At 39.1% G+C, this 144,179-nt stretch overlaps 2 protein-coding genes and 1 non-coding gene across 4 annotated transcripts; 2 read left to right on the top strand and 1 right to left on the bottom strand.

Annotated features, from left to right (window-relative positions):
* The first annotated feature begins 27,440 nt into the window (after nt 1-27,440).
* Nucleotides 27,441-90,638, top strand: GPCPD1 (glycerophosphocholine phosphodiesterase 1). 2 transcript variants are annotated; one of them, XM_043478419.1, is made up of 20 exons: nt 27,441-27,580; nt 32,946-33,022; nt 36,006-36,102; nt 40,190-40,274; nt 46,434-46,509; nt 48,308-48,349; nt 56,071-56,194; nt 63,287-63,518; nt 65,296-65,458; nt 65,955-66,087; nt 66,714-66,768; nt 72,138-72,230; nt 76,037-76,114; nt 76,823-76,862; nt 78,206-78,267; nt 80,443-80,508; nt 82,014-82,150; nt 82,616-82,751; nt 83,190-83,350; nt 87,214-90,638. In XM_043478419.1, the coding sequence occupies exons 2-20, from the start codon at nt 32,974-32,976 to the stop codon at nt 87,401-87,403; spliced, it is 2,019 nt and encodes a 672-aa protein (XP_043334354.1). In that variant the 5' UTR covers nt 27,441-27,580; nt 32,946-32,973; the 3' UTR covers nt 87,404-90,638. The 2 variants fall into 2 exon arrangements, with proteins under 2 accessions (XP_043334354.1, XP_043334355.1); XM_043478420.1 differs by lacking the exon at nt 32,946-33,022 and having other exon boundaries at nt 27,452-27,580.
* LOC122447809 (ferritin light chain-like) lies at nt 60,512-62,567 on the top strand. Its single transcript, XM_043478421.1, has one exon. The coding sequence runs from the start codon at nt 61,873-61,875 to the stop codon at nt 62,398-62,400; it is 528 nt and encodes a 175-aa protein (XP_043334356.1). The 5' UTR covers nt 60,512-61,872; the 3' UTR covers nt 62,401-62,567.
* Nucleotides 90,639-122,022: 31,384 nt separating the features above from the next.
* Nucleotides 122,023-122,128, bottom strand: LOC122449024. The gene has a single exon (XR_006271843.1). It is a non-coding gene; the product is annotated as a U6 spliceosomal RNA (small nuclear RNA).
* Nucleotides 122,129-144,179: the final 22,051 nt, after the last annotated feature.

The following is a 144,179-nucleotide window of genomic DNA, read 5'->3' as shown; positions in this document are numbered from 1 at the left end:
GAAGATCCCCTGGAGAAGGAAATGGCAACCCACTCCAGTATTCTTGCCTGGAGAATCCCATGGACAGAGGAGCCTGGTGGGCTACAGTCCACAGGGTCACAAAGAGTCGGACATGACTGAACAACTTAACTAACTATTTTTCTTGATCGTGAAGCAGAATGCTGAAAGCTTTCAAGACAACTAAAAAATGCTTTCCATCATTATTGTTGGTCTGTTGACTTCTTGTTCAGGTTAACCTCCTCAACCTTGAGGTAGCTCTTGACTTTAGTGAAGGCCTTTAATGGCAAGTGCTTCAGACTAGGATGTTAAGTATACCATTTGATAATGAAAACACTTATTCTTCAGGGAGGTAGGGAAAGACAGGATGACTCTTTGTCAGTTTGAACATTTGACATGGCCTCTGGCTGGCAACAAGATGGCATCTGAGAGGTTAGAGGAGTTTTGGATCTAAGTGTCCTTAGGCTTATTGAAAGGATAGTTTCTATTGGATAGTCAGGAATAATCTTTGAGTGTGTGGATCACAACAAACTGTGAAAAATCCTCAAAGAGATGAGAATACCAGACCACCTTACCTGCCTTCTGAGAAACCTGCATGCAGGTCAAGAAGCAACAGTTAGAATTGGACACAGAAATACGGACTAGTTCAAAATTAGGAGAGGAGTACATCAAGGCTATATGTTGTCGCCCTGCTTATTTAACTTCTATGCAGAGCACACCATGCAAAATGCCAGGCTGGATGAAGCTCAAGCTGGAATCAAGATTCCCTGGAGAAATATCAATAACCTCAGATATGCAGATAACACCACCCTTATGGCAGAAAGCGAAGAGGAACTAAAGAGCCTTTTGATGAAGGTGAAAGAGAAGAGTGAAAAATCTGGCTTAAAACTCAACATGAAAAAAACAAAGATCATGGCATCCATTCCCATCACTTCATGGCAAATAGATGAGGAAAAAAATGCAAATAGTAACAGATTTTATTTTCTTGGGCTCCAAAATCACTGTAGATGGTGACTGCAGCCATGAAATTAAGACACTTGCTTCTTGGAAGAAAAGCTATGACAAACCTAGACAGCATATTAAAAAGCAGAGACATCACTTTGCCAGCAAAGGTCCATATAGTCAAAGCTATGGTTTTTCCAGTAGTCATGTATAGGTGTGAGAGTTGGACAACAACAATTATCAGGACATGCAGGGACTTGCTATTGATAGAGTCCATAATGGTGCTAGTGGTAAAGAACACTCCTGCCAGTGCAGAAGACCTAAGAGATACAGGTTCGATCCCTGGGTAAGGAAGATTCCCCTGGAGGAGGAAATGCAACCCACTCCAGTATTCTTGCCTGGAGAATCCCATGGACAGAGGAGCCTGGCAGGCTACAGTCCATGGGGTCACAAAGAATCCTACAGGACTGAAGCAACTTACCATGCAGCACATAGAACTGACTTGTTATTGTTGTCCAGTTGCTACATTGTGTCTGACTCTGTGACCCCCTGGAGGGCAGCTCACCAGACTACCCTGTCCTTCACTATGTCCTGGAGTTTGCTCAAACTCCTTCATTGAATCAGTGAAGGTATTCAACCATCTCACTCTCTGCTGCCCCCTTCTCCTCCTGCCCACAGTCTTTTTCAGCATCAGCATCTTTTCCAGTGAGTTGGTTCTTTGCATCAGGTGGCCAAAATATTGGAGCTTCAGCTTCAGCATTAGTCCTTTCAATGAATATTCAGGGCTGATTTCTTTTAGGATTGACTGGTTTGATTTCCTTGCAGTCCAAGGGACTCTTTAGAGTCTTCTCCAGTACCACAATTCAAAACCATCAATTATTTGGTGCTCAGCCTTCTTTATGGTCCAGTTCTCACAGCCATACATGACTACTGGAAAATCCATAGCTTTGACTATATGGAACTTGTCAGAAAAGTGATGTCTCTGCTTTTTTAATATACTATCTAGGTTTGTCATAACTTTTCTCCCAAGAAGCAAGGATCTTTTAATTTCATGGCTGCAGTCACTATTCTCAGTGATTCTGGAGCCCAATAAAATAAAATCTGTTTGGGGGGCTACAGTCCACAGAGTCACAAAGAGTCAAACATGACTGAGCAACTAACACTTTCACTTGACTTGTACCACCCTATATTTTGAGGATGTTCTACTTGGACATCAAAATGTGAGATTCACTGTCTGGTGTTTCTGTACAAGCAGCTCAGTGTTGGCGATTTACAAACTCCACAACAACCACTCCCAAAGGAATAAAGCAAGCCTAAACCCATCCTATCTGGTCAGTAGACAAAATTTCACAAAAAAAAAAGTAAATGAGAAAAGTAAATGCAGAACAAGCCCAAGATTTTTATCCCATGACTATGTTGATTGGGCATAAAATAGATACCACAGATGCCTACGGAGCTGAGTTTTTAATCTCACTGAATATCCAGAAACTCAGAAAAGATTTGGAGCAGAAACAATCAAATGTGAATACCCTACCATAAACACCAAGGGCTTAGGGGTAGGGAATATTGGCTTTCACTTCAGTAAAAAGGTGAAAGACAAATATTATTTTCTACATACCTTGAAATAAGATTTTAGATAAAGTAATATCTTGAAACCCACATCAACTGTAATTCTATAATCACACATAAAATGTGTATGAAATTTTGTGAATCTCACAATGAGCTGGAAAACTTTGTTTTTTGATGCTTAACGTGACCAGTAAGTCTCTTCCTTATGTATTTTGTTAGTAGCTTTTAATCCTTTTGCTATTGAAAAGAGTGGCATTGTGAAATTGAAACAGGTAGATTTTTAGGGTGTGAGGAAGGTGTTAGGAAGGAAAAATAATTTTAAACCCTTCTAGGTTCTTGGCTGAGACATCTCCTTGGAATAAAAGAGAGATTAGGAGGAGAAAAATAGAATTAATTTAACTTTGTACATGGGGAGCCCAAATATAAGAGACCTTCTTATACGTCATGAGCTAAGGAGAAGGAAATAGGGGTCTGGGACTAAAAGGGACTTCTCCTTCTGGAACTCCTATAATGTGAATATTAGTATGCTTGATATTATCCCAGGGGGTCTCTTAAATAGTCCTTATTTCTTTTTTCAGCTTGAGTGGTTTCCACTACTCTGTCTTCCAGCTCACTGATCTATTTCTCCGTATCATCGACTCTACTCTTGATTTTTTCCAATGTATATTTTATTTCAGGTACTGTATTTTTCATCACTGTCTGGATCTTCCTTATATTTTCTAACTATAGTTAAAAACTACTAAATTCTCACTCTGTTTATCCAATCTTCTTCCAAGTTCTTTGAGCAACTTTAAAATAATTACTTTGAACTCTTTGCTGGTCGATTATCTCCATTTCCCTTAGCTCTTCTTCTTGGGTTTTATCTTGTTCCTTCATTTGGATCATATTCCTTTCTTGCCTCATTCTGCCTCATTTGCTGATTTTATTTCTACATATTTGGAAGGTTGATTATGTTTCCAAACCTTGGAGACATCCTATGAACAACCCCCTCTAGTCCCTAGAGCTATATGCTCTAGGGTTGCCGCTTATGTAGGCAGCATAGGTCCTTCTGTTGTGGTGTGCATACTACTGTCGGTGGCCTGGAAGTGTCACTGGCCCTTGGTCTGATGGTTGCCAGGTTCTGCCTTGTGTGGGGGCTGCCAGCCACTGGTGGTCAGGGCTGGGTTATGAGGCAGCTGGCTGCAGAGCCTTAGGGAAGGAAGGTGTCTGGTGCTGGCTCACTGGTGTGCAGAGCCAGGCTTTGAGGTGGGTGGTTGTGCAGTAGGGTCCCTGGATATGGTCTCACCCTGCTAATGGTGGGGCTGGCTCCTGGGGACCCTGACTGAGAGGTCCAAGGTTTCCCAGTTGGCATGCTAGTGGGTAGGGTAGGTCCTGATAGGGCTGGCTGTGGGACTGTTGTTTTCATGGTGAGTGTGGATGGGTCCTTGGGCAGTCCCAGCCTACTGTGAGCAGAGCTAGGTTCTAGATTCTCTGCCTCAGGGCTTAGGAGTTCTGGAGCTGGTAGCAGCTTTCTAGTGGTCAGGGCAGATGCCCAGGGACGCCTGGGGTTGGTGCCAGCTCACTGATGTATAAGTCTGGTCTCAAGGTTAGTTCTGGCCCACTGGTGGATAAAGTTGGGTCCCAGCATGTCTGACTGTTGGGCCCTAAGTATCCTGAGGTTTATGTGTTTGCCTAGTGGAGGGTGGGGCCAGGGCGCAGGCAGTCCTGGGGCTGATGCATGCCCACTAATGGGTGGTACTGGTTCAAGGGCTAGTTCTGGCCCACTGGTGAGTGGAGCTCGGTCCTGGGATCTCCGGCTATAGGGCCCTGGGTGTCCAGGCATTGGTATCAGCCAAGTGGTTCATGAGACAGGGTCTCAATAGCTGGCTGCAGGGTCCTGGGGGAGTCCCAAGGATAGTGTCTGAGGGCTGGTATGTGGGGCTGGGTCCTGGGCCCTCTGGTACACAGGGTCAGGTCCTGAGGTGGTTATGGTCTTCTGAGGGTCTTCATGGAGCTCACCTGCCTTGGGTAGTACTGTGTACCTGTCTGGCTAGCTGTTTGACTTGAGGCATACTGGTGCTGGCTGACAAGCTGGAGGGCAGGGCTGGGTCCAGATCCTAATAAGCTAGAGGGAGGGCTCCAAAATGGTGCTTGTCAGCACCAGGTCCTTGTGGTAGAAAGAGTTCCCACAGTTGCTGCTGCCAGAGTCTATGTCTGCCGTGTGAGTTCCAGTCGTCTCCTGCCTCTCCAGGAGGCAGGCATTCCAAGATAAGCAAGTGGGTCTGACCTGGGTCCTTTCAAGTTACTGCTTCTGCCCTGGGTCTCAAAGTGTGTGAGATTTTGTGTGTGCCTTTAGGATGGGGTCTCAATTGCCCATAACCCTCCGGTTCTTCTAAAAGTAGGCCCTGCTGACCTTCAGAGCCAAGGTTTTGGGGGCTTGTCTTCCCTGTGCAGAACCCCCAGGCCTGATGTGGGGCTTGGACCCCTCACTTATAGGAGAGAACCTCTGCAGTTATAATTAGCTCTCTATTAGTGAGTCACCCACCTAGGGTTATGGGTCTTGACGATACAGTGTCTCTGCCCCTCCTATCTGTCTCATTGTGGTTCCTTCTTTAAATCTTTAGTTTTAGAAAATCTTTTCTGTTAGTCTTCTGGCCTTCCTTATCAATAATTGCTCTATAAATAGTTATAATTTTGGTGCGCTCATGGAAGGAAGGAAGCTCAGGGTCTTCCTACTCTGCCATCTTCACTCTTCAGTTAAGTCTTCATGATGAAAAAAAAAGTTGATAATAACACTCTTCCTGGTACAGGCTCTCTATATAAATTATTTTACACAATTAAGGGACGGTATAAAGCTCTTCTTGAGTCTGTTGGGCCTTGATTGTCTGCAGCTTGAAATAATCCATACAATAATGGTATATTCTAGAGTGCCCTGCTCTGAACCACATGAGGGGCAATAAGCACAAAGCAGATAAGCATCTTTGGGAGGTAAATATCCTCATTAATTAAAAAGAATCATAACAGTTATAAGCTAAGTGTTCAAATAAACCTTCATCTTTTATCTTTTCATTTGTTTGATGAGTAACATTGTGTCATATATCACATTGCAATTGTTTAAATTCTGTTGTGATTATAAATTTTTTTTACCATATATAATCTTTTGTTTTCTTTTTTATTAAAGTTGATTTACCATATTATATTAGTTTCAGGTATATAATATAGAAATTCAATACATTTATAGATTTTACTCTATTTTAAGTTATCACTAACTATTGGCTATATTCCCTGTGCCATACAATATATCCTTGTAGCTAATTTGTTTTATAATGATAGTTTGTACCTTTTAACCCTCTACCTCATTCTTGCACCTCATCATCCATCTCTCTACCAGTATCCACTAGTTCATTCTCTACATCTGTGAGTCTGTTTCTGTTTTGTTATATTCACTCATTTATTCTATATTTTAGATTCTACATATAAGTAAGTGATCACAGACAGTATTTGTCTCTTTCTGTCTTGACTTATTTTACTAAGCACAGTGCCCTTGAGGTCTATTGATGTTGTTGCAAATAGTAAAATTTCATTCTTTTTATGGCTAAGTAGTATCCCATTTTGTGTGTATATATGTATACCACATCTTCTTCATTCATCATCAGTTATTGAGAACTTAGATTGCTTCCGTATCTTAGTTAGTGTAAGTAATGCCACTATGAACACTGGGTAGAAAAACTAGTGCTTTGATTACACATATTTAATGCAAGTAGTTATCCTTTTTAGCTACTGAGACATTTTCCCCAAATAATCAACTTATATGGAATCTGAAAGCTCATATCATAGGTTTGTTAGGTGAAAATGACATGGTACAATTTAGTTTACCCTAATTTCTACTTGCCTTGGGAAATTTATAGAATTTATCTCTGAATTTGTGACTTCTGCATCCAGCTTTAACACACCAAAAAAGAATTTTATGGAGGAGGGAGGAGAGAGTGCACACAAGAGATGTTGCTTCCAACATCTTTAGTGTGTTGTAAATATTATTTTTTTCTGCTTACTAGCTCTAGAAATAACATAAGAAGTTTGGTGATTTATCTAAGTTCTCCATAAATGTAATGCGGGAAAAGGTAAATGAAATTTGAACCAAAGATATTGAATACAGTCCTGATATTTGTTATTTACTTTATGTGTAAATATTTTCTCACTTTTTGTTTGCTTTCATGAGTCATTATGAAAGAGAGTGTACAACAGTGGGGTGTGGATTATCAGTTAGCCTCTGCCTATAGGGATGAAATGTAAACCTAGAATTGCAGCACCAGGTCATGTGCAGTGACTGTTTCTTTTGTTTAAAAGATGAATCTGCCTGCAATGCGGGAGACCCAGCTTTGACCCCTGGGTTGGGAAAATCCCCTGGAGAAGGGAATAACTACCTACTCCAGTATTGTTGCCTGGAGAATTCCACGGACAGAGGTTACAGTCCATGGGGTCGCAAATAGTCAGACATGACTGACTAACAGTAAACTAACACTTTCACTACAATTTTTGGTACACATAATTTTTGATGACTTGTCTTGGTATTGCCTTCAAGTTTGGTTAGTGTTCCATCATCTAGAACTCCTGAGAATATATGAACTAACCCAAGAACATCAGGTGAGAGATGGACGACAGATACCAAAGGCCTACAAAATGATGTACTCCTTGAGCATTGATCTACCAGGTCCAGACTGTGGTGAGCCTTCGTGATGAAAGACTACTTGTGTCTCGGGACTTCCCTGGTGATCCAGTGGTTCAGGGTCCACCTGCCAGTGAAGGGGACGTGGGTTCAATTACTGGTCAGGGAAAATCCCACATACTGCAGAGCAACTAAGCCTATGCATCACAACTGCGGAGGCCCATGTACCTAGAGCCCACGTTCCACAACAAGGGACGACACTGCAATGAAGACCCAATGCAGCCAAAAATAAATAAATAAATATATTTTAAAAGAGTACTTGCTTACTTGAAGAGATGGTAGCATCAGTACGATGTGAAAGCTTGTTAGAAATTCAGAATTTCAGACCCCAGACCTGCTGAATTAGAACCTGTACTCTAACAAGATCCCCTGGTGATTCAGGGTAAGTTAAAATTTGAGAAACCCTGCTCTAGATCCTAGATACTAGGGAATTCCATAATTACATTCAATTTCTGTAAATTATGCAAGTGACCCATGTCACCTCTCTCACTCCTTTCTATTCACTTCTCTTCTGCTCTCTCCATCTCGTCCTCTTCTTCCTCCGCCACCTCTTTCTCCTCCATCTTCTTCCCCTCCACTTCCTTCTTTTCTTCCTCCACCCTCTTCTCCTCTTCCTTCCCTCTTTCTCTCTCCCCGCTACACTCTATACTCTCACCCTCTTTCTCCTCTTTCATCTATAGAATATATGCTAGGAAAATAGAGACCTTTAACTCACATACACATATGCATATTCACAAAGCCAAATAACAAATAACTCAGCCTACCTGGAGCATTAATCGGTAAAGGAGCTGAGGCTGGGTCTTGGAAGAGAGGTGAAGAATGTGAGGTTATGGTTCTCACCCGTGAGTTTGAGATGTTCTCTCTTTGTTGCAGAAAAGACAAAGGAGCTTGGGTTTGAGGTAGTAAATTGGTGAGGAAATAAAAAAAAATTTTAATATAGCCTCTCAGTCCTAAATTCCCTGTCTTGGCTGACAAGGATACCATCTCAACTCCGGATACAGGGAAGGGGTGTTTCACATGGAAAATTCATCTCTTGCTTTCAGGGGGACATAGGAGGGTCAGAATGTCCTCCTTACATCACTTTTTCACGTACATTTATTTCAAAATAATCAATATGTCAAAGTGGCATATTTTGGGGTGACATATTCTGAACTATTATATTTGTATGGTGTAAATGTTTTATAGTGTCCTCAGTTGTGCATCTCTTCCCAACTCAACAGTTAGTGATGCCACGCAGGTAGCTGAAAAATGGCCATGGTGAGAGTATTTGTACCATGGAAACTGGCAAATGGGACAAATCAGAATTGTTTTTTGGAGAGCCAACTGTTAAACATTTACCATCAAACCACTGACTTACATATTACTTACTTTATTCTTTTGGGTTTTCCCCCTTCCCAGTCCCCTTCCTCTCCCTCACAATACTTTCTGAGATCACCTTGCAAATAGGCTATTTGCATACAATGTTTTGTCTTAGAGAAACAACAGGAAAGAAAAATCTGACCATTCCAAGCTGACACTGTTGTTGGCCAGGGAGGCTGGCCTCTTAGCATAGAGCTGGCTGCTGAATATCCCCCTTTATAGATGAGCGCAGTTTCCAAGCAACAAAGAATTGTCATGAGCCCCATACTTACTGCAAGAGAGCCTGAAGTAACTCAGCCTGGTGAAAATTTGTATCCAAAGACACTTTGAGGGGGAAAGTGGCTTACATAGAATTCATCAGAAGAAAGGAATTGAATCTCCTACTCAGCAAAGCTTGTGGATATTGTGTGTGAACATCACGGGCTTCAGTGTGCTTTAGGTCAGTGCTTTCAGACTTCTAGAAAACTTTGATCCAACAAAGTAAATTTTTAAAAATTCTGAGTCTAGATATAGGATTGCTGGTTTTTCATTTTGTCCCAAATAGAACATTATAAATTGAAACAAACTCCTATTGTTTCAAAGGATATTTTAACCTTTAAAAATAGAAATAAATGTCATTTATCATAGGATATCTTTTTGTGGGATAAACTTGGCTTCATGAAGAACTTATGACATTTCCTTTGTATTTCTCAATTTTCTTGAGGCTGTAAATATGTCTTCAGGGATCATCAACCACTTCACATGGACTTCGGGGCAATCTCTCATCAAGGTTCTGATGGTTTACAGTTTAGAAAAAGTCTCTCAAGTGAATGAAATCAAAGGAGGGAATGATTGAGTTCATGGAAGGGATGCAGTAGAGACCACATTGCCCATCTTTCTTTTTTTTGTTTCCCTTTTTACATCTGTTCTGCCTGTGCCTTCCTTTTCCCATTGCCTTTCCCTGTTGACTCATCTTGGACTTGGCCTGATTATTTACAAACCCCTGACCTATAGAGCATTCACTGAGGACTTTCTTCTCAGTATCTGTTGTGGGATCTGTCCCACAGAAAGATACGTTCAAGTTCAACCCGTGTATCTCTGAACATGACCTTATTTGGAAATAGGGGTTTGCAGATACAACCAAGTTAAAATAAGGTCAGTAGGGTAGGTAATCCAATATGACTGATGTCTTTGGAAGAGTATAAGAAGCACAGAGATAGATACACACAGAGGAAAGAGAATGTAAAGACAGATACACAGGGGAAATACTGTATAATGATGGCAGCAGAGATTGGAGTAAAGTAATGCATCTATACAAGTTAAAGAAGGGTAAGGATTGCTGGCAACACCAGAAGTTAAGAAAAAACTATGGAACAGATTCTCTCCTGGTGCCTTTAGAGACAGCATGGTTCTGCTGGCACCTTGGCCTCCAGAACTGTGACAGAATAAATTTCTGTTGTTTTAAGTCACTAAATTTGTACTTTGCTACATGAGTCTTAGGAAACATGTGGTATCCTAGCTGAAGTTGCTGAGAGAAGCTAATTAGCTTCCCTCCGATCAGGAACCGAACCCTAGTCTAGTCAGAGGCCAGCCAAACTTTGCCTCCCAGACTGGGTAGCTGTGAGTGGGACACTTTGACCTACATGTCTGATACAGGAAAGCTGGCAGGACCCATGGGAGAAAGGTCAGTGGATGTGGCCAGTGACTTGACGACATTGAGGGAGAAGCAGGACTTACCCTCTGTATCCCCTTAAGTTGAAGCTTGAGTTTCAGGAGGGCACAATGAAGTCCAACAGAAAGTTTTGCATTTCTTCAGCCATAATGAAGTAGTCTCATTATTTTATCATGGAGGAAAGGGAAGCTTTCTGGGGCCAAACATGAACCACTGAAATAGTGTTGACCAATACTGCCTTATTTTGACAAAATATCTCAACTTCTCCATGCCAGCCGTTCTTACAAGATATGGTTCCACAGAAGAATAAACACCGCTTAATGAGTTAGCTACTCCAAGACACTAGTATGCCAAACAAATTGGGCTATTCACAAAGTTATTTGTCTGAGCCCTTTATGGCAGTAATAAGCAGGGCAGAGATTAACAACAACAACAACAAAAACCCAACGATGTGTCTGGCATATTGTGTTTCCCTAATCAGATTGAAATAGCTGAAATGGAAAAATCATTTTCTAGGGGGTTTTTGCCATTCTTGGAATTCCTTCACACTGCAGCTGGGAAAATAGGCCTCATAACATGCAGATCCAAGTTATGAATCATTCTCCCTACATCAATAAATAAAACTGAATTTGAGCTAGTTCAGTAAATCTGTTATATTTTAATCTGGGAGCTGTGGTGTGCCGGTAAATATCCAACAATCAGTCCTTCTCGGGGAAAGCCCTGATCTGCAGCATTTACTGGTTTCAGACTACCCCATGGCTGATTTCAAGTCACCAACGTGAAGACAATGAACTTGAAGTTGGGAGATGGGTACCACCCACATGCAGCTGGCTCCTGCACAGGACTTCTTAAGAGTTTAATAGTTGTACTTGACATTGTTAGAGAACTTCAAAGAATTTGTTTTCTTTATACCAGGTGTTTCACATAAGCACTCATTCACAGTTGACATTCTTTTAAAATTCTTACACTTGATGAGGTAGATACTATCTTAGTTTTATAGGCTATAAAATTGAAAGCCTAAGAGTATGAGTGGTTTGTATAAAACCAGGTAGTGGAGCTGAATTAGGCAAGTTATTTAACTTAATGGCTTTTATTTCCTTTCCTACAATATGTGTTAATAATAGTATCTCAAACACAGTTGGGAGGATTTACTAAGATAAGGCATGGAAACTTCTTAGCACATTGCCTGCTGTGCAGTCATTCTCTATTTCAAATGCAATAAATATTCAGCGTGAAACATTAAAAAAAATACCAGTATGCAAAAAGGAAGAAAATTTAAAATACTTTTAACTGCTAACAATCCTGGTGCAGGATTTTAGTTCTGGTTTATAAGATTTATGAAGGGCAATCCAAGCATAAAATACTTTTCCAATGATAAAACATTTGAGCAATTGTTGAGTGCAATTTTGTTTGGATCATGATGGAAGCTTAGGTTACATACCAAAGTATGCAAATTACTTTTAAAAATAAATTAGAGCAGAAGCAATAATATCATTGTCCCTCTGAGTATGATATCATATTCTCTCTACAGTGGGAGTCCTAAGAAAGAAGATGAAGCCAAGGTCCAGAGCATATAATAATCATGGCTAGAACATCCATGAGTACATGTGGTAGCTCTAAATTATACCCTTGGTGAATGCTGCAAGAAAGATGGGGAGAGAACTGAGTCAGACAAATTCACAGTTAGGGAGAGCTAGTGTGTTTCTTCCAAGTCATTACTTAGAGTTCCCTGCAAGGCGTAGTGGAGCTTCTCCTCTGGGTATGGGGATGGGGTGCAGGGGGCTGTGTGCTATTTTTCAGTAGATCACAGCTCTCCACCTGATTTGACAGAGGATTTTCAGCTGATTTCAGTGGAAACAAAAAGTGATACCTTTTTTTTTTTTTTTTTAACCACACCGAGGCAGCATGTAGGACTTTTCCAACCAGAGACTGAGCTTGAGCCTCCTGTAGTGGAATTACTGCATCTTGATGCTTTTGAACTGTGGTGTTGGAGAAGACTTTTGAGAGTCCCTGGGATTGCAAGGAGATCCAACCAGTCCATCCAAAAGGAGATCAGTCCTGAGTGTTCATTGGAAGGACTAATGTTGAAGCTGAAACTTCAATACTTTGGTCACCTGATGCAAAGAGCTGACTCATTTGAAAAGACCCTGATGCTGGGAAAGATTGAAGGCAGGAGGAAAAGGGGACAACAGAAGATGAGATGGTTGGATGGTATCACTGACTCAATGGACATGAGTTTGGGTAAATTCTGGGGAGTTGGTGATGGACAGGGAGGCCTGACGTGTTGCAATTCATGGGATCGCAAAGAGTTGGACACAACTGAGCAACTGAATTGGACTGAACTTTTGGACTACCAGTGAAATCCCAGACATGACACTTTTTTGCCCTGAAAATTTCACAATTTTTTTTTTCCTTCAAAACAACTTTATTGGGAATTCCCTGGGGGTCTGGTGGTTAGAACTCTGTGTTCTCACTGCTGAGGGGGCAGGTTTGATCCCTGGTTGGGAAGTAAGATTCCAGAAGCTTTGCAGAGTGACCAAAAAACAAACAACCCTTTCATTTTTGTTTCATTTGTTACCACAATTTGTTGCCATAATTCAGTAATTAGAAGATGAGCTTGTAGTTTAGCTTGCTTGTATATGCTTTTTCTATTGTTTTCGAGCATGATTAAAAATTAATACATATTCACATAGAATATTTGAAAAGCTGAGAAAAACACAAAAAAGACACAACTTCACGTTTCCACTACTTTTTTGTGTATTTACTGAGCATTTTAAAAGTAGTATATTAACATATATTTCTATAAATACATATATATCAAGAAATACTTTTATTAAAAAGTAGGATCATACTAAAAACTTTATCACTGTTTTTTACTTAGTAATAGACTGTGGATATTTTTTTAAGCAGGTACATAAGGAGTAATTAAATTCTTCTTTAAGTGACTATTTCTTCTGTAGGTAAATGAGCATCATTTATGTAACCACTGCCAAATGTTTGTATTGTTTCTACTTTTTTTCTTAGTTCTTAGTATATTTTCATATGCCTGTAAGTATACCTTTCTAAAAAATATAAATTCTGGGTTGAAAGCTATGCACACAAATGTTTCATAGCTATGATTCAAATACTCTCCAAAAGAGTGCTATCAATGAATATCCTTAACAATAATGTGCCAGATTATTTTTTTTCATATCCTTCCAAAACTGGGTGCTATAAATTCTTACTTCTACTACTGATAAGTTCCTATGGTTTCTCTTTGTTAAAGACTGTTGGAAACCCAGGAGGTTGAAGGTCATAGAACTAGAGATATGGTGGAGTGAATTGCTCTGTTGGCTGCTAGAAAAGTTTTGGCTCTGAAATCAAAGAGGGCCATTCTGGGGTCTGAGCAGGAAGAGATCATGTTTGTCTGTAGACCAAAGGATTACACAGAGCATAAGCCTGTGGTGGCATAATTAGATGGCAGACATCTTCCTTAGGGCTTTCCTCATAGTTCAGTTGGTAAAGAATCGGCCTGCAATGCAGGAGACCTGGGTTCGATTCCTGGGTCAGGAAGATCCGCTGGAGAAGGAAATGGCAACCCACTCCAATATTCTTGCCTGGAGAATCCCATGGACAGAGGAGCCTGGCAGGCTACAGTCCATGCGGTTGCAAGAGTCGGACATGACTTAGCAACTAAAACACCACCACCACTTCCTTTTGGCTCAGGGCAGTATCTTTGGACTAGAAACAGGATGAGGAGGTGTTGCATCTGTTAGAATAATTGTGCTCAGCCCTGTGCCAAATTCAAATATTCATGTGAGGGACTTCCCCAGTGGTCCAGTGGTTAAGACTCCACCTTCCAAAGCAGGGAGCATGGGTTCAATTCCCAGTGGGGGAACTAAGGTCCCACATGCCATGGAGTACAGTAAAAAAGTAAACAAATTTCGGACTTCCCTGGTGGTCCAGTGCTTAAGAATCTGCCTGCCAATTCAGGGGACATGGGTTTGATCCCTGGTCCAGGCAGATTCCATATGCCGAGGGACATCTAAGCCCCAGCGCCTAGGACACATGCTCTGCAATAACAGAAGCCACCGCAATGAGAAGCCCATGCACCACAACTAGAGAGTAGCCTCCTCTTGCCACAACTAGAGAAAGCATAGGCGCGGTAATGAAGACCTAGCACAGCCAAATAAATAAATAAATAAATATTTTTAAAAATAGTCATGTGAGATTAGTTTGTGATTCTGAAATCACTCCAAACTTCTCTAAAGATTAGACGGCCCTTCTGGTAGCTGAGATTAATTACAAGAAATCATGGGCTTTAGAGGTCAATTATTTATTCCCTCAGGCAACAGAACTTATCAAGTACATCTGATAGGCATAGTTATAGACACTGGGCTTCAAAATAGAATAACATAAGATTCAGTAAATTCAAGCAGTTTACAAATTAGCTGCCCCTCCAGTGTTCTTGGACCTCCCTTGTGGCTTAGCTGGTAAAGAATCCGCCTGCAATGTGGGAGACCTGGGTTTGATCCTTGGGTTGGGAAGATTCCCTGGTGAAGGGAAAGGCTACCCACTCCAGTATTCTGGCCTGGAGAAATCCATGGACTGTATAGTCCATGGGGTTACAAAGAGTTGGACATGGACATGACTGAGTGACTTTCACTTTCACAAATTAGTTGGGACTGGGGAGACTAAAACCAAAAACCAATACCAATAAAGATGCAGTTGATATTGTCTATGCAAATTTACCCATATAAATTTTTATCACACCCACCCCCTCAACACAAACACACACACCACACACACACACACAAACTCTAAGAAAAAAGCAGGAAGAAAGAAAAGGGTTGTAAGGAAAGGCTTCCAAGATAAGTACAGATAATTTGATGACTTCTTGGAGCTAATTTTACAGTGGTTCAAGTGGGTGGGGTGAGGACAAGCAGAGGAGAAGAGTCCCTTGGAGCAGATCTCAACCTTTGTGTTCAACTTTGAATACCTAGTAATCTTGTTAAAATGCAGATTCCAGGTTTGGCAGGACTGGAATACCAATGCTGCTGGCTCAAGGACCACACTTAGGATGGCAAAGTTCTAGGCTGATGTAGGCCTAAATCCTTTGGAATGACTGGGAAGGAAGGGAGTGGCTTGGGTCACAGACAAAGCTTTAGAGGTAGGTAGGATTCACTAATCGTGGAGAGCCATGGAGGTGGTGGTGAAATTTAATCCTGAGAGGTAGACTATGAGAATAAATCTACCCTTTTGCTTTCTTTGCCTTCCCCCTTCCTCCTCCTTCACCCCCCAACCTTACATGAAGCAAACAAAGAGGAAGGCTTCTCTATTTTGAAAACAAACAGAAATTTCTGGCTATTACAGAATTCTTAGGTCTCTGAATTTCTTAAAATTTCCAAGATGAGTTTTAATCTCCTACAAAAAGAATTTGGCTGTTTGCCCTAGGTAGTGGGTGCCTGCTTTGGCCATGTTACTGAACTCAAATTAGGCTGTTTGCTGCTTGAAAGTCAATATGCAAGAAACACCTTGTCAATAGACGAGTGTTAGTTGGAAAGTAAAGCTTGCTTTATTCAGGGGGCTGGCAACCTGTGGAGAAAGCAAATTTATGTCCAAGAACCAATTCTGAAGTTTCTGGTTGACCATGAAAATTTTTTAAAGGGAGAAAGAGGAAGTTAATTATTTGGGGGAAGGTGTCAAGAGTCTTTGTTATCACACGCTGTGTGCAGACTTTCTTCTGATTGGTTGGTGGTGAGGTAACAGGGTGTGGTTCCAGGAATCTTGAGCTCAGCCTGAAGTTCCCATCCTCCACCTGGGTGGGGCCCTCGGTGGTGGTTTAGTCGCTAAGTCATACGACCCCATGGACCATAGCTTGCCAGGTTCCTCTGTCCGTGGGATTTTCCAGGCAAGAATACTGGAGTGGGTAGCCATTTCCTTCTCCAGGGACTTCAGGACCCAGGAATCGAACCCCAGTCTCCTGCATTGCTGGCAGACTCTGCTGGCAGTCTCCTGCATTGCAGGCAATTCTTAAGGTGGGTGGGGGGCTTAGTTCCTGCAAAAGAGCTCAAAGATATATTGTAATGTATACCCCTTGAGGAGGAGCCAGGATTCTGCCCCATGCCTACACTATTGTTTCTTTGACTGCCCCTCCTTTTTTTCTGCATTCCCTCCCTTTTCTGGTTGCTTAAGGCTTCCCTGGTGGCTCAGTCAGTAAATAGTCTGTCACAATGCATGTGACCTGGGTTTGATCGCTGGGTTGGGAAGATCCCCTGGAGAAGGAAATGGCAACCCACTTGAGAATTCTTGCCTGGAGAATTCCATGGACAGAGGAGCCTGGTGAGCTACAGTCCATGGGATCACAAAGAGTTGGACACGTCTGAGTGACTAACTTTCACTTTTTTCCCTTTTCTGATTAGCAACTGTTTTTATCTGCCCTTTGGAAATTAAGGAAGGTCAAGGAGGCCAAGTAAAGCCTGTTTCCTGCAAAGGAGAAAAGGCAATGTGGAAGGATTTGTACCTGGGAGGGCCCCACAGGGTCTTGCTCAGTTTCAATTAGTCTATGATTTGAAATCTGAGACCTAAAAAGTAATCACTGATTTTAATAAGTTTTATCAGCCTAGGATGTCATTTCCTAAAGAACTTTTCTGTAATAACTGCCTATAGGAAACCTCTCTCCAAGTCCAGTAAAATAAACATCTCTAAAACGAACTAATTAGTTGAGGTTACTAACGCTCACTTCTATAGTTGGCTGGGTAATGAAATAACTTGGGAGACAATGGACTTTGGTTGACTACACACACTATAACTGAGTCTTCTAACCATTAATCATAGATATAATACTTGTATTAAATAAAGGTCATTTATTCAGTTTTTTAAAAAAAATGCCTGTGTGCTCAGTCACTCAGTCATGTCCGGCTCTTTGTGGCCCCATGGACTGTAGATGGCCAGGCTCCTCTGTCCATAGAATTTTCCAGGCAAAAACACCAGAGTGGGTTGCCATTTCCTCCTCTAGAGGATCTTCCCAATCCAGGGATTGAATCCTCATCTCTTGGGTCTCCTGCATTGGCAGGCAGATTCTGATAGTTAAATAAATCTAGAGAGAAAAAGACTGGATTACAGGGGTGCAAAACAAGGATACAATAAATAAAAGCAATAAAGTGTTAGTTCTCAGTCTTCTTTTCATTTTTAGGTAAAATAACAGAGGTACGGTGCAAAACAAGAGTAGAACAGAGAGAAGGGTTATTGCTGCTAATCTGCCCATCTAAATCATTCACATAATAGATGCACCACCAGTGCCAAAAACCTTTGCCTTCCTGACTCTGGCTCCAGCATTCTTTGGCCTGGCACCAGTCTGGATTGAGCAGCTGGGTTTTTGGCCCTTGTGTGTGGTAGCAGGGCTGATAGTGGTTGTTTTTTGTTGCTGTTCAGAGTAAGGATATGCCCTGAAACAGCAGCTCATTTTGTGGACAATCAATATTTTCACTAAAATGGTAAAATGATAGCCCATCAACTGTGGAACAGTTTGAGCAGTAAAGGGAACTCTTTTGGGGGATCCATTGTAATGCAAAATGCACAAGACTCAGAGGCATTTGGAAAGACAAGAAAATAGTAATAAGTGGAACTGACTAAAGACAAAATGTTCAGTATTTTCTGATAAAATTTTGTGTATGAGAAAAATGGAAATATAGTGTTAGTTCAGGTGTAATACATAGTGATTTGACAATTGCATACATTTTTGTGAACATAGGAGTGCATTTATCTTTTGAATTAGTATTTTTGTTTTCTTCAGGTGAATACCTAGAAGTGGAATTGCTGGATCATATGGTAGTTCTATTTTTAATTTTTGAGGTACCTAGATACTGTTTTCCACTAATTTACATTCCCACCAAGGAATGCACAAGAGTTTCCCGTTTTCCACATCATAGCCAAGACTTCTAGTCTCTTGTCTTTTTGATAATAGCCATTCTGACAGGCATGATGCGATAGCTCTTTGTGGTTTTGCATTTCCCTGATGATTAGTGATATGGAGCATCTTTTCACATTGGCCAATCTGTAGGTCTTCATTGGAAAAATGTTATGTCCTCTGCCCATAATTCAATTGTTCTGCTTCATTGTATCCAGTTTCACCAAAATGAGAAAATTGTTATTCTATTCTCCCTTTTTGTGGAAGAGACTCTATATAGCAACTGACAAAGCTTTCTAAATAATTCTTCCATTTACTTAAAACATTTTTTTTTGAAGCGCTCCCTTTTTGGTTATATACATTTAAAATGTGATAGGGAAATTAAATGGGTAATGGTACTCTACCAAAACTATTAGCATAATTTCCACAATTCTGTGAATTAGGCTGGGCATTACCTTATTCCACGGATTCTACTGTCCCTTTTGAAAAATTTAACCTCTGAAATCACTGATGGCCAGGGAGGAGCAGCCCTGACATATTTGTCCTCTAGACATACTTGAATGTCCTTGTTTTCCCTGAAGACCTTTGAAGATGGAGTAGGAATCCAGACTATTATCTGTAGACCTTTGCTGATAGCTTCCCTTAGACTCAAAACCAGCAATGGCATCAAAACTTGGCCATTGGTATCAGTGACTTAGGTCCTGGTGATCATATTTGAGGACTTTAAAAAAAATGTTGTCACTAATGTTATTGGATAATATTGTTTTGAAAACTAGGGCATTACAATGTTATTTATGGTTGAACTATAAATGTGAAGATGTTTCAGGAATACCAGGAGAAATATCAATAACCTCAGATACGCAGATGATACCACCCTTACAGCAGAAAGCAAAGAACTAAAGAACCTCTTGATGAAAGTGAAAGAGGAGAGTGAAAAAGTTGGCTTAAAACTCAACATTGAGAAAGCTAAGATCATGGCATCTGGTCCCATCACTTCATGGCAAATAGGTGAGGAAACAGTGGGAACAGTGAGAGACTTTATTTTCTTGGGCTCCAAAACCACTGAAGATGGTGACTGCAACCATGAAATTAAAAGACGCTTGCTCCTTGAAAGAAAAGCTATGATCAACCTAGACAGCATATTAAAAATCAGACATTACTTTGCCAACAAAGGTCAGTCTAGTCGAAGCTATGGTTTTTCCAGTAGTCATGTATGGATGTGAGAGTTGGACTATAAAGAAAGCTGAGCACAGAAGAATTGATGCTTTTGAACTGCAGTGTTGCAGAAGACTCTTGAGAGTCCCTTGGACTGCAAGGAGATCCAACCAGTCCATCCTAAAAGGAATCAGTCCTGAATGTTCATTGGAAGGACTGATGCTGAAGCTGAAGCTTCAATACTTTGGCCACCTGATGCGAAGAACCGACTCCTTGGAAAAGACCCTGAAGTTGGGAAAGATTGAAGGCAGGAGGTAAAGGGGATGACAGAGGATGAGATGGTTGGATGGCATCACCAACTCGATGGACATGAGGTTTGAGGAAGCTCTGGGAGTTAGTGATGGATAGGGAAGCCTGGCATGCTGCAGTCCATGGCAGCACAAAGACTCCATGGACTGATTCGCAAAGACACGACTGAGCGACTGAACTGAACTAAGCAATTTATTTTACTTATATTTTCCTTTTCATGCATATGTGCACAATAATGATATATAATAAAATTTGTGTCTAAATAGACATAAAAGAACACTTTCATTAAATAAAATGAAACAAAATATAAGAAGATGTTATGGCATATTTTAAAGGGCAGCACTTTTTGATTCTTAGTATTGTCTTACAATCAACTTCTTAGGTATGTTGAAATTGGTAGTTCTTTCATGGAGTTGAGGTATAGGGAAGGTCTAGGGGGGAAGGTAAAGTGTCTGCCTACAGTGTGGGAGACCCGGCTTTGATCCCTGGGTCGGGAAGATCCCATGGAGAAGGAAATGGCAACCCACTCCAGTACTCTCGCCTGGAAAATCCCATGGGCGGAGAAGCCTGATAGGCTACAGTCCATGGGGTCTCGAAGAGTGGGACATGGGCTAAGCGACTTCACTTTCAGGAGGGACATAGTCATTAGGTAGCAACAGGTACTGTGTCAGAGGCTGGGTGCCTTCTCCAGCTTCATTTGAAATAACTTATGGTATTTAAATTTCCACTTCACTGATGAAGAAACAGGTCAAAGATATTTTGAGCTAACCTTCTGAATCTTAGGTGCTACAGACATTTTGATATGATGGTACAACTGAGAGCTTGGAAAGCATGGACCAGAAAAGCAGCAGCCAATTTGAAATTGGTTTAAAGGTTCACATTTGCAGCACTTAAAAAATTTTGGAAATCAGCAGTTCCCTTGGTTTCCTCCATATAGAATTGATCTTTATATGAAAAAAAATTAACAGCAAGAACAAACTTCAGCAATTGTGTCACTTTTATGAAGAATTAGTCAGTTCAGTTCAGTTGCTCAGTCATGTCCAAGTCTTTGCGACTCCATGGACTACAGCACGCCAGGCTTCCCTGTCCATCACCAACTCCTGAAGCTTCCTCAAACTCATATTCATTGAGTCAGTGATGCTATCCAACCAACTCATCCTCTGTCATCCCCTTCTCCTCCTGCCTTCAATCTTTCCCAACTTCAAGGTGGTTTCCAATGAGTCAGTTCTTTCTATCAGGTGGCCAAAGTATTGGAGCTTCGGCATCAGTCTTTCCAATGAATATTCAGGACTGATTTCCTTTAGGATGGACTGGTTGGATGTCCTTGCAGTCCAAGGGAAGCGTCTTCAACACCACAGTTCAAAAGCATCAATTCTTCTGTGCTCAGCCTTCTTTATGGTCCAACTCTCACATCCATACATGACTACTGGAAAAACCATAGCTTTGACTGGATGGACCTTTGTTGTCAAAATAATGTCTCTCTTCTTAACATGCTATCTAGGTTGATCATAGCTTTTCTTTCAAGGAGCAAGCATCTTTTATTTCATGGTTGCAGTCACCATCTGCGATGATTTTGGAGCCCAAGAAAATAGAGTCTCTCACTGTTTCCATTGTTTCTCCATCTATTTGCCATGAAGCATGGGACCAGATGCCATGATCTTAGTTTTGCGAATATTGAGTTTTAAGCCAACTTTTTCACTCTCCTCTTTCACTTTCATCAAGGGGCTCTTTAGTTCTTCTTCGATTTCTGCCATAAGGGTGGTGTCATCTGCATATCTGAGGTTATTGATATTTCTCCCGGCAATCTTGATTCCAGCTTGTGCTTCATCCAGTCTGGCATTTCGCATGATGTACTCTGCATATAAGTTAAATAAGCAGGGTGACAATATATAGCCTTGACATATTCCTTGCTCAATTTGGAAACAGTCTGTTGTTCCATGTCCAGTTCTAACTATTGCTTTTTGATCTGCATACAGATGTCTCAGAAAGCAGGTAAGGTGGTTTGGTATTCCCATCTCTTGAAGAATTTTCCACAGTTTGTTGTGATCCACACATTCAAAGGGTTTGGTGTAGTCAATAAAGCAGAAGTAGATGTTTTTCTGGAACTCTGTTGCTTTTCCGATGATCCAATGGATGTTGGCAATTTGATTTCTGGTTCCTCTGCCTTCTCTAAATCCAGCTTGAACATCTGGAAGTTCATGGTTCATGTACTGTTGAAGCCTTGCTTGGAGAATTTTAAGCATTGTTTTCCTAGAGTATGAGATGAGTGCAATTGTGTGGCAGTTTGAACATTCTTTGGCATTGCCTTTCTTTGGGGTTGGAATAAAACTGACCTTTACCAGTCCTGTGGCCATTGCTAAAGAATTAGTAGGGGCTTCTATAACTTGGGAATTGCTCATGGACTCATGCAGACGGAATGAAAGACACGGCCCTTAACCTTGAGGGATAGGGCCACCTGTGAGGTGAATGAAACACGAAATTGATAGCCTTCTGAATCTGTAAAAGATTCTGACAGTACAGAGATTGTGGAATATCTCAGGAGATATTCAAAATATTTACACGGGTTGATCAAGGGGTAAGTACAAATGATCACTCTTCTTAAAAAATTAATTAATTAATTAGGCTGTGTCAAAGGTCCCCTGGAGGAGGGCATGGCAACCTACTCCAGTATTCTTGCCTGGAAAATCCCATGGACAGAGGAGCCTGGCAGGCTTCGGTTCACAGTGTCACATCAAATCGGAAGTAGGAAGCAACTTAGCAGGCACACAGCAGGTGAAGTCTTAGTCATTGTGCAAAGGATCTTCATTGCATCATGTGGATCTTTTGTTGTGGTGCATGGACTCTCTCTAGTTGTGGCAAATGGTCTCTGGAGTGTGGACTTCAGAGTGTGAAGTTAGTTGCTCCAAGGCATGTGGGATCTTAGTTACCTGACCAGGGATTGAACCTGTGTCCCCTGTCTTAACTACTGGACCACCAGGGAAGTTCCCAAATGATCTTTTATCCACATAATAATGAATATTTCTGGGATAAGACTCAGCATAAAACAAAGCTGATTAGTTAAAATTACCAAAGGTGTATAGGCGTACATTAGTTGCTCATGAGTGTCTGACTTTTTGCAATCCCATCTGACTCTTTGCAACCTCATGGATTGAACCAGCTCCTTTGTCCACAGAACTCTCCAGGCAAGAATATTGGAGTGGGTAGCCATTCCCTTCTCCAGTGATCTTCCCAACCCAGGGATCAAACCTGGGTCTCCTGCATTGCTGGCAGATTCTTTATAGTCTGAGCCATCAGGGAAGTCCATTGTTGGAGGAATCAACACTTTGTGATAAAAATAAAGGCTTGCAAAATTAGACTTGGTAAAATAGTGGCCACAAAAGTAGATGCTATAGTTGGTTAAAAAAATACTGGTATCAACATAAAACTTTTTTTTTATAGTAAAATTTATATGAAAAACCTGAACCCGGGATTTCTCTGGTGGTTCAGTGGTTAAGAAGGGTTTGATCCCTGATTTGGGAAGATCCCACATGCTGAGGGTCAACTAAGACCCTGCACCACGAATACTGAACCTGTGCAACTAGAGCCCATGTTCTGCAACAAGAGAAGCCACTGCAGTGAGAAGCTTGCACACCTTAAAGAAGAGTAGGTCTCCATGCTACCCACCCCCTGCAATTAGAGAAAACCCAGCACAGCTAAAAATTAATTTAAAAAACCCTGAACCTAACAAAGGTAATTTCAATAAAATAACCATGAAACTAGCAACAACTTACTGAAGAAGGAATTCATAGGGCCTGGACTCCATCTCAGGCCTGTCTGTGCTGATCTTGTGTGGCCACCTCTCCAGTGGACTCTGAACTCTGTGCTTAGCGCCTGTGGGAATGACAATGGAAGGATAAGACCCCCCTCTGGGCAGGGGAATCTTGAAGAACAGACACTAATCACCCCTGCCTCCGACACTATCTATCAGAATGTAAGCACAGGCTTATCAGTTATTAACTATTTGGAATGTAACTGCGGGCTTATTGATTATTGACTGTTTGAACACATAACACGTGAATGATGGGGTTATTGTAGTTGTATTTACCCTTCCTTTGTTTATGTAAGTCTCAAGGGAATTGGGGTAGTGGGTTTGGACACATGGGGTATAAAAGATTTTCACAAATGCTGGTCGGGGTCCTTGGCTAAGAGGAGACTCTGCCTTGGGCCCGCCGGTGTAATAAACTGCACTCCACTATCTGCATTGTCCTTCTGAGTGAGTCTGTTTCCCGGAAAGCGTGGCTATAACATTACTTCTACCTCTATTACCGAGTCCAGGCTCACTCGACTTGCCACATGACAGGCCAATGAATCCAAGAGTCGAGGTGTTGAGGTAAAGAAAGTGAAGTTGCTCAGTCGTGTCCACAGTCTTTGTGACCCTGTGGACTATAGCCTAACAGGCTCCTCCATCCATGGGATTCTCCAGGCAAGAATACTGGAGTGGGTTGCTATTCCCTTCACCAGGGAATCTTTCTGACCCAGGGATCAAACCCAAGTCTCCTGCATTGTAGGCAGATGCTTTACCGTCTGAGCTACCAGGGAAGCCCTGATTGAGGTAAGGAAGAGATTTTAAATGGGGAGCCAGTAGATCGAGAAGGTGGCAAGCTAGAGCCTCAAAATAACCAATTTATGTGGGTCTGGGTGCCAGGTTCTCTTATAGACTGGAGAGAAAGAAGCAATGAGGAACTAAAGTCAAAAGGCAGAATAGAGAGGGAAATGCAGTGGGGGAGATAAAGTGGAAGGGTCTTCATTCTTGCAAAACATCTCCAAGGGAGTGGCCAGCCTTTAGAAGGGGTGTGTTTCTTCTATTCACAGGTGGGCAGGGACAAACTTATCTGTCCAGGAGCTGAACAAAGTCACTTTAGTTTACAGTCAAACAGAGGGGCAGGGTCCTCCAAGCAAGCAATTGAGTATGATTATAATAATAAAAGGAAGTTAGAAAAAATAGTTTCCAACATGGAGTCAGAATTGGGTTCCTTCCTGCAACACCTCTACAAAATTTAAGTAAGAAAGGAAATGGGCTTAATCGTTTTGTCCAGAAAGAAAGCCTCATAATTCATCAATTTGAGGACATCTCCCTGGTGGCCCAGTGGCTAAGACTCTGCACTCCCAGTGCAGGGGGCCTGGGTTCAATCCCCCCTTAGGGAACCAGATTCCACCCCCGTGATGCAACTGAAGATCCCTAGTACCACAGCTAAGACCCAGAGCAAACAAATAAATAAATATATTTAAGTTCATCAATTAAAAAATTTTCCAAAGATTTATATTCAATCACAGATAGTGAGGAGTAGGATTTAAGTTCAAGTCTGGGACCTAAGGCTAGAAGATTTTCCACCAATGCTACTACCATTGTTAATACATGAAAGACAAAGAGAGATCATGCAGCTGATTTTGGATGAATGAGTTAATATGTTTCATTATTTAATCAAATAAGATAACATTAAATATTTTAAATGAGGTAAGATCCAAGTTAATCTCATTAAACATTTATTGCAAAAGTTATAACATTCCACAGAAGTAGGAGGAAGGAATGTATTGTTTATATTTTACTCTAATATAGAAATCATAACAAGGCATATGTGATATAATCTAAAATATTTTGAATTATTATAAGAGTTTTCAAGCAAGGCTGTGTAAAGTGGCAGCTCCAGGAGTCCCTTCTTTCCCTTTGCAGGTCCATGTTTCTCTGTTCTCAGTTTTTCAATTATCCAATGCTGCTGGCTTGTTTTGAATCTTCTAGAAATTCCTCAATTTCTGGCCCACTGATGGTGATTTTCAAATATGTGTAATTCTTCTGTGATTTCAATAGGACTTAGGGAAAGAGCATGGTTTCGACCCATCAACTTGAACTATAAACATTAGGCAAGTAATAGCTTGATTAAATAGTGATTACAGTAAAAAAAAAAAAAGATCTAGTATAAACATTTAAAAAAAAGCAAACATATGAAAGAAATTCATCACTGAAGTATGACTAACAGCAGAGGAATGAAATAAACTCTAAGGTATTAGGAAATGTTAACAGCGGACTTTAGCAGACAATAGTACATAATTAGGAGGAAATTTTAATTCCTTAAGAAAATTGTGACTAAAAAAAAAAAAAAAAAGAAAATTGTGACTAAAACTAGTGACATCCAGAAATCATTGCATCTTGTGTCTTGCAGTAAGCAGGCACTTAAAAATTATTAACTGACTAGACAACAGTCAGAAATGCTCTGGGAGCTAATCCAAGATCAAATATCAAATGCAGTCACCCGATATATATAATTTTATTTTATTAAATATATCTATTTATAAAATCCGACTTATAAAACTAGGAGCTGTCTAAGAGCTAGAGAGCCTCTAACCCAAGTGCCTTTTTAATAGGACCATCCTAACCAATATGCTTCCCTGGTGGCTCAGAGGTTAAAGCGTCTGCCTGCAATGTGGGAGACCCAGGTTTGATCCCTGGGTTGGGAAGATCCCCTGGAGAAGGAAATGGTATTCTTGCCTGGAGAATCCCACGGAGAGAGTAGCCTGGTAGGCTACAGTCCATGGGGTCCCAAACAGTTGGACACGACTGAGCGACTTCACTTTTTTTCTTTAACCGATTTGCAGCTCAAGCTAGCTCTTGAGTCCTTTTTCCACATCTTAAGATTTTTCATATCTTACTCAATTTTAAATATAATTACAAATACATTATCATATTGCAATAGAATTATGAAAATTTCTAGTTGGAATCTCACTCGTTTTAAATGAAATCTGATAACAATTTTTTATTACGGGTAAACCAGCAGTTAACCTTGAAGACTGGAAAGCAACAGTTTAAGTTGGCTGATTAATTTTTCTGGAACCATCAAAGGAGAGAGTAAACCTTACCTTTTTTTTTTTCCTTCTTCTTCTTGGTAAGGTTCTTCCCCCCACCCCACCCCCCACCCCCAAAAATAAGTGACTACGGGTTTTGCAGAGATCTTTCTAGCTTCAAGCTTTATTTTACATGTGAATAACCTGGGTCTTGTTACATGCAATTCATGCCGATTGACGTTGTTGTTCCTGAGTCGCTAAACTGTGTCTCACTCTTTTGCAGATACCATGTACTGTAAAAATGCGAGGCTCCTCCGTCTGTGAGATTTCCCAGACAATTCTGGAGTGAGTTGTCATTTCCTTCTCCAGGGGATCTTCCCAACTGAGGCATCGAACCCCTTTTCTTGCCGTCTTCTGCATCGGCAGGCAGAATTCTTTATGACTGCACCTGGGAAGCCCTTAAAAGCAATTGGTATAGGCAGGTCTGACAGGATCTCCAGAGGGCAACTGTGATAATAACCACCGGGTGATACTGCCAGTATGAACCCCATCCTTTGCATAAGGAAGGTATAAACTCTCAACAATTTTAGGTCTCTCAACTCTCCTTAACCCTAAAGATTTGGTTAAGTGCGCTTTTCATTTTGTAACGAAATAGTTTCCACAGAATGTTAGGCTTGTTAATCTCCCTCGCTTTCCAATGGGACAGAAGACGCAATTCAGGATCTGAGCTCCACCTTTTCATTCTAGTTTGTCCTAGGACTGCTTAGGGGACCAAGGTAGGTGTCTAAGAACCCAGGCCAGGCCTCTGCCGCCGGTCCCGGCCAGCCGAAAAAGCCCACGCGGGGAACCCCTGGAATGCCCAGGAGTCCTGCCCTTACCAGAATCGCGCGGGCCCGCCCCCAACGTGCGGCCCCCAACGTGCGGCCATCCATTGGCCCGGAGGGCGCCGGGCGTGACGTCAGGCTCCGCCTCGCCGCTCCTCAGGCCCCGCCCCGCGAGGGGGCCTGGCGGTTTGGTCTGGAGCAGCTGAAACCGGTTTGAGCGGAGCCGCTTCCTGTAGCTTGGTGCCGCTGCGGGCTGCCTGAGGGAGCGCTGGCGAGGTGTTGACGGCCGGCACCCGGCACCTCGGCCTGCGACGCTGACTGTCGGGCGCGGCGTCGGTGGTGGCGCTGACCCGTGGACCCAGCAGGTGAGGTGGGAGGCCGGGCGGGCTGGGCGCTCGGTGCGGGGGCCGTGGCGCTAGCTCACGTGGCGGCCGAGCTGTCAGGGCTACGCGGCGGGGCGGGGGGCGAGTTGTGGGCAGGATCCCCCACCCTAGACGGGCAACCGGTCGGGGAACAGCGGCCTGGCGGTTTGCTCCTGTAAATCGGTGGGTTACACATGTTTATTGTATTTATCGTTTGCTGCCGCGATTACGCTGTGCTGCCTAGTGCTTAGTTCCCGTATGAAAATTCTGTAGCGTTTTCGGTAATACCAGAATGCATAGACAACCTAAGTATTGGAAGAACCATTTAGGGAACGAAGAAACGTAAATGCAGCAGAACTCTCTCACCGCCAGTCTCTGACTTCATCCATAAGTAATTCGTAGTGTTTTGACAACTGCTGCTTTTCTGAAATTGCTTATCCAAGTAGTCTAGGGCGTGCTTGTATAATTCAGTTATTCCAAGAAACCGAAGTGCCTTACTTTTTTAGGAAAAGGTTCTAGTAATAGACATCAGTGCCCTTGATACAATTTTAAGACAGCTGCCCCTTTTTCTAAAGCTCTACTTTTTCCAAGCTCTAAAGATTACCTTGTGGTAGAAAACCTAGCTCATCGACCCCCCTCTTTCCCCCTCGCCCGGATATAAAGGAAATCAGGCATGAATCATGAATTCAGTCACGAAGTGTGGAGATCTTTCACCACTGAGACAGCGGTCTAGTCTGATGTAACACATAGAGGAACTGGTTGGATGTTTGGGCTTGATGTTTTCTTCATACTTTTCTGTTGCCCTTCCTATTTCTGCTCAATTTCTATCCAGTACTCTCCTCCCGGCCCCTTCTCCCCTCCCCGCCCCACCTTGCTACATTTCTGATAGTTGTGGCTTAACAGAAATAAATACAAGCTATCAGTCCTTTTTCCAACGCCTAACATTCTGGGTACAAGTAAGTAACATAAGGTAAAACAAACAGGTAAAACTGCACATGGTTCGGTCCGTTCTTCACATCACTAGCGAGAACTGATACTCTAGACAAGATGAGATTAGGAAGTGAAATCGCTCAGTCGTGTCCGACTCTTTGCGACCCTGTGGACTGTAGCCCACCAGGCTCCTCCGTCCGTGGGATTCTCCAGGCAAGAATACTGGAGTGGGTTGCCATTTCCTTCTCCAGGGGATCTTCCCGATCCAGGGATCGAACCTGGGTCTCCCGCATTGCAGGCAGACACTTTAACCTCTGAGCCACCAGGGACAGTTCGACTGAAATAGTAACCACAAAGGATATTTCAGTGGCAGAGGGAGTAAAATTTGATATGTACAAAAGTAAGTTGATGAATCAAGTCTTTGTGTATAACTTAACCAGGAAAAAAAAATATATATATATATATGAAAATAATATCTAGACGTAATGAAAAAAATTTGGAATGGTTTTCTGGCATTGTGTAGAAAGATGATTAATGAGTTTACTGGCTTAATGAAATCTTCAGAACTGCTTTCTTAATAAAAACCCATCATGTCTATGTACACTTGATTAAAGTATTGACTCAGTATACTGGGGTTGGACTAGAGGGGGATCATAATGATCCTCCACCAGGATGAGCAGAAGTTAGCTCCGGAAAGTATAGGCATTTCATATATTGCTTTCTAATATGCACTGAGGAGGCAAAGCTGTTGGAGCCTAGAGAATTGGAAACAGCTTTTTTCTTTGAAAAAATATTTGAATGGAAACAGTGAAATACGTCTTTTTGGCTAGGAAAAAAATACAATTTTGCTGAAAATACCTGTGACTTCAGTTTAGTTCTAAATTGTACCCCTGTTTAAATCTCTCTTTTGTTCCCTAAGCTGGCAAGCCAGTAAAGGAATATGTTAGGATAGTTTTTTTGATAAAAAGAATAAAGTAAAACTTACTTTGCCAGGTAGTATTTTTGAAGTATTTTTAAAATGTAAATTACAGTGTCATTTTGCAAATCATTCGAGTCCTTAAAAAAGTGTTAAAATAGTGTTAAACGCAACTCAAAGTCTCAGATGAGAATGCTGTTTAATACTTAACCTTCAGAAAGCAAAAAATGGAGGTTATGTTTAAAACCAAAGCAAAAACGTATCTCAGGAAGCATGTTTTGTACTTGAGGGTATAGGTGAATTAGTTAAATTACATATTCAGTCAGCTCATGTATATAAAATGACTAGCATTTTCCATCTTATTCTTGTTGTATGTATCTAGAAGACCTGTCCCTGTTCAAGTTTAGATTTCCTTTGCATGTTTGGAAGAAGAGGAAATTTTGGTTGTGTAAATTTTTTGTTCCATAACAAAACAATATTTTACTTTGGTGGTAGCAGGGTGCCAAAATGGTACACTTCGGTCCTGCACCAGAATTTTGGCCTCTGTCCACCATCAAGTAAACTGCTGTAGGAGCAGCTCTGCAGGCTTTTGTTTGGAATGGCCTTAAATTTGGGCATTGCGGGGAGTGGAACTTAAACAGATTATATGACTTTTTTGGCAATCCACGTTGGAGATGACGCTTTGTTCACACCCGGTGAGGTTTTTTTTGGAGGGGTGGGGTTAATTTTGTGCTTGTGTATGCAGCTTTGGTATATAGTACATAATGTAAACTGCAGCTGTTTCCAGCCAAGTTACTATAGCCACTCTTACAAGCAACCTTAATAATGAGAGGCTCAGCTGTAATCAGCTAATTCCCTTTTCATAAAATTTAATGCAGTAGAAATTCAGAGATTTTTTTACTAGGTGTTGATTTTAATACATAGGAATAATTACATCTGTTTCCCTAAAATTGGTTAAAACAGTTACTTAAAATTGATCAACAAATAATCAAGTACCAATTTTTAATTATATACATGAGATTGTTCTTAGTAATTGTGGCAGTAAGCATTGGGTGAAAGTTCAGGTTATATGTTGAGGTTGGTTATTCAGCAGTTTGCTGGATGATAGAGCTTTTTGCTTTGTCTCAATTCAGTAACTTAAAAAGCCTAGTTTTTTAGATAGCCTTAAGGTTTCTGCTTGATATGATTGATGTAGATAAATGTAAGATAGATAAATTAAAAGTAGATTGCAGTGCTTCAATGAATCATTTATTTATTAGGAAAGGAAATCGTTCTATTCTTAGGGTTATACTCAGATTCATATCGAATGAAGGTTATTTGGGTTATATAGGTTAAATGGCGGGTAACAATCTAAAACTCATTTTAGATTTAAAACATTATTTGGCTGTGCTCAAACTGGATGTATTAATATATGTTTTAAATAGATCAGGTTTACTCTTAGACATAGAAAGTAGATTAGCATATGTGGTTTGATCAAGGACAGGCTTTTTTCCCCTCCAGTGTGGAATCTTGGGTTTTCTTACTGAATGGAGTTACTAAATAGGGATTTCTTGAGCCAAATGACATGAAACCATGTTGACTGATGGTCTTCCTGGTGGCTTAGATGGTAAAGAACCTGCCTGCAATGTGGGAGACCTGGATTCGATCCCTGGGTTGGGAGGATCCCCTGGAGAAGGGAACAGCTACCCACTCCTAGCCTGGAGAATTCCATGGACAGAGGAGCCTGACGGGCTAGTCTGTGTTGTCACCAAGAGTCCGACACGACTAAGCGACTTTCACTTCACTTGATTATTTACTATATTTACATTTTATAATTGATGTAAGTGAGATGATGCATAGTGACTCTTGATTTTCATTGCAGCCCCCCCTAGGGTTAGTTATTAGAGATTCCTCATCCTTAGCCCTCTTGATACTTGGAGCTGGATAATTATTTGTGGAGAGCTGTTCTATGCATTATATGGTGTTGAGCAGCACTCCCAGCTTTTACCACTAGATGCCAGGAGCATCACCCACGGTTATGGCAACCAGAAATGTCTCCTGACATTGCCAGATACCCTTAGAGGACAAAATTGCTTCCAGTGGCAACTGCTGCTTTAGATCTATCTGCTTTGACTTGAAAGTGTGGTTAACTGTGGGTGTTCAGTTCAGTCGCTCAGTCGTGTCCGACTCCTTGCGACCCCATGAGTCGCAGTACGTCAGGCCTCCCTGTCCACTACAAACTCCCGGAGTTAGTGTTCATTAAATGACCATTGTGGAGTTGTGCATGTGTTCATAGGGAGGGGAACGGAGCATAGCAAAAATGGAAGAATGCATAGCTGAGAAAGGTACTTCAGGATTTTTTTGGAATAAAATGTGTAAATGCAAATAAGCAATATTTAAGCTGGAAAATTAATGGAAATGACATAAAGACATTGGAGTTCTTTTAGGAACATTGATGGATTGAGGGTACAAAAGTTTTATTGGAGGTGTTGGGATAGGTTATGTACAATATGATGTGGCCTTTTGTGTGGAGTATGTGTTCTTTCTGTATTTAAATTCTAAAAACTGCGTGAGAATTGATGTACATTAAAATCTTTAGAAATGTCTTAAGTACTTAAATAAAAAGATGGTAAGGTGAATAAGTTGGTTAGGCTGGGAAAAACAGCAAAGAAATTGAAAGCAAGCTGGAGCGAAGATGTGGCTAAAGGAGTAAAGGACACCAAGAGCTTAGGGGTTTAGATTTCTGTAAAATAATGGAAGCGATTCTAAGCCAGGGATGCAAGAAACATTCTAATTGACATAAAAATGTATTGTTGGAATGCGATTGGAAGACAAAATATAAGTAGGAGGCTTGAGTTTTTAAAGAAGTTTAAACTTAGAAAGGCATGTATGTAAGATAAATTCATATCTACAGGGTTTGGTAATAGATTGCAGAGTTGAGACTGCAGGACTGTAGTAATGATGGCCCTATAGTTAATAAAGAGAAACTCGAAAAGTGATTTGTGGGGGAATGGGTTTTGTCTTTTTTAAGCCATCAGATCATTTAGAAGCAGATTCTCAAACTTGTTACAAAACATAACCAGTTTGTTTCAGTGGATGGTGCTTAAGTTCTTTGGTTGTTTTCTTGTTATTAAAATTGGAACTTTCTTAATTAAAGTAAAAATACTCTTGAGCCAAGCTTTTTTCTGTCTGTAGTTGTGTGTGTGTATATTTCCCTCCACTGTAAACATGAGCCTGGTCAGGAAAGATAGGCGGAGTTCAAAACAGCTGCTTATTAGAGGAGTAACTGTGTGACAAGATAGTCTTGAATTCTAAAAAAAAAAGCTTGGACACACTTGTTTTGAAGTTTTTTCTGGTCCATGCATTCTTACAGAATAGGTTTGTAACATTAGGCCCTAAGACTTGCCAGGTGATTCCCCAATAATTCAATCTCTCTCTATATAAAGTCTCTGAAATCTTCATTTTTGTTTTGTGCTTTTTAGCTTATTTCTTGGTGGTAGCTATCTAGATATACTATAAATGACATCATCTTTTTCTTTATAGCACGACATCCTAAAATAAATCCATCAGAATGACACCTTCTCAGGTTACCTTTGAAATAAGAGGAACTCTTTTACCAGGTATTGTAAAGCTTTACTTTTAAACATTTAAAAAAATTACATTTTTCTTATCTGGATTATCTTAAATATAGAGTTGTTACTAGAGTGGACCTAATTTTTATTTATTTTTTAAATATCTTTCTAATTTTTAGATGAAAGTATCTTCAGGGCATGCCTGATAACGGAAATGTGCATGGAGCATAGTAAGCTCAAGGAAAAAAACAAAAAGCTGTCTCAAATGTCTTATTCTCATATTTTCCAGGAAAGCTGTGAATTTTGCATGGGATAAAGATATTTGAGCCATGTTTTTTTTGGTCACACCCACAGCTTGTGGAATCTTAGTTGTTCCCTGACAAGGGATTGAACTTGGGCCCTCAGCAGTGAGAGAGGTTTTTAAGTTGCATGAAAATGATGGAAATGTTTCTAGTGTGAAAAGTTGGTTAAATATTTGGCTAAGATAAATTTGTTCCTTACTTGTACATCTATTTTTTAAAACTTCATTGTATTTTTTGCTGTCTACTAAAGCAGTGTGAAATAATTTTAGTGTAAGATAGCACGTCAGAGCAATCACACCTTGGGACTTCCCTGGTAGTACAGTGGTTAAGACTCCTTCCTGGCTTCCATTGCAGAGGGCATGAATTCTATTCTTTTTCAATCCCTGGTCAGGGAACTAAGATCCTACATGCCTGCATAGTGTAGCCCAAAAAATGAACAACCGAAAAATACAGTATCATGCCTGGGTTATATACTTCCTTGTTTAATGCACTCTGGTTATTCTGGCCAGTCCTCAAATTTGTTGCATTCCTTTTCTCCTTTGGGGCTTTCTCAAATTGTTTCCTTTGTTTAGATCTGTGCCCCTTCCCACCACCTCTTAACTCACTCATTCTATATATCAAGCATCTTTGATCCAGTAGCTATTACAGCACCTGATAGTGTGTATTTGTCTAACACACGTTCTTAGCCAAGATGATCTTATACAGCTCCACCTCTGGGCAAGATTCTGCAGGTTGAAGATTGCTGGTCCCTTGGGTCCAGTACTCACCTCTTATCTAGTGTGTAACCTCCTTTGTGGAGAGAAGACTGCAGACCTGTATCTTTTATTGACTTTTGTTCATAGGCAGTTTAAGCTAGAAGGGGCTGACCATGTCAGACAAATAGGATGACCGCAGAATTGGCTCTAGAGGAGTCAGCTTGACAAGGTGTAATTCCTGAAGGACTAGAGGGAAGATAGTGGTAGATGTGAATGTAGGTGAATCTAAGTGGGAGGAAAGGAGGTGGAGGGACAAGAAGGACTCTCACCTTCCACCTAAATATTGTGTTACCTTAATTTCCTCCCCAAAGCAACGAGGAAGTATTCTCTGCTAAATGTGGAGTGAGTGCAGAGATGGGTGAAGTTAGAGGGAACAAGTTAAAAAGTGTGGCAGTACTGTTTGAAATTCCTTTAGTTAGCATTCAAGTCTCTTGATAAATGAAAGCCAATGAAAGAAAGTGGTCTATTCTAGTAAAAAGTTTCCCTTTTTTCCCCCTCATAGAAGCCATATTCAAAGGCAATCAGCAGAAAGAGTAACATTGTAGGAGGGTATTGGTAAAATGCGGAGCTTTTATATAGAAGGAAAGTAACCAAGTTTGTCCAAGTTTCACTTTTTTCCATGTTTGATACATGTTCTTTCCAGAGCAGAGAGTAGCTACTGTTTTGTGTGGGAATAGGAAATAACTGAGTCCATGAAAAAGTTTGATGAGACGCTCCTTTATAAAAGAAGTATAACAGGCCTGAGTCAGTGATTTTATGGTAATCTATACTTTGAGCTAGGAACCATCTCATATGCTATACATATGCATAGCAGCATATGTGATCTTGAGAATAAACATTTGTGCCTTGTATTTAACAAAAGTGTTTATCTTTCTTTAAATCAGAAAAGGTAGTGATAACCTAAGTTAATTGCAAAAAAAAAATCTGATTACTTTAAGGATTGGTGAATATTTTAACATGAAATCTTTATGTATAACCACCATATGCCTTTATAGACATGTATTTAGAACCCTGAAAACTTCTGAATGACTACCACACTTGTGATTTTAGTTAAGTTTTAGACAGTCCAAGTATACAAAATGCTCATGCAGGTCGCTAAAGCCAAGTATAGCTTCAGTCTTACTAGAATAGTGTCCAAAGCTTGGAAGCCAGGCTATACAGAGTATGAAGGAGTTTGTCCTGAAGTTTTGTTCATTTGGGCTCAGTTCATTGTCTTTTTCTTCATGGATTTTAATTATAATAATTCAGAATGTGTTGATACATAAGTTAAAGACTTCTGCATACTTACATTCAAGAATTTGTAGACTTTTCCTAAATGTGTGAAATTAGCAAATATAGGTGATGTTGGTTTGTGTGTTGAGAAGTGTTGAGATGAAGTGTGATAGTCTTTTTTTTTTTTTTTTTTTTAGTAAGGAATACTAGATTTTTCACTAGTCTTGTATTGAGGGTTTTTTTTTTTTTAAGTGATGGCTACATTGCTCATGTCCCATTGATAATTTTCTTGATCTTTAACTTCTTGATAGCCACTGTTTGAGTTCCTGGAAAATATCAATTATTATTTCTCTAAGATACTTATATGTCTTTAGTGTTTGCCCCTTTAAGTTGGAAGCTGCCTTGAAGACAAGGACAATGGTTTGATCACTTTGTCTTCTTGGTGCTCATTATTGGCTCAGTAAGTAGTTGAAAAATGAAGAAAATTCTGTCCCTGTACAACCTTCTTTTTCTCTGCCTTTGGTTCTGTAGAGGTGGGTCAGGTTAATAATGCAGGTGTAATCAAAACAGAAAAAACACCCCCCCCCCCAAAAAAAAAAAACCAAAAAACCACAGGGGCTAGTGTGTGTGCTACCTGGGTTTAAACCCATTTCTCCAGTGAATCCCTTTCATCTCTGTTAAAGGGGACTCTAGCCTGTTAAACCAGTGCAAAGTCCTAAAACAAAATGAGATGTTCCTACTTAACCCATTATTTTTTTTTAGGAGAGGTTTTTGCAATATGTGGAAGCTGTGATGCTTTGGGAAACTGGAATCCTCAAAAAGCTGTGGCTCTTCTTCCAGAGAATGAAACAGGTGAAAGGTAAGCATGGACATGTCATAATACCAAATAATTGTGACATTCAGATTATAAACTTGTTTTTTTTTTTTAAGGTATCTTGGTGTATTTTTCTTTTAATTTTTAGCAAACTTATCACATATGCATAGAGAGTAAAGTCATTTTACAAACTTTGCTGTGAAAAACAAGTTCCTTTGTTTCTCAGTTTTGACCTCTCAAATAGTTTCAGGTCTTGGCTGTTAGCTGCATCTTTTGGTACTGATACCATGTTTCTAAACAGGCTTATATTGTTTCTTATTTTAAAAATCTTTTTAAGACATTGTCTTTGGCTTCTTGTTGCATAGTCTTTTTAAAAGATCTAATTTTTGCTTTAGCATAAGAAATAATTTTCTTGAGACATGTATACTATTAAAAGCAGAGAGTGGAACACATCATTAGAATTTTTAGCTAATGAAATGAGTTCACTACTGACATTAATTACAGCACTAAACTTAGCATGGGTGTGTTGGTGCATTGGAGTGGAGAAAGGAGGGCCTGGGTGCCAGTTTCAGTTCTGTAGTTAACAGTGATTTGAGGCAGATTCTGTATTTCTTAAGCCTCAGTTCCCTCATCTACATGGTTAAGAGGTTAGGATAGAATCAGTGATGTCAACAGTGGTAATCCTCCTCTTGCAGATCTTTTGAAGTGTTACTGATTGTCAAGATGTATGTGTGGGGGTGAAGGAGAGATGAGATTGTAAGTAGTGTACAAATACATGCAGTGCCCCCAGGGAGAAACATCAGATTAGATGATTATTAAGCAGTTCTACTAAAACTGTGGCCTTTAGACCCAGTGTTAGACAAAAAACATTTTTTATTAGTGCATGATGTGAGAAATGCACAAATTGAGAGCAAGTGTTTTGAAATGCTTAACGGCAGTTTGACATTGCTAGGACACCAATACATGTAATGGACTTATTGAACTGGATGTGTTGTGGACCAGAAGTATTGGTAGGGTAACACAAACGAACAGACACTGGTCCTTCACAGCAGATAGTTTGAGGAGCACAGGGAAATAACAGGGAAAGTAGAACAAGACCATAATGTTAGCTTAGGAAAAGAAAACAAACACATAGAATACCATTTTCTCTGTCATTTGTGTGACGCGTTTTCTCAGCCAGTTCTCTTCCGTTAAGTTAAATTCTGTTGACAAATGATATTGGGATCACAGACAAATGAAATGTTTATTCTCTTCAAGTGGCTATTTTTTCCTTGATTTGTGGATCCATCACTCTTGTCTGAGGTGAAACCTCATGTCCTTTCGAACTTGTTTACCTCTGTCTGCTCTGAATTCTTAAGCTGCCCCATTATCTGTCTTCTCATTGCAGTGCCTTCTCTTGTTGTGAAGCAGGGCTCTAGGGCCTGAGGGCTTCAGTAATTGTAGCGCGTGGGTGCCATTGTTGTGCATGGGCTTAGTTGCTCCCTGGAATTTGGAATCTTCCAGGACCAGGGACTGAACCCATGTCTCCTGCATTGGCAGGCAAATTCTTAACCACTAGACCCAGGAAAGTCCTGAAACCACTTAAAAAAATTATTTAAAAAGGACTTTAGATGATTTAAAGCACTTTTAAAAGAGGCTTTTTTAAAAAAGTACATATGCTTAGGCCCTACTCCTGGAAGATGGATAAACAGTGCACGGGAGAGGGACCCCAACACATTTTTAAAGCTTCATATTAATTCTACTGTGCACATTTAGGGCAAGTTTCACTTAATCTGGTTGATTCTATGTATGAAATAATACTGGACGTTTGCCATAATTTTGGTAGCAGAGATGGGAGCTAAGTTTCACCCCAGAGTTGGTAGAATCTGTCAGAGCCCTGTGTTGAAGAGGATTCTGAGGCTTGTCAGGGAGAAGTCGTCAGGGCACATGTGCTGAGCATTCGCTCTGCCCTTGCTGTGCAGCAGTGCTTCTCAGCCAACCGTGTGCATCCCGTGCATCGAGCTCCATGTGACCAGGCTTCACCCCACACCTATGAAACCAGTCTCCTGAGGTGGAGCCAAGACATATGTATTTCATTATTGCCAGGTTGACTGATAGTTGTAGCTGGAGACCAGGGGTGACAGCTGGTTGTGGATATTTGTTAGAGACCAGAATTGAGTCAGAGTAAGGGTAATGCCTTAAGTCTGTCTTGGCAGAGCCAGGTGGGGAGCAGTGCTGACCATCTGGTGTCATGGAAGAACACTCGGAGCTCCTGTTTATAGTCACTGAACTATTCATGCTGAATTGATGTTTGAGTAATGACCTATGATATGGGCTCTCAAACTCAAGTGTTCATCATCATCAGAGCCTGGAGGCTTGTTAAATTACCGAGTGCTTGGGCCCTCCCCCGGAGTTTCCAATTCAATAGTTCTAGATGTATTCTGAAATTTTGCATTTCTACAAGCTCCCAGGTGATATGATGGTCCTGAGACCACACTTTAAATGCTATTGGTCTATGATTTGAGGTTAAGAATGACTTATACATGTCACTCCATGTAACTCCATGGCTGATTCATGTCAATGTATGACAAAACCCACTGAAATGTTGTGAAGTAATTAGCCTCCAACTAATAAAGAAAAAAAGAAAAAAAAATAAATCACATCACTAGCTGACTACTGGAAAAACCAAAAAAAAAAAAGAATGACTTATAATCTTGAATTGTAGTGAATTCTTTCACTGTTGAGTCCATACTTTAGAAATAGCGTTTAGAATATGTTAGAATAGCATAGTTCAAAGGAAAACATTAAGTTTTAAGACTTACTTACAAACAAGTAAGACACAGACTCTGCTTGACTAGAGGGTAATAGCTAGAGGCTGGGCAGGAGAATAAGAGACAGTGGAAACAGGCAGTTAAGTCAGTGACCTTAGCCTCAAAGCCTCTTAGCAGCCATGTAACATCACTAGCTAAGTGAAAAGTGAAGAGATTCAGAAGTCTGCAGTGCTTCTTGCCTTTTTTTGTTTGGAATATTTCTGGTTCCTTTGTATGACTCACTGTTTAGGTCTCAGCTCAGACAGCTCTTGTTGAGGTCTCCCTCCAAAATTTGTCCGCTCAGAAAGATCAGCTAGTCCTTCCTATGTTTGTTTGTCTACTCATGTGTCACACCTCCCTTGAAGATACGACTTTTTCTGCCTTACTCATCACTATGTTTGATGCCTAAAGCTCAGCTTCTCTGTACATCAGTGCCAAAATGAATCTTGGAGACAGAGTTTTGGTTAAAGTAGAAAGGGACAGCTTTATTGCTTTGCTAGGCAAAGCAGGCCACAGTGGTCTAATCCCCTCAAAACTATGTGTCCCTGACCCAGCAATACCACTTCTGGGCATACACACTGGGGAAACCAGATCTGAAAGAGACACGTGCACCCCAATGTTCATCGCAGCACTGTTTATAATAGCCAGGACATGGAAGCAACCTAGATGCCCATCAGCAGACGAATGGATAAGGAAACTGTGGTACATATGTGTCCCAAATTGGGAAAGATAGTCAAAAGTTTTATAGTAATTGCCTAAAGAAGGCATGATCAACTCAGTGGACATTTCTTCTGATGGGTGAGATAAATGGGAGTCAACTTCATCAACCTTCAGGTCTAACAGGTTTGGGGTCTTCATGCTTGTGGGCTGCATGCCATTAACTTCTCCCACCTGGAGGGGATTTCAGTATCTGTAAAACAGCTCAAAGATAACTGTTGTATGCATCCTTAATAGGGAAATAGGACCTTGCCACTAGGCTGCTCTTAACTGTTCCTTTCTCCGTGGCCTTGCATCCCCTCCGTTCCCTAATTAAGAACTTCTGGAATCTGCCCATCGTAACTCAGGGAAGGTCATGGAGACTGAATGAAGGTTGTTTCCTATTAATCAAAGAAATGGAAAAAAAAAAAAAAGAAATGGGGGACACAAAGGTCTTGTGTCCAGGAGCTCCCTGGGGCCTGGCATGGTATTATGTTCCCAGTTCCCAATTGATATCAGGCCTCGAGTAAAAATTTTTGTAGGATAAATGGTATTGATTACACATCTTACTTAAAGGATTTTATGAATTAATGAAGTCTTGCATTTTAGTTTGATACTGATGCTGCTGCTTTCTTTTTTTCTCACAGCATGTTATGGAAAGCAACCATTGTACTCAGTAGAGGAGTATCAGTTCAGTACCGCTATTTCAAAGGGTGCTTTTTAGAACCAAAGGTATGTTTTCTTTATCTAGTTTCCAGTTTCTTTAGAACACTTCTTTCAAAAGCAAATAACTTAAGTTTGGAAACATTAAAAGTAAAATGAGTTTGTTTTGATCAAATAAGGAAAAAAGAACTCTAGATTAATAATGTTTCAGTACCCAAAAGAAAGGAAATAGCCACTTCAGAGGCAGACAGTGTGTGCAGTGGAATTTTTTAAAGACTAATAGTAAGTATGTTCTGCAATATTCTTATCATGAAATTGGTTTTAATGATAAATGTTCTTGATAGGTGTGCATTTTCTATAACTTTTGTAAACTAGTTAGTAACCAGTAGTAAGGGTTTTTCTGTTTGTTTCATGTTTTTAATTTGTCTGTGGTAAAATATATTTAGAGGAGTATATAGCCAACTCTTAAGTAACTGTTTTAATAATTATTTCACTGCAGCCAACTCTTAGTGGCTGCATTAACTGCTATCAAAACTGAAGTCATTCTTTATAGATTTTTTTCAGTGATGCTGTTGATAAATCAGGATCTTTTCTAAAGGCTTTGGAGTGTCAATTAGCTCTCAATCTGCTTGCTCACAATGGCTTATTATTTTGGGATCGTTTTCATGTTTAGAAAAGAAAATAAATTCTTATTTTAAAGATAGTTGCTTGCTGAAAGGATTCTTTTCTTTCAGATTTTTATCTGAGCACACATTGGGCTGCATGTGAAAAAGAGCTTAAGCGGGAGTCTAGGAAGCAGAAAGTGGATTAGATCTTTTTAAAAATGTATTTCCCCGTGGGGTCCTTGAATACTAGTTACATGTGAGAAAAAAAAAATGCAAGCAGCCACTGTTTCCTCAGTCTCTTTAGCCACCATTATAAAAAAAAAAACAAAACTGACAAACCCACTTCAGCTGTCTTTTGCACCTATTACGTTTCTTATTCCAAAAATATATTGTGAATATACATAGTAATTAAAATTAAATTACATTATAGTTGATCATTATGTTGGCTTATCTTGACAATAGTCTCACTTTAATGGCTTGGGAAAAGATCATTTATTTGGCTGAGGGGTTGTGCATTGTGGCAGAATTCTTTAGTATACAGTGAACATTTGTGCATAGAATGTTGATCATAGCTCTCAATGACTAAGCTTATTTGAGGATCCTAGTATATGAAATCTGTAACATGTGAAATTAACTAAATTTTACTTAAGGGGGCATATGGACAAGAAAAATCATAATGAATCCTTTGGGCATAGTTTCCTAAAGTAAGACTGTTGGCAACACAGGTCAAATTAAGCCAATCTATTTTCTCTTTTCATTGAAGATGTAACCAAAAGCAGCAAATCAATCCAAAATGTCTTTTCAAAAAATTGGCAAGAATTCTGTTTACAGTAAGAAACAAGTTTTTCCCCTTGTAATACTTGCAAAAGTTTACAGTATGTGTTGGTGAGTGTGTTTCTTTAAGTAGGTGCTCTGTATCGTGTACACATGTACCGTGTGATGCAGGGGCTGCCATGGTAAGTATGTTTTTCATGGAATAGAGTAAATAGCCACATAATAAATTCCATGCATATGGCTAGAGATTTTTTTCCCCCACATGCCAGCTTAAAGTGACGCTTTTCTTTTTAAAGTTGGTGGCACTTTTTAAATGAGTAATGATTTTAAATAGAAACTTTGTCTCAATTGTGCAATGATAGAAACAATGTGCAAGGAGTCTTAAATTGTGAAATGATGTAAAGCATTAGAGTATATATTTTATGAATGTAAAGAATGATTGGAAAGAAAAATAATTATAAAAGCATTGAAAAACTGAAATGGGTAATAAGGTTAATTTTACTGAGTCAAAAGTTTTTGGTAGTCTATCTTGGCAGTTGTAGAACCTAAGCCAAAAATCTTGTAATGTTGTCACTTGACCTTCAGAATTCAGCTTCCTCATCTGTAAAATGAAGGGTTTGAACTGTAGATTTTTTAGGTTTCTTTCATTGCTAAAACTTTTCTATAGAACATTTTACCATTCATAGTTTCTCTTCATAATTTGCTCTTTCTGGCATATTCCTCTTAGTTTAGAAGAGTCTTGAGGTCCTTTTTCTCCTAATTTTTCATATTCTTATACTTTGTAGAATTAGAATAAGGTATTAATAATTGAATTTTAAAATAATTTTACAGGTAACAGATATATTTTATTTAAACATAACACACAAAAATAGTAGATATTCTTGGAATGGAAACATTGCTGTCAGTCTGCAGATAACCCATTATTTTCACATCTTCACCAAAGATATCTAATTTTTGAATTAACATGTAACTTAAACATTTTTAAATCCATGTTCACCCCCTTTTATTTGTGGCTGGAATTAGGGATTGTCTCATACTGAGATTATATTGTCTTTGAAATTTTTCATTCATTTCAGTGAAGCAGCTCTTTATTTTACAATAACATCTACTTTTAATTTTTACAGGTGTTAACATTCACTCATAATTAGATTCATTACAAATTCTTTTATCTTGTGGTTAATCTCCCTTGGTTTTTGTTTAAATCTTTTAATAGAAGAATCAATCATCTGATAGGCACAGTTGTTTCTTACTGGTCTTATTAAAAATAGTGATTTTTAAATAATTATGTATCTGGCCTCTGACATAGATTAAAAATTCTTCAGAGTCGCTTTCTTTTTCTTTTCTTTTTTATGGAGACATCAATAGTTTAATGGATGGGGAAGCTTGCATGTATGAAACAAATCTTAGAGCAACACCCGACTGTGTGCAAACCTTGGCAGGCAGGACATGGTAGCAGTCTTCACTGTGGATGGGGAATGGGGGAATTACCAGTTGCAGGGAAATTGACTTCAGGTGTGAGCTCCTTTCACATGGGCATTTGTTTCAAAATTGTAGAAAGAAAACAGTGAAATTTCTAAAATTTACACTTAACAGTTTTTATGATATTTGAAAGCAGTGATATTACATGATAGTGATAATTTTGCTTGGTGGTTTGTTAAAAGCAAAAACTGCACTCTATATGTTATATAATCTTTCTTGTTTCTCAGTGCTTGATGTAGCTGAATGATGTCAATCAATAACTTTAAGAAAGCAGTCAATATGATGTTTTTCTGGAAACTTTTTTTTTTGGTATTTTTGTTAACATCCATTTTGAAAAGTGTTCCAGCAATCATCTGATTTAATACATGCTAAGATGGGCTTCCCTGATAACTCAGTTGATAAAGAATCCACTGGCAATGTAGGAGACCCTGGTTCGATTCCTGGGTCAGGAAGATCCCCTGGAGAAGGGAAAGGCTACCCACTCCAGTATTCTGGCCTGGAGAAATGAAATCTATGGACTGTATAGTCCATGGGGTTGCAAAGAGTCGGACACGACTGAGTGACTTTCAATAATAATAATAAAAATAAGATGTGGAATAACTCTAACAGTACTGTTACTAGAATACTGTCTTGGGCTAATCGTTACTTTTTTTCTCCAAAGAGCCACCTTGCGTTTCACTCTGAAACACTTAACATTTTGATAGTCTTTTACAGAATGGAACTCTTGTTTTTTCTAAGATCTTGAAGAGTGACTTATTATATTTAGAGTATTAAAAAGCACTGCATGTTTTGGAATTGTTACTGAGATCTTTAATTTCCCAGTGCCCAAGTATTAAGTTTTTTGTTTTAAGAAATATTAGTAAAAAAAAAAAAGCTAAAATTTAAGATTACCTTCTGAAGTTTAATAAAGTAGGCATTACAATTTTGGAAATTCAGTGTGTTTTAAGATTTGGTTCATTTGTCAGTACTGTAACATTTTATGTACCAATCATGAATTTTTAGTGTGAATGCTAGTAGACTCACTTACAAGCCATCTATTGAATTGGCCCTTTGGACTGCTCCTCAAAACTCCATTCTGTTCAAGCCTAGTTTGCTTTATGCTATGATTAGAGGGTTTGTTACTAAAACAGACAGGGGTGAGGTTTTTAAACTTAATCACTAAAATATGTTCACTTTCAAATGTTTAATCCATAGGGTTATTCTTAAATGATTATAGATACTGCAGTCAACACTTTGTGAAATTCCCCTGATATGAGAATTAAAAAAAAAATAGACTCTCTTCTACTCACTTTTAATGCCAGCTGGTATTTACTGTTACATTCATGGCACCCTTTGAGATCACATTTCATTAGTAACTTTTGTAACAATATGGATCTATACCATTTTTGTAGCAAAGAGGATTTTTTTTTTGAGGTGGCTGCAGAGGACATGGGGGTTTGGAAGAAGGGAATAGGTTAGTTAGTTCTGGTTCCCCGTTATTGCGAAGAAACATTCCTATTTTTAATGTATATATGCATCTTTTGAAATTATAAAGTTTTATCTGTGAAAATACAGAAAAATGACAGCAAAAAGTTTTAGTAAAAAATACCTAACAGATGCAGGATCAAATATTCCTCATTTTTAAACATAATTCACTGTATTTTAAGATGAACAGTTTCACATTACATTTTTTAAAAATGTCTACACAGTTTATTATCAATTCACAAGTGAACACTTAAAACAAGGATGCATTTAGCCGGAGAAAATGAGTTCCTGAATTGTCCCAGGATTAAGGAATTGAATGTATATCTAATGCAATGTTAGTTTTCAAACTTTGAAAGTTTGCAAGTTTTAAATAAGGTTTTAGCCTCTGGATATTTTAAGTAGGAGAATTCTCTCTTGCCTAACTTGTTACATACTTACTATCATTTGGCACATTTATTACATCAATAATGAAATCCTAGAAAAAGTTATAAAGAGTATTTAATGCTATCTGCAGATGTACTACAGGGAGAAATGTACATGTTCCAGACTTAAGAGTATGTATAATACATACCTAGAAAAGAGTTTGAATATGTGAAAATATTGATAGTGATTGTAAGTGATGTGATAATGGGTGATTTTGTTTTCTTTCTGCTTTTTTGTATTTTATTAAATTTCTTTTTCAGGAGGAAAAAATACCTTGTTAGGTTATAGTTTGAAATTTTGCTTTTAAAATATGTAAAGGATTGTTTTTGGGATATACGTTTAATTAGTCAAGGTTTTTTTTTTTGTTTTTTTTTTTAAATGAAAATTAGGAAGCACTTCATATTTTAGTTCCTTAGGAACACTCAAAGGCGTCTTTGAGGTAGTTTATTTTAGGTTTTAAATTGCTGTAGACATTATCAACAATACATAAGGCTGGACTTTCGGTGGCTCAGATGGTAAAGAAACAGCCTGCAATGTATAGGATACCTGGGTTTGATCCCTGGATTGAGAAGATACCCTGGGGAAGGGATTGGTTACCCACTCCAGTGTTCTTCCTTGGAAAATCCCAGGTACAGAGGATCCTGGCAGGCTACAGTCCATGGGGTTGGCAAGAGTCAGACATGACTGGGCAACTAACACTTTTACTTTCACTTTGTTTTTAGTAAGACAACTTGATAACAGAAGACAAGTATTACAATTTTTCACACTGTATGAATTTATAAACTTCAAGGCATGAAGAGTAAAACTGGATGCCTACTCCCATTTAATTAAACTTGTTCTTCAGATTTAACCCATGCATGTTTCCTTTCCTGAAGGAAAGGGCTTCTTGTGCTCCTTAAAAGCACTGGTTACTTTGATATGAGGATCTGATATTTTTCCTGTTACCTACTTATCTGTTTTTAAATACATGAAATGAACTTTATGATGCCTTCTAGTTCCTTGCATACTTGCGATAATTGATCTTGCAGTATTTGTTCTTACTGTTTATTTCTACCGGAGAGTTTCAGCTTTTTCCAAACCCTTGAAGAGTTACTTCAGACAAGATACTTCTTCCAGTAATCACATTGACTGCCAACATACGGAACATAATGTATATTTGCTGTTAATTTAACTCAGAACAGAGTATCAGTTAAAGATTAAACCGAGTATTGTAGGCAGATTAAAGAATGGGTTTAGAATGGTTTTATGTGCCAGTTCATCTCATTTTTCTTTGTTTACTGCCTCACCCTCATTTTCTTCCAGCATTCATCATATTTTGTGACCTGTTACATTTCTTATTTGGGGCATATAATATTGATATTAACAGGATGAATCTCTTGGTTTCATGCTTAGTATAAGACTTAGGCCACAAACATCTAATGACATCATGGGTAGAAAATAAGATACAAAAAATTATTGCAGACGTTTAACTTTTAAATTGCAGACTATCGGTGGTCCATGTCAAGTCATAGTTCACAAGTGGGAGACTCATCTACAACCACGATCAATAACCCCTTTAGGTATGGGCATTAACTGCATCTGTTTGAGGCATATGCATAAAGTTACTAATATGCTGCACATTGGCTTAGTGGGATTTAATAAGTATTTATTTTAAAGTTTAAGGTAAATGCATTGTCAATACTACAAGTTTCACTTAGTGTCTTACTTTCAAAACTAAGCAGTTCTTAATTGCCTTTCTTCATAAACTTAATTAGAAACCTTTGCCTAGTTATTTTTAATTTCTTGGATTAGATGACTTTACGGAATATATATTTCCATTTGGAGTAGTTAGAAAAGTTTGTAAAATAGCATTTTTCTTAACTGAGCATCTGTCTGTGGCTTTGATTACTTGCTCAGAGAACTTAGAGAACATTCAAGGAAAGAACTAACACAAAACAGTGATTCTTTTAACTTTGAGTAGTATGTTATTTTATTTATTGTGTGTGTGTGTTTTTTTAAACTAGTGAATATTTGAATAAACTTGTATGAATGAATTCAAATTTCCTGGTCGTAGCAGACATTTTCTCCCAATACCCTGCTGGCTATGTTAAAGTTGCTATTCAGATAATTTTTGTTTGTTTGTTTAAATGTTATTTAGTTTTTGTATGCCTAACAGTGGCATTTCTCTTCATACAAGTATTTTTGAATTTCCTTTTCCATACTGAGATTGAAATTCGAAATTCTTTTCACATACATTAAATTACCCACTTGGTTTCATGTATAAATTAGTGCTGAGAAATCTAGAGAAAATTATAAAGATAATAAATGGCTTGTTAGTTACTAGCTTAGATTAGAAAATAATGAGTGATTCTGCTTTACCCTGCATCAAGGACACATCTCTTTAAACAAATATCTTGTTCTATCCTCTGTTGGATTTTCTTTTTGCATGTTTTAATACATTTCTGATATTATATTTAGAATTGTTATGATAGTGTACTTTAGAATTATACTGAGGTTGGAAATTATTAGGAATTGAATATTTTAAAAATGCATTTTGAAGCATCCTGCAATTAAATATATTTTCTTTGAGAGGTAGGATGATTTTGTTTCTGGTCTTTTTAATAATTTTATTTTAAGCTTTTGGGAAGTATAACTTCTGAACTTAAGAGCTGTGTGAAATATACCAGAGAATCTTTACTGGAAACTATCACACTTATTTTGACAACTACTTCAGATTTATGCTTAAAGTAAACTGGGGAATGAAGTAGCAGGGAAGATAATCAGTATTTTACTTAGAGGGTGGGGATTAACAGTTTTTCTCATTTAGTTAACATTTCTTTTGGAAGGGAGCACTTACCTTTTGGTAGTTCCTCACAGCTTTATGTATACAGGTAAGTTTATGCTGTTTGAAAAGCTTTTAGCTGGCTGTAGAGAATGGTTGGGGTTTGAGGAGCATTATATTTTAGTTAAGATCAGAATAGGCACTATGTGAGAATAAGCATTTTAATTGTGCCAATACCTTTGGTTTGAAAAAAACCAGGCAATATTGTTGTCCAGCATCTTGTCAGTCTCGTACATTGGTTGGTATAAACATTTGTCCCAGTGCCTCTAGTCTGGAGCACCTCTCTGAGAAGTTTTCTTTTCTCTTCCTTGTAACATTGTGAATAATCACCATGAATGTAAGAACTATTACTGTCTGATAGCCTCCTTAAAAAGGGTTTCTTTATTGAGGGCTACAATAAATATGCTTATTCACTTTGGGATGCTTTTATATTTTTAATTTTTTAAAAAATCCTTAAGGTGGGTAATTTCTGAGTTGTTAATTCAGTATGTACATCATGAATTTTAACTAAGTTTTCTATTTTCCTTCAATTTTAGAAAGTGAAATTATTATTGACGATGGACAATTTGGAATCCACAGTAAGTGAGACTGAGTTTTCAAAAATCTTCACATTCACATGGTTGAGATCTTACATAACATTTCATTAGAAACAGCACAGAGACATAAGAGTATGATTTTTTTTTAGATTATTTATCTATTTGGTTTTGGTTGTACTGGATCTTTGTCTTGTTAGGATGAGTTGGAGTTTCTCATTACAGTAGCTACTCTTGTTGCAGAGAACAGGGTCTAGGCACAAGGGCTTCAGTAGTTGCAGCTCAGGGACTCATTAGTTGTGGTGCATGAGTTTTAGTTGTCTGTGGCGTGTAGAATCTTCCTGGACCAGGGGTCAAACCCGTGTCCCATGCATTGGCAGGTGGACTCTTAATCCACTGGATCACCAGGATCTACTGTATCACCATGCTGCTTGTGGAATCTTAGTTCCTCAATCTGGGGGATCAAACCTGTGTCCTCTGCAGTGGAAGTGCAGAGTCCTAACCATTGGACCACCAATGCTTTATAATTTCATCTTTTTGATTTTTATTTGGCTGGTAACTTTAGGTGTATGAATTAATAGAATTAAAAGTATTATACTTAATGGTTACTATATCATCACTTAACACTACTGTGTTTGAGAATATTAATTGTTCTAAACCTTTAAATGTGAACTATTACTCATAAGCTGCATTTTTGCATTGTTTGTGCATTTATACTAAAATCCAGATTAAGGAGAATGTTCTAGTCATTCTGGCTGAGTAAACAATTTACAGTGGAGTACAGTCTCTAGTCTGGTGGGCTGAGTAGTTCCACTGAGCCATCAGGGAAGTCTGCTGCTGCTGCTGGTGCTAAGTCGCTTCAGTCTGACTCTGTGCGACCCCATAGACGGCAGCCCACTAGGCTCCTCTGTCCCTGGGATTCTCCAGGCAAGAATACTGGAGTGGGTTGCCATTTCCTTCTCCAGTGCATGAAAGTGAAAAGTGAAAGTAAAGTCGCTCAGTCGTATCGGACTCTTAGTGACCCCATGGACTGCAGCCTACCAGGCTCCTCCATCCATGAGATTTTCCAGGCAAGAGTACTGGAGTGGGGTGCCATTGCCTTCTCTGCAGGGAAGTCTGGGCGTGAGTGTATTGATTGTGGTTTTACTAGGTACAAGTGTTTATCTACTTTACAGATGTATAGGCTTTTGCAGTGTTTGGACAGTAATTTAACTTATTTTCTTGATTTTGTTTGGGATTATTTATATTGCATCATAAAGTAGTCTAACACTTGAGATGGTAGTGGTTTCTCTTTATGTATAAAATTTTGATAGTTAGGAAATCAGACCTAAGGAGAAAATTTCCTTGATTTTTTTTTTTTTTTAAATCCTATTGATGGAAAACTTAGGTCCAAAACAGTTGACAGCTCCCTGGTATTTATGACAATGTTATTACTTTTGTTAGTAAGAAACTTCAAATTAAACAGTGCTAGCAGTGTTATCACAATCATGCAGTTTATCAATGACAGACTATGTAGGTGGATAATACATTTATTTTTTTTTCACTTTAAAAAAAATTTATTTTTCATTGAAGGATAATTGCTTTACAGAATTTTGCTGTTTTCTGTCAAATCCCAACATGAATCAGCCATAGATACACATATATCCCCTCCCTTTTGAACCTCCCTCCCATCCCATCCGTCTAGGTTGATACAGAGCCCCTTTTTGAGTTTCCCAAGTCATATAGAAATTCCCATTGGCTATCTATTTTACATATGATCATGGAGGTTTCTGTGTTACTCCTTCCCTACATCTCCTCCTCTCCTCCCCTCTCCCCATGTCCATAAGTCTATTCTCTGTGTGTTTCTCCATTGCTGCCCTGTAAATAAATCCTTTAGTACGATTTTTCTAGATTCCGTATATATGTGTTAGAATACTATATTTATCTGTATCTTTCTGACTCACTTCACTCTGTATAATAGGTTCTAGATTCATCCACCTCATTAGAACCGACTCAGATGCATTTCTTTTTATGGCTGAGTAATATTCCATTGTGTATGTGTTCCACAACTTCTTTATCCATTCAACTGTTGATGGACATCTAGGTTGCTTCCATGTTCTAGCTACTGTAAATAGTGCTGCAGTGAACAATGGAATACATGTGTCTCTTTCAATTTTGGTTTCCCCAGGGTATATGCCTAGAAGTGGGATTGCTGAGTCCTATGGTAGTTTTATTCCTAGTTTTTAAGGGAATCTCCGTACCATCTTCCATAGGGGCTGGATCAATTTACATTCCCACAAACAGTGCAAGAGTGTTCCCTTTTCTCCACACCCTCTCCAGCATTTATTGTTTGTAGACTTTTTGATGATGGTTGCTCTGACCGGTGTGAGGTGATATCTCATTGTAATTTTGATTTCCATTTCTCTAATAATGAGTGATATTGAGCATCTTTTCATGTGTTTGTTAGCCATCTGTATGTCTTCTTTGGAGAAATGTCTGTTTAGGTCTTTTTCCCACTTTTTGATTGGGTAGTTTGTTTTTCTGGTATTGAGTTGTATGGGCTGCTTGTATATTTTGAAAATTAATCCTTTGTCAGTTGTTTCATTTGCTACTATTTTCCCCCATTCTGAGGCTTGTCTTTTCACCTTGCTTATAATTTCCTTTGCTGTGCAAGAGCTTTTAATTTTAATCATGTCCCACTTGTTTACTTTTGTTTCTATTTCCATTACTCTAGGAGGTGGGTCATAGAGAATCTTGGTTTGATTTATGTCATCGAGGGTTCTGCCTATGTTTTCCTCTTAAGAGTTTTATAGTTTCTGGTCTTACATTTAGGTCTTTAATCCATTTTTAGTTTATCTTTGTGTATGGTGTTAGGAAGTGTTCTAATTCCATTCTTTTACATGTAGCTGTCCAGTTTTCCCAGTACCATTTATTGAAGAGGCTCTCTTTGCCCCATTGTATATTCTTGCCTTCTTTGTCAAAAATAAGGTACCCACAGGGGCATGGGTTTATTTCTGGGCTTTCTATCTTGTTCCATTGGTCTATATTTCTGTTTTCGTACCAGCACCATACTGTTCTGATGCCTGTAGCTTTGTAGTATAACCTGAAGTCAGGAAGGTTAATTGTTCCAGCTCCATTCTTCTTTGTCAAGACTGCTTTGGCTATTTGGGGTCTTTTGTGTTTCCGTGTGAATTGTGAAATTTTTTGTTCTAGTTCTGTGGAAAATGCCATTGATAATTTGACAGGGATCACATTAAATCCATAATTGCATTTGGTAGTATACTCATTTTCACAATATTGATTCTTCCTACCCAGGAACATGGAATATCTTTCCATCTGTTTATGTCATCTTTGATTTCTTTCATTAGTGTCTTATAATTTTCTTTGTACAGTTCTTTTGTCTCCTTAGGTAAATTTATTCCTGGATATTTAATTCTTTTTGTTGTAATGGTGAATGGAATTGATTCCTTAATCGCTCTTTCTGATTTTTTTCATTGTTAGTATATAAAAATGCAAGTGATTTCTGTATATTGATTTTGTATCCTGCAACTTTGCTAAATTCACTGATTAGCTCTAGTAATTTTCTGGTACTATCTTTAGGGTTTTCTATGTACAGTGTCATGTCATCTGCAAACAGTGAGAGCTTTACTTCTTCTTTTCCGATCAGGATTGCTTTCATTTTTTTTTCTTTGATTGCTGTAGCTAGGACTTCCAAAACTACATTGAATAATAGTGGTGAAAATAGACACCCTTGTCTTGTTCCTGATCTTAGGGGGAATGCTTTCAGTTTTTCACCATTGAGAATAATGTTTGCTGTAGGCTTATCATATATGGCCTTTACTGTGTTGAGGTAGGTTCCTTCTATGCCTGTTTTATGAAGAGTTTTAATCATAAATAGGTGCTGAATTTTGTCAAAGGCTTTTTCTGCATCTAATGGGATGATTAAATAGTTTTAACTTTCAATTTGTTAATGTGGGGTATCACATTGATTGATTTGCTTACATTGAAGAATCCTTGCATCCCTGGAATAAAGCCAGTTTGATCATGGTGTATGAGCTTTTTGATGTATTGCTGAATTCTGTTTGCTAACACTTTGTTGAAGATTTTTGCATCTATGTTCATCAGTGATATTGGCCTGTAGTTTTCTTTTTTGTGTGTTGTCTTTGTCTGATTTTGGTATCATGGTGATGGTGGCCTCGTAGAATGAGTTTGGAAGTGTTCCTTCCTCTGCAATTTTTTGAAAGATTTTTAGAAGGATAGGCATTAGCTCTTCTCTTAAATGTTTGATAGAATTCTCCTGTGAAGCCATTTGGTCCTGGGCTTTTGTTTTTTGGGAGATTTTTTATCACAGCTTCAATTTCAGTGCTTAAAATTGGATTGTTCACAATTTCTATTTCTTCCTGGTTCAGTCTTGGAAGATTGAACTTTTGTAAGAATCCGTCCATTTCTTCCAGGTTATCTGTTTTATTGCCATATGGTTGTTCAAAATAGTCTCTTATAATCCTTTGTATTTCTGCATTGTCTGTTGTGACCTCTCCTTTTTCATTTCTAATTTTGTTGATTTGATTCTTCTCTCTTTTTTCTTGATGAGTCTGGCTAAAGGTTTGTCAGTTTTATTTATCTTCTCAAAGAACCAGCTTTTAGTTTTATTAATCTTTACTATTGTTTCTTTCATTTCTTTTTCATTTATTTCTGCTCAAATTTTATGATTTATTTCCTTCTACTAATTTGGGGGCTTCTTTCTTCTTCTTTTCCTAGTTGTTTTAGGTGTAAAGTTAGGTTGTCTATTCACTGTTTTTCTTGTTTCTTGAGGTAGGATTGTATTGCTATAAACTTCCCTCTTAGAACTGCTTTTGCTGCATCCCATACATTTTGAGTTGTGTTTTCATTGTCACTTGTTTCTAGAAATTTTTTTGATTTCCCTTTTGTTTTCTTCAGTAACCTGTTGGTTATTTAGAAATGTATTGTTTAATCTCCATGTGTCTATGTCAAATCTGTTTTTTTTACAGTTTTTCTTGAAATTGATATCTAGTCTCATAGTGTTGTGGTCTGAGAAGATGCTTGATATGATTTCAGTTTTCTTAAATTTACTGAGGTTTGATTTGTGACCCAAGATGTGGTCTGTCCTGGGTAATGTTCCATGTGCACTTGAGAAGAAGGTGTATTCTTCCGCATTTGGATGGAATGTCCTGAAGATATCAATGAGATCCATCTCATCAAATGTATCATTTAAGACTGTGTTTCCTTATTAATTTCTGTTTTGATGATCTGTCCATTGGTGTGAGTGGGGTGTTAAAAGTGTCCTACTGTTATTGTGTTACTGTCAATTTCTCCTTCCATGTCTGTTAGTGTTTCTCTTATGTACTGAGGTGTTCCTATGTTGGATGCATAGTTACTTACAATTATTAATGTCTTCCTCTTGGATTGATCCCTTAATCATTATTAGTGTCCTTCCTTATCTCTTGTAATCTTCTTTATTTTAAGGTATATTTTGTCTGATATGAGGATTGCTACTCCAGCCTTCTTTTGCTTCCCATTTGCATGAAATATATTTTTCCATCCTCTCAGTTTCAGTCTATATGTGTCTTGAGGTCTGAAGTGGGTTTCTTGTAGACAGCATATATATGTGTCTTCTTTTTGTACCCATTCAGCCTGTCGTCTTTTGGTTGGAGCATTTAATCCATTTACATTTAAATTAATTATTGATATGTATGTTCCTATTGTCATTTTCTTAATTGTTTGGGGTTGATTTTGTAGATCTCTTTTCTTCTGTTGTATTTCCTGACTATATAAGTCCATTTAACATTTGTTGTAAAGTTGGTTTGGTTGTACTGAATTCTCTTAACTTTTGCTGTCTGAAAAGCTTTTCATTTCTCCGTCAATTTTGAATGAGATCCTTGCCGGGTACAGTAATCTTAGTTGTAGATTTTTCCCTTTCAGTACTTTAAATATATCCTGCCATTCTCTTCTGGCCTGCAGAGTTTCTGCTGAAAGAAATGTATGGGGTTTCCCTTGTATGTTACTTGTTGCCTCTCCCTTGCTGCTTTTAATATTCTTTCTTTGTGTTTAGTTTTTGTTACTGTCCTGGTGTTTCTCCTTGGGTTTATCCTGTCTGGGACTCTTTGTGCCTCTTGGACTTGATTGACTATTTCCTTTTCCATGTTGGGGAAATTTTCAACTATAATCTCTTCAAAAATTTTCTCATACCCTTTCTTTTTCTCTTCTGGGACCCCTGTAATTGGAATGTTGGTGCATTTGATATGGTCCCAGAGGTCTCTGAGACTGTCCTCAGCTCTTTTCATTCTTTTTACTCTATTCTGCTCTTCAGAAGATATTTCTGCCATTTTATCTTCCAGCTCACTGATTTTTCCTTCTGCTTCAGATATTCAGATATTGATTCCTTCTAGAGTATTTTTAATTTCAGTAATTGTGTTTGTCTCTGTATGTTTATTGTTTAATTCTTCTAGGTCTTTATTTATTGATTGTTGCATTTTCTCCATTTTACTTTCAAGATTTTTGATCATCTTTTATTATCATTATTCTGAATTCTTTTTCAGGTAGTTTGCCTGTTTCCTCTTCATTTATTTGGACTTCTGTATTTCTAGTTTGTTCCTTCATTTGTGCATTATTTCTCTACCTTTTCATTATTTTTTTTTTGTAATTTTTTTTTCATTTATTTTTATTAGTTGGAGGCTAAGTACTTTGTGTTTGAGGTCTCGTTTTCTCAGGCTTCAAGGAAAGTTGAATTCTTTCCTTGAAGAAGGTTGACTTCTTTCTTCCTTTTGGTTTCTGCCCTCTTAAGGTTGGTCCGGTGGTTTGTGTGACCTTCCTATAGGATGAGATTTGTGCTGAATTTTTGTTTGTTTTTCTTCTGATGGGAAAGGCTGAGTGAGGTGGTACTCCTGTCTGCTGATGATTGGGTTTGTATTTTTGTTTTATTTGTTGTTTAAATGAGGTGTCCTATACAGGATGCTACTGGTGGTTGGGTGACAATGGGTCTTGTATTCAGGTAGTTTCTTTTGTGTTAGTTCTCACTATTTGATACTCCCTAGGGTTAGTTCTCTGGTAGTCTAGGGTCTTGGAAGAGTCAGTGCTCCCACTCCAAAGGCTCAGGGCTTAATCTCGTTGGAGTCATGAACTATGCCATGGCTCAGGAGACAAACAGCTCCAGAAATGGGTGGGTATTGTTACTCGCTAAAATCTTTCAACAAATATTTGTTCAGTACTTGGTGTATGTCAGGCTCTGTTCCAAACCCCTTTGCCTGTTAGGCCTCGGCTACCCTCTGGGTGGCAACCACCTCTTCCCTGCCCCTAGCATCTCCCAGTACATTTAGTTTGTTTGATTCTTACCTCCTGGTATCTCCACTGCCAGCACTAGTGGAATAACTAGTTTTCAGCTGAGTATCTCATGTGACACTTTGGAAGTGTAACCATGGTCACCAGTGGAACAACTGCTAGGTTATAAGCCTTCTTGGGATATGTATTTTTTCTGAGATAGATTTGTATTACTTTGATAATATATTCAATAAGAGTATTTTAATTTAGTTTTAGTTCTTAATGTTCATTTAGTTTTTTCGCCCTTCATATGTATATACTTCATATAAAAGTTTTCTTTTAATGACAAATTTGAGACTACTTGTATATTTGCTTTGAAGAGAAATACCAGTGATAGTTAACCTGAGTGTATCAAACTGTGAATGTTAACTGAAACTGTCAACGTGTCTTGTAGTTATTGGATTGTTTTTTAAAATGTGTATATTAATTAGTGTTCTTCATACTTTTTCTAGATGGTATTGAGACTCTGGATTCTGGATGGCTTACATGTCAGACCGAAATCAGATTACGTTTGCATTATTCCGAAAAACCTCCTGTCTCAATAACCAAGAAAAAATTTAAAAAATCTAGATTTAGGTAGGACCATGTGTATTTGTTACTTGACTTATTTATTTTAATAATAATTAATTTAATAATTGCTGTAGATTTCTGATCCATCTGGTTATAGGCTTTAAGTGTATCAACTGAGGAAATAGCATACTTGTATTCTAACAAACAACAGGGTCTTGTAAAAGTGAATTTGTTTCCTTTCATGAAGATTACTACAGTTAAATGTACTTACGTTAGTCTTAATCTCCAAGTGTGAAACCAGAACATCTTTTTTTTTTAAACCTTACATAAGTGATTTCTAGGCTGACATGTCTTTGTAGTTCCTACCATTTGAAATGTCTTAGTGTAGCAATAAGTATTTGTTTTGAAATTGATGTGATGAAATGATTTTGTGTTAAATGAGGGGAGAATGGCATAAACAGAAAAATGGTCATTGGAAATACACTTCAGTGTCCTAAATTTTCCTGTGTCTTAAAAACAAAAAACCGTTTCATTAAGGAAAGGTCGCAGTTACCATAGCAGTTCTAGATTAGTGTAATTTTAATCTTAATTTAAGAAATAGATGTCAAGCTTTGTATAAATAAGTAAATAGTAACTTAAATTTTTGTAATGTCACCATGTATATCTTTGAATGAACTGATTTCTTAGGAAACCAGGCAGCCTTATCATTTGAATTTTTTTAAATTTGGGACCGAGAATTCTAAGTATGCTATGTAATGCAGTTTTTTCTAACAAAATGTCAGGACTGGGTTGAAAGGGTCATTTTTCAGTAACTAAAGTAGTTAGTAATAATAGTTAATATCTATTTTCATGATAAAATTAATAATGTTGCAGTTTTTAAATCCATAAATGCTTTACAGTAACTGCTGAAAATATTATATTATTTATCCTAGTCATAAAATACATATGGGAAAGGGTGGGTGACACTTCTCAACCCTTTCCATTGGCCTGTTCTGAGAGTGAGTAAAGTGTTTTGGGTGTACCTTGTCTCTGTTCATTAGCTTTTTTAGGCCTCTGCTTTGCTTCTGAGAAACCTAGATAATTGGACCACATAACTGATCTGCTCGGTCAGTTTGATTGCAAAGATTTTCTAACCAGATAGTCATAATTAGATATTTTATTTACATGTTAAAAGAAGCATATAAGTTGTGTTATAGCTATAAAGTGTCTTTGTTTTATGACCTTGAAATAATGATGGTAGGACTTCTTGTTTCCACTGTAAGGGATGTGGTTCCATCCTTGGTTGGTGAACTAAGATCCTGCATACTGCGATGCAGCCAAAAAAATTAATAGATAATTAATTGTGTTCTGATTGGCTTGCTTATGCATACTGAGTCCTATGCTTTTCTTGTTTATATAGAAGTTGAGTGTTTGTATATATTACTGTGTTGCTTAGGCTTAAATTGGAATATTTTTATAACCATACTTATTTGGACACTACAAATTAACTGATTCTTACTGAAATAATTGTGCATAGCTAGCAATTGATGTTTATTTTGACAGTCTCTTTCCCCCAAATTCATAGTATTGATAGGTTAAGCCTTCATTTGCTAGAAAATAATTTATCTGCAAATTTATCATGACTATTTTAAAAGCTTAGTAACAGTGTTTGCATTTTGAATAAAACACTTGACATGATTTAAAATGTTTAAATCACATTTTATTTATTTTTAAAGACACATTTATTCAGTGTCATGATCAGACTGTTACATGTAGCAATCAACAGCATGGGTGCAAAAGAAAGTCTGCTTTAAAACTCTCTCCTGGAATGCTTTACACAGAACAAACTTGAATAACCTATTACACAATTAGTCACAAATACAGTCCTCAAGTTTTTTACCCATACAGATGAGTATTGTCTAAAGCATCTTTCTTCATAGCTGCTGGGCCCTGCCACCACTGTGCTTGGCTGAGTTCACAACTCCGTTACAACCTGTGGCTTCCCTGTCACTTCTCTGGCTCTCCTCTCTTGCTAAGCTTTGTTTCCTGGCAGTAATTAAAACCATCTGCCACTGCCATAGCTACTGCTGCTGCTGGAACCACCAGAGTCACCTTGCTTTTGTGGTTTGGCAAGGTATTGGCCTTCAGTACCATATGAGCCAGAACTTCTCCCTCCAAAAGTTTCATCCTTTCATGAGTCCAGAATTTGAAGACTGATGTTGTAATTGCCAAAATAATTGTAGCTTCTGCCACCTCCAAAATTATTTCCATTATTATCAAATCCATAGCCATCCTCAAGGCCACCATATCCACCACCACCAATGGCTATCACCAAAGCCACCTGAAGTTTCCTCCACAAACAGAGTTGTCATCCTCACCACAACAACCTTGTTGATTACCACCAAAGTTTCCAGAACTACTTTTACCTCTTTGGCTGGATGAAGCACTAGCTATCTCTTGCTTAGATAGGGCTTTCCTTACTTCACAGTTGTCACCATTCACAGTATGGTATTTCTGAACGGCAGTCTTATCTACAGAGTCATGGTCATCAGAGGTTACAAAAGCAAAGCCGCTCTTTTTGCCACTGCCTCAGTGATTCATGATTTCGATCACTTCATTTTTCCCATACTGTTCAAATTAATCTCTTAGGTGATGTTCTTCAGTGTCTCCTTTAATGCTACCAACAAAAATCTTTTTCACATTTAAGTGAGCAGTTTGAGAATCTTCTCTTGATAGAACTCTCTTTGGTTCCACAACTCTTCCATCCATCTTGTGTGGTCTTGCATTCATGGCCACGTCTGCCTCTTCCGATGACTTACGTGACAAACCCATGCCTCTAGAGCACTTGGTATTTGTACACAGACGTTGTACCACAATGTCTGTGAGCATTCCCCAGTGCTCAGAATGGCTTCTCAGACTCTCCTTGGTTGTTTCAAAGCTCACTCTTGATGAAGAGCTTCTGCAGCTGTTCGGGCTCTCTGGGAGACTCTGAGTTGGACTTGCCTTCAGCACTGCTTACTTAGCGATTTCCACAAGCCAAAAGCAGTAATCTAACAAGCAAATCTCACCACCACATTTTAAATACAAGTTTCTCTTTCACTTGATTCCACCAGAACTTGGAAAGCAGTGTTACTTTATGATAGACTATAACATTTATATATTCATTCAAATTCCAAAGAAAGGCAACGCCAAGGAATGTTCAAACAGCCACACAATTGCACTCATCTCATGCGCCAGCAAGGTAATGCTCAAAATTCTCCAAGCTAGGCTTCAACAGTACGTGAACTGTGAATTTCCAGATGTTCAAGCTGGATTTAGAAAAGGCAGAGGAATCAAGAGATCAAATTGCCAACATTTGTTGGATCATAGAAAAAGCAAGAGGGTTCTAGAAAAATGTCTACTTCTGCTTTATTGACTATGCCAAAGCCTTTGACCGTGTGGATCACAACAAACTGTGGAAAATTGTTGAAGAAATAGGAATACCAGACCACCTTACCTGCCTCCTGTATGCAGGTCCTATATGCATACCTGTATCTGTATGCAAGTCAAGAAGCAACAGTTATAGGTAGATATGGAACAACAGACTGGTTCCAAATTGGGAAAGGAGTATGTCAAGGCTATATATTGTCACCCTGCTTATTTAGCCTATATGCAGAGAACATCATGCAAAATGCAAGCCTTGTTGAAGCACAAGCTGGAATCAAGATTGCCGGGAGAAATATCAGTAACCTCAGATATGGAAATGACACTACCCTTCTGGCAGAAAGCAAAGAAGAACTAAAGAGCCTCTTGATGAAAGTGAAAGAAGAGTGAAAAAGCTGGCTTAAACTCAACATTCAGAAAATGAAGATCATGGCATCTGGTCTCATCACGTCATGGCAACTAGATGGAGAAACAATGGAAACAGTGAGAGACTTTATTTTTTTGCACTCCAAAATCATTGCAGATGGTGACTGCAACCATGAATTTAAAAGACGCTTGCTCCTTGGAAGAAAAGCTATGACTAACCTAAACAGTGTATGAAAAGGCATAGACATCATTTTGTCAACAAAGGTCTGTCTAGTCAAAGCTAGTAATCCAGTAATCATGTATGGATGTGAGAGTTGGACCATAAAGAAGGCTGAGCACCAAAGAATTGATGCTTTTGAACTGTGGTGTTGGAGAAGACTCTTGAGAGTCTCTTGGACTGCAAGGAGATCCAACCAGTGAATCCTAAAGGAAATCAGTCTAGAATATTCATTGGAAGGACTGATGCTGAAGCTGAATCTCCAGTACTTTGGCCACCTGATACAAAGAACTGACTCCTTGGAAAAGACCTTGATGCTGGGAAAGACTGAGTGGGAGGAGGAGTGCACGACAGAAGATGAGATGGTTGAATGGCATCACCGACTCAATGTACATGAGTTTGAGCAAGCTCCGGGAGTTGGTGATGGACAAGGAAGCCTGGCGTGCTGCAGACCATGGGGTTGCAAAGAGTCAGACACAACTGAGTGAGTGAACTGAACTGATAACATTTATATAGGTACTTGAAGAAAACCTTTAATATAAATGAACTAAATTCTTTCACTGATCCCTTTAAATTTGGTTTTTTTGGGGAAGAGAGGTAGGTAGTTGCACACTGCTATTTGTAAACTAGCTTTTTTTTTTTTGGTCACAGCATGCAGCATCCTAGTTTCCTGACCAGGGATCAAACCCCTGTTGCCTATGTTGGGATCTTGGAGTCTTAACCACTGGACCACCAGGAAGTCCTGAGAATAGTCATATTTAATTTCCATGCCTTCTTGCCAATTCATCACAGTCCATTTGTAGTCGTTTTTTGTATGTCCTGGTAGAGAATGTTTGTTCCTTCAGGCTCACCAGCAAAATCAGTTGTTCAGAACTATTCCTAAGAGTTTGGAGAGAAGAAAGAATCTTTTTTGTTTGGATTATCAAAGTGGTGCTACTTTTGATTTTACAGTATGACTATGGCACATTATTACTAATTGAATAATCATGTCCCCTCTGGGATACCTTGGAATATGTGCCTGTAAGATAAGTCTGCACAGTTGTTGGAGGCAGCAGGTCATTAAGAGAGAACAGGCCTCACTAATGTAGTTCTATTACTTGATTTATTAAGTGGATCACATTTAAATCTAGAATGAAAAGCTTTCCTAGCTCAGCTGCATTTTATACAATAACATTGCTCCTACATCATTGGTATTAAACTTATTTGATCTATGTACATTCCAGTTGGTGCAAGAAATAGTCTAGCATTGAGTTAACTTATTGGCATTACAAGTGTTCTCTGCAGCTGATTGCTTCTCATTTGGAGTAAATTAGTCTTTGTGACCCAGTGGCTTTTATTTTCATTGCTGTGGGAGTTATGACTCTTGGCTTCTTGTTTTGTTCCTTTGTTTCATTAAAAAGTACATATATGTAAATACATAAAAGCCATGCATACATGCAAATGTATATACCATACTTTTAATACCATTAATACCATGGTTTTCTTTAATAATCTGTTCACAAAGTACCTGGTCTCACTGTAGTGAGGGGAAGTAGGGGAAATTTAAAATTTTACGACCTGGAAGTGTGCTTGTCGGCCCCGCAGATCTGTCTCTTGGTTCAACAGTGCTTGGACGGAACAGACCCAGGGATGCCCCTTGTTCCAGCCTCCAACTACCCTCCAACCCTTTTTCCAGTCGCAACTTCTGGAATCAGTCACTCAGCAGTCTGCAATCACCGGGACCAGCCCCCATTTTTTAATTCCTTATTACCGACCAATCATGAGCTCCCAGATTCGTCAGAATTATTCTACTGAAGTGGAGGCCGCCATCAACCACCTGGTTAACATGCAACTGCGGGCCTCCTACACCTACCTCTCTCTGGGCTTCTATTTCGACCGCGACGATGTGGCTCTGGAGGGTGTGGGTCACTTTTTTCGTGAATTGGCCAAGGAGAAGCGCGAGGGCATGGAGTGTCTCTTGAAACTGCAAAACCAGCGTGGCGGCCGCGCCCTCTTCCTGGACATGCAGAAGCCATCTCAAAATGAGTGGGGTAAAACCCAGGACTCTATGGAAGCCACCCTTCTTGTAGAGAAGAACCTGAATCAAGCCCTGTTGGATCTGCATGACCTGGCTTCTGCCCATGGAGACTCCCACATCTGTGATTTCCTGGAGAACCACTTCCTAGATGAGGAAGTGAAACTCATTAAGAAGATGGGTGACCACCTGACCAACCTCCGCAGGCTGGCTGGTCCCCAGGCTGGGTTGGGCGAGTTTCTCTTCCAGAGGCTCACCCCCAAGCACAACTAGCCAAGTTATTCAGACTCTGTGCTGACAACAACCAGTGTCCTTTGAAGAACCCGCCTAACATCAGGGCTGCCTGAAGCCCCTCTCTGCAGCCACTAGGCAGCTTTTAACATGCTGGAGTCCTCTCTCAAGCCTTGGACCAAATGGAAACAATAAAGCTTTTTGCAGCATAACAACAACAACAAAAATTTACGACCTCCAACTCTTAATAGGCTCTTTTTTTTTTTATGTTTATTTGGCTGCATCAGGTTTTAGTTAACAGCATTCAGGATCTCGTTGTGGCATGTGGTCTTTTCTAGTTGAGGCATGAGGGCTTTTCTCTAGTTGTGGTGCTCAGGTTCTAAGGCACGTGGGCTCAGTAGTTGTGGTGTGGGTTTAATTGCTCTGCGGCATGTGGGATCTTAGTTCTCCAACTAGGGATCCAACCTACAAACCATGCATTGGTACGTGGATTCTTAACCACTGGACCACTGGGGAAGTCCCTGCCTAACAGTCTTTTAATGCACATTGACAGAATATGGTTCAAAATTGTACTTGTTATATATATATTTGTGAAACTTCTTGTAAGAAATTGAGATAGCCAGTTATAAATGGATAATAGTAAATGCCTCTTTAGATTCACTTTAAAAAACCCAAAGAATTAATTAAAATAGGCTTAGGCATAATGAGCATTTATCTCATTTTAATACTTGGCAAAAATGTGTGGAGATAAAAACACCACTATTTTATAAAATATAACTAATGCCTTAACCTGTAGTATGTATAGTTCTTTTGTTATTTGAGGGTTTAGCATATAAAGGGAACACTTTTAAATTTACTCTTTAGGTAGCGTATATATGGATTTTCTTTCTTCACTTTTTGCATTTCATCATTTTTTCCTTTCATTTAGGGTAAAGCTGACATTAGAGGGTCTGGAGGAAGATGACGATGATAGAGTATCTCCCACTGTTCTTCACAAAATGTCAAATAGCCTGGAGATATCCTTAATAAGCGACAATGAATTCAAGTGTAGACATTCACAGCCGGAGTGTGGGTATGGCTTACAGCCTGACCGTTGGACAGAGTATAGTATACAGACAATGGAACCAGATAACCTAGAACTAATATTTGATTTTTTTGAGGTGAGTATATTTCACTGAAGAGGGTGAGAGACAATGTAGACATGAGTTTATTTTTACATATGTTTTGATTTTTATTGTAGTCTTAATTTATGTAAACGTATGATTCATACAACTTTTTAGATGTTTACTCCTCTGTACATGTTAGCAGATTTTAAAAAACTTAGAGTTGGCAGACTCATATTATTAAGAATATAATTGAGAACTTCAGAATTGCATTCAAATTAAGACCAGATGTCTTGATGTCTGTGTGTATTTTAAACATAAATGAATGTATCCAAAGGCACTTTGAAGAATAGAAGCTGTTACTTAATAGGCAGGCTGATGTAACAAGCATGATTGAGCCTTCTTCATGACTGAAGTTTTGTTTATTGAAGCATTTTATAAGAATCCATTGTAATAATTAACTCATTTTTCCAACTTTACTTGATATTATAAATATGTAAGAAAAGATAGTTGCTGTGAAAATTGTGCCAAGTTATTCAGACTCTGTGCTGACAACTTTCTAGAAATGTTTGTGATGCTTATCTTGGCTTTTGGGCTGTTCAGCTGTTCCTCACAAATAAAACTGGGTCCTCCCCTAAGGTCCTGGCTCTTTGATATTTCCACTCACATTTACACTAGATTAGAGTTTGACTCTGAGGGTGGGGAATAAACCTTCCCCAACAGTAGCACCTAGCCACTGTTTCTGAAAATAGCAAAATTCAGGATGGATTAGAACCTGAGTAATTCTTATAGCTTTATAATATAAAGTTATCTTGCCTAATTAATAAGATCTGTGAGACATTTACTATAAAAATATGAAGTTTTGGTTGAACATTTCCTTGTTCTTTTGGTACCTACCTATTATCTCTTGAACAGCCTGACTTTTCTTTCATTTGGTTAGCAGTTTTGGAAATACTAATTTATTCAGAGACTAGGTGGATAAAACACACTATATAATATCAAGTATTCAGTGTCCTAGAGGTTACTATCCCTCTGTGTCATCTGTGTAGATGCATTTGTAAAGAACAAAATATACATTAAAAGTGAAAGTCGCTCAGTTGTGTTTGACTCTTTGTGACCCCATGATATAGTCCATGGAATTATCCAGGCCAGAATACTGGAGTGGGTAGCCTTTCCCTTCTCCAGGGGATCTTCCCAGCCCAGGAATCAAACCTAGGTCTCCCTCATTGCAGGCAGATTCTTCACCAGCTGAGCCACAAGGAGAATAATTACAGGTATATCTTGGGCTTCCCTAGTGCTCAGTGTTAACGAATCTGCCTGCCAAGCAGGAGACGCAGGTTTAACCCCTGGGTCAGAAAGATCCTTGGGAGAAAGAAATGGCAACCCGCTCCAGTGTTCTTGCCAGGAAATCCAATGGTCAGAGGAGCCTGGTGGGCTTTAGTCCATGGGTTTGCAAGAGTTGATTACAACTTAGCAACTAAACAACAACAACAGGTATATCTTAGTCTTTGAATGTAAAAGTACTTAGAAACATTCAGTCGATGCTTTATGCTTGCATAATATATGTTAGAGGATCAGAAATGCAAATCAAAAGTTATGATTAATGAACATAAAATCATAAATATACTGTGTATTAAATATCTTTGCCTACTAAAAGAATATATGTTACTTGTTACAACAAAGCAATCTAAATTACCTGAATATAAATTTGGTTGTATTTCTTATTGATTTTCTTCTATAGATTCCAAGTTGGTTTTAAGGGTGTCTTTTTTGATCTTTTAATGGGGAATATTGAATTATAAGAATCTGGGTTATTCTTATCCTTATTTTTCAGGAAGATCTCAGTGAACATGTAGTTCAGGGTGATGCTTTTCCTGGACATGTGGGTACAGCATGTCTCTTATCGTCCACCATTGCAGAGAGTGGGAAGAGTGCTGGAATCCTTACTCTTCCCATCATGAGCAGAAATTCCAGGAAAACAATAGGCAAAGTAAGAGGTGAGCTTAGACAAGCATGGTGGCCCTTTACAAATAAGCAAAGGTTGTTAGGATTCTAATTAGTTTCAAATTGTGCTTTTGAGAATGGTAAAGAATTAAATTAATAAGTTGTTTCAGAATATTAACAAATACATTCCCTGGTTGCTTATTGGTAAAGAATCTGTCTGCCAAGCAGGAAACACGGGTTCGATCCCTGGGTTGAGAAGATCCCCTGGAGAAGGAAATGTCAACCCACTCTAGTATTATTGCCTGGGAAATCCCATGGACAGAGGATCCTGGGGGTTGGTGGTCCATGGGGTCGCGAAAGAGTTGGATATGACTTAGTGACTGAACAACAGCAATTTGCTGGAAGCTTTACTTTGAATGGACATTGACTTGATTTCTCTCTGTTTGATCAGTTGATAAAGCTGGTTTGAGTGATATTTAAGTGTAATTGAGTTCATCGTAGACTTTTAATTGTCTTTCTTTTCCCCTTCCTCCTTTTTTCCTTTGAAAGTTGACTATATAATTATTAAGCCGTTACCAGGATACAGTTGTGACATGAAATCTTCATTTTCCAAGTATTGGAAACCAAGAATACCATTGGATGTTGGACATCGAGGTGCAGGGAATTCTACAACAACTGCTCAGTAGGTTGAATATTTGAGTAGTACTAGCATTTGGTAGGAGAACGCAATGGCAACCCACTCCAGTACTCTTGCCTGGTGAATCCCATGGACGGAGGAGCCTGGTAGGCTGTAGTCCATGGGGTCGTGGAGGGTCGGACACGACTGAGCGACTTCACTTTCACTTTTCACTTTCATGCATTGGAGAAGGAAATGGCAACCCACTCCATTGTTCTTACCTGGAGACTCCCAGGGACGGGGGAGCCTGCTGGGCTGCTGTCTTTGGGGTCGCACAGAGTCGGACATGACTGAAGTGACTTAGCAGCAGCATTTGGTAGCTTATGCTTGATGATAAGGTTTAACCAACTAAATGTCAAAGGATCCTTTTAATTATTACCCTGGATTTAAATGTAATTTGGTAATTGGGCTTTAAATTGGCTTGTAAATACCTATGATTATTAGAGCTTGATTTAAGGAATGCACACACCAACCAAGTAACGGTCAGTCTTATTTTGGGGATGGTAAAGTTAGCCTCAAAATAGAGAATAAGTACTGAGACCATTATTGAAAATATAGTTTACTAAACTTTACTAAATATGTCTTTTCTTTATTAATGATAACTATATTTCTATATATTTATTTTCTTTCAGGCTTGCTAAAGTTCAAGAAAATACTATTGCTTCTTTAAGAAATGCTGCTAGTCATGTAAGTGAACCTCTCTTTAAACAACTTTGGACTGGTGGTCCACAGGTAGAAAAGTAGAGAGTTGTAGGTCGGGGCAGCCTTCTCCCTCCATTTACATTAATAGGGTAAAAGGGAGAATATTTCTGCTTTTTCTAAATATATTTCTCAGTGAAGATAAAATATTTCTAGGCATTTTAATTTCATTTCATGGTACAGATTGGAATTAAAGCAGTGGAATCCTAATCATCCTCTTAAATGTTAATTAGGTGATTTGTAGTATGGTTAATACATATTATATAAATTACAGATACACAGTATAATGATTCACAATTTTTAAAGATTATGCTCCATTTATAGTTATTGTAAAATGTTTGCTATATTCCCTGTGTTGTATCTTTGTAGCTTATTTTAAACCTAATAGTCTGTACCACTTAATCCCCTATGCCTTTATTGCCCCTCTTGCCTTCCCTGTCTCCACTGGTAACCACTGTTCCATGCAAGTGATGTCATATAGTATAGTCTTTCTCTGTCTGACTTAGTTCACTTAGCATAATACCCTCCAAGTCCATCCATGTTGTTATAGATAGCAAAATTTCACTCTTTTATGGCTGAGCCGTACACACAGCTGAGCTGTGTGTGTACATACATACACCACATCTTTATCCATTCACTTCAGTTTCTTTATATCTTGGCAGTTGTAAATAATGCTACTATGAACATTGAAGAGATATATGTTTTCAAATTAGTATTTTTCAGCTATGTATCTAAGAGTGGAATTGGTGGGTCATATAGTAGTTCTCTTTTTAGCTTTTTGAAAAACCTTCATAACTTTTTCACAGTGTCAATACCAGTTTACTTTCCCACTAGCAGTGTAGGAGGGCTCCTTTTACATGCTTGCCAGCATTTATTTCTGTTCTTTTTGATGATAGCCATTCTTTTGATGATAGTGAGGTGATAACTCATTGGTTTTTTTGTTTTATATTTCTTTTCGGCTGTGCTTGGATCTTTGTTGCTCTGCAAGGGCTTCTCTAGTTGTGGCAAGTGGTGGCTACTCTTACTGCAGAGCAGGAGCTCTAAGGCATGTGAGTTTCAGTAGTTGTGGCACGAAGGCTTAGTAGTTGTGTGCACAGGCTTATTTGTCTCGCAGATCAGAGTTTGATCCCATGTCCCCTGCATTGGTAGGTGGATTCTTAACCACTGGACCACCAGGAAGTCCAGTTCTTTGTGGTTTTGATTTGCATTTCCCTCATGCTGAGTGTTATAACATTTCCTGTATCTGTTGGTCATCTTCATTTCCGCTTTGGAAAAATGTTTATTCAGTTCTTCTAACATTTTAAATAATTGGATAGTTTTGGGTTTTTTTTTTTTTTTTTTTTGATGCTGAGTTGTAAATTTTTATATGTTAGACATCAACTCCTTATTAGTCATATCTCTTGGAAATATTTCCTCCTATTCAGTAGCTTGTCTTTTTGATGGTTTGCTTTGCTGTCAGAAGGTTTTTGAGTTTAATTCAGTCCCATTTGTTTAATTTTTAAGTATCCCCCCCTTTTTTTTTGAGATAATGTTTTAAGTGTTTGACACATGCAAAAATGTTCCCCATGAAACATTGCATTTCATCAATTGAATTACTATGCTCATTTAGATACTCTGTAAATAATGCTTACAGAAGGATTTGATAGTGATTTTGTGTAACACTTGGGCTTCCCTGGTGGCTCAGATGGTAAAGAATCTGCCTGGAATTTCAGGAGACCCAGGTTCAAACCCTGAATTGGGAAGATCCCCTGGAGAAGGGAATGGCTACCCACTCCCAGTATTCTTGCCTGGAGAATTCTGTGGAGAGAGGAGCCTGGTGGGGGTCACAAAGAAAGACACTTAGTATGTCAGTTTGCCTCCTGTATACCAACCTGATTATGTTGAACTTCTTAACTTTTTATAGTACTGTGTGTGTGTGTATAATATATATCCTTATATATATTATGTATATATATAATACTTATATATATAAAACTCCATATCTATATGGAGATATATATATACACACACTGTATACCATCCTGATTCTAACCTGATTATGTTGAATTTCTTAACTTTTCTTATATCGTTATTCAGTTAGTGGTTTTTTTTTTTTTAGCTTTTAGTTTTTTCAGTACCTGAAGTTTGACATTTTAAATCAAGAGCCTGTGTGTTTCCTCCTCCCTCACCTTCTACTGTACCTCAAGTTAAGCTTCATGTTCTGAAAAAAACTGAGAAACTCTAATTATATTTCAGTTTTTTCCCATTGTCCTCCACATACATGCCTTAAACTTTGCCTTTTTAAAAATAGTTCAGCAAATAAACTATTTGTTAGATTTTAATTTTATCACTTATATGAAGCAAACAACTATTCTAAGACGTACTTTTCCCATATTTTAAGGTCTCTAAAATTGGGATAGGATTTACAACTGTCTTAACTTGTCATGGTTTGGTTGGCATTGTTTTTTCTCCCTCTTAGTGGTGTATAAAATAATGATGCATTTTGTATTTCTTGACATCTTCAGTTCAGTTCAGTCACTCAGTTGTGTCCGACTCTTTGCGACCCCATGAATCACAGCACACCAGGCCTCCCTGTCCATCACCAACTCCTGGAGTTTACTCAAACTCATGTCCATAGAGTCGATGATGCTATCCAGCCATCTCATCTTCTGTCGTTCCCGTCTCCTCCTGCCCCCAATCCCTCCCAGCGTCAGGGTCTTTTCCAATGAGTCAACTCTTTGCATGAGGTGGCCAAAGTGTTGGAGTTTCAGCTTCAGCATCAGTCCTTCCAGTGAACACCCAGGACTGATCTCTTTTAGGATGGACTTGTTGGATCTCCTTGCAGTCCAAGGGACTCTCAAGAGTACTTCTCCAACACCACAGTTCAAAAGCATCAATTTTTTGGCGCTTAGCTTTCTTTACAGTCAACTCTCACACCCATACATGACCACTGGAAAAACCAAAGCCTTGACGAGACGGACCTTTGTTGGCAAAGTAATGTCTCTGCTTTTTAATATGCTATCTAGGTTGGTCATAACTTTCCTTTCAAGGAGTAAGCATCTTTTAATTTCATGGCTGCAACCACCATCCACAGTGATCTTGGAGCGCCCAAAAATAAAGTCTGACACTGTTTCCACTGTCTCCCCATCTAATTCCCATGCAGTGATGGGACCAGATGCTGTGATCCTAGTTTTCTGAATGTTGAGCTTTAAGCCAACTTTTTCACTCTCCTCTTTCACTTTCATCTAGAGGCTTTTTAGTTCCTCTTCACTTTTCTGCCATAGGGTGGTGTCATCTGCATATCTGAGGTTATTGATATTTCTCCCAGCAATCTTGATTCCAGCTTGTCCTTCTTCCAGCCCAGCATTTCTCATGATGTACTCTGCATTTGAGTTAAATAAGCAGGGTGACAATATATAGCCTTGACGTGACTCCTCTTCCTATTTGGAACCAGTCTGTTGTCTAGTTCTAACTGTTGCTTCCTGACCTTCATACAGGTTTCGCAAGAGGTGGGTCAGGTGGTCTGGTATTCCCATCTCTTTCAGAATTTTCCACAGTTTATTGTAATCCACAGAGTCAAAGCCTTTGGTATAGTCAATAAAGCAGAAATAGATGTTTTTTTGGAACTCTCTTGCTTTTTCGATGATCCAGCGGATGTTGGCAATTTGATCTCTGGTTCCTCTGCCTTTTCTAAAACCAGCTTGAACATCTGGAAGTTCACAGTTCACTTGACATTTTAATTTATCATAATTATTTATTTTAATGTTTAAAAATGATTAGTTGATAAATTTGTGTTGAAAGGATGTTAAATATACAAGTATGCTGTGCTGTAGGTCATTATTTGTAACCAGTTTCAGTTCCTTATAGTTAAGTAATCTAAACATGATTTTATTAACTGTGAACACATGAAGATCCCTAATAGATAGAGCTTTCAGGGTGTCTGCTTTTTGAGGGAAGATTCTATTGAGCCCTTTTCTGTTGAAACTCTTTTTACTCTTAGGGATCACATTATAGAATGTCCTATGTTAGTTATGAAAGGCTGGTTTGGTTTCATGTTAAAGACATTCTTGAAGAGGTTTCAGTTATTATTGGCTTATTTCTTAAAACATCCTCACACATGAATTTTTTCTTTTTTTTTTTCCTTTTTAATTTTTGGCCACGCTACACTGCATGTGGTATCTTAGTTTCTTGGCTAGGGCTTGAACCCGGGCCCCCTGCAGTGAAATGGGGAGTCTTAATAACTGGACCACCAGGAAAGTCCCTTACACATGAATTTTGAGATCAGATTTTATCCCTTAGTAAATTTATCTTCCTCAAGGACGGTGATCATGTAAAATTAAACTTTAAAACTGGAAAGCTATACTTTATGTATAATTGTTTTAACTCTTTAGGGGGTATAGGGGTTTTTTTCTCTTTGGTAAAAATGATTTGTGTTATTTTCTTGTTGACAGTGGAAGGAGCTAGGCTTATTTCCTGCTTCAGAAGTTACAGAGGAAGCAGGCTCCTTTGGTTCTAGCCTATGATCCATATGTACTGATAAGTTAAGCATCTTTCTTGACTAAAGCTAGGGTAAGGGATGGAAACATGTCCATCAGTTCTTACATAGCACTTCTCTGGGCCATGGACACCCTCAGATCTTGTATCCTTTGATCCCAGCTGGTTTTCTTTTAGTGATCGCACACATTTGTATGTCAGTTTATGTTTTTAGCGTTTATTTGGATTAATTCATAAGTCATGATGGATCTGACTTAAGTCTAATTGGTGTACATATTTCTTCTGTTTAGGCTTCTATTAGGAAATTTGGTGTATATATCATTCTTGTTATCCATTTCTGTTTTCTCTTTTCAGTAGAAGTTGTAGTTTCCTCTTTAATCTGATTATTGAGGTTTTATTAAGAAAGGCTGTAAAGTGTGTTGTTCAAAGGCACCAAGTAGCAGAGCTAAGAGCTTGCAGCTTTTCTTGTTCCCACCTCACCTTTGAGGTTTGACTGTCGAACTGAGGTGTACGGGGGGCAGCAAGATGGGGGAGGTAGCCATGCCCCAGACTCCTCATAGGCTCCATTTCTGCTAATAGCAGTAGCAGAGGTGACACTGGTGGAGGCTGTCCACTGCCACAGAAAGGCCCTGGAGTGTGTTTGAGTGGGATCAGTACCCAAATTTGCCAGGAGAAATTGTTGTGCTGTTACAAAAAAGAACTTATAATTGTTTTAAAAGATTACCTTTTAGAAAAAGCTTGAAGTATAGCATTAAATAATTCATGAGGAAGTTTTTGTGTGTATAGGTCTATACTTTTACAGTGAACAATAAATTTGTTATGTTCTTAGAGTTTTAGATGTATTGTGGGCTAGATAATATTTTTTAATTGTTTTTTCCTCTCAGGGTGCAGCCTTTGTAGAATTTGATGTACATCTTTCAAAAGACTTTGTGCCTGTGGTGTATCATGATCTGACTTGTTGTTTGACTATGAAAAAGGTATGTAGAAATTCCTTTAACTCTTTAACTATAAGAGTTTAACTATAAGAGACAAAAGTTTAAAAACTAGCAAGTTTTATATACACATGCCATTATACATAAGAGACTTGAGCGTCTGTAGGTTTGGTATCCATGAGGGGTCCTGGAACCAATCCCCAGCAGATACTGATGTGTGTGTGTGTGTGTGCTCAGTTGCTTTAGTCATGTCTGACTCTACAACCCCTTGAACTGTAGCCTGCCAGGCTTCTCTGTCCATGGGATTCTCCAGGCAAGAAAACTGGACTGGGTGGCCATGCCCTCCTCCGGGGGATCTTCCTGACCCAGGGATGGAACCCACGTCTCCTGGCATTTTCCTTAAAACTGTGATGGGTATCGTTTTCAACTGAGTTGATCTGAAATGAAGACTGAGAAAACTGGAGAACTACATGGAAAAGAATGAAGTTAGAGCATTCTCTAACACCATATAGAAGAATAAACTCAGGGCTTCCCTGTGACTCAGTGGTGAAGAATCCATCTGCCAGTGTGGGAGACACAGGTTTGATCCCTGATCCAGGAAGATCCCACTTGCTTCGGAGCAGCTAAGCCCATGTGCTACCATCTATTGAGTCTATGCTCTAGAGCCTGGAAGCCACAACTACTGAACTGAAGTCTTTGTGCCCTTGATTCACGCTCTGCATCAAGAGAAGCCGTCTCTTACTGAACTAGAAAAAAGCCCATGCAGAAGCAAAGACCCTGCACAGCCAAAAATAATAATATTATTTTAAAAAAACAAAAACCCTCCAAGTAGATTAAAAACCTAAATGTAAGACTGGACAGTATAAAGCTTAGAGGAAACAGAAAACTCTTTGATATAAATTGCAGCAATATTTTTTTGGATCTGTCTCCTAGAGTAATGCAAATAAAAAACAAAGGGGATCTAATTAAACTCTGAAGCTTTTGCACAACAAAGAAAACCACAGACAGCACAAAGACAACCTACTGACTGGGAGAAAATATTTGCAAATGATGCTACTGACAATGGATTAATTTCCAAAATACACAAACAGCTCCTATAATTCAATATAAAAAAAAAATAAAAAAAATGGGCTGAAGACCTGAGTATACTTGTCTCCAAAGAAGACATACAGGTGGCCAACAGGCACCTGAAAAGATACTCAATATTACTGTTAAAGAAATGCAGATCCAAGCTTTAGTGAGGTACCACCTCTTACTGCTCAGAATGGCCATTATCAGAAAGTTGAGAAATAATAAATGCTGGAGAGACGGTATGGAGAAAAAGGAACCCTCCTGCACTGTTGGTGGGGATAAATTGGTGCAGCCACAATGGAGAACAGCATGGAGTTTCCTCAAAAAACGAAGTAATGAAGTGAGTCTATGTGATCCTGCAATACCACTCTTGGGATTTCCAGAGGAAATTATAATTTGAAAAAATACACACACCTTAATGTTCATTGCAGCACTATTTAGAGTATCTCACACATGGCAGCATCCTGAATGTCCATCAACAGATGAATGTGTTAAGATATATACATGTACAATGGAATACTACTCAGTCATAAAAAAGAATAAAATAGTGGCACTTAGAGTGACATGAATGGACCTAGAGATTATCATACTAAGTGAAGTAAGTCAGAAAATGAAAGACACTTATGTGGAATCTAAAATATAATACAAATGAACTTACTTACAAAATAGAGACTTGGAAAACAAAATTATGGTTACCAAAGGGGGAAAGGGATTGTTTCATATAAATTTGGAGTTTGAGATTAGCAGATACAAACTGCAATATATAAAATAGATAAACAACATGGTCCTACTGTATATCACAGGGAACATTATCTTAATTCAATATCTTATAATAACCTGTAATGGAAAAGACTAGATATTTATTTATATATATATATGTTTGTGTGTGTGTGTATATCTATGTGTGTGTGTGTGTAACTGAGTCACTCTGCTGTACACCTGAAGCTGATACAGCGTTGTAAATTAACTGTACTCTACGATAAATAGTTTGCTTTGCTACCACGTACCAGATGCTGCATAATGTAGTGTAAATCTGTGACAAGGCACCTGACTCTGCCTGCTGGTGGATTCTGTTATAATCAGTCATGTGGGTTTGGATTATTTTCATTTATAGAAAAGGATCCTTTCCTTTTTGTGAAATGGTATTAGGAGAAGGAAGGAGATGCACCTATTTATTTAAGTTATTTTGGGGGGGGCACCATGCTGTGTGGCTCGGGGACTCTTGCTTCCCTGACTAAGGGTTGAACCCAGTCCCTCAGCAGTGAGAGTGCTGAGTACTAACCACTGGATCGCCAGGGAATTCCCAAGATGCACCTATTTAGATGGAAGAAGTAGAATTACTTAGATTTGGGGCAGGTTGTTTTTGCTGTGGGGGAAATGTTAATGGAAAGTGAAACAAAAAACGGATGGAATGGTGAAGGAACTCACTAACCAAGATTGAGATTAGTGACTCTAGCTGTAATTTCTTAAAATCCATGAGGGTTAGTTGAAGAGTATAAACTGATCCCTCATTTTTACCAGACTTTGATTGTTCTTATATTGAACCTGATTGAGTTAATTGCAGAATGAAAACAGTGAATTGGTTTTCTTTTTAGTATTCATTTTTAAGTTGGTATTTTCCTTATAAAACCAATTTATGTTCATTTATAAAATTACCAGTAGTTCAGAAGATTATGAAATGGGTCTTCACTGGTGGTCCAGTGGTTAAGAATTTCTGCCTGCCAGTGCAGGGGATTAGTGTTCAATCCCTGGTCTGGGAAGATTCCACATACTATGGGGCAACTAAACCCACTTGCCACAGCTACTGAGCCCACTGGCCACAACTATGAAGCCTGTGCTCCTAGAGCCTGTGCTCTTCCATAAGAAGCCACAGCAGTGAGAAGCCTGAGCACCATAAGAAAGCCTGCACTTGCCACAACTAGAGAAAGCCTGGGCGTAGCAATGAGGACCCAGTGCAGCCAAAAATAATAAATAAAAATTTTAAAAAGTAAAAAGATTATGAAATGAAAAGTAAATCTTCCTTTTTCTCCTTGGTCGTACTCTCTTCTCTACGTAGTAGTTTCTTTTGTATCCTTCCAGAAAAATGTACATAGGCTCATACTATATGTACTTGGTGTGAAAATAAATAGACATACACTGGATTTTAATTTATTTGTTGGATTGATGATTTACTGGTGGTACATTAACTCATTTCCTTAAGATAGAAGTGCCGGAATGGTGTGACTTTGATTTATTAAAATCTAATGAAACAGATTTGCTTATTGTGAAAACACCTATTATACAGTTCTTATTAAATATTACTCCTTAGAGGTAATCAATTTTTTCGTGACAGTTGATTTCTGTGGCTGTTTTTAACCAAACTTAAGTTTAAAAGGTTTTGAAATGTTTAGAAACTTGACAGAAACTAATCCATACTTGGATCATGCTTGCCTGTTGATTTCCTAGTCATGTAGCATGGATATATGTCAAATAAATGTATACAGCCTGGCAGGAAACAGGAGAAATTACTGATGTATGGCTTGGTTCTCAGTGTGTCTTCAGTGCTGCAGCTTCTTCCCAGCTGTTCTTTTCTTCACTAAAAAAAAAAAAGTTTTATCTACATTAAAAACAAATAAGCCAGAATTTTAAGAGCTGGAAGGTGGTGTTAGGTAGAAAGAGCTCCCCTTCATGGGCTCACTGTGGCCACCACAAACAATTATTCTTATCAGTAAATTGAGACACAGGGACTGTCTAGAGTAAATATTCAGTAATAATTTATGGCCCATTTTTCTTCTTTTTAGAAATTTGATGCTGATCCAGTTGAATTATTTGAAATTCCAGTGAAAGAATTAACATTTGACCAACTCCAGTTGTTAAAGGTAATAATAGTGTGAAATGTTAATCTTTCTGGTTTAACATTTATCATTTAGTTTTAGTACTATTTGTACTTGTCTGTATATGCTAATGTTCTCTTTGCCTGTGGGGATGACTATATATACAGCATGTGTAGAGTTTATGCTTTGGTTTTCTGTTCTATTAGGAAGAATGAGTTTGTGCTCATCCATCTGTCGTCTTTAACAGTTTCCGTGGATCCCATCGGTTTTTGCTTTCATGAAGGAGACTGGGCTATAAGTCTTTATAGGCCATGGGGACTAGCTATAATCTTAGGTTGTCTCTAGTCTGCTTTAGCTCTTTTTATTTCATACTTGATCTTCTATGCTGTTGTTGAGTTTTATACTTATGCTACTAAGATCCTTCTCTATTTTATTGATACCATATAATTTTACATGGTGATCCTTCCTGTTCTCATTAGATATCTTAAATAAATGCTTGTTTGAGTGTAAACGGTTTCCTCACCTATTGATTTATATATTCTCCTCTTGGTTATTTGATCATGATCTTTTGTGTATGTATGTAAATATAAAATATATACACTGATAAGTGCTTATTCTTATTAAAATACTAATTCTACATTTTATAAGTTTTTTCTAACTTGCTAGCTTTTCAAACTATAGTTCTGTTAACCATATCTTCATAAACTAAGGCCTATTTTTAATGATTGCATTTTGTATGTGTGTGTTTTCCAGCTCACTCACGTGACTGCACTGAAATCTAAAGATCTGAAAGGTATGTACCAATATGAAAACATTGTTTTCATTTCATGATTAGCATAATGAATTTTCTTATCCATTTTAATGTACTCTTTGTAACCTTAATATAATACTCAGTTATATAAATGTAATGTTATAGATGCGAAGGCTTTACATATGATACTTGTCATATGCATATGTCATATGTACAGAAAGCATGATTTTTTATTTTACGAGTTTTCTTAGCTTGATGATCAAAAATCTTTATTATTTTGTACCTACCAATCTTTCCACACATTCTTAAGCATTACAGAGTATAAGAGTGTATCAAATATAGAATCTAGCCCTATATAGGTGTTTGAAACTAGCTCTAGCATTTACCAGCTATGACCTCCATCTTTGTGTTTAACCATTCTGTGCTTCACTTTCCTCAAAGGATTATAAAATCCCTTTGTAATTCCACTTTGCTTTCTGCCCCCATAGAACTTAATAGTGAATGGCATTCATCTTAGTCTCAATATGTCCTTTTTTAACCCTTTATTTTTGCACATGTCTTATCTCTTCCACCAGAATGTAAACTTCTCAAGGATGTGAAAATATTTTTTTATTCCCTGAAAAATTTATAAGTGGTTATAGTAGGTATTCATTAAATGTTTATCTGCAATTAGGATAACAGGATAGTTGTAATGCCTTTATAAAGACATTGTGAGGTACCACAAACTCCAGAGATATCCCCGGAGCATAAATATGACTTTGCAAGTTTGTAAATGTTTCGTAACTATTAATAGTAAAATGAATTTACTTTTAACTTATTTTACTGGAAAATTTTATATGACTTAGTTTTTTAATTTGTATTGCACAGGATTAGTTACTTGTTGGTTTTGTTTTGCTTTTTGTTAGTTGGGAGGTTTAAATCTTGATACAAAAATTTTTTCTCTAGGAAAAAATTCTGTGTACCTTGACATAATTGATTTTGAATTAAATGATAATGCTAACAAAGCCAATGGTACTTGTAGAATCTCCTAATTTTTAAGTTGATATTTCAAGTAGAAGTATTAGCGAGATTACATAGCCCTTAATCTCATTGAGATATAAAAAATAATTGCTTGTAACTTCTTTTTTTAACTAGAATTTTTATAAGAAAATAATCACTGTTGAGGTCATAAACTTAGATGTTCCTATTAAATGTTGTAAAGTGGTCTTCATAAAGGATGCTTATTTTGAAAATGGGGGTTTTATTGGTTAAAATTACTAAATACAAGAGCCTTCAAAAATACTATATGTGAAAGGATCTCATGGCTACTTCATTAAGAATTTAGGGGAAGGTCTTAGTGATAAAGTGTCATTAATCTACTGAGTTTTTATTACTTAAAATTTCAGAATCTATGGTTGAAGAAGAAAATTCCTTTTCTGAAAATCAGCCATTTCCTTCTCTTAAGATGGTAAGTTCTTTAGATAAACTTAGGGTAATGCTATCATTAATTCTTTTATATCTGAATAATTTATTTTGGTCTTTTAAATGGCCACTAAAAAGGCTGTGTAATGTAAACTAATGTTTGATGCTTTTTAGAGAAGATACAGTCTTGTGTATTTGTGCACCTTTTTTTAAAATGAGAAACTGAATTGCTCAGATGAATAAATTTCCTACCTCATTGGATTAGTTTGGTAAGAAAAGGAAATTCACATATTTCTATATATAAACAGAGAGGAAAGGACATAGAAAAGGGGGTGCAGGGGGAAGTGTGATGATGGGAGAGGCATTTTTACAAAATTTAAGGCTGGTCTTTAGCTTTTAGAGAGAAATTCTCCAACCAAAGAATATAGGTACCCTGGTTACTTAAAGTGAGATACAAATTTCAAGAATTCACTCTGAAAAAGTGTAACAAAAACTGGCATGAAGATTTAAAACTAGACACAATTCATAGAGGAATTCCCTTGACATGCAGGTCAAATACCCTCTTTGATCATGCTGAATCTCCTTTTGTTCTTGTTGGTTCCATTTCCTAATTTTTCCTCTTCTCCACTGGTGATGTGTCAGCTACAGTACTTTTCTTAGGCAAAAAATAGGTAATACCAGTTTATCATGATTATTTACCCTCTAAAAAGGATGCTACAAGAGAACTCCTATAATAGTCATTGTCCTAGTGCCTTTAGGTCATGGTTTGAATAATTTTTCAGATATTTATGAAGCCTCGCTAAGTCATTCCTTCTAGTCCATAATTCTGAAATCATTTGGTTCTTAGAAATTTCATTTCTGGAAATGATTTCATAGAACAGAAAAATAGATTTTTTAAAAATTGTGTATTAAAGGGTTGTCCTTACTTTTCTGATTGTGCATTAGTCCAGTAAAAATATGGCAGATATATTAAGTAAGGCTTAAACATATGAGAGAACAAAGTAAAAAACCCCACAGGAGATTGAGTACAGCTTGTTTTAGGTATTATACTTTTCATGCAGCAGGTTAATGGAGACCACGGCTATATCCAAGGTCACCAGAATTCCAGGCTATATTCTTTTTCTGTTAGCATTCTTTTACTTGCTATTATAATTAAATACCATATACACTATCCATATTAAGTGGTTTCTAAACTTTGAAATAAATTGTTCTAAATTCATTTTCTGCTTTAGCATGCTTGAGTATTTGACAAAGCAAATTGGTATTTGAATAAACAAACAAGCTGCTTGTAGGTTAATAAACAAGCTTCATTTTTTTTTTTTTTTCTTTTTTAATTTGGCTGTGCTGGGTCTTCATTGCAGCCCATGGATTTTCTCAAATTGTACCACAGGGGCATTTCATTGAGGTGTGCAGGCTTCTCTAATAACTGTAGAGCCTGCAGGCTCAGTAGTTCTCTAGTTGCTCCATGGCATGTGGGAAGTTAGTTTCCTGACCAGCGATCGAACCCACATCCCCTGCAGTGGAAGGCGGATTCTTAACCACTGGACCACCAGGGAAGTCTCAAGCTTCATATTTTAGACTATATTTTCTAGTTATGCTGGCCAAGTGGCATTACTGCATAGTGTCTAGATAATTGAGATAAATTGATACTCTGTTATTTATATAGATAAAGATTTTTTTATTTATGAGCCTCTTTAACTTTGGAGATAACATCTTTCCAGGGAGTTGTCACTGTGGTACAAGTTAAGTATCACCACCTTCAAAACAAGCTAGAAATTATGGTTTTTTTGTATAACTATATCTCAGTAGATTGACATGCCTGGATGCGATTCAAAAAATATGACAGATGTCTTTTTTTAAATTCATGAGGCTGCTTGTCTGTTATTAGGGCTCACTTTAGTTGTTTAGTAACGGTGAAAAGGATTTTAGGTTAGGATCATCTCTATGGTTAGTAGTAATCAATTATCACATGCTAAAGACCGCTGTCTTTGGTATTTAATTTGTTTTGACTTTCTTATTCAGTTTAATCATCAACTAGGTTTTCCATTTGAGTATAAGAAAGATAGTGGTTTTTACCAACAGCACAAAGCACTTTATCCTTACTAGTGATATATTTTCTTACAGATTGCTTTTTGTAATTTGTTTTTCTTTTTTTCCTTCTTATTCTACCATTCATCTCACCAAAAATGAAACAATTTACCATCAACAAACGCAACTCTAGGTTTTAGAATCTTTGCCAGAAGATGTAGGCTTTAACATAGAAATTAAATGGATCTGCCAACAAAGGGTAAGCTGTTCTCTATGTGACCCATTCTTCTTTCCTCCCTCTCGTTTCTTTAAATGCATTGATTCTTGTCTCTTTGTTTTAGTTGAATAAGTGAAACTGAAATCTTAAGGCTTCTGCCAGCAGGCACAATGCTTGTTAGACCTTTTAAATAAAGCATAATTTACACTTACTTATTTGAGTCCTTAAAAGTAGTTACGGAGTGGATAGCCTTTCCCATCTCCAGGGGATCTTCCTAGCCCCGGGACTGAACCCAGGTCTCCTGGATTGCAGGTGGATTCTTTACCAGCTGAGCTACAGGGAAGCCCAAGAATACTGGAGTGGGTAGCCTATCCCTTCTCCAGTGGATCTTCCTGACCCAGGAATCGAACCGGAATCTTCTGCCTTGGAGGCAGATTCTTTCCAACTGAGCTATCAGTTATGACGAAGCCCAGTTATGATTACATTATAGTAGAAATTCCAATTTACATGCCTCATGCGCACAGTAATATGGACAATTTCTGGGACTTGTAAAGGGAACAGTGAGAAATCTAACCAGTCAGAACTTTGTAACTGATTAGTTTTTGTTTTTTTACCCCCATCTCAATACCTTAAATAATTGCCTAAGCAGTTTTCTGTTAAGTGGCAATAGCTAGTAGTAATTAATTAGGAAAAGAGATTTCTGCACACGTATCTAAAATTTAGTCATTCTTTTGTTCAATAAAGAATTATTTATTGAAAAGCTGCTATGGGCCAGACATTTTCTGTGCTTAAGTGGTGAAAAAAAACCTTGACTTTGTGGAGCCTGGTAGTGTTCTACTCCAGGAAGATAACTAAGTCTTGGATGTATCAGATGGGGCTGCATGCTAAGAGCACTGGTTGGGGTGGGGAACATTGGAAGTAGTTAATCCAGGCAATCCTGGTATTTGTTTTGGTCAGATTAATCAAAACTGTCCTCAAAGCGTGTCTTTTACATCACTGTTTATGATAAGCTGGTCCTGGCTAACATGTTTTTCTTAGTACTTGATTTTTAGTTTTCAGAGCTTTTAGAATAACTGTAATGACTAATATTTTAAATTTTTGGTATTTGGGTATCAACAGGGCTCTTAGTATTTTAGCTATATTTAGAAAGTTATTTTTTGCGGGTACTTAATATGCCTAAGACTCAAGAATGAGATTTTTAACTGATAATTCTTAATTACCAGGGATTCTTGGCTAGTGAGTTAACAAATAAAATGGAGTCTTTTTGTCTACTTACAGTATATGAAGATTATATAAATATATTTTAAAGTCACAGTAGATTTCAGATTTCCAGAATTTTAGCTTTTATTTTGTTAAACTTTATTAAAGCAAAAGTCAATTGATGTTATAACCACTTTCTATGTAAGTGTCTATACCTAATTATAATAATTGACATAGGGCTTTGCTTTTCTTATCTGTAAAATACTAGTTGGACCATTCTCAAGAATTTTTCTTAGTAATGTGATTCTAGGGTATTTAATGACTTTTGTTTTCCTTTTCTTCCATAGGATGGAATGTGGGATGGTAACTTATCAACATATTTTGACATGAATCTGTTTTTGGATATAATTTTAAAAACTGTCTTAGAAAATTCTGGGAAGAGGAGAATAGTATTTTCTTCATTTGATGCAGATATTTGCACAATGTGAGTAGTTCAGGTTTTTTCTCCTATATACTTAGACTATAGCTAGGATTTCGAGTAGAATTACTGCAGTAGGAGGTAAGGAAGTTGTCAGACTTCACCCTTGATTTGTCTTCTGTATTGCGTTTTATATATTCTGTACTGAGATGCCTTGTACACCACTGGGTTGGAACACCTCACACCCTGTGTTTCATTTTACAGGCATATAAAATCCTCCTTACTGAATTGTAATCCCTCAGGGGCTTTCTTTTTGCCCATTTCTGAGAGCATTTTAATTCTTGTATAGAATAATTTAATTTTTTCTTTTTTTTTACTTAAAGGCAATATATGTTAATGTTTGTTATACCTCTGTAACGAGTATGCCTTTAATTTTTTTTCTTTATATTTTTAGTATTTTCTCAAATTTAAAAGCAATATGTTATGGTTATCTGCCCAGTGAAAAATATTTTTTAAATTGTCTTTTTTTAGGGTTCGGCAAAAGCAGAACAAATATCCCATATTATTTTTGACTCAGGGGAAATCTGATATTTACCCTGAACTCATGGACCTCAGATCTCGGACAACCCCCATTGCAATGAGCTTTGCACAATTTGAAAATCTACTGGTAAGCTGTGCTTGAATTTTTTTTTAACATTTATTTTTTGAAACATGTTTTAGAGTAATAGTAAGTAAAATTATATATTAATTTAACATCTGAGTGGTTAGTTTTAACCTGTGTGTAATGAGCAGATAGCACTACGTAAAATGAGAATATTAAATTACAGACTGAAAAGCAGTTAAGTGACCACCACGACAAAAATTTTCTTGCAGGCCTTGGTTAAGTATGTTTTGTAGTTTAGTGTTCTGAGTGGGTTTTATGAATCATCTAAAATGGTGGTTACATTTATAAACTGGTTTGATTTATTAAATTGTAAGAAAAAAATTCTAACATTTTCTTTCCCTGTCCATTCTGCTTTACAGAATACTAATATAGAGTATGACCATTTAGAATTTGTAGTTAATAAGTTACTTTTTCATGAGTAACTTATTTTTCATCTTTTAGGGGATAAATGCACATACTGAAGACCTACTCAGAAATCCGTCCTATATTCAAGAGGCAAAAGCTAAGGGACTGGTCATTTTCTGCTGGGGTGATGATACCAACGATCCTGAAAACAGAAAGAAATTAAAGGAATTTGGAGTTAATGGTCTAATTTATGATAGGTATTTGTTTTTTATGAAAAATTTTCATGGATTGTTAGAAGAAGAAAAGTAGTAAAATTATCTTAACATTTATTTGTCAGTGAAATTTTTTCAAACTTTGGAGTATACCACAGTCACTTGGAAAGTTTGTTAAAAATTCAGATGATTGGGCGCTAACCTAGATATATTGACTCATCTTGCAGGTGGAGGTGGCTGTTTGCCCTAACCCTCTTCTCTGTCTGCACCAACTTTCTTGGTGGTCTCATCCAGTTCTGTGGCTTTTCATACTTTGTACATCCCTAAATATTTATCTCTAAGTCAGTCCTTTCCCTCCATGAGGGTAACGCTTTGCCTGTTTTGTTCACTTTGGTATTGTCAGATTTTTGAACAATACAATAGCTTAAATAATTTGTTTTTAAATAAATACGCTGGTTGTTTAAAATGTAACTCTGAGATCTCTGAGAGATGAAAAGGTTGCTTAGTGTAAAGAAATCTGGGGTTAGAAGGTTTACTCTGCTGAGGGGGTTTAGTGGGCTTACTAATACTTGAACAACATCAAGTAAGTGATAAAATTTGTTACCAGACCTGCTTTAAAAAAATACAGTCCCTGGATTTAGTTCAAATTACTGTTTGTTCTATAAAGTTTTATCGCTTGTTTAATAAAGCTTTCCCCACCCCCGCTATTTTGTCTGAATTAGTCTTGTCTTAAAACTACAACCCAGATAATGCCTGCCTTTTAAAGTATTTGGTTAATATGTCTTTAAGCTGCATGATTCATGATTCTTTCTATTAGACATTTCTATCTAATTAAAAGAAAATTAAAATTTTTAAATTGCAATATGATAGAAGTGCTTTATTTAGCAAATTTTGAGGGAGTGTTTCTTTGAGGAGGAGGAAGGAATGATTGCAAACATTTTCAGGTAAGAAAAGTATATTGTGAGATTATACCATGTATAGCTATTGTAGAATGTAGAAATTTTAGTCAGATCCTTCATCTGAAGGGCCCTCCTTGGTTGTAGCCAAACACTGACCTTGCAAGGAAAACAGGAAGATACTGTGTGATTTATATATACCATATATAAGGCCAAAAGAAAGTGAGTGCTTTCTGGCACAGGGTCAACAAAAATAATTTTAAAGAGGAAGCAAGGGATAGATTTGAGCCTGGGTGGTGGTGGTTAAATTTGCTCTGACAGATTTTGCGTTTTAGGCAGAGGTGGGAGCAGGCACCAGGGCAGGACTGTGTTGAGGGTGTGTGTGTGGAGGATGTTGAGGCGGCCCAGCACTGGGCTTCTGCTTGGGCCCAATGAGAGGTGAGATATGGACTGGGTTAGAGTCAATTTTTATTATTCTTGGAAGTTTTTTCTTCTTTTTTTTAAAAATTTTAGTCAAAGTATTACATGTATATATATAATCAACCATAATATATGAAAACTACATATATGTCTTCTCTGTGTGTGTGTGTGTGTGTGTGTGTGTGTGTGTACGTACTTCAAATAGTTTAAGACTAATAATAAAAACTTAACAGTCCCGGGAATTACCTTGCTCTCTGTGGTTAGGAGTTAGTGCTTTCATTGCCAATGGCTTAGGTTCAGTTCCTGGTTGGGCAACTAAGATCCTGCAAGCAATGAGGTGCAACCAAGAAAAACCTAGCAATCTTTCCATCTCTTTCATTGTCCCTGAGTCCCTGTGTAAGTTTTTTTTTTTTTTCTAACTGTTTCTTATGGTATTTAAGGTGTTTATTGCTATTATTTTTTCATTATCAAATTTAAACATATTGAAGATTTAAATGATTCAGAGCCTTTGTTTCATTTTAGATGGGGGAGAATTGTGATGTGTTTTAATTTATCAAAAACCAGTTCTGTTTTTACAAAGGCATTAACACAGATTTTAGATTTAATCATGGTTTTGTGGTTTATTATCTTATACAAGCTGCTATGCTTAATTTGCTGATATTTGGAATTTCTGCATTTGTAGTAATGAGTGAGATGGCCTTTAATTTACCTTTATCAAATGATTGTCTTATTTTGACATGAGGATAATACTCACCTCATACACTAAATTGAGCAATGTTTCTGCTTTGTATACTGTGCCTGCTCAAATGATTTAAAAGAATTCAGTAACAGAACCCACATTTAAAGAACATTATTATTAGATATGAACTCCCTTGTGTGCCCCTCTCTAATTCTATTCCCTTACCTCCTCCCTCAAATATAACTGATTATCAGATTATTCTCTTAAAATTTAAATTCTTATTTTTATTGCTAGACAATATAACATTTAGTTTTTCATGACTTTAAACTTTATTTGTACTCTTTCCCTACTTGTTACATTCTTAAAGTCAACCCATTTGTTGCATGTTATAATTTGTTTCTATTCATGGCTCTATGATTCTACCACAATTTATTCTACCATTGGAGAATGTTGAGGTGGTTGAGGAGTTTGGGCTACTTTTAACTCTCCCTTTTCATTTTTTCAACTACTAGCTTGTGGTTTGGACTTTTCTGTTCTGCTAACTGAAGTACTTTATTACTTATCCATCTGTTTTCCAGCTTCCAAAATTTTGTTGCTCTGTCTCTTTGGTTTTTCTCATATTCAGTGAATTTTCTCTCAATACCCTTATTTTATTTCTAACAGGATATAGGGAGTGAACTTAGATGCTTCTATTCAGTCTGATACCTTGATCCAGAGGTCACTTTTCATTATTTTATATATGCCTTTAATTAAGTCTTTGTGTTAGAATAGTGAAATATTTAATAAAATCAATACTTGAAAAATCTTGTTTAAGAAAATTTTCCCTATTCTGATGTCATAGTAGCTTCCCAGGTGGCTCAGTGGTAGAGAATCCACCTGCCAATGCAAGACACAGGAGATTTGGGTTCAGTCCCTGGGTTGGGAATATCCCCTGGAGGACCGTATTCTTGCCTGGAAAATCCCATGGACAGAGGAGCCTGGCAGGCTACAGTCCATGGTGTTGCAAAGAGTCTGAGCACTGCTGAGTGGCTTGATGTCATAAAGAGTTATGTAAATTGTCTGGTTTTTTATATTTAAACAGTGAAAGGCCTTCCTTGCTGTGCTGGTGGGCAATGCTAGTACTGTCATTGGCACTTGGGGCTCTCAACTCTAGGTACATCTGTTAGTACTACATAGCTTTAGCATAAGTTTCACACTGGTGAGTAATCCTTTTTTTTTTTTTTTTAATTTTAATGTTTTGGCTGCATCGTGTGGCATGTGGATCTTAGTTCCCCAACCAGGGCTGGAACCCATGTACCCTGCAGTGGAAATGTGGGTTCTTAACTATAGAACTGCCAGGGAAGTCCTGAGCAGTCCTTTTCATCTTGATCTTTTGTGCTTTGAAGTCAGAACCGGGTATGAATTCCAACTCTGTGGACTGTAACCTACCAGGCTCCTCCTCAGTCCGTGGAATTTTCCAGGCAGGAGTCCTAGAGTGGGTTGCCACTTCCTTCTCCAGGGGATCTTCCCAACCCAGGGATCGAACCGTGGTCTCCCGAACTACAGGCAGACGCTTTACCATCTGAGCCACCAGGGAAGCCCAATTCCAACTCTACCTTGTAGTAACTTCTCGTCTGTCAGATAAGGCATTGCTGATTGATTAACTTGGAGAAAAGATACTTGAAGAATCACTAGTAAGCTACAAATTTCATTTTCTGATTCAATTTATAATCAGCTCTTTTGCTTCAGGGTTGCAAAAAGGTAGTAAGTAGACTGGAAGAAGAGAAATATTTTTAAATAGAACTGATGCTTATATCTTTTAAAGAAAAAATTACGACTTTGTAGTATAGGTATTCTAGGCATTCTGTAGGTTGTCAGATCCTAAGTAAGCCATAAAATTACCTATGTTATGTTTTGTGTTTGTCTCATCATAGGATATATGATTGGATGCCTGAACAGCCAAATATATTCCAAGTGGAGCAGTTGGAACGCCTGAAGCAAGAATTACCAGAGCTTAAGAGCTGTTTGTGTCCCACTGTTAGCCGCTTTGTTCCCTCATCTTTGTGTGGGGAGCCTGACATTCATGTGGATGCCAATGGCATTGACAATGTGGAGAGTGCTTAGTGTTTACTGGGTGGAGACCATTTGGGGCATGCACCGCTATTCTGGGTATTCACTTTTCATCACTAAGCACTGTTTATCTATGCCTTTTAGGTTTTCAGTCCAATGAAGCAATAATGAAGTATTTTCTATTTCATTACAGTTCTTGCTAGAATTTCAAGTATGCTATTTAAATCACTTGGCCAGGTATAATTACCAGTCAATCTCTTTACAATGAGAATATTTATTGGTTGGTAAATATTTTAAACTAAATATGTAAATGTATAATGTTAAACATAGGATTTTGGAATTAACTATATAAATATCTCATATTTACACTTACTACAGCTTTTTATTTGATCAGGTCGGAAATATATTTAGCACTCGGAAGAACATGACTATGCATAATTATACCTGACCATGGGAAAAATAAGTACCTCAAATGCATGTATTTGCACTGGTGATTCCAACTGCACAAGCCTTTGTGCCATCTGTGTGTATGTGTATTTTTCACATGAATTGACATGCACACCATTTTCATTCAGTATGAACTTTGAGGCTGCTGCCATTTTCCCATTTAACCAAACCAGTACCTGTGTAAATAGCCTAAAGGTGATCCTTGAAAACTTATTTCATAAATCTTTCAGAAGTTATTTTGCATAAATATTAAAATTCCAAAAAGCTGCAGGGTAACTTAATGTACAAAATATTACAAGTATGGATTGCAGATTTCATACAATAGATGATAATGTATAAATTCTATTGAATGCATGCTTTCTGTTTTAAGCATGAGACTGTACACGTTTACTGAAAGTCCTTGCATCTGTGGTGCTAGGTGAGTATGAAAAGGTGTCAAGGACTGAAAAAATACTTTGTTGCTTAAAAAAAAAAAAAAGGAAAAAAAAGTTGTCTGTAGGCATGTTAAATATGCTTAAGTGTGTCTCTCACTACCTATTACACACCATTGCTTTGTGGATTTGTTTCGTGTATGTGTGTGTTGTACAGTAGATAAAACCCTGTGCAAAAAATAAATGTCCTGAATTCTTATTGGTATTCTTTATTGGTTAATGAATATCATGCTTGTAATTTATTTAGAAATGTAGATGATTCTACTAAATGTGTATGCATATTATTATGATTATACAAAGGTATCTTTCATTAGAAGCAGATTGTTTTGGTATAACTAACTTATGAGTGAATGTTAAATACACAGATTTATTGTCTTCATTATATAATGAAATTTCAAGATGTTACTTTTGCAGAATTGGTCTTTTATTATTATTATGAAATATTGGAATTTAGTGTCCACCCTGAAAGGATGGCTTATTTGCATATAGCTTTTACTGCATGTAGGCAGTTTATTCATTACTGATATGATTTGGCAGTAGCTGAGAACCTAAAACTTGGGTTGTATGTTGTATCTTTACTTTTTTAAGTGGAGTAATGTGGTTTTGGTCAGATCTTAATTGTGTGAAGATAGGCTTTAAAATCCTATGGTACTGTGTTTGTAACACTGATACTTAATGGAAAATAGTTTAGGAAATGGAGTTTTCTGCAGGGATTTTATATACTTTTCTCATGTTGAAAGAGATTTTGTAACACTTTATGTGGAAATTAACTTGGTGTGAATTAGGCACTTTTAGAAAACTTCTGAAAAAGAATTACTTTTTTTGATCTACAGACCTGGTATAATACAGTTACCATTACTTTATGATAACTTGATTAGCCATATGTGTATTTCTAGTCCTGTTTGTTTGCTCCTCCCCTGTGCCTTTTTAGTTCCAGCTCCATTTTGAAGACTTGCAGATCATGAATGGAAAGAAGAGGAACAGGAAAGGAAGTGACGTAGGGGTCAGTTTCCTGTAATTTGCTGAGTAGAGTTTACAGCCACTGCTTATGACAAGGACAGAACCTCACTGCTCACTTTCTCCTGTCTCTGATCTTATAAACACCAGCGTTAGTAGATGATTAACTCATAGCAAGCAGTAGCTTCCCTTTTTATAGGACTAAGTCCTGGCTTCCATATCACTAGCTGTTGCCCCATACACTCTGCTCTAGCTACACTGTGCCTGTATTAGGCCCTGGCCATGCTGTATTCCTACACTGCTCCCTGTCTCTAGCCACGTGCCTTGCCTGGAAGCCTTTTCTGCCCCTGATAGTTTCTCCCTGCTCACTCTCATTTCTCCTTTAGCCCTTCATCGACCTCTCTGCTGCACCCTTGCCAAAACTTAGGAAGGGATGAATCCACTTTTTTTTACTCCATGGCTGAATGTTCATTCCTTTATCATGTCATTCATCATGGTACATTCTTGGTAGACACAGTTAATTTTGCCTCACCACACTGCAGGCTTTTAAGGGTAGGGACCTTGTTTGACAAATTTTTATTTCCACAGTGCATGGGAACATAGTAGAAAAGAAGTGTTGGAATTTTGAGGATAATATAATTTGTATCAAATGTACTTTTGAGTTAAGAGATTTAATTTACTAAGAATGTAAACTTTGAGTTGGTTTACATTTTGGCAGTGAATTGGTTTACATTTTGGCAGTTGGAATAGTTTATTAATGTCAGTTTTAAATGTAGAAGTGTAATGTTAAATTATTTTATATTTTTTGGAAATCAAGTGAAATGTTTGATAAAATGCTGCCATTGTTCTTTGATTTTTCCATTATCTGGGATTATGTACTGTAACTGACTGTAAATATGAGGAGCACAGTTCATTCCTGTGTCAGTGGTGCCAGAGGGCTGCCACCGCCACCTATTTACCTCACTCCCGTTGCTCCTTGTGACATTTGTCTTTCTTCTCCCTCTGAAGCCCATGCTTAGGCCTACCTCAGCACCACTTCTTGACTTCCTTCTGCGTTCAGCTCAGGTGCCACCTCCTCAAAAACCATTCCTCTGCTTTTGATCAGAATCATGATGCAAACAAGTACAGAGAGCCTCTAAATCTCACTATTTTGCAGCTGGGGTAGTAAACCCAGACAGGTTAACTGACTTACTGGGTTGGGACTAGAACTGGACTTTGTGACTCCTAGCCCCGTGTTCTTGAACAGTGCTGCCCTCTGAATTTTTGTGGCATTTGTTAGCATATGCTTTCTTGTAGTCCCACTTTTTATGTGCCTGTTCTATTTCCCTTATAAGATTGTAAGCCCCCTAAGGGCAAGGACTTCTTTGCATTTCTAGCACTACCATAGTGTTCTATACTTAGATATGAACTAGATAAATAAATGGTGGAGACTACAATCCTAGTTTCCTAACTCAGATTGTTTCACAGTATACATATGTTTTTGTATGGTGTGCAGCCATGTTGTCGAGTGTGTGTGCTCACATGTGCATGCATGTGCATGTATGTTGGCATGTTTAAACATGGAGTTCTCACTCCATCCCCAGTTTCTTGGGGTCACTTAGTTTAGGGGTTACCATAACTAATTTTTTCCTCCATGCTGAATGAGGACAGTCGTGGGAATGAGTGGCAGATAAGGTAGTTTTCTCCCAGGCCTGTCCCTTTCTAGGGCAGTATACCTATATCCTGCAGTGGGTGGCTGAATCAGGTACTGCCTTGGGTAGGACTTGCATGACCTGTGGGGCCAGTGTTCATGAGTCTTGAGGGACCATCATTATCCTTTGTTCCTTGACTCTCCATACCCTGACTGCATTCCTCCCCCTACCCCACGTGCGCACGCGCGCGCACACGCACACACACATTATCACTGGCTTGGTACTCTAGGTTAGACAGTGGAGTTCTATTCATTTAGATTTGGATATAAGTGCTTTACTCTGTTTTAGGTTTGGATCATGTACTTTTGGGGTAGAAAGAAAGTATACATTCTAGAAGTAATGTATTATTTGGTGTTCATGAGTGGAAGTTTATCAAAATAATCTCTTAGTGGGTGTATATGGAGAAATGGATTTGAAATGTTTAAAAAGTAAGCATATGGTTAAGATCCACAAGTATGTATTGGAGGAGAGCTCATGGATTGGAACAAAGTTTTCATGAGGCTCTCAAGCCCTTGCAGAATGGGGTGGCGGTCAGTTTGGGGCACAGCCTTTGTAAGTATGGCCAAAGTAGTAGTATGTTCAGAGAGGATCATGGAGCCATCCCAACAATGGAAAAGGATTTAGGGATGTCAGTATGTTCAGTATGTTCAGTATGGCCTTACTTTGTAAGGCCAAAGTAGTAGTATGTTCAGAGGATCATGGAGCCATCTCAACAATGGAAAAGGATTTAGGGATGTCAGAGGCCTTGCATCCTTGTAGGAGATAAAAGTTTATTGATGATTTTTAAGGAAAATGACGTGAAGGTGAGATGAATTTTTAAATAATGAAGAAAGTAATGTTAGTATAGAAATAATAAACCACTGATGGCTCAGCAGTAGGAAATCCGCCTGGCAATGCAGGAGATGCAGGTTTGACCCTTGGGTTGGGAAGCTCTAGAAAAGGAAATGGCAACCAACTCCAGTATTCTTGCCTGAGAAATTCCATCAAGTCCATGGGGTTGCAAAAGAGTTGGACATCACTTGGCAATGAATGGAAATTGTGTACTCCTACTAAATTGATCCAAACATACCTCTGCCTTTTCCCTCAGAAAACAAATACATACGGGATGAATGAACTTCTGAAACTTACTTGCAGAACCAAATAATTCCATGGGAATTATTTACATAATTACTTAATTTACATAATTAATTACATAATTCCATGGGAAAGAAACCAGACCTTCATAACAGTTCCATATTATCCCATGACTTCAAATGTATTTCTCTGTAGCCCAGACCTCTCTAAGTCCCAGATTCATATATCCAGTTGTCAATTTGCATCTCCAGTTGGAGATAAAATAATGGGGCATCTCACATTTAACACACCTCTAGAAAGATTTTTCCTTCCTTTCACCAAACCTGCTCCCATCTCACTTCCTTCAGTGTTCTGTCCAACACTGTATGGACCATACACTGTCCAACAATGTATGGTCCAAATCACAGCATATTAAGCAAAGACAATACTTTTTGCTGACCAAGGTCCATGTAGTCCAAACTATGATTTTTTCCAGTAGTCATGTACATATGTTGGGCCATAAAGAAGACTGAGTGCTGGAGAACTGATGCCTTTGGATTCTGCTACTGGAGAAGACTCTTAAGAGAGTCTATGGGACTGTGAGGAGATCAAACCAGTCAATTTTAAAGGAAATAACCCTGAATATTAATTGGAAGGACTGAAGCTGATGCTGCAATGTTCTCAATAAGCAGATACTTCACAGATTTGTGTCACGTGATGGTTAAGAGCTGGTTCATTGGAAAAGAACCTGATGCTGGAAAAGATTGAAGACGAAAGGAGAATGGGGTAGCAGAAGTTGAAATGGTTAGGTAAAATTATCAACTCAATGACATGAATTTGAGAAAACTCCAGGAGATAGTGGAGGACAGAAGCCTGGCATGCTGCAGTCCATGGGGTCACAAAGAGTTGGGACACGACTTGGTGACTGAACAACAAAGCAATCACAGAGTATGTACACTTTTGCCCAGGGTACCAACTTTTCTCCCCTCTGCCTCTTGTACTTCCCAATACAACTAAAACCTGACATCATATGAACAATTATATGCAAAACAAGCATAAGAAGACAGATGGAGAGAAGACAGATTTAGCAGTGGACTTCAGGAATCATGGAAATAAGTGAATCTCTGGGTTTTCTTATTTTCCTTATCTAAGACAATTTTGGTGAAGTTGGCTACCAGGAAACACCAGAAGATGTAGGCAAAAATGAAATAACAAGACACCAAAACCCAGTAAAAGCCTGCTCTGTTCACCCAAAGGACCAGGAAAAGGGCAGCTTAAGTCAGAAATCCTTTAGACAGTAACTTCTCTATTCTAATCAAATATCTCATGAAAGATTGCAATTGTATTCTCACCCTCACCAGTTAAGGCCAAAGGGATGGCCTAGATTCCACCCCAGGAGGCTTAAACTTAGTACTTCGACCCTCTGCCAGGATGGTGTCAAGAGAAGGTCTAGTGAGGAACCTGGACTCCAACCTCCTTGCTTTCTGGGATGGAAACAGGGTACTCAAAGAAGAATCAGGGTTTTTACCACTGCACAGTGGCAAAGAGATGGCCTGCACGACAGTGTCAGTGGAGACTGCACAAGGAGCCTAGACTTCATCCTTAGTAACAGGTGCTTCTCACCCTGTGGTGTCAGAGGAGGTCTAGGGTAAAGTCTGAACTCCCAGCCCTTCCTGTCCTCAGGTGTCAACAGGAACCTTCTACCTGGCAGTAATGAGGCAATGCTGTGGCAGAGGGGACCCGTTAAAAAGATTTAAGTAAAATTTAGTAAGAGTCTTATAATACCAAAAACGTCCAGGTTTCAATCAAAACCACTTGTCATACCAAGAACCAGGAAGATCTCAAACCATGTGAGAAAAGACAATACAGATGACACATAATATAATCTGACAAGGATTTTAAAGCAGATGTCAGCAGATGCTTTGGCAAGCAATTAGAAACATGGAACAAATGGAAACAAATGGAAAAGTGGCCTCAGCAAAGAAACAAGATATAATGAACCACACAAAAGTTTCAGAATGAACAAATTTAAATAAATGACCCAATCAAAAGATGGGCCAAAGAACTAAACAGACATTTCTCCAAAGAAGAAATACAGATGGCTAACAAACACATGAAAAGATGCTCAACATCACTCATTATCAGAGAAATGCAAATCCAAAATGAGGTACCACTACACGCCAGTCAGAATGGCTGCTATCCAAAAGTCTACAAGCAATAAATGCTGGAGAGGGTGTGGAGAAAAGGGAACCCTCTTACACTGTTGGTGAGAATGCAAACTAGTACAGTCACTATGGAGAACAGTGTGGAGATTCCTTAAAAAACTGGAAATAGAACTACCATATGACCCAGCAATCCCACTCCTGGGCATACACACTGAGGAAACCAGATCTGAAAGAGACACGTGTACCCCAATGTTCATCGCAGCACTGTTTGTAATAGCCAGGACATGGAAGCAACCTAGATGCCCATCAGCGGACGAATGGATAAGAAAGCCATGTTACATATACACAATGGAATATTACTCAGCCATTAAAAAGAATACATTTGAATCAGTTCTAACAAGGTGGATGAAACTGGAGCCCATTATACAGAGTGAAGTAAGCCAGAAAGATAAACACCAGTACAGTATACTAATGCATATATATGGAATTTAAAAAGACGGTAATGATAACCCTATATGCAGGACAGAAAAAGAGACACAGATGTACAGAACAGACTTTTGGACTCTGGGAGAAGGTGAGGGTGGGATGATCTGAGAGAATAGCATTGAAACATGTATATTATCAAGTGTGAAACAGATCGCCAGCCCAGGTGGGATGCATGAGACAAGTGCTCAGGGCTGGTGCACTGGGACGGCCCAGAGGGATGGGATGGGGAGGGAGGAGGGTGGGCGGATCAGGATGGGGGACACATGTAAATCCATGGCTGATTCATGTCAATGTATGGCAAAAACCACTAAAGTAATTAGCCTCCAACTAATAAAAATAAATGAAAAAAAAAAAAAGTCAATGGGCTCAACAGCAGAATAGGACAGAGGGTAGAATCAGAGAACTTAAAATAAAAATTACCCAATCTAAACAGAAAGTAGACTGATAAAAAAAGAATGAGCATGACCTCAGAAACACATGGGATTAAAACAAAAATCTTAACATCATGAGAGTCCCTGAAGAAGAGGAAAAAGAGGGTGGGGCTGAAAAAATGGTTGTAAATTCCCCAAATTTGGGGGGAAAACTAACTTGTAAACTTAGAGATTTAAGCTGAGCAAACCACAATCAAACCCAATAAAATCCACACCAAGACGTTGTAAGCAAACTTCTGAAAGTTAATGACAAACTTGAAAACAATTAGATGGTCCATTACCTACTGGGGAAAAACAATTCAAACAGCACATTTCTCTTCAGAAACCATGGAGACTAGAAGGACCTGATATTTTTCAAGTGCTGAAAGGAAAGTACCGACAACCCAGAGTTTTATATCCTGCAGAAATAATACTCCTAGATGTGAAGAGGGAAACAAGGATAAAGGAAAACTAAGAATTTGTTGCCAGTGAACCTACACTGAAGGAATAGCTAAAATGGAGTTCTCTAAAGAGAAAATGGTAAGAGGAAAGGTTGGGGGAAATGTTAGGAAGGAGAAAAAAACTTGGTAATAGCAAAAATGCAGGCAAATGTAATAGAATTTCCTTATCCTATTGAATCTTCTAAATTATGTTTGACGCTTACAGCAAAAATTATAATACTGCCTAATGTGGTTCTCAGTGTATGTAGGGGGAGTTTTGGGGAGAGGGAAAAGCATGCGAATGGAGATGTTTCTATACTCAAATTGGTAAAATGGCACCAATAGGCTTCGATAAGTTTTTGTGTGTGTGTGGCTGTGCTGGGTCTTTGATGCTTTGTGTGGGCTTTCCCTAGTTCTGGTGAGCAGGGGCTACTCTCTGTGGGGCACAGGTTCCTTGTTGCACTGTCTTCTGTTGCGTACATAGACTCTAGGCTTGTGGGCTCGGTACTGACGGTGCACATGCTCAGTTGCCCAGCAGCATGTGGAATCTTCCTGGACTGAGAATCAAACCCATGTCCCTGCATTGGCTTGTGGATTTTTAACACTGGATCACCAAGGAAATCCAGACTTTGATAAATTATATATATAAAAGTTTGAGTAAACACTCAAAATGCTACACAAGGAAATAAACTCAAAATAATATAAGCAAGTAAAAATGCAATTGTAAAAAATGTCTAATTAACCCACAGGATGTCAGGGAAAAGAAAACAAAACATCAGAACCAGTAGAAAAAAAAAATAGCACATTTAAGCCTTAACATCAGTAATTACGTTAAAATTAACTTGTCTAAATGTACCAGTTAAAAGATTCATAGAGTGGACATGCTATTGACAAGAAACTCAAGTACAGTGATAAAGGTAGACTGAAAGTAAAAGAATGGGAAAAATATGGCATGCAAAAAAAAAAATCAAGACAAGTACAGCTATTAATATCAAATAAGGTAGACGTTAGAGCAAAAGTTACCAGAGACAGAGAGGGACATTTCATAATGATAAAAGTGTCAGTTCACCAAGAAAACAGCAGTTTAAAGGTGTATATCTCCAAAACTCCCCCCAAAACAAAAAACAAAGCCATAAAATAGGTGAAGCAAAAACTGCTAGAACTGAAAGAAGAAATCTACACGACCATAGTTGAAGATTACAATAGCCTCTCAAAAACTGATAGAACAAGACCAACAGGATATAGGTGACATTCCAAAATTTGTGGGATACAACTAAAGCAGGGCTAAGAAGGAAATTTATAGCACCCAAATGCATATGTTAGAAAAGAGGAAATATCTCAAACCAATAACCTAAGTTTGCATCTCAAGAAATTAGAAAGGAAAGATCAAAATAAACCTAAAGGAAGCAGAAAGAAGGAAAAAAATAAGATTATAAATGAGTAGATTTGGAGACAGAATAGAGAAAAATTAATGACATAAAAAGCTCCTATTTTTAAAGATCAATAATTCTGACAGACCTCTAGCAAGATTGGCAAAAAATAAAAAAAGGAAAATTATCAGGAAGAAAGCAGGTCCTGTTAACAGACATCAAAAGGATAATCAGGCAATATTATGAAAAACTACACATCAAATCAACAACTTACACGAAATGGGCCAATTTCTTGGAAGACGCAAGCTATTAAAACACCCAAAATGAAGCATATATTGAACAACCCTATAATTATTAAGGAAATTAAATTTTAAAACCTGAAAAATAAATCTCCAGAACTTCCCTGGTGGTCCAGTGGTTAATAATCCACCTTCCAATGCGGGGGACCAGGGTTCAGTCCCTGGGCAAGGAACTAACATCCCACATGGCATGCCCCAAGTGCCATGGGGCAACTAGAGAGCCTATGCTCTGCAACAAGAGAAGCCTGTGCACCATAATGGAGAGTCCTGTGTGCTGCAACAAAGACCCAAAGCAACCAAAATAAAAAGAAATCTTCAGGCTCAGATGTTTCCAATGGAGAGTTCTACTAAATGTTTAAATAAGAATTAGGACCAACTTTTACAAAACCTCTTCTAGAAAATAGAAGAGAAGGGAGCCTTTCCCATCTCATTCTTGGAAGCTAGTTGTTAGTTATTACTCTGGAACCAAAACCAAATGAAGAGTACCAATAATAATAATAATAATAATTTTTAAAACAAAAAGCAAGAAAAGAAAACTGTAGACCAACATTCCTTATGGATGTAGATGCAAAAATTCTTTTGAAATGTTAGCAAACAGAATTCAGCAATATATAATAACATTGTATAACAGGAACAAATGGAATTTGTTTTAGGGATGAAAAACTGATATAATATTTGAAAGTTAAACTGTAATTCACCATATTAACAGGCTAACTTAGAAAAATAACATGAAGATATCAATGGATGTGGAAAAAGCTTTTGACAGAATTCAACACCTATTTCTGATGAAAACTCTCAAAAGAAAAGGAATAGAGGATAACTTCTTCAAGCTGATAAAGAATATCTACAAAAAACCTACATCTGAAATCATGGTGAAATATTGAATACTTTCCTGCAACACTGGGAACAGGACAACGATGTCCACTATCCAATGCTATTCAGTGTAGTACTGGAAGTTCTTCTAGTGCAATAGATTTAAAAAGGAAAATGCATACAGATTGGAAAGGAAGAAATCAAAGTATCCCTATTTGCAGATTACAGGATATTAATCTACATAGAAAAACTACAAACAAACTATGAGAGCTAGTGACTGAGCAAGAAATCTACAATGAGAGCTAGTGATTCAGCAAGGTCAGAGGATCAACATAAAAAAATCAAAAGCAATTTTTTAATCAGTATATAGAAACTATATATTCTGTATATTTCTGTATACTAGCAATGTACAAATGGACACCAAACTTTAAAATACAGCGTCATTCACATGGAGTTGCAAAGAGTCAGACACGACTTAGCGACTGAACTACAACAAGCCATTTACAAGTGCTGGGTGCAAATACGACAAAGAGGTGATTTACCCCACACTGCTATACAGTTTTAATGCAATTCATATTGCACTCTTTCAGCAAAACATTTTGTAGATATACACATTATTCTAAAATTTATATGGAAAGGCAAAGGACCTAGAGTATCTAAGAACAGTTTTGAAAAAGAATGAAGTGGGAGGAAACACTGAGTTCAAAACTTAATGTAGTTTTAAGAATTGATTCTGTATGGTACTGTGAAAGGGTAGACACATATATCAGTGAAACAGTAGAAAATCTACAGAAGTACATACAGCTGACTGATTTTTGACATGGGTGTAAAAGCAAATCAATGGAGAAATGTCTTTTCAACAAATGATGCAGGAACAATTGGACATCCATTTGCGAAAAAAACAAAACAAAACAAAACTTTCACCTAAATTGCCAACATCCGCTGGATCATTGAAAAAGCAAGAGAGTTCCAGAAAAACATCTATTTCTGCTTTATTGACTATGCCAAAGCCTTTGACTCTGTGGATCACAACAAACTGTGGAAAATTCTGAAAGAGATGGGAATACCAGACCACCTGACCTGCCTCTTGAGAAACCTGTATGCAGGTCAGGAAGCAACAGTTAGAACTGGACATGGAACAACAGACTGGTTCCAAATAGGAACAGGAGTACGTCAAGGCTGCTTATTTAACTTATATGCAGAGTACATCATGAGAAATGCTGGGCTGGAGGAAGCACAAGCTGGAATCAAGATTGCCGGGAGAAATATCAATAACCTCAGATATGCAGATGACACCACCCTTATGGCAGAAAGTGAAGAAGAATAAAGAGCCTCTTGATGAAAGTGAAAGAGGAGAGTGAAAAAGTTGGCTTAAAGCTCAACATTCAGAAAACTAAGATCATGGCATCCGATCCCATCACTTCACAGCAAATAGATGGGGAAACAGTGGCTGATTTTATTTGGGGGGGGGGAGGGGGGCTCCAAAATCACTGCGGATGGTGATTGTAGCCATGAAATTAAAAGACGCTTACTCCTTGGAAGAAAAGTTACGACCAACCTAGATAGCATATTAAAAAGCAGAGACATTACTTTGCCAACAAATATCCATCTCGTCAAGGCTATGGTTTTTCCAGTGGTCATGTATGAATGTGAGAGTTGGACTATAAAGAAAGCTGAGTGTCAAAGAATTGATGCTTTCAAACTGTGGTATTGGAGAAGACTCTTGAGAACCCTTTGGACTGCAAGGAGATCCAACCAGTCCATCCTAAAGGAGATCAGTCCTGGGTGTTCATTGGAAGGACTGATGTTGAAGCTGAAACTCCAATACTTTGGCCACCTGATGTGAAGAGCTGACTCATTTGAAAAAGCCCCTGATTCTGGGAAAGATTGAAGGCAGGAGGAGAAGGGGACAACAGAAGATGAGATGGTTGGATGGTATCACTGACTCAATTGGCATGAGTTTGGGTAAACTCTGGGAGTTGGTGACAGATGGGGAGGCCTGGTGTGCTGTGGTTCATGGGGTCGGAAAGAGTGGGACACTACTGAGTGACTGAACTGAACTGAAATTTCATATCTTATGCAAAAAGTAACTCAAGATGGATTATGGGTTGAAATGCAAAATTCTAGATCTTTTGAAAGATACCATTGGAAAAAATCTTCAATCTTAGGGGCTTAAAAAATTAGTTCTCAGAAAATCTTTAGGTATTTTTAATTGCTAAGCAGGATTTTATCAAAATGAAAAACTATTGCTCTGCAAAGACCCTGTTAAGAGTATGAAAAGAGAGATTACAGACTGGGAGATGATATTTGCAAACCAAGTATCTGGTAAAGGACTCTCAAAACTCAACAGTAAATAAAATTCAATTAGAAAACAGTCAAAAGACATGAAGAGACATTTACACTGAAGAGTATATATAGGCATTAAATAAATACTTGAAAAGATATTCAACGTCACTGGCCATTAAGGAAATGCAAAGTAACATGATATATCACTACACTCTCATTACAAATCAGAACAGCTACAATACAAATCTATTAGACTAGCTACAATCTATTAGAATAGCCACAATACAAAGTTGTGCATTACCAAGTGCTGGTGGGGGCATGGAGAAAGTAGATTTCTCATACTGGTGGGAAAATTAATACAAAGTTAGTTTTACATTAAATGGTACATCTACTTTAGAAAATAGTTAGGCAGTGTTTTTAAAATGAAATATATACTTAACATATGACCCAGGTATGCACTCCTGAGGTTTTAACCTAGAGTAATGTAAACTTTTGTCCACACAGAAACCTATACACAATTGTTTCCAACAGCTTTATTTGTAACAGCCCCAAACTGGAAACAATCAAAATGCTCCTCAATAGGTGAATTGTTGGACAATCTGTGATACAGTTATACTATGGAAAACTATTAAGTAATAAAAAGGAACCAACTATTGGCCCAATAACAGTTTGGATGGATCATGGGGGCATTATGCTGAGTGAAAAAACCAGTATCAAGAGGTCATATACTGTATGATTCCATCTGGGCTTCCCTGGTGGCTCAGATGATAAAGAATCTGCCTGCAATGTGGGAAACCTAGGTTCTATTCCTGGGTTAGGTAGATCCCCTGGAGAAGGAAATAGCAACCACTCCAGTATTCTTGCCTAGGAAATCCTATGGACAGAGGAGTCTGGTAGGCCCCAGTCCATGGAGTTGCGAAGAGTTGGACATGACTGAGCAAACACATGGTACATTCTTGAAGTAATAAAATTAGAAAGGTTGAAAGCAGATCAGTGGTTGTCAGGTAGTAGGGATAATGGGGGGCTTCGCAGGTGGCTCAGTGGTAAAGAATCAACCGGCCAATGCAGGAGACGTGGGTTCAATCCCTGGGTTGGGAAGATTCCCTGAAGAAGGAAATGGTAACCCATTCCAGTATTTTTGCCTGGGAAATCCCATGAACAGAGGAGACTGGCTAGAGTCCATGGAGTCACAAGAGTCAGACATAACTTTGTGACTAAACAACAACAAAAGGAATAATGGGAGATCTTCACAGTGATGTAGTGGTTCTTTATCTTAAAAAATTTTTTTTGGATGTAACTTTTTTATTTTTATTTTTTTGCTCACTGGGTCTTATTTGTGGCACTTGGCATCTTCAATCTTCACTGCTGCATGTGCGATCTTAGGTGGCAGCGTGTAAACTCTTAGTTGCAGCATGTGGGATCTAGTTCCCTGACCAGGGATTGCACCTGGGCCCCCTGCTTTGGGAGCACAGAGTCTTAGCCACTGGACCACTAGGGAAGTCCCCTGGTTCTTTATCTTTACTTCAGTGGTGGTTACATGAATCTAAATATGTGATGCACTGAACTATATGCACACATTGTACCAAGGTCAATTACCTGATTTTGATACTTATACAATAATTACTTAAGATATAATCATTGGGGGAAACTAGGTGAAAGGTATGAGGGAATTCTCTATTTTCTTTGCAAAGTCCTCGGAAACTTTAATTATTTCAAAATAAAAAGTTTAAAATATACATATATAGAATTTAAAATGTCCATGCCACTCTACATTTTACAACTTCATTTTTAATGGTTACGTAGGGACTCTGACACTTCTGATCATTATTTAAACATTCTGAGTGCACTGCTATCTTTTAAATGGCTTGGTAGTGGCAGTAGCCAACAATTTATCCTGGGAAAAGTGGGTTATGAGTGAGCCTCTGAGAAGTCTAAGTCCTACATTCTGATAGAGGAGTTCCCCATGGCCTCAGTAACTGTTCTTGGGGGCTCTGAACGGCTCAGACCAACTTTTTTCCTGCCCTTTTCCAAAAATTTTGAATATACTTATTCAAGGATAAAAATTGGGGACTGCCTCCTTCTATCTGGTAATGCATTCTTTTTCAGTCTTTGCTGATGTCAGTTACCAGAACACCAGTAATTCTAGAGGTATGGAGGAAAACATCTGTCTTTGTCTCTCTCTTATCTCTTAGTGCTTTACCTTCTCTTATTCATTGAATTAATGTCCGACGTCATGGCTGCTGACCGTCACTGAGTCAAACCTGCTTCTCTGAGCCGAGGTGGTCTCTGTTGTCTTTGATGCTAGAGAGAGTGGCCACTCAGCACTGTCCAGAGCAGCTGTCTCTGTCTCCACTGGCTCCTACTGAACCAGCTGGAGGCCATTGTCTGTCTTTCTGGAAGCCAATTCCAGGAAAAGAAGGTTCTGTGCAGCTGAGTAAGTACCATTGTCTTTTTGTGTGTGTGTGTTTGTTTATTTTTTTTCCCTTTATTTATTTATTTATTTTTTCAGTGGGTTTTGTCATACATTGATATGAATCAGCCATAGAGTACCATTGTCTTTTGTAGGGCAGAAAAGAGCTGGTTGCATTTCTCCAGTGTTCCACACACATCTTTCCAGCTCTGTGCCATATCAGCTCCCGTGCCATGCTGAGGACTAATGTCGGATGTGGGCCAGGCCCTGCTCAGTCAGTACATACTTTGGGTCACCTGTGGTAAGGACTGAGAGGAGCTGTCTGGTCAGATATCGAAGGTGCCCAATGCCACGAAAATTGTTTCTGTTTGTTTGACGGATTTAAGGCAACCCAGGTTCACAACACAAAAAACAACTGGATCAAAGAGAAGTAAGCATGCATTAATTCCCTAGCATCAAATAAGCAGGCTTAAAATACAGAATTTTCTATAGATGATTACATCACAATGAATTCAGAAGCTTGTTTACCTGGATTTTCTTTTTTCTTCTGAGGTTTTTTTTTTTTTGTAAATGATGTTCACATGTGACAGAAAATTCAAACATATAAATTTTGTATTAGACAGCAGTTTGGAATTGTAATGCCAGGTATTTTTCTCTGCTTCATAAATGATATTCCCTGACAACTGTTCTGCCACATGGCCTTAGGCAAGGGGGCAAGTCAGGGACACTGGAAAAGAAGCAGCAGGAGACATCCCATCCCGACAAGAAAGAAAAGTTAGAGGAAGCACTTCCAAGCCAGCTACATGTGGGAAAAAAGAGAGAGGAGGAGTGAGCAGGTGAGATTCCAGAGTTCTTGGAATCCCATTTCCTTCCCTTGAGGCAGAGTTGGGAGGGTTGCTGAACAAGCCCCCTGATAAGCAGGGAGGACTGTGGAACATTAGTGGCTCCATCACTGCACATACACTAGATTGAGGCAGGGGCAGCAGGGAACTTGGTGAAAGCAGGGGCTTCATTGCTGACTGCTGAGGATGTAGCGAGCTCCTGGCTGCCACACAAGCCTGCCCTGTTATTGCTTTATGTTTATTAAGTGTTTTATTCTTCATAGCCACCCAGTGAGGCAGGTACCATTATTACTCCAGTTGTCCAGAGGAGAGACTGCTGGTCAATCAAGAGAGAAGTAATGAAGTTCTCAACACCAGCATTAGCAGGAGTGACGGGGGTAGAGGGGAGCTTCAGATCTGGAAGACAGTGAGCCGAGGAAGCTGCAGGCCTTGACTGCATGGTGTGACAGAAAGGGAGGTGTCCATCATGACTCCTAGGTTTCTGTCTTGAGTAACTGGGTGAATAATCCTGCCATGTGCTGACATGAGGGCATATACTGATTTTCCCTTTGGGACTGTCTGGTCTGAAGTGTCTGAGCAACACCCAACAGGAAAGTCCCATGAGCATCTGGATATATTGGTCTGGGCCTGAGCAAGATGTCAGGTGGAGAATTCAGAGTCATCATTACATAGATCCGCCTGCTTACACACACACACAAGCCAGGAAAGTTCTTTAACTCATTGTTACACAGTCAGACATTTCAGTAGCAGTTAATTAGTGTCATAGGCCTATTTTTAAAATGCAAAATCTTCAGGACAAAATTTCGATAGTGCCTACTATGAAATTCTGGAGCCAAAGGGAAGATGTAAGAGGTGTTACACAAAAAAAGGGTTCTCTAGGTAAAATGTTAGGGACATGTTAGGTCAGAAATTCTGACCAAGAGCATGTTGGAAGCTCTGGAGAATTAGTAATAAAGGAATATGTCTAACTTAAAAAAAAACTTCTTGTCTACACACTCATTCTGGGAAATGCTCTAGTAAGATTTTGATCCAATCAGTGACTTACATCTCAGTGTGGATTAATTTCTGATTTGAGTGTTGAGGGAGTGGATGCTCTGATTGGCTGGGAGTACAGGCAGATAATTTTGGAATACAGGATGCATGGGTCTTATCCTGCCCTCTATGCAGCATTTAGATACAGGATACAGGATTTAGAGGAGGGTTGAGATGATGCCAAAGAGAAGAGAAACAAATAACGTTTTGCCTAGCTTTGGCCCCATACCAGGGAAGGACAAGATTCTTGACTTCCTCTCCTCTCTTCCCTCTGTGACAGGAAACCCAGACTGAGTATGGCCCACAGTCCAGAAGCATGCGTGTATGTTGGGTTAGCCTGGGATCCTGAACACAAAGTTCCCTCCCTTTCCATCTGTAAACCCACCCAACTTCTGGGCAGATTTCTCTGTATTATGTGGCGTGATCTTCCAGGCCAGCTATGTCTCTGCTCCAGGGCACTGAGTAGCTAGCAGAAGAGCAGGCTAGAACTTTCTGGCCATCACCCTGCCTACAGCACTTAAGACATTGCTTTGTACTTCTGATTTATGTGCCCTTTGTCTTAGTCTGTTCAGGCTGCCATGACAAAACACCACAAACAGAGGTGGCATAAATAATAAAAATTGATTTTGCACAGTTCTGGAGGCTGGAGATTCAAGATCAGAGTGTCAGCATGCTCAGTTCCTGGTGAAGACTCTCTTCCTGGCTTGCAGATGGCCACCTTCTCTCTGGGTCCTCAGCCTTTTCTGGATGTGTGCTCTTGGAGACAGAATGAGCTGCTTTTCTTATAAGGGCACCAATCCCATGGCGGGCATCTCACCCTCATGACCTCATCCAAACTTAATTACTTCCCAAAGGTCCCATCTCCAAATACTATCACACAGAGGGCTAGGGCTTCAACATGTGGTTTTGGGGGCCACAATTCAGTACCTAACACCTTTCTCTTCACCAGGACAGAATTTAACCCTAACACTTGATTCAGAGCCTAGCACTCATTAGGCCCCAAGTGATACATGGACAAATAAATAAAAATGACCGAAGTATAACACCTCATGTCTGTTCCCTGTCAGAGGGGTCAGGTCAGGGCCCACATGCTCCTGAATGCCTGGAGTGGGCCCCAGAGAACTTGGCAAGGCTGCCGTGATGGAGTGAGGGCTCTCAGGCTTCTCAGAAAACTACCTGTTAGTGTTGAATGAATGGTATATTATGAGATACAATCTCATTTTGTTTCTTATCTTCAAAATGACGGAAAACAACAACATTCTGTAAAGGAATTAACCTTCAATTAAAAAATAAATGAATTTTAAAAATGTCTTTTTAATCTGAAACTTCATTACTTTAAGGAAATTTAGAATATAGATAAACAAAAATGTACAAAATAAAAGTAAAGGCCATAATAATCCCTGAGAGGCGACACTGATCTGGTTAGGCTATTTCAGGCCTTTCTCTGAACAGAAGCATGTATATGTATGCTCACATAGTATGTATTGCTTGTAATCTGCCTATTTCCACTGAATTTCACATTTCAGGAATAACTGCACTGCTCCAGTAGACTTTTCAGCATCATTTAAAAGGGCCACTTGGTACTTGGTCTTTGTTGCTCAAGGAGAGCTGGGATGTTGCCTCAGTGTATGAAGGTTGCAGCTCTCCCTCCATTCCCCTGCCAGCACTGGCTGTGTTTCTCACTTGGTGAGAAACTAGGCAAGCTCTGGGGAGGCAGCCTGGGGAATCAGGCAACTGACAGAGCGCGTCTCTTCATCTATGGATACTTTATCCGAACTCCCTGAGGGCCTGTGTCTAACCTGTAGCCAGTTAGAAACTGTGTGGGTGAGGGAAACACTTCCGTTTGGATTCTCCTTAAACAAGAAGGGGAGGTGGGATAGTGAGGACAAACTTAAAGGTCCAGACACTTTCTGCTTATACTCAGAGGACTGTCTTCAGCTCCTGCTTCTGCCAAGAATACATTGTTTAGGCATTCATTCATTTGTTCCACAAACCTTTACTGAGTTCCCAGTATGGTGGAGGTGACACAAACTAAACACATCTCATCTATATTTTAAGGGTCCTTGACCATCATCACAGTGTAAAGTTGAGATGCCTCAGGGATAGTGAAAGCCCTTCCCTTCATGAGATGGGATGCTTCACCAACTGCCTTTTTTTTTTTTTTTCTAACATTTATTTGGCTGCATCAGGTCTTAGTTTAGGCTCGTGGGCTTAATTGCCCTACAGTTTAGGGTATCTTATTTCCCTGACCAGGGATCAAACCCGTGTCCCCTGCATTGAAAGAAGGATTCTTAACCACTGGACATTCAGGGAAAGCCCCCAGCTGCCCTTTTGAACAAGATGACCTTCAAAGCTAACATTGAAATTTAATGAGTGCTGTAAACACCCATTGGTGCTGTTCTGACCTCATAAACTAGCCAACTTCTTCCGTAGTGTCATGACAAACTCTGGGCTTCTTTCCACAGCTGGGTGAGCAGTGAGAGGGAGTGAGGAGAGAATTTATCAGTCTGGGGCCAGTGACTTCCTAGACGGTCTGGTGGCATCACCCAGCCCTGTGGTGAATCACCACTGGAATATCCCAGTCCTGGCTGCTGCCCTCTCATGGCCCACAGCCCTACAGCCTCTGCCTAAGTCTACATCCTACTCATCTTCTCAAGCTGAGCCTGTCATCCTTCCTTTAGTGGGCACGTCATTGGCTCCCTTGGTTATACTGAACTGAGATCATGAGGGCTGGTGCCATTTGGAGATGTGGATATTTTGATATGCAAATGAGAATGGATGTAATCTGAGTCCTGAGCAATCTCAGAACAAAATGGTTTCACAACCACTTCATCATGCTGAATAAACAAAGCACTGAACAACAACAACAACAACAAAACATGTGTTAAACAGAACTTCCAGCTGGTGTATGGACAGCAGGTAATTTCACTCCACCCTTGAGTCTCACTCTGCCCCACTTTACCTCCCCTCCTCTTCCCCAGCTTCCTTGATGCCCCATATCCCTAAACCACACCCAGCAGTGAGCCCTGGGCCCCTGCTCCCACCTGGAGCTCCAGTCTATCCCTGCTTCTGCAGCTCCACTCACTGCTAACTGTCCCACTTTATCTCTGACCTCAGAGATGGAGGAAGAATCAGAAGTGGATAATAGCAAGTGGAAATTTGTTCTTTGGATGTTGGATATCAAATGCCCATTCCAGAAGTTGCCTTGGCCAAGCCATCCACTCTGGCCAAGGGAAGCAGTGATTGGAGAGGAAGGAGGTAGGCAGTGCTTGAATTAAAACTGGATTCTTTCAAGGGCCAACCTGGCCCTCCAGAATGTTCTTCTTTCTCCTGCTTTTCCTCTGTATCTGCCTATGTGGCTGTGAAGCAGTCATGTTAAGAGGAAAAACAAAACAAAAAGTAAAGCGTGAGATCTGGGCATGCAAAGAGCTTCAGGGTCCTTATAAAGAAAAGGTTACATAAACCCACAGAGTAAACTTTCCAAGGTATCTTGCCAAGTGAAAAGCAGATTCTCATGACCACAACTGTTAGCTAAAGGAAAGGCCCAGATATGCCCTAAGGAACAGGCAGTATCAAGAAAGCCTGTGGATTGCCATTGGACCAGCAGAAAATAGATTTCAACAGGTGTAGGGCAGGGCTTAAAGGACAGGAGCACGGGATATCTTATTATGCCTAAAAAAGGGAAGGTATCAGAGAAGTAAAAGAGCGCACAAGCCAACCTGAAGGGACTTTCACTCACCTAAGATCGAACAGTTTAGCACCAAAACAGATAATAGACTGAAACACATTATAATGATACAAGAAAAAACTGGAAGAACAAAAGCCCTGCATTTGTCACCACTAGAATTTACCAGGGCAAAATTCAGTTCTTTGACAATTGGTAAATAAATGGACAGAATCAAACATTTATCCTTGATAAGATCAACTACATAGCAGGAAAGGTGGTATGTGCAGAGTTGTGTCTGACTTTTTACCACCTCATGGACTATATAGTTTACCAGTTTCCTCTGTCCACGGAATTTTCCAGGCAAGATTACTGGAGTGGTTGCCATTTCCTATTCCAAGGGATCTTCCTGACCCAGGGATGGAGCCTACATTTCCTGCATCATCTGCCTTGCCAGGTGGGTTCTTTATCACTGTGCCACCTGGGAAGTCCCATAGCAGGAAAACCAAGTAGTTAATAAAGAAAAATTTCCCTTTATAGAAGAATTCCAGCTAATAGAAGCAAAAGGAATGATAGAAAAATTGCCATCTTGCAAGCATTAATGATGGAAAGGAAATGGCAATCCACTACAGTCCATAGGGTCACAAAATCAGACACGACTTAGCAATTCACTTCAGTCCAGTTCAGTCGCTCAGTCATGTCCGACTCTTTGCGACCCCATGAACTGCAGCACGCCAGGCCTCCCTGTCCATCACCAACTCCCAGAGTTCACCCAAACTCACGTCCATCAAGTCGGTGATGTCATCCAGCCATCTCATCCTCCGTCGTCCCCGTCTCCTCCTGCCCCCAACCCCTCCCAGCATCAGGGTCTTTTCCAATGAGTCAACTCTTTGCATGAGGTGGCCAAAGTGTTGGAGTTTCAGCTTCAGCATCAGTCCTTCCAGTGAACACCCAGGACTGATCTCCTTTAGGATGAACTGGTTGGATCTCCTTGCAGTCCAAGGGACCTCAAAGAGTCTTCTCAAACCAGTTAAAGCATCAATTTTTTGTGCTCAGCTTTTTACGTCCAACTCTCACATCCATACATGACCACTTGGAAAAACCATAGCCTTGACTAGACAGACCTTGTTGTCAAAGAAATGTCTCTGCTTTTTAATATGCTGTCTAGGTTGGTCATAATTTCCTTCCAAGGAGTAAGCCGTCTTTTAATTTCATGGCTGCAATCACCATCTGCAGTGATTTTGGAGCCCCCCAAAATAAAGTCAGCCACTGTTTCCACTGTTTCCCCATCTATTTGCCATGAAGTGATGGGACCAGATGCCATGATCTTAGTTTTCTGAATGTTGAGCTTTAAGCCAACTTTTCACTCTCCTCTTTCACTTTCATCAAGAGGCTTTTAGTTCCTCTTCACTTTCTGCCATAAGGGTGGTGTCATCTGCATATCTGAGGTTATTGATATTTCTCCCAGGCAATCTTGATTCCAGCTTGTGCTTCCTCCAGCCCAGCGTTTCTCATGATGTACTCTGCATAAGTTAAATAAGCAGGGTGCAATATACAGCCTTGACATCTCTTTTCCTAATTTTGGAACCAGTCTGTTGTTCATGTCCAGTTCTAACTGTTGCTTCCTGACCTGCATTAGGTTTCTCAAGAGGCAGGTCAGGGGTCCTGGTATTTCCCACCTCTTTCAGAATTTTCCAGTTTATTGTGATCCACAGAGTCAAAGGCTTTGGCATAGTCAATAAAGCAGAAATAGATGTTTTTCTGGAACTCTCTTGCTTTTTTGATGATCCAGCAGATGTTGGCAATTTGATCTCTGGCTCCTCTGCCTTTTCTAAAACCAGCTTGGACATCTGGAAGTTCACGGTTCACATATTGTTGAAGCCTGGCTTGGAGAATTTTGAGCATTACTTTACTAGCATGTGAGATGAGTGCAATTGTGCAGTAGTTTGAGCATTCTTTGGCATTGCCTTTCTTTGGGATTGGAATGAAAATTGACCTTTTCCAGTCCTGTGGCCACTGTTGAGTTTTCCAAATTTGCTGGCATATTGAGTGCATCACTTTCACAGCATCATCTTTCAGGATTTGAAATAGCTCAACTGGAATTCCATCACCTCCACTAGCTTTTTTCGTAGTGATGCTTTCTAAGGCCTACTTGACTTCACATTCTAGGATGTCTGGCTCTAGGTGAGTGCTCACACCATCGTGATTATCTGGGTCGTGAGGATCTTTTTTGTACAGTTCTTCTGTGTATTCTTGCCACCTCTTCTTAATATCTTCTGCTTCTATTAGGTCCATACCATTTCTGTCCTTTATTGTGCCCATCTTTGCATGAAATGTTCCCTTGGTATCTCTAATTTTCTTGAAGAGATCTCTAGTCTTTCCCATTCTGTTGTTTTCCTCTATTTCTCTGCATTGATCACTGAGGAAGGCTTTCTTATCTCTCCTTGCTATCTTTTGGAACTCTGCATTCAAATGGTATATCTTTCCTTTTCTCCTTTGCTTTTCACTTCTCTTCTTTTCATAGCTATTTGTAAGGCCTCCTCAGACAGCCATTTTGCTTTTTTGCATTTCTTTTCCATGGGGATGGTCTCGATGCCTGTCTCCTGTACAATGTCATGAGCCTCCATCCATAGTTCATCAGGCACTCTGTCTATCAGATCTAGTCCCTTAAATCTTTTCTCACTTCCACTGTATAATCATAAGGGATTTGATTTCGGTCATACTGAATGGTCTAGTGATTTTCCCTACTTTCTTCAGTTTAAGTCTGAATTTTGCAATAAGGAGTTCATGATCTGAGCCATAGTCAGCTCCTGGTCTTGTTTTTGCTGACTATATAGAGCTTCTCCATCTTTGGCTGCAAAGAACATAATCAATCTGATTTCGGTGTTGACCATCTGGTGATGTCCACGTGTAGAGTCTTCTCTTGTGTTGTTGGAAGAGGGAGTTTGCTATGACCAGTGTGTTCTCTTGGAAGAACTCTATTAGCCTTTGCCCTGCTTCATTCCGTACTCTTAGGCCAAATTTGCCTGTTACTCCAGGTGTTTCTTGACTTCCTACTTTTGCATTCCAGTCCCCTATAATGAAAAGGACATCTTTTTTGGGTGTTAGTTCTAAAAGGTCTTGTAGGTCTTCATAGAACCATTCAACTTCGGCTTCTTTAGCATTACTGGTTGGGGCATAGGCTTGGATTACTGTGATATTGAATGGTTTGCCTTGGAAACAAACAGAGATCATTCTGTCGTTTTTGAGATTGCATCCAAGTACTGCATTTCGGACTCTTTTGTTGACCATCATGGCTACTCCATTTCTTCTAAGGGATTCCTGCCCACAGTAGTAGACATAATGGTCATCTGAGTTAAATTCACCCATTCCAGTCCATCTTAGTTTGCTGATTCCTAGAATGTCGATGTCCACTCTTGCCATCTCCTGTTTGACCACTTCCAATTTGCCTTGATTCATGGACCTAACATTCCAGGTTCCTATGCAATATTGCTCTTTACAGCATCGGACCTTGCTTCTATCACCAGTCCCATCCACAACTGGGTATTGTTTTTGCTTTGGCTCCATCCCTTCATTCTTTCTGGAGTTATTTCTCCACTGATCTCCAGTAGCATATTGGGCACCTACCAACCTGGGGAGTTCATCTTTCAGTGTCCTATCTTTTTTCCTTTTCATACTCTTCATGGGGTTTTCAAGGCAAGAATACTGAAGTGGTTTGCCATTCCCTTCTCCAGTGGACCACATTCTATCAGACCTCTCCACCATGACCCGGCCGTTTTGGGTGGCCCCACATGGCAAGGCTTGGTTTCATTGAGTTAAGACAAGGCTGTGGTCCGTGTGATCAGACTGGCTAGTTTTCTGTGATTATGGTTTCAGTGTGCCTGCCCTTTGATGCCCTCTGGCAGCACCTACCATCTTACTTAGGCTTCTCTTACCTTGGACATGGGGTATCTCTTTACTGCTGCTCCAGCAAAGCACAGCCGCTGCTCCTTACGTTGGACGAGGGGTATCTCCTCATGGCCGCCCCTCCTGACCTTGGACGTGGAGTAGCTCCTCTCGGCCGCCGCCCCTGACCTCAGGCGTGGGGTAGCTCCTCTCGGGCACCGCCCAAACGGTAACAAACAACCGGAGAAGGCAATGGCAGCCCACTCCAGTACTCTTGCCTAGAAAATCCTATGGACAGAGGGGCCTGGTAGGCTGTAGTCCACTGGGTCACTAAGAGTCGGACACAACTGAGCGACTTCACTTTCACTTTTCACTTTCATCCATTGGAGAAGGAAATGGCAACCCACTCCAGTGTTCTTGCCTGGAGAATCCCAGGGATGGGGGAGCCTGGTGGGCTGCCGTCTATGGGGTCGCACAGAGTCGGAGATGACTGAAGTGACTTAGCCGCAGCAGCAATAACAAACAACAGCAACAAGCATTAATGAAGCCATGAACATATCTTCATGTGATGCTAGAAGCACAATGTGAAAGTTGATAGGAAGGTTTATTTTATTTGTTTGTTTTTTGGCTGTTCTGGGTCTTTGTTGCTGCGTGCGCTACTCTCTAGTTGCGGTACATGGATTTCTCATTGCTGTGGCTTCTCTTGTTGCTGAGTACAGGCCCCAAGTGCCCGAGCTTCATCAGTTGAGGTTCCCGGGCTCTAGAGCACAGGTTGAATAGTTGTGTTGCACAGGATTAGTTGCTCCACTGCATGAGTTGCATCCCCTGTGGACTGGGGATGGAATCCACATTGGCAGGTGGATTCTTCACCACTGAGCCATCAGAGAAGCCCTGATAGGAAACTTCATAATGGAGGGATCAGGCCAGTACCCCGTGGACCTGGTAAACAGCTTTAGCATCACCAGAAACAGCCAGGAGCTCTGTATGATATGCCTCTGACGGATAGCCATAGCAAATGCACAATCCCTCCTATCTATTTTTCATGCCTAAAAAGTTGAATCTGATATGAATAAGGCTCTAGGCCTGACTTCTGGTGAACAGGGGCTACAAGTAACAGGAGAGCGCCATGCGACACAGACAACCCCGCAGGAAGCCAAAAGCCAAACTCAGAGCATGGAACATCCTGGACGCTAATTGGTCCAGTCTCCTGAAGAAATCAATGGCGTTACATCACAAAGAGCAGTAAGATTGCCACATCCTTCAAGGGACTTAAGAGACATACAACCAAATGCAATGTATGCATTTTTAAAATCCTGATTCCAATGACTAAACTACAAAGACACCTTTAATAATCAGGGAAATGAATATGGACAGGTATTAGATGATACTAAAGGAGTTATTGTTAGCTTTATTGAATGTTTAATGGCATGTGTTTTTCTTTTTTAAACTATTTTTATCAGTTAGAGAGGCATGCTAGAGTAGTTACAAGAGAAATGACATTGTATTTTGGATTTTGTTTATGACAATTCAGTACAAATAGAAGAGGGGATGAATAAAGCAATATACTGGCAAAATGTTGATGAAAGAAAGTGAAAGTGTTAGTTGCTCAGTCATGTCTGACTCTTTGCGACCCCATGGATGAGGCTCCTCTGTCCATGGAATTCTCCAGGTAAGAATACTGGAGTGGGTGGCCATTCCCTTCTCCAGGGGATCTTCCCAACTCAGAGATCAAACCTGAGTCTCCCACATTGCAGGTGGATTATTAACCATCTGAGCCTCCAGGGAATTTGATGGGTATGTATGGAATCATTATACTATTCTGTATATTTTGTATGTGTTTTTAATTGTCTGTAATAAGCTAAAAGAGAAGGCAGAAAAGGGAGTAAGGGCTCTGGTTCTGATTCTGTCACCACCAATTTTAAGCTTCAGTTCCTCAGCAAATTGGTAATTGAAATGATAAGCTTGCAGTCTGACCTCTGTAGTTTTTTAAATTCTCTCTTCAACTTGGAAGCCACTTTTAAAATACCTTCCCAGTTATGTCCATGAGGGGAGGCATCTGTAGTACAAGTTGTGTGGGAAGAGGGATGGGATGCCAGGTGGTGGTGGGGTGCTTCCAGAAGGAAGTAGAGTGCAAAACCAAATCAGGGTTAAATGGTGACAATTAAGAGTTTTTGTTTTGTTTCAGCTAACCAAGGAGCCACAAAAGGAAAGACAGATTTATCTGATGCAATTTCCTTCTCTTCCCCCTGCCCCACTTTTTTCTCTTCCTTCCTCCCTCTCTCTTTTGCTTCTATATGCTCCTGTTTAACTACTGTGGAGAAAGCTCTATTCTAAGGATCTGGACAGGAGAACTGCTTATTCACCAGCAGGCCTAATGCAAAGAGAATGACTTTTCGTCAGTTGAGGTGATATAGCTAGTTCAGTTCAAAAGACTCTCACCAAACATTTAATTTTTTGTAAACAAATTTCAGGCATGTAGGGAAACATTTGCAATGAGGCAGGAGCAACTTGTAAGCATGGTGAGCAGCAGTTAGGAAGCTCTCAATGAGTCAGTGGTAATAGGTCCTCTTTGTTAGGAAATGTAGAAACACCAGTCTGGCTTCTGGACCCTTGTACCCCCTATCAGCAGGTGTTCAGTGTAATATACAATTGAGTTAAAGACCAATAGGAAGATACATCAGGGGAAAAAATAAGCTAAAAAATGAATTAGGGGTTATTTATTTCATAGTTATTCAGCAAACTAATGGGAAATAGCTGTAATGATCTAGAATTTTTTGACCTCAGAATTCACATTGTTGTTTTTGTCATTGTTTAATTACTAAGTCATGTCTGACTCTTTGAGGCCCCATTGACTGTAGTCCACCAAGCTCCTCTGTCCATGAGATTTCCCAGCTGGAAATCCAATGGGAGTGGGTTGGCATTTCCTTCACCAGGGGATCTTCTCAACCCAGAGATCGAACCTGCATCTCCTGTACTGGCAGGTGGATTCTTTACTGCTGTGTCACTACGGAAGTCTCAGAATTCATGTTCCATAGCTTTAAATACAATCTAGATGTTGAAGACTCTCAGATTATCTCTAGCCTCAACTTTTCTGTGAACTGCAGACTCCTACAACTAATCGCCTCTTCAGGATCTCTCCTTGGAAGTCTAAAAGAATCTTTGAACCTAGTGTGTCCCGGCATGAATCCATGCTGTTCATCACCACCACCCCAACTCTGATTTGCAGTCTTCCCTTTTTGATAAAAAGCAACTCCATCCTTCCAGTTGCCAAATCTTCGAGTCACCCCTGACTCCTCCTTTACTTTCATACCTTGAAGAATAGGTTTCCTTCAAAAGAGTTGTTTTCCCTGCCTCCTTTGGCAGAGTGAGTTAGGGTTCCCAACTAGACATGGCTCATCTTCTTACCTCCAGTCATGGCTTCACCACTGGTTCTTGCTTTGAGAAAATCTCGACAGCTCTTTATATTTGTCTGTGTTTTCTCCAGGCACCACAAGAGGCCCAGGACTTTCTGGAGGTCCCTCAGTTCCAAGACACCCACAATCATGAGCGTGCTTCTGCGTCTCTGACCCTTTCTGGCCTTTCTACTGTGCCTTTTGGAACATTTGGTCAGTTGTCAGCTAAGTGCCCATTTCTTTTCCAGGAGCTTCTTTCATCATCTTTCCCTAAGCTGGCATTGCCCAATAGGAATGTAAAGTAAGCCATACATGTAATTCTAAGTTTTTTAGTATTCAGATTAAAATAAGTAAAGGGGCTTCCCTGGTTGTCCAGTGGCTAAGACTTTGCACTCCCAACTCAGGGGGCCTGGGTTTGATCCCTGGTCAGGGAACTAGATCCTACAGGCCGCAGTGAAGATCAAAGATCCTGTATGCTGCAACTAAAACCTGGTGCAGCCAAACAAACAAAATTAAAAAAAAAAAATAGAAAGAAGCAGACAAAACTAATTTTGATAATTTATTTTCTCAAACAAAACAAATCCCACATGCAAAAACATATATATGTAACCTGTTAGTAATATACTTATCATGCAAAAGTATAAAAATATTAATAAACTTAAAATATTTTAAATATTGATATATTTAAACTTAGCTTAAATACTGTCTTTGAAATATGCTGTGTATTTTGCACTTAGAGCGTATTTCAGTTTGGATTTTCAACAGTTAAAGTGACATGTCGTCCTACCAAAACAATAGATCTGTGATTAACAGAAAAAATTTTTATATAGCTTCAGCTTTTAACCTGACTGGAATTAAATTCAAGTAAAGATCCGGTTCCTCAGCCACACCAGTCACATTTCAAGTGCTCATGGCCACACACTCCTGGCAGCTGGCATGCTAGATCACCTTTCCCCTCTGCTGTCTCAGGTGTGGATGTTTTCTGAACTTTTTGTACCTCTGTGGACCTGAAGGTGGGGAGAAGGGGCTGTTTCCTCCCCCACTCACTGTTGCTTTCCTGGAACATGCTCCCTCCTTCTCACCAGGAATTGTTTCTCCTACCTTCATTGTGGTGACAGTGATCTACCAAATTCTGGGTGTGTGTGTGTGTACTCAGTCGTGTTTGACTCTTTGCAACCCTAAGGACCCCGCCAGACTCCTCTGCTCATGGAATTTTCCAGGCAAGAATACTGGAGTAGGTTGTCATTTCCTTTTCCAGGGAAAGTCTGGGTAGATGAGTTTATTCCTTGAAGTTTCACTTCCTGAATCGCTGAAACTTTCTCTAACACTGCCTAGTCATATTCCTTGGTAAGATCAATATCTTGGTAGATAATATTAACATTTCCAGCACACTGGCCTCCCAGCTCTCCATCACTGATCTTGTCTCCTCAGTGGTGTGTTCCCACAGTCACATCTCAAAGATGTCCTGTCCAGTATTGACACCCTCATAAACCCATGTGGGCTTAGTTGCCCCATGGCATGTGGGATCTTAGTTTCCAGACCAGGGCTTGAACCCTCATTCCCTGCATTGGAAAGCAGATTCTTGACTACTGGACCACTAAGGAAGTCCCTCTGGCCATCTCTTGGATCTATGTATTTACCTAAATTTCTTCGTGTTTGCAACACATTGTCATAAAAGGATACCATAAAGGATGTCATAAAGGTTCGTCATAAACCTTTAGTGTAGAGGTTTCCAGGATGGCAGGGGTATTAACAGGGGACAGTTTAATTACACTGTTCTCTGGATGACTTCCGTGGTGCCTCAGACAGTAAAGCATCTGCCTACAATGTGGGAGACCTGGGTTCGATCCATGGGTTGGGAAGATCCTCTGGAGAAGGAAATAGCAACCCACTCTAGTACTCTTGCCTAGAAAATCCCGTGGACAGAGGAGCCTGGTGGGCTACAGTCCAATGGGATCACAAAGAGTCAGACTTGACTGACTAAACTTTTATTTACACTTTTCTGGATGAAGGCAGTTCAAATGTTGTGTGCATGTGCTGCCATCTTGTGGTATTTTGAGGAACATGTCTCTGATGTAGTCTGGTGCTGTTTGCTCACTTGGTGAGGTGAAGAACTGATGCTGAAGCTGAAGCTCCAATATTTAGCCACCTAATACAAAGAGCCGACTCACTGGAAAAGACCCTAAGGCTAGGGAAGTTCAGTTCAGTTCAGTCACTCAGTCATGTCTGACTCTGCGACCCCATGGACACACCAGGCCTCCCTGTCCAATACCAACTCCTGGAGTATGTCCATTGAGTCGGTGATGCCATCCAGCCATCTCATCCTCTGTCATCCCCTTCTCCTCCCACCTTCAATCTTTTCCAGCATCAGGGTCTTTTCCAATGAGTCAGTTTTTCACATCAGGTGGCCAAAGTAGTGGCGTTTCAGCTTCAACATCTGTCCTTCTAATGAATATTCAGGGATAATTTATTTCTTTTAAGATTGACTGGATGGATCTCCTTGCACTCCAAGGGACTCTCAAGAGTCTTCTCCAACACCACAGTTCAAAAGCATCAATTCTTTGGCACTCAACTTTCTTTATAGTCCAACTCTCACATCCATACATGACTACTGGGAAAACCACAGCCTTGACGAGACGGACCTTTGTTGGCAAAGTAATGTCTCTGCGTTTTACTATGCTGTCTAGCATAACTTTTCTTCCAAGGATCAAGCGTCTTTTAATTTCATGGCTTCAGTTACCATCTGCAGTGATTTTGGAGCACCCAAAAATAAAGTCAGCCACTGTTTCTGCTGTTTCCCTATCTATTTGCCATGAAGTGATGGGACCAGATGCCATGATCTTAGTTTTCTGAATGTTGAGCTTTAAGCCAACTTTTTCACTCTCCTCTTTCACTTTCATCAACAGGCTTTTTAGTTGCTCTTCCCTTTCTGCCATAAGGGTGGTGTCATCTGCATATCTGAGGTTACTGATATTTCTCCCGGCAGTCTTGATTCCAGCTTGTGCTTCTTCCAGCCCAGCGTTTCTCACGACGTACTCTGCATATAAGTTCAATAAGCAGGGTGACAATACACAGCCTTGACATACTCCTTTTCCTATTTGGAACCAGTCTGTTGTTCCATGTCCAGTTCTAACTGTTGCTTCCTGACCTGTATACAGATTTCTCAAGAGGCAGGTCAGGTGGTCTGGTATTCCCATCTCTTTAAGAATTTTCCTGTATTTGTTGTGGTCTACACAGTCAAAGGCTTTGGCATAGTCAATAAAGCAGAAGTAGATGTTTTTCTGGAACTCTCTTGCTTTTTTGATGATCCAGCGGATGTTGGCAATTTGATCTCTGGTTCCTCTGCCTTTTCTAAATCCAGCTTGAACAGTTGGAAGTTCAAGGTTCACGTACTGTTGAAGCCTGGCTTGGAGAATTTTGAGCATTATGTTACTAGCATGTGAGGTAAGTGCAATTGTGTGGTAGTTTGAGCATTCGTTGGTATTGCCTTTCTTTGGATTGGAATGAAAACTGACCTTTTCCAGTCCTGTGGCCACTACTGCTGGGGAAGACTGAAGGCAAGAGGAGAAGAGGGCGGCAGAGGATAAGATGGTTAGATAGCATCATTGACTCAATGACATGAATTTAAACAAACTCTGGGAGACAGTGAAGGATAGGGAAGCCTGACGTGCTGCTGTCCATGGGGTTTCAAAGAGTTTAACATAACTTAGTGACTTAACAACAACAACCTTTCTGAGGATTGCAAACGGCATATTACATACACATACATCTTACACAAACACCCATAAATCCACACACAAAACTTGTGTTCCACAAAGTGGGTCACTTTACCCATGAAATTATTCACCGCCGCCGCCGCCAAGTCGCTTCAGTTGTGTCCGACTCTGTGCGACCCCATAGACGGCAGCCCACCAGGCTCTGCTGTCCCTGGGATTCTCCAGGCAAGAATACTGGAGTGGGTTGCCATTTCCTTCTCCAAAATTATTCACAGGTTGTTCTAAATGTAGGAGAACAGATGACAAGGCTCATCTCTGCCAAAGAAGGAAAAACGCATGCTGCTCGGTAAGCCTAGGAGGTTGCCCTACTGAATCTATATTTCCTAAGTGTTTTGGACTGAAGCAGATCTGGAAACCTTAAGGCCTTATAGATGCAGTTCAATATTTACCAATTATAGACTGAATTATTCTGTTCTGCTAGTGTGTCATCATTTTTCTTTCCAAGCCTCTCAGCATACATCCTGACTCTGCCCTAATCATATATTCATTCTCTGGAAAGTCACAAATAGTCTGAGTCTAAACTGCAGCATCTGTCCTCAAATTTCTGTGAACATTCACCCACTGAAGGGCATCTAAATTGTGCCTGCTGCTCCTGCTGCTAAGTCACTTCAGTCGTGTCCGACCCTGTGCGACCCCATAGACGGCAGCCTACCAGGCTCGCCTGTCCCTGGGATTCTCAAGGCAAGAACACTGGAGTGGGTTGCCATTTCCTTCTCCAATGTGTGAAAGTGAAAGTGAAGTTGCTCAGTCATGTCTGACTCGTAGTGACCCAATGGACTGCAGCCTACCAGGCTCCTCTGTCCTAGGTTGGAGCTATTATGAATAAGGCTACTATCAACATCTGTGTACAGGTTTTTGTGTAAATGTGAGTTCTCATTTCTTTTGGGGCCATAGCTTTGTAGTAAATCCTGAAGTCAGAAAGCTTGATACCTCCTGCTTTGTTCTTTTGTCTCACGATTGCTTTGGCTATTCGATCTCTTTTTTGGTTCCATAGAAATTTTAAGATTATTTTAGTTTTGTGAAAAATATCATGGATATTTTGATAGGTATTACATTAAATATGCAGATTTCTTTGGGTAGTATGGTTATTTTAACAATATTAATTCTTCCAACCCATGAACACAGGATATCTTTACCTTTTTTTAGGTATAATTTTCAATTTTCTTCATCAATGTTTTACAATTTTTAGAGTATAGGTATTTCACCTTCCTGGTTAAGTTTATTTCTAGGTATTTTATTCTTTGTGATACAATTTTAAATTGTTTTCTTGCCTTCTCTTTTTGATAGTTCATTACTAGTCTATAGAAAAACATTTCCATATATTAATCCTTTATCCCAAGACTTTACTGAATTCATTTATTAGTTCTAATAGTTTTTTGGCCTACAGACTTGAGGGTTTTCTATATATAGTATGTTACTGCAAATAGTGACAGTTTTACTGTCACTTCTCTTCCAACCTGGAGGCCTTTTATTTACTTTTCTTGTCTAATTGCTGGCTAGGAATTTTAACACTGCGTCAAATAGAAGTGGCAAGAATGGGTTTCTTTGTCTTGTTCCCAATTTTGAAGGAAAAGCTTTCAGCTTTTCACATCGAGTATGATGTTAGCTATGGTTTTGTCATATATAATCTCCCTCTTTGATGGGAGGTTATTTTAAAATCATGAATGAATGTCGAAGTTTTTGAAATGCTCTTTAAATCTGTTGAGATGATCATGTGATTTAATCTCTCCTTTTATTAGTGTGATGGATCACTTTGATTGATTTGCAGATATCAAACTAGTCTTGCATCCCTGGAATAAATTTCACTGATTGTGGTATATGATCCTTTTAATATATTATTGAATTTGGTTCATTAATATTTTAGTGAGAATTCTTGTGTCTATAGACATCAGAGGTATTGGCCTGTAATTTCCCTTTCTTTCTTTTTGGTAGTATCTTTTTCTGGTTTTGGTATCAGGGTAATGGTGGCATCATAGAATGAATTTGGGAGTGTTCCTTTCTCTTCTGTTTTGTTTTTTTTTTTTTTTAATAGTTTGAGAAGGATAAGCTTTAGTTTTTATTATGTTTGTTAGACTTATCCTGTGAAGGTTTTTGGTCCTGGATTTTTGTTTGCTGGGAATTTTTTGTTTTATTTTGCTTTGTTTGGAGAAGGAAATGGCAACCCACTCCAGTACTCTTGCCTGGAAAATCCCATGGATGGAGGAGCCTGGTGGGCTCCAGTCCATGGGGTCACAAAGAGTCAGACACAACTGAGTGACTAAACTTTTTGTTTTTTGCTAATTCAGTTTCACTACTAACGATTGATCTGTTCAGATTGTCTATTTCTCCCAGTTCAGTTTTGGAAGACCATATGTTTCTGGAAATTTATCCATTTCTTCTAGGTTGTTGAATTTGTTGGCATATAATTGTTTGTAGTATCCTTTTTATTTATTTAATCTGTTTGGCTGCATTGGGTCTTGGTTGCAGCACACAGGGTCTTTATTTCATCATGCAGGGCCTTTCCCGTGGTTTGTGGACTTTCTAGTAATGGTACGTGAGCTTCAGTAGTTGCAGCATGCAGGTTCTCTAGTTGCAGCACATGGGCTCTGGAGCATGTGGACTCAGTAATTGTGGTTCATGGGTTTAGTTGCTCTGTAGCATGTGGGATCTTTGTTCCTTGACCAGGGGTTGAACCCATTTCTCCTGCATTGCAAGGTGGATTCTTAACCATTGGACTATTTATCATTTTTTCATTCCCTGTGATGTTGATTATAATTTCTCCTCTTTCATTTCTTATTTGTTTATTTGGGTCCCCTTCCCTTTTTTCTCTTGTCTTTCTCTTTTTTAAAGTTTGGAATGCATCCAAATGTGCATATCATTTTGCACAGGGGCCATGCTAATCTTCTCCGTATCATTCTTAATTTTAGTATATATGCTGCTGAAGCCAGCACTCTCTTTTTTTTTTCTTAATGAGCCTGTCTAAGATTATGTTTATCTTTTCAAAAGACTAGCCCTTTGTTTTGTTGATCTTATATATTATTTTTTGGCCTCTATATTATTTTTTTCTGTTCTGATATTTTATTATTTCCTCCCTTTTACTGATTTGGGACTTTGTTTTTTCTTCTTTTTCTAATTTCTTTGGATGATAGGTTAGGTTATTTGAGATTTTGCATGTTTTTGAGGTAAGTCTGTATAACTATGAACTTCCCTTTAGAACTGCTTTTGCTTCTTCCTGCAAACTTTGGAAAGATTTATTTTCATTTGCCTCAAAGTATTTTCTGATTTACTTGTTGATCCTTTTTTTTTTAAGTAGCATGTTGTTTAGTCTCCACATATTTGTGTTTTCCCCATTTTTCTTTCTGTAATTGATATCCAGTTTCCCTTGTGGTTGGAAAAGCTGCTTAATGTAATTTTTATCCCTTTAAGTTTATTGACACTTGTTTTGTGACCTAGCACATGATCTATCCTGGAGAATATTCCATGTGTATTTGAAAAGAATGTTTTGGATGGAATGTTCTATAGATATCAATTAAGTTCAACTGGTCTGATGTGTTATTTAAGACCACATTTTCCTTATTGATTTCTGTCTGGATGGTCTGTCCATTGATGTAAGTGGGTGTTAAAGTCCCCTATTATTATTGGGGATTTCAATTATTGTCAATTTCTTCCTTCATGTCTATTAACGTTTGCTTTATATATTTAGGTACTCCTAGATTAGATGCACATATATTAATGAATGTTATGTCCTCTTCTTATATTGATCTTTCAATCATTAAATAATGCCCTTCTTTGTCTTTTGTTGTATTTTAAAGTCTCCTTTGTCTGATATGAGTATTGCTACCTTAGCTTTCTTGTCGTTTTTATTTGCATGAAATATCTTTTCCATCTCCCTCACATGCAGTATGTATGTGTCTTTACCGCTAAAGTGAGTATCTTGTAAGCAGCATATAGATGGATCTCTTCAACTGAGATACAGTTGATACATAATATTATATAAGTTACAAGTATACAACATAGTAATTCACAATTTTAAAAGTTATACTCCATTTATAGTTATAAAATATTGGCTGTATTTCCTACTCATTGGACAAGACCCTGATGCTGGGAAAAGATTGAATGTAGTAGGAGAAGGGGGTGACAGAGGATGAAATGGTTGGATGGCATCACTGACTCAGTGGACATGAGTTAGAGCAAACTCTGGGAGACAGTAAAGGACCGGGAAACCTGACGTGCAGCAGTCCGTGGGGTCACAAAGAGTCAGACATGACTTAGCGACTGAACAACATATTTTCTAAATTGTACAATATATCCTTGTAGCTTGTTTGATACATAATAGTTTGTACCTTTTAATTCCCTTTCCCCATCTTGTAGTCCTTCCATATTGTTACAAATGGCAAGATGTTGTGTTTTTCTTTTTTAATCCTAAAAAATTGTTTATTTATTTTTGGTTGTCCTGGGTCTTTGTTGCTGCATGCAGCCTTTCTCTAGTTGTGGTGAGTGTGCTACTCTCTAGTTGTGGTCCACAGGCTCCTCATTGTGGTGGCTTCTCTTGTTGTGGAGCACAGGCTCTAGAGTGTGTGGGCTTCGTGGTTGTGGCACATGAGCTCTAGAGTGTGTGGGCTTCAGTAGCTGTGACGCACAGGCTTGGTTGTCCCACAGCCTGTGGAATCTTCCCAGATCAGGGATTAAACCTGTGTCCTAGGCATTGGCAGAAGGGTTCTTAACCACTGGGTCACCAGGGAAGCCCAGAAAATGTCATTACTTTTTTATTAATAATCCATTTTGTGTGTGTGTTTGTGTGCACAAAATTTGTTGATGGATATTTAAATTGTTTTCATATCTTGGCAATTGTAAATATGCTGCTATGAATGTTGGGGTGCATGTATCTTAGTATTTTTGCTTTTTAAAATACTTACCCAGGAGTGGAATTGCTGGGTCATACTGTAGTTCTTTTCAATATCTTGAGGAACCTGTATACTATTTTCCACAGTGGCTGCACCAGTGAACATTCCCACCAGCAGTATATGAGGGTTCCCGTTTTTTCCACATCCTCCACAACATTTGTTGTGTTCTTTTTGATGGTAACCATTGTGACAGGTGTGAAATGATATCTCATTGCAGTTTTGATTTGCATTTTTCTACTGATTAGTGATGTTGAACATCTTTTCATGTGCCTGTTGGCTGTATGTATGTCTTCTTTGGAAAAAATGTATATTCAGGTCTTCTGGCCATTTTTTAATTGCGTTGTTTGTTTTCTTGATGTTGAATTGTATATTGTATGAACTGTTTATGTCTTTTGTATATTAACCCCTTATTGGTCCTATCATTAAGAAATATTTTCTTCCATTTTGTAGGTTGTCTTTTTGTTTTGTCACTGGTTTCTTTTGTTGCTCAAAAGCTTTTAAACTTGAAATAGATCCCACTTACTTTTGCTTTTGTTTCCTTTGTTTTAGAAGATAGATCCAAAAATATATTGCTATTATTTATTTCAAAGAGTTTTCTGCCTATGTTTTCTTCTAGGAATTTTGTGGCTTTGAATCTTATATTTAGGTCTTTAGTTTATTTGAGTTTATTTTTGTATGTGGTGTTAGAGAATGTTCTGATTTCCTTTTTTTATATGTAGCTGTCCAGTTTTCCCAGCACCACTTATCAAAGAGATTTCTTTTTCTCCATTGTGTATTCTTCTCTCCTTTGCTGTAGATTAATTGTCTACAAGTGTGTGGGTTTATTTCTGGGTTCTGTTCTATTCCATTGATCTATGTGTCTATTTTTGTGCCAGTACTGGGTCTTCTTTTCTTAAATTAGATCAGCCATGCTACATCTTTTACTTGGGGCATTTAGTCAATTGACATTTAAAGGGATTATTGATAAGTGTGTACTTATTGCCATCTTATTATTTGTTTTCCAGCTGTTTTTGTAGTTCTTCATTCTTTTCTTCTCCTTTTCATTTCTTCTATGTAGTTTGATGACTTTGTTTAGTGGTATGTTTGTGTTCCTATCTCTAGTTTTTGTGCATCTATTGTAGATTTTTGATGCGTAGTTACCATGGAGTATATATTTGTTGGCTACATCTGCTTGTTTTAAACTGATAATCATTTAAATTCAAACACATTCTAAAAGATCTACATTTTTAAATCCCCTTCCTAATATTTTGTGTTTTAAATGTCTTATTTTACTTCTTCATGTTTATTCTTTGACTGTTTATTGCAGTTATAGTTGATTTTAAAATTTTTATTTTTTAATCTTTGTACTAACTTATTTAAATGGGTGATGGCCTTTGTCATATAGTTGCTTTTACTAGTGGAATTTTTCATTTCCTATAAGTTGTATATCTTGTAGCCTTTTCATTTCCATTTAGAGAGCCTTTTTGACACTTCCTTTAGGGTCAGTTTAGTATTTAAAATTTTTTTTTAAATATTATTTATTTATATATTTTGGCTGCTGTGTGTAGACCTTCTCTAACTGTGGTGTGTAGGCTTCTCATGGTGGCTTCTCTTGTTGCAGAGCACAAGCTCTAGGGCGTGTGGGCTTCAGTAGTTTGTGGCACACGGGCCCAGCAGTTGCAGCTCACAGGCTCTAGAGCAAGGGCTCTTGGACTTAGTTGCCCAGTGGCATGTGGAATCTTCCTATGCCAAGGCTCAAATCCATGTTCCCTGCATTGGAAGGTGGATTCTTAACCACTGAACCACCAGGAAAGTCCAGGGTCAGTTTAATATTGACAAACTATTTTAGTTTTTGCTTGTCTGAGGAATTCTTTGCCTCCTCTTCAATTCTGAATTATAATCTTTCTCAGTAGAGTATTCTAGGCTGTAGATTTTTCCCTTTCAGCACTTAAAATTACCACTCCCTTCTTGCTGCAAAGTTTCTGCAGAAAAATCAGATGATAAGCTTATGGGAGTTCCCTTGTATGTGACTCATTGTTTTTCTCTTGTTGCCTTAAGAATTGTCTATCTTTAACTTTTGCTGTTTTAATTATATTTTATCTTGATTTCATCTTGTTTGTGATTCTCTGTGCTTCATAAGCCTGGGTATCTGTTTGGTGTTTTTTTCCAGCTTCAGTTAATTTTCAGCCATAATTTCATCAAATAAATTTTTGACCCCTTACTCTAATCTCCTCTGGGACCTCTGTAATGTCCTAGAAGCCTCTTAAGCTGTTCTCATTAAAAAAAATTATTTGTTGCTCTTTGGCTAGTTGTGGTGAGTGGAGGCTATTCTCCAGCTGCAGTGCAAGGGCTTCTCATTGTGGTGGCTTCTCTTGTTGCAGAACACAGGCTCTGGGGTGCCTGGGCTTCAGTGGTTGCAGGGTGTGGGTTCAATAGTTGTGACTAGAAGTCTCTGGAATGCTGGGTCAGTAGTTGCAGTGCAACAAATTAGTTGCCCCATGGCAAGTGGCATCTTCCCAGACCAGGAATCGAGCCAGTGTCCCCTGTATTGCAAGGCAGAGTCTTAATCACTGGACCATCAGGGAAACCCTATTTTCATTTTAAACATTTCTTTTTTACCTTGCTGTTCTGATTGGATGTTTTCCACTATTCTGTATTCCAGGTCTCTTATGCATTTTCTATATCACCTAGTCTACTATTAATTCTTTTATTGTTTTTCATCTTAGTCATTGTATTCTTCAGCTCTGACTGATTCTTTTCATATTTTCTAATTCCCTGGGCAGTTTCAATCTTTTACCTGGGAGTAATCAAGCAGGGTTACACTGCAGATGGTGATTGCAGCCATGAAATTAAAAGACGCTTACTCCTGGGAAGGAAAGTTATGACCAAGCTAGACAGCATATTAGAAAGCAGAGACAACACTTTGTCAACAAAGGTCCATCTAGTCAAGGCTATGGTTTTTCCAGTAGTCATGTATGGATGTAAGAGTTAGACTGTAAAGAAAGCTGAGTACAAAAGAATTGATGCTTTTGAACTGTGGTATTGGAGAAGACTCTTGAGAGTCCGTTGGACTGCAAGGAGATCCAACCAGTCCATCCTAAAGGAAATCAGTCCTGGGTGTTCATTGGAAGGACTGATGTTGAAGCTGAAACTCCAATACTTTGGCCACCTGATGTGAAGAGCTGACTCATTTGAAAAGCCCCTGATGCTGGGAAAGATTGAGGGCAGGAGAAGGGGATGACAGAGGATAAGATGGTTGGATGGCATCACCAACTCAGTGGACACGGATTTGGGTAAACTCTGGGAGTTGGTGATGGACAGGGAGGCCTGACGTGCTGCAGCTCATGGGGTCGCAAAGAGTCGGACATGACTGAGCAACTGAACTGAACTGAACTGAATCAAGCAGGTGCATGAACTTCATGAGCAAAGTCTAGATTTCTTACAGCCTTCCTCTAAGCCCCATTGGTTTTCTAGGAGGAGAAGGGGATGACAGAGGATGAGATGGTTGGATGGCATCACCGACTCAATGGGCATGAGTTTGAGTAAACTCTGGGAGTTTGTGATGGACAGGGAGGCCTGGTGTGCTGCGATTCATGGGGTCGCAAAGAGTCAGACACGACTGAGCAACTGAACTGAACTGACTGAACTGAAGGGGAATTATCTTCTGGGTGTTGTCCCTCAGGCCTGAGGTTCCCAATATGTGGTTCTAACTACTGACTCCGCAGGGAGGATCCCCAAGCCCATGTAATCCCCCTCCTCTTCTGTGTCTGCTGCTTGGGGCTCAAGTCCCAACCTGATCCTTCCTGCACAACTCCACGTGGAAGCCTAGGTTGTAGAAGAGTCTTTCTGACAGTCTCTAGTTTGTTTTCAGTGAGAACTGTAGAGATATTCTTTATATGTTCATGGGGAGGTGAGCTCAGTTTCCCCCTACTGCATCATCGTGGTCTCTTCCTGCCGCTATATTTGTTTTAATCACTATCATCATAGTTATATAGTGATATCTCACTGTGGTCTTAATTTTCATTTCCCTAATGTTTCATGTTGAACTTCTTACGTGTCAATTTGCTATCCATATATCTCCTTCAGCAAAAGTCTCTTCTGCCCATTTTGTAACTGATTTGGTTTTTTTCAAGCTATTGAGATTTAAGTATTCTTTATATACTCTGGTTATATCATTTTTTTTTCAGATATGTAGCTTGCAAATATTTTCTCCCTGTCTAGAGATGCTCATCCTCTTTAAAAGATCTCTTACACTGAAAAAGTTTTTGGTTATGATGAAAATAAATTATTATTTTTGCCTTTTATTTATCAAGATTTTGGTATAAAATTTAGCAACTCTTTTCTAGCCCTAGAACTTAATAAACATTTTCATTGGATGTTTGTTCTTGAAAGGTTTATTGTTTTGCATTTTACATTAAAATTCATGATCCATTTCAAGTTAATTATAAGGTGTGAGAATTGCGTCAGGGTTCATTCTTTGCCTATAAATGCCCACTTGCTGCATCACCATTTCTTGAGAAGGCTATCCTTCCAATATTAAATTGCTTTTGCACCTTTGTAAAAAACACATTCATTATACTTGGGTGATTTCTGGGTTTTCTATTCTGTTCCTTTGATCTGTATCTTTATCTCTCTGCCAAAACCACACAGTCTTAATGATAGCTATATAATAAGCCCTATAATCAGACTGATTCCTCCCCCCTTTATTCTTATTTTTCATTGTTTTAACTGTCATAATTCCTTTGCCTTTCCTTATACATTTTGTAACAATATTTTCTAAACCTACAAAAAAGTCCTGCTGATACTTTGCAATGATTTGCTAAACTTGTATTCCAATTTGGGAATAATTGACCTCTTTTCCATATTGGGTTTTCAATCCATGAACATAGTATGTCCCTCCATTTTAAAGATCTCTTTAGATTTATTTGATTTGTGTTTTGTAGTTTTCAGCATATAAGTTTTGTATGAGTTATGTTACATTTGCATGTAAGCGTATCTTTTTAAGTAACTGTAAACGGTTTTGTATTTTCAAATTTAGTGTCCATGTATTTGTTGATAGTGTAGGTTGATTTTGTATGCTGAACTTATTAGTTCTAGGGGGGTTTTTATTATTGCTTTTTAATATTATTTGGGATTTTCTAAGTAGAAGATCATGTCATCCACAAAGAGGACCTATTTATTTTGCTAGGAAATTTCTGATATATTTATGTGGCTTTTTCCCCAATAGCCTGTTAATTTGTATATTATGTAGTTTAGTTGGTTTTCAAATATTGAATCAGTCTTGCATTTCTGGAACTAGCCCTACTTGTTTATGATATATAGTTCTTCCTACATATTGCTGAATTCTATTTATCATTATTTTGTCAAGAATTTGCATCTATATTCATGAGAAATATTGGTCCATAGTTTTCTTTCTTTTTTTGTACTCTCTTTAACTGGTTTTGGTACAAGGGTAATACTAGTTTCCTAGTTTACTAGTTGGGAAGTATTCATTCCTCTTATTCTATTTTGGAAAAAATTTTGTAGAATCGATTTTAATTATTTTTTAAATGTTTGCTAGAATTCTCCAGTGAAACTGTCTGAGGGTTAATTATAAATTCATATTCCTTAATAGCTATTTGGCTATTCAGATTATCTACTTCAATTGTGTGAGTTGTGGTAAGTTTGTACTTTTATAGTACAGTGAGTCCCCTACATAAGAACCTTCAAGTTGTGAGCTTTCAAAGATGCAAATGTGCATTTGCATGTCCAAACATGTAAGTTAGTTCATGTGTCTGGTGTACATTGTCACCTACACGCATCCTCTACAAGGAATTGGGCTTTTGTGTACTTTACTGTACAGTGCTGTACAGAATACAGTAGTACAACATCTTTATTTCAAGCCCAGGATGTGCAGAAGCAAGTGTAAAAGCAACGGTGATGAAGCTGGCACTGCTAAGAAGTCCGAGCTGTTGTATCGTACTACTGTACTTTTCAGGGTACAATAAGATTATATAGTAAGATTAAAAATGTTTATTTTTTGTGTTTGTTGTTTATATATTACTTGTATGAAAAGGATTATAAACCTATTACAGTAGAGTACTATATAGCCTATTGTGTTAGGTTACATAGGCTAAATTTGCTGGGCTTATTAACACATTGGACTTACAAACATGCTCTCGGAATGGAACTTGTTTGCGTGTAGGGGACTTACTGTAGTTGTTGCTAAATCTATGTTTATAGAGCTGTTTGCAGTATGCCATGATTATCTTTTGAAGTCTGCATGGTCTTCAGTGATGTAATAGGGGCAGAGCAGGCACACAGCTGTTAGTGAGCGAACAGTAGCAGTCCTGCTTGGCCATTGGTTGGCACTGAAGTGGGCCCCTCCCTCAAGTGAGCGACCATTAGTGAGCAACTGTTAGGGAGACGCTGTTATCAAGCAACCATGAGCAGTCCCATTCAGCCATTGGTTGGAATCACCAGTGGGCTTCCTACTCCCAATCCTCTGTCTAAAAGAAGCCTGAATTCAGACTGAGTGAAGATGTGTTACCAAGCCCAAGCTTGTTCTTGTCCCCCAAACCATCTTGTTCCAGTTCAAATTCAGGCTTTTTTATACAGAGGTGGGGGAATGGGTGGAGCACATGTCAGCACTGACCAATGGCTGAGCAGGCCTGCTATGTAAGTCATGCCTGCCCCACTCCATTTCAGATATTTTTTTGAGACACTAGTCTACCGTCTTTTCAGCCTGCTAATTTTCAGGTTAAAGTCACTATTTCTTGCCTCAACAGCTTGTCTCTTGACTTATTGGCCTGTTATGTGGTGAGTAGAGCAAGCTTGGACTTGGTAACAATTGTAATAAAGTCAGTCAGGAGCCTTGCTGCTTGTGGCCTACTCCTCTGATTGGGGAATTTTGGGATCAGGCCCTAACAACTGCTAAGACCACTTTTCCTGAGGATCTTCTCTTCAAAATTTCCTGAAGTGGAACTAGCTGCCTCAGCACTTGGCAGTTGGAAAAAAGAATTGACATTTGGGAGTTGACAGGCTCTATATAGTAGGGTGTTTGGGCTTTTCCTTAGGGGGAAAAGCCAATTTGCTTTGCATTTGTTTGGGGGTACCCTGTTGGAGAGGGAAATTGTTGCTGGACTCTACCTGATTTGTGAACTGTTTCATTGCTTTCGTTTTGTGTTTATTCATGATGGAATCTGTCTGTGCTTTTGATATTGGTATATGCTTATGATTTTCGTGTTTTGTTGCTTTTAAATTTAAATATGGAAAATGCTCCATCTGTCCCTAAGGAAAGTCCTTGGGAGCATATCTTAAATAAAAGAGCAAAATATAGCTGTGGGCTTGTGACTAAGAAAGAGATGATATTCTATTGTAATAGTGTGTTGTCCCAATATATGTTAGGATCAGAAGAGCAATGGCCTTTGAATGGCTCACTGAGCAGGGCAATTTCCCTTGTGCTGATATCTCATAGGAGGCCTTAAATTAATACATGTGGCCAACCAGCTGAGTTTCTATGGATGCACAAGCCATTCTTAACTTTGTGTGTGCATGCTAAATTGCTTCAGTCATGTCTGACTCTTTGCAGTCCTATGGACTATAGCCTGCTAGGCTCCTCTGTCCATGGAATTTTCCAGGAAAGAATACTGGAGCAGGTTGCCATGCTGTTCTCCAGGGGATTTTCCCAACCCAAGGATCAAACCTGTGTCTCTTCCATCTCCTCCATTGACAGACAGGTTCTTTACCACTAGCACCACCTGGGAAGCCCATTCTCAACTTCAACATTTGCTTATTGGAAAAACTGTGCTGATTGAGAGGACCCCCTCTACATGCCTGAACTTTTCACTTCTGTCTTTGTTACTCACCATCCCTCTTGGGCAGACATTCACACTCTCAAGAGCATAATGTTTACTGAAAGGAGGGTGGACATTGACAAGGCTAGAGAGAAAGAGCACCAGCTTCATCTAGCAGATCCAGATGGAACTCCAGAAGCAAATCTGGAAGTTCTGGACTTCCCTGGTGGTCCAGTGGTTAAGAATCCACTTACCAGTGCAGAGGACACGGGTTCAATCACTGGTCCAGGAAGATTCCTCATGCTGTGGGGCAACTAAGCCTGTGTGCCACAGCTATTGAGCCCATGTGCTGCAACTACTGAAGCTCACGTGCCCTAGAGCTCCACCACAAGAGAAGTCAATGCAATGAGAAGCCTGCACACCACAACTAGAGAGTAAACCTAACTCACTGCGAGTAGAGAACAGTAATAACAACCATGTACAGCAACGAACACTCAGCACAGCCAATAAATAATAAAAATATAAAACAAAAATCCCCAAACCTGGCAATTCCCCTTGCTGAGGGTGGCTGGGATTCTAATAATGGAGATATGCCACTCCTAAAGCATTATAGGAAGTGTATCTTAGTAGGTCTTTGAAAGGGAGTTCAGTTCAGTTCAGTTCAGTCACTCAGTTGTGTCTGACTCTTTGCGACCCCGTGAACTGCAGCACGCCAGGCCTCCGTGTCCATCACCAACTACCGGAGTTTACCCAAACTCATGTCCATTGAGTCGGTGATGCCATCCAACCATCTCATCCTCTGTCATCCCCTTCTCCTCCTGCTCTCAATCTTCCCCAACATCAGAGGTTTTTCAAATAAGTCAGCACTTTGCATCAGGTGGCCAGAGTAGTGGCGTTTCAGCTTCAACATCAGTCCTTCCAATGAACACCCAGGACTGATCTCTTTTAGGATGGACTGGTTGGATCTCTTTGCAATCCAAGGGACTCTCAAGAGTCTTCTCCAACACCACAGTTCAAAAGCATCAATTTTCAGCTTTCTTTACAGTCCAACTCTCATATCTATACATGACTACTGGAAAAACCAAGTCTTGACTAGATGGACCTTTGTTGGCAAAGAAATGTCTCTGCTTTTTAATATGCTATCTAGGTTGGTCATAACTTTCCTTCCAAGGAGCAAGAGTCTTTTAGCTTCATGGCTGCAGTCACCATCTGCAGTGATTTTGGAGCCCCCAAAAATAAAATCAGCCACTGTTTCCACTGTTTCCCCACCTATCTGCCATGAAGTGATGGGACCAGATGCCATGATCTTAGTTTTCTGAATGTTGAGCTTTAAGCCAACTTTTTCACTCTCCTCTTTCACTTTCATCAAAGGCTCTTTAGTTCTTCTTCCCTTTCTGCCATAAGGGTGGTGTCATCTGCATATCTGAGGTTATTGATATCCCTCCCAGGAATCTTGATTCCAGCTTGTGCTTCATCCAGCCCAGCGTTTCTCATGATGCACTCTGCATATAAGTTCAATAAGCAGGGTGACAATATACAGCCTTGACGTACTCCTTTTCCTATTTGGAACCATTCTGCTGTTCTATGCCCAGTTCTACCTGTTGCTTCCTGACCTGCATATAGGTTTCTCAAGAGGCAGGTCAGGTGGTCTGGTATTCCCATTTCTTTCAGAATTTTCCACAGTTTATTGTGATCCATGCAGTCAAAGGCTTTGCCATAGTCAATAAAGCAGAAATAGATATTTTTCTGGAACTCTCTTGCTTTTTCGATGATCCAGCGGATGTTGGCAATTTGATCTCTGGTTCCTCTGCCCTTTCTAAAACCAGCTTGAACATCTGGAAGTTCACAGTTCACGTATTGCTGAAGCCTGGCTTGGAGAATTTTGAGCGTTACTTTACTAGCATGTGAGATGCATGCAATTGTGAGGTGGTTTGAGCATTCTTTGGCATTACATAGGCCAAAGAGTAAAAAACAACCCAAATGTTTAGGGTTTCTAGAAAGAATTTACCAAGCTTATAGGCACTACATGGATGCAGACTCTGAGGCTCCTCAAAATATAAGGATGGTAAATATGACCTTCATTGGCGAAAGCACCCCAGATATAAGAAGCAAATTACAAAAGTTAAATGTTGTATTTGGAATGAACCCTTCTCAATTGGTAGACATTGCTTTTAAGGTGTTGAACAGCAGGGAACAAAGACAGAACCAAGATGATCAAGAAGTAACACCACTTTCCTGGCAGAAGCATTGAATTCCCAGAAGGTGAGTAACCTGAAGAGAGGTTAGCCGTACCACTGGGGGAGGAGCAATGTGCTTACTGCGGGGAGGAAGGGCTTTGGAAAAGATATTGCCCTAGGCTACTGTGTGGATCTCGATAAACTGTAGAAAATTCTGAAAAAGATGGGACTACCAGACCACCTGACCTGCCTCTTGAAAAACCTGTATTCAGGTCAGGAAGCAACAGGTAGAACTGGACATGGAACAACAGACTGGTTCCAAATAGGAAAAGGAGTACGTCAAGGCTGAATATTGTCACCTTGCTTATTGAACTTGTATGCAGAGTGCATCATGAGAAACGCTGGGCTGGATGAAGCACAAGCTGGAATCAAGATTCCTGGGAGGGATATCAATAACCTCAGATATGCAGATGACACCACCCTTATGGCAGAAAGGGAAGAAGAACTAAAGAGCCTCTTGATGAAAGTGAAAGAGGAGAGTGAAAAAGTGGGCTTAAAACTCAACATTCAGAAAACTAAGATCATGGCATCTGGTCCCATCACTTCATGGCAAATAGATTGGGAAACAGTAGAAACAGTGGCTGATTTTATTTTGGGGGGCTCCAAAATCACTGCAGATGGTAACTGCTGCTGTGAAATTAAAAGACCCTTACTCCTTGGAAGAAAAGTTATGACCAACCTAGACAGCATATTAGAAAACAGAGACATTACTCTGCCAACAAAGGTCTGTCTAGTCACTGCTATGGCTTTTCCAGTAGTCATGTATGTATGTGACAGTTGGACTATAAAGAAAGCTGAGTGCCGAAGAACTGATGCTTTTGAACTGTGGTGTTGGAGAAGACTCTTGAGAGTCCCTTGGACTGCAAGGCGATCCCACCAGTCCATTTTAAAGGAGATCAATCCTGAGTGTTCATTGGAAGGACTGATGTTGAAGCTGAAACTCCAATACTTTGGCCACCTGATGTGAAGAACTGACTCATTTGAAAACACCCTGATGCTGGGAAAGATTGAAGGCAGGAGGGGAAGGGGATGACAGAGGATGAGATGGTTGGATGGCATCACCAACTCAATGGACATGAGTTTGGATAAACTCCGGGAGTTGGTGATGGATGGGGGGCTGGCATGCTGCAGTCCACAGGGTCGCAAAGAGTAGGACATGACTGAGTCACTGAACTGAACTGAACTGAAGAAATAAGAAAGAAAACAATAAAAGGAAGACAGGAGCCTCTCATATGGTAGAAAGAGAGGAACCCTCTTATGGGGCCCCAACAGAAGCCCCAGATAACTCTGATAGTGGGGGAAAAGTTGATTAAGTTTCTGATAGATATGGGTGCAACATACTCTGTGAAGGGGGCTTCCCAGGTGGTGCTAATAGGAAAGAATCTGTCTGCCAGTGCAGAAGATATAAGAGACATGGGTTCAGTCCCTGGATTGGAAAGATCCCCTGGAGGAGGGAATGGCAACCCACTCTAGTATTCTTTTTTTTTTTTTTTCAATTGAAGGATAATTGCTTTACAGAATTTTTCTGTTTTCTGTCAAACCTCAACATGAATCAGCTATAGATATACATATAACCCCTCCATTTTGAATCTACCTCCCGTCTCCCCCACTCTAGCATTGTTGTCTGAAGAATCCCATGGACAGTAGAGCCTGGCAGGCTACTGTTCATAGGGTCCCAGAGAGTTGGATACAACTGAAGAGACTTAGCGTACATGCATACTCTGTGGTAAATACCAAGATGGCACAGGAAACATTTCAGTCCATCCTGGTTTTGGGAACTTCTGGAGAAGTACAAAATTGTTCTTTCTTACAACCTCTAGAATCCCAATAAGGGGACCTCACCCTGAAACTCAGTGTTTTATATATACCACTGTTGGGCTGAGATCTCCTTTGTAAGTTAAACATGCAGGTAACTTTTTTTGCCAGGACAGCTTAACATCAAGGTCCCAAGAGAGCGTACTGTAAGCCTGAAGTGGCATTCATGCACACTCAGACAGAGCTCTTTCTGCTGAGGTCTACAAAAAGTAAAGCTGGAAGGGTGGGCTGATGGCATCCAGGGAAAAACACATGACCAATATAAATCCCATTTAAAAGGAACATTGGGACACCTAATCTAAAATAATATCCTCTGAGGCAAGAGGCTCAGAAGGGAATTAAGGCAATTCTCAAGAAGTTTTGAAAACAAGACTGATTAAACCTTGCAGTGTCCCCATATAACCACCGTATCCTCCCAGTCAAAAAGCCGAACTCAATAGAGTATTGCTTTGTCTGAGACTATTAATGACAGGACCCCCTTGCAGGTACAAGATTTGCACCCCGTGGAAGCTAATCTATACATTCTGCTCACAACTATTACAGGAGAGTACAACTAGTTCTCAGTTTTGGACTTGAAAACACTTTTTTTCTGCATTCCTACTGCATAAAAATCACAGCAGCTTGTGAATGGCAAGACCCAGAAACACAGTAGTGAAAAACTGAGAAAATGAATTATATGTTAAAGAGGAGCATTGACAAAATTTGTCAAGAGACTAATTTAACTTGGGATAAGGCATCACCAGTCGCCCTGCTATAGATCAGAGTAGTTTCCAGAAGTAGACTTAAATTAAGCCCCTTTGAACTATTGTATGGTATGCCATTCTAGGTGTCTGCCAAGGTGGGAGGATCTATAAATGCTCTGAAATATCTAGCAGTTGCCAATTATCCTAAAACTCTGGGCACTATACTAACCTCTGTTCATGAGTTTTCCTTCAACAGGCCTGGTTAATCAAATGAGATAGCCTTACATTCTTTCCAGCCTGGAGACCAAATCCTTCTTAAAACCTGGAGAGAACAAGCTCCTGAGCACCAGTTGATTGCAAAGTGAAAGGAACACACGTGGTCCCACTTACCATGCACTCATCTTTGAAGTTAGCTGGAGTAAAGCCATAGATTCATCACACTCGGGTTAAAGCAGCCCCAGTGTCATCAGAAAATGACCCAGCTCCTGAGAGGACAGTGGGTTTGTGAACCCTTAAAAGGATTAAGTTTGCTCTTAATCCTTTTAAAGTATAAGTATTGTATAAGTATTAAAGTAAAAGTATAAGTATTGAGATTAAAATTTCATTGTAGAAGGAATTTCATCAGATTCAAATAGTCATAGATAAAGAAAAAGAATTGGATTACTTACTAAAAATTTTGAGGAGTATTCTGGACACAAAACTGACCAATTCTATTTCACCTCTTCATTACTCCTGTTTAGTAGGATGTAGCCAGAAATATTGTTGCTCCTTTTCCCACATGATTGTGGAATGGACATTGACAGTGGGGAATTGTGATATGGTCAGGGCAGGTGCACGGCTGTTATCAGTCCGGCTCAGGCATTGGTTGGAATCACAGTGGACTCCTCCCCTCCCCTTCCTCTGTATAGGAGGAGTCCAAATTTCCTCTGAGGGAAGATAATTTTTTTTGAGACAGTAGTCCATCTTCTAGGTCAGCTAGCTTTCCAATTGAAGTCATTATTCTTTGCCCCAACAACTTCTCATTTATTGACCTGTTGTGCTAACAGCAGAGCAAATTTGGTGACAGCATTTCACTCCAATATTAGTAATTTATGTATTACAGCTTCTAAGAACTATTATTGAAAAGGTACTAGTAGTCTTGGGCTTCCCTGGTAGCTCAGATAGTAAAAAATCAGCCTGTAGTGCAGGAGACCCGGGTTCGATCCCTGGGTTGGGAAGATGCCCTGGAGAAGAGAATGGCAACCCTCTCCAGTATTCTTGCCTGGAGAATCCCAAGGACAGAGGAGCCAGATGGGCTACAGTCCATGGGGTTGCAAAGACTGAATGACTAACACTTTTTTTTCCCTTTGTCCCTTTGTCTTTGTTTCCCTTTGTCACTCTTGCAGTCTGTCAATTTTACCAGTCTTGTCAAAGAATAAACTCTTTGCTCCATTGATTTTCTCTCTTTTTATTTTGCAATTTCATTGATTCTGTTTTTCATTATTTCCTTCCTTGTGCTAGCTTTGGGTTTATTTTGCTCTTGTTTTCCTAGCTTCATGAGGGAGCGATTGGGTAATTTGAGATACCTCTTTTCTCTGTGTGCATTTATTGCTATAAATTCCCCTTCTAGTGCTGCTTTAACTGTGTCCCATAAATCTTGATATGTTTTGTTATCATTTTTATTTATTTCACTCTTAAAATTTTTCCTTGGGATTTCCTTTTTTTGATCCATGGATTATTTAGAATGTGTGGAGGTTTTCTTATTATTCATTATAGATTTCTAGTTTGATTGCTAGGCAAATGGTCTTTTATTCCTTTCTGTGCCCTCCCAGCCAATCATAGCTCCTCTCCTGGGTAGGTGTGATAGGTGTCACAGTGGAACTCTTGTGACATCACTGCCCCTTCCCCAGTTACTTTATTCAGGAAATTGCTTCTTATCCTGCCCAGCCCAACTCCCAATCTGTGCTTCCCTTTTTCTAGCTCCTGTTTCCATCTCACCCCATCCTACCCTCATCCATCCAGAGTAAAGTTGATTGTACATTTGCATAACACAAAAATAACTGAGGTGCAAAGAGAATAATATTGCCACAAGTTGGTAGCTCAGATGTGCAAATGCAATGAGCAGAAATACAGAGAAATGAAGCCTCAAGGAGAGTGCCAAGGCTTAGGGACTCAGACAAGGAAGGGTGAGGCACTGAAGTCTGGGACTCTGGACCCGGGAAACAGAGTGGCAGCCACGGGAAGCATAGCAATTCAGGGTCTCAGCAGCTCTGGGGAACATAGGTGAGGTCTGACTGAGGGAACCCAGATATTCCTGGGTCCATGGTGGTCAGCACTAGGACCAGCCTGAAGAAGATACACTGGGATAGGTGGGGGATGACTCTGTCTTTGGAAGACCTTGATGCTGATGGGGTCATCCTGGAAGGGACTAGGCAGGTGGGGCAGTGGGCATTCTGGCTGTGTGAACAGAGGTCTGAGATTCCTCCTGCAGGGAACACCATCTGTGAATCAACCCTGGGTGATGGCCAGGAAAGAGGCTCATTTCTTTTCTTTTTTCTTTGGCCATGCTGTCTGGCTTGTAGGATCTTAGTTCCCTCACCAGGGATTGAACCTGAGCCTTTGGCAGTGAAAGAGCAGAGTCCTAAACATGGGACAGCCAAGGAATTCCCAAAGTCTCCTTTTTATTATTTTCTATTTTTAAAATAAAATTTGCTCATTCAACATAGATTGAACAAATAACTTCTAACAGGTTTTATTTCAGGAAACAGCCACCTCCTCCCCTGGCCTGTCCCCATTGTCCACCTCCTTTAGAAACCCATTTTTCCTATTTGAACTAAGCCACAAAGATCTTCTCTAATATTCTCTCCCTCTCCCTATGCCCCAGCTCCACCAGCTTTAGTCCAAGGCATCCTGCTGTCTCCCATCTGCTGTGTGAGCACTTAGATCTCACAATTGCCACATTGCCATTTGTTGCAATATTTTGGGTCATAGTGTCCTTGCTCTAAGGCAGTGTTTTTTTCTGGTGAGTGTTTTCAGTGAGCTTTGATTTGCTTTTTTCCCCCCAAGTCTTCTTTTTGTAGTTTTTTATATCTCTCCCCAGCTCTTTCTTATTTTTGTATGAGGTTGTTTTTCCCAAATCAGTTTTTAGCAGGGAGTTCATCTAGAGGAACATTGAGTGCTGTGGCCTAGGGTCTCAGAATTTCTAGAAGCTGAGGTTTTTGTGGGTGTGTGTTTTTCTTTATTTTAAGAAATGAAATACAGTAGCTAACATGAAAAAGGGCTTCGCTAGTGGCCCGGTGGTAAATAATCCACCTGCCAATGCAGGAGACATGGGTTTGGTCCCTCGGTCAGCAAGATCCCCTGGAAAAGAAAATGGATACCCACACCTGTATTCTTGCCTGGGGAATTCCATGGACAGAGGAGCCTGGCAGGCTACAGTCCATGGGGTCACAAGAGTTCAACATGACCTAGCAACTAAGCAACAACAAAAACAGGAAAAAAAAACCCAAATAAATTGCATATGTGAGGTAGAAAGAGAACTAATCATGGAAGCATTCCCAGTGTAGCTATCTCTCAGCTCTTGAACAGTTCAGTTCAGTTCAGTTGCTCAGTCATGTCTGACTCTTTGTGACCCCATGGACTGCAGCACACCAGGCCTCCCTGTCCATCACAAACTCCCGGAGTTTACTCAAACTCATATCCATTGAGTCAGCGATGCCATCCAACTCTCTCAGTCTCAGTCATCCCTTCTTCTCTGTTGTCCCACCTTCAATCTTTCCCAACATCAGGGTCTTTTCAAATGAGTCAATTCTTCACATCACGTGGCCAAAGTATTGAAGTTTCAGCTTCAACATCAATCCTTCCAATGAACACTCAGGACTGATCTCCCTTAGGATGGACTGGTGGGATCTCCTTGCAGTCCAAGGGACTCTCATGAGTCTTCTCCGACATCACAGTTCAAAGGCATCAATTCTTCGGCACTCTTCGGCACATAGCTTTCCTTATAGTCCAACTGTTATATCCATACATGTCTACTGGAAAAACCATAGCCTTGACTAGACAGACCTTTGTGGCAAAGTAATGTCTCTACTTTTTAATATGCTGTCTAGGTTGGTCATAGCTTTTCTTCCAAGGAGCAAGTGTCTTTTAATTTCAAGGCTGCAGTCACCATCTGCAGTGATTTTTGAGCCCAAGAAAATAAGTCTGTCACTAGTGTTTGTCGTGGAGTAAAATTGAAGCTTTGTTTTTACCTAGACACTCCAAGGACAAAGCTAGCAGTAAAAGCTGAGTTCTGCTAAAGTAGAGAGATAAGGTGCCCGCTCTAGAGATTAAGGAAATCTTCCCTGTCTGCATATGTGCAGGCAAGCTTCTTGGAGGTGGAAAAGGGAGGGGCCCCCACCATATAATAAGTGTAGATATATCCCCACAGGCCTCTGCAGTGGAATCCATCTTAGCAAAAAGTTGCACATGCATCTTTGGGGAGGGTCTGAGGACAAATCAGGTGTGAAAAAAGAAACAGGTTAATTGGCCAAATGTAAACAAAGACTTGGAAGGACTGTCCTATGTAAGTGATTTAAATCACCTCTTCACCATGCTCGTCATTCAGGATGCCCACACTCCTGATTGTGTATTTCTGCTTTGTTTCTGTCTTCAGTAAACAAACTGTTTATGTGCTCTTCCCACATGTTACGCTGTGTCTGTAACAATAAACCTTGTACCTATTTTTACAGGTTTTGCCTCCTTGAAATATCATTGCTTTCAAACAGGGGAAAGAACCAGGATCACTTTGCTTCTAGCCTGTCATCCCTGGTTGTTTGATGGCTAGGATTCCTGGTTTTCATCCAGGCTACCCAGGTTTAATTCCTAGGCAGGAAATTAAGATCTCTCTTCAGGACTGCTCACTGCTGCTTCTCTGAGATCAGTGCCGGATCCAGTGTAAATGAATTCCTTCTATTCTACTTCCCAGCAAATACATGAATTTTTGCATTAAAATTAACCCTTCATTTTTCATCCAGCTGACAGTAACAGGTAACTGTAGGCTATTCATAAAAATAAGTCTCCATTTCCTCCTTTATCAAAATGTTTTTTAAGCTTCCCATGTGTCACTAGTGGTAAAGAACTCGCCTGCCAATGCAGGAGATATGAGAGATGCAGTTTCGATCCCTTTGGTTGGGAAGATTCCTGGAGAAGGAAATGGCAAGCCACTCCAGAATTCTTGCCTGGAGAACTCCATGGACAGAGGAGCCTGGCAGCCCACAGGTTGAAGTTGAAAAGAGTTGGATATGGCTGAAATGTTTTAGTCATAGCAATTTTCACCACCCACTGTCACTATATTTATTGCTGTTTACTCCTTCCTCTTAAAATGGAAGTTCCAGGAGACAGGGATTTCATCTGCCTTTTCAAAACTTTTCTTTGGGGGTCTAGAACACTGTAAGGTACATAGTCAGTACTCAGTAAATATTTGTTAAGTGATTGAATAAATATATAAAGTGAATCTGAATTATTAAAGTAAAAACACTAAAATATGTATGACCTTAAAATTACACAGATGCTTGTGAAGAGACCCAGCATCAGAAAAGAGTCTTCATAATTACCTGGAAATTATGGTAAATTGGTTTTTGAGAAAGATGCCAAAACAATTACATAGGGAACAGATAGTCTTTTCAACCAATGGTTCTGGGACAAATGGATAGTCACAAGCAAAATATAAAGTTGGATCCCTATCCCATACCATTTATGAGAATTAATTCAAAATGGATCAAAGACTTAAGTGTAGGAGTTAAACTATAAAACTTTTAGAAGAAGACATTGGAGTAAAACTTGGAGTCCTTGGAATAGGCTATGATTTCTTAGCTATGATGCTGAAAGCACAAGTGACTAAAAAATAATGGACTTCATCAAAATTAAAAATTTTGTACTTCAAAGGACATCACAAAAGTGAGAAGATAGCTCACAGAATGGAAATAAATGTTGGCAAATTATACATCTAATAAGATATTTTTTATCTAGACTCTATAAAAGACTCTTACAACTCAACCTAAACCCCCCAAACCCAACTAAAATATGAGCAAAAAATTTGAATAGACATATCTCCAAAGACAATACACAAAATAGCCAATGAGCATGAAAAGATGCTCAAAACCATTAGTCACCAGGGAAGTGCAATCAGATTCCACTCCTCCAGGATGAATGATAACATTCCACAAGGATGGCTATAGCTAAAAAGACAAACAGTAAGTGTTAGGATTGGGGAAAGGAATGCTTGAAGATTGCTGGTGAGAATCTAAAATGATGAAAGCACTTTTAAAAAAACCATTGGTTGGTTCCTCAAAAGGTTGAACACAGAGTTACAGTTTGGACTTCCCAGGTCAAACAGTAAAGAATTCACCTTCAATGTGGGAGACCCAGGTTCAACACCTGGGTTGGGAAGATTCCCTGGAGAAGGAAATGGCTATCCACTCCAGTATTCTTGCCTGGAGAATTCCATGGACAGAGGAGCCTGATGAGTTACAGTCCATGGAGTTGCAAAGAGTTGGAAACAATTGAGAGACTAACACACAGAACCACACTTTGAGAAATTTCACTTCTAGGTAAATATGCAAGAGAAATAAAAACCTACATCCAGGCATATACTTTACATGAATGTTCATAGCCATTTACTCAGCATAGACCAAGGGTGGAAACAGTCCGAATACTCAGCCATTTATTTATGGGTAAATAAAATGTGGCTTATACATAAAATGGAATTTTTCAGCGATAAAGGAATGTGGTCCTGTTACACGATTCAATAAGAACAAACTTTGAAAACATATGAAATAAAAGAAGACAGCCACAGGAGATCACATGTTATAAAATTCCATTTATAAGAAATGTTCAAGTTGGCAAATCTATAGAGAAAGTAGATAACCTAGACAGAGGTTGTTTAGGACTGGAGGCATCATGATGCATAGAAATGACTGCTAATAGGTACAGTTTTTCTTTGGGGTGATAAAAATGTTCTAAAATTAGATTGTGATGATGGATGCATACCTATGAATATACTAAAAACCAGTGTACATTTTAAATGAATGATTATATGGTATATGAATTATATCTGAATAAATTTGTAAAATACAAAAAAGAAGTGACCAGAAGGGAGTTGCCTGGTCCCTGGGGAATGAGATGAGCCCCCACCCACCCCCGCCACCCCACGCCACGCCCACCATGGTTGATGCTGAAGATGAGAGTCTGAACCTTGATTTTTGGTTTTACCAGATTCCTCCTGGTGGGCACAGATGAAGGTGCAACGGGAACAATGACCTGAATGAAGCGGGACCCCTGATACTGAGTGCAAGTTTGGCCTTAAGTGTCCATCCTTCCATCCTGTTGTCCCTTGGAGAGTGGGCTGCAGAGACCTGAATACAATGGGCCGCATCCCAGTTCTGTCATGACCACAAGGCCACTCCCAGCAGGTGATGTCCCCTTTTTGTGCCTCTGTTTCCTCACATTTAAATGCCAGGAACAGCCCTTCCCTCAGGAGACAATGTGAATTCAGGAGTGTCCCTTTCTGAGCAGCCAAGCCTGATCCTCCTGAGCGGGTTGCCTTGGGGGAGGGATACCCTCTTGCTGATCCATCAGGCCCCAGGGCTGG

The sequence above is a fragment of the Cervus canadensis genome, chromosome 10 (assembly GCF_019320065.1).
Source record: "Cervus canadensis isolate Bull #8, Minnesota chromosome 10, ASM1932006v1, whole genome shotgun sequence".
Classification (NCBI taxonomy): Eukaryota; Metazoa; Chordata; class Mammalia; order Artiodactyla; family Cervidae; genus Cervus; species Cervus canadensis.
This window is presented reverse-complemented; position numbering and strand designations above follow the sequence as displayed.

Bases quoted from the DNA above. Each gene is read 5' to 3' on its own strand.
- GPCPD1 (XM_043478419.1), top strand. From the start codon at position 32,974: ATGACACCTTCTCAGGTTACCTTTGAAATAAGAGGAACTCTTTTACCA. The intron at 46,510-48,307 runs GTATGGGCATTA...CTTCAATTTTAG, and splicing joins ACGATCAATAACCCCTTTAG to AAAGTGAAATTATTATTGAC. The intron at 80,509-82,013 runs GTAAGCTGTTCT...TTTCTTCCATAG, and splicing joins AATGGATCTGCCAACAAAGG to GATGGAATGTGGGATGGTAA.
- LOC122447809 (XM_043478421.1), top strand. From the start codon at position 61,873: ATGAGCTCCCAGATTCGTCAGAATTATTCTACTGAAGTGGAGGCCGCC.